The sequence below is a fragment of the Mirounga leonina genome, unplaced genomic scaffold (genome assembly GCF_011800145.1).
Source record: "Mirounga leonina isolate KUSES-001 unplaced genomic scaffold, KU_Mleo_1.0 Mir_168, whole genome shotgun sequence".
Lineage (NCBI taxonomy): Eukaryota > Metazoa > Chordata > Mammalia > Carnivora > Phocidae > Mirounga > Mirounga leonina.
Window position 1 is genome coordinate 62,135,454 of NW_023270426.1, and position 136,773 is coordinate 62,272,226.

The 136,773-nt window shown below is 36.4% G+C and overlaps 1 long non-coding RNA gene across 1 annotated transcript; it reads right to left on the reverse strand.

Moving 5' to 3' along the window:
* Positions 1–28,346: 28,346 nt before the first annotated feature.
* LOC118017001 lies at positions 28,347–105,763 on the reverse strand. The gene is made up of 3 exons (XR_004681011.1): positions 105,472–105,763; positions 87,526–87,657; positions 28,347–31,478 (listed from the first exon to the last, which is right to left on the reverse strand). It is a non-coding gene; the product is annotated as an uncharacterized LOC118017001 (long non-coding RNA).
* Positions 105,764–136,773: the final 31,010 nt, after the last annotated feature.

Genomic DNA, 136,773 nt, shown 5'->3' on the forward strand with positions numbered 1-136,773 from the left:
TAGATAAAGAAAATTTCCATCTTCCCATAAAGTTTCTCACATATCTTACTGATCAACCCCTCCAAACTCTAAGACAACCACTGTTTTAATTTCAAAATCTCACTATAGATTAGTTGTACCATTTCTTGACTTTCACACAGATGAAATCATACGGTATGAACTCATTTGAGTCTTGCTTCTTTCCTCAACATATTGAAATTCATTCATAGTGCTTACTAGCCTTAGCTCATCATGTTTATTGCAAAGTCATATTCCGTTGTATGAATATGCCACAGTCTGTTTACTCCTTCCCTTGTTGATGGACACTGGGTCATTTCCAACTTTTTTAAAGACTTATTTATTTGAGAGAGAGAGAGAGAGAGAGAGAGTGAGAGCACACACGTGGCGGGGAGGGGCAGAGGGAGAGAATCTCAAGCAGAGTCCCCGTTGAGCACAGAGCCCTACTCAGAGCTCCATCCGAGGACCCATGAGATCATAACCTAAGCCAAAACCAAGAGTCAGACACTCAACCAACTGAGCCACCCAGCGCCCCAAGGATCATTTCCAATATGAGGCTATGCTGAATAAAGCTGCTATGAACATTCTTGTAGAATTCTTTTGTGGACAAATGTTTTCATTTCTCTAGGCTAAAAACACTGGAATGTAATTGTGCAGTTATAGGAGTTATTTATGAACATTTCACTTCATAAAAAAGTACCAGACAGCTTCTGCAACTCATGCCATTTTCTACTCCCACCAGTAATGCATGGGAGATCTAATTTCTACATATTTTCGCCAATATTTGGTGTGTTGAGTTTTTTGGGTTTTTTTAAGAAAAGACATTCTGGTCATTCTGAAAGGCTACCTTATCGTGGTTTTAATTTGCATTTCCCTGATGAGAAATGATTCTGAGCTCATTTTCAGGTGCTTATTGGCCATTTGCCTGTCTTCTTTTTGAAGGGCCTGATCTAGCTAGTCTTTTGCCCATATTTATAGAATTGCTTGTCTTTTTTTATTGATATGAAAAAGTCCTTTACATCTTCTTGGTTAATTTGGCAGTATATTTTTAAAAATAATTTATTTCAGTCTGTCGCATGCCTTTTCTATTCTTAATGGTGTTTTCTGATTATCAAAAGTTTTTAATTTTGATGAAGTCTATTTTAATCATTTAAAATTTTTTTGTGTTTCATTCTTTTTGCATTCTCTCTAAGAAGTCTTTGCTTGTCCCAAGTTCACAGTGATATTCTAAGTTTTCTTCTAGAAATTTTATACTTCTATCCTTAAGTTTATACACCATCTCAAATTAATTTGTATGTAGTATGATGAAGAGGTCAAGATTCATTTTTTCTCCATACTTTTATCCACTTGTTCCAGCACCATTTGTTGTAAGTATTTTCCATTTCCACACTGAACAGCAGTGGCATCTTGGTCAAAAATCAATTGACCATATATATGTGTACCTATTTCTAGACCTTTCTGTTGAAATACTTTTCTATCCTTATGCCATAATATATTGTCTTGATTACTGTAGTTTTATGGTAAGTGTTGAAATCAGGTAGTTTAATTCCTTTAACTTTGTTCTTTTTCAAAATTTTTCTGGCTCTTCTAGGCTCTTTTTACTTCCATACCAATTATAGAATTGGCTGCTTTCTCAAAAAAAGCTATTGTAACTTTGATTGGAATTGTGTTGACCCTATCTATAAATTTGGGCAGAAGTGACATTTCAACAATACTGAGTCTCCTTTCCATGAACAAGGCATAATTCTCCTTTATTTAGGTTTCCTTTAATTACTGTCAGCACTGTTTTGAAGTTTTCAGTATAGACATCTAGAACATCTTTTGCTAAATTTATGCCTATTCATGTTGTTTCCTTAAATTTTATTTTCAAATTTTTTGTTCCTATAATATAGAAATACAAATAATTGTATCTATTGGCCTTGTGTCCTATGACTTTACAACTGCACTTATTAGTTCTACTAGTTTTTCTATTAGTTTCTGAAGATTATCTATACAGATACAGATGCTATAATAGCATCTCCAGACAGAAAACAATTTGACTTTTTTCTTTTCAATATTTATGTCTTTCAATCCCTTTTATTTAATTCATTTTCATTTTATTTCTTTGCTTCTTTTTTAGTTTTATTGTAGTAGCTAAGACCTCCAACATAATATTAAATGGAACTTGTAAAAGTGGACATCCAGAAGAGTGAACATTCTTGCCTTGATCCTCATCTCAGGGTAGACCTATTCAGTTTCTCATCATTAAATGTTGATGTTAGCTGCAGGGTTTCCTTTTCTTTCTTTCTTCTTTCTTTCTTTCTTTTTTTCTTTCTTTTTTTCTTTCTTTTTCTCTTTCTTTCTTTCTTTCTTTCTTTCTTTCTTTCTTTCTTTCTTTCTTTCTTCTTTCTTTCTTCTTTCTTTCTTCTTTCTTTCCTTCCTTTCTTTCTCTCTTTTTTCATTTTTTCTTTCTTTTGAAGGTACTGTTCATCACATTGAGGAAGTTTTCTTCTGTGCTTTCTGCATTTTTTCTAGTATGCATCTGTTGAAAATGAAGTCTCGCAAATTCCATTCATCTAAAAATGTCATTATTTCAGTACAATTTTCAAAGGATATTTTCCCTACATATTGAATTCAAGGCTGACAGGTTACTTTGTTTTCTGAACTTTAACAGTATTTCATTGTCTTCTGATCTACATTCTTTCTGATGAGAAATCAGTCATCATTCCTATCATTGTTCCCCATCATGTAATGCTTTTTCTTCTTTCCTTCCCTCCTCCCTCTCTTCCTTCCTTTCTACCTTCCTTCCTTGTCTTCTTCCCTTCCTTCGTCCCTCCCCCTGATCACTCTCTCTTTATTTCTTCAATATTTTCTCTTTACCACTGGTTTACAGCAAGTTTATTATGCGTCTAAGTATAGTTTTGTTTTGTTTTGTTTTGTTTTTTTATCATGCTTGAATTGGATCTATAAATGGATGCTTTTCTCCTAGTTGAAAAATTTAGGACCATTATTTCTTCAAATGGCTTTTCTGCCCCATTCTCTTAAGTCATTCCCTTAATTCTCTTAGTTCAGTGTGTCTTATACTATTGGCTATTTTCCCACAGATCATTGAGGCTCCGTTCTCCCCCTGCCCATCTTTTCTTCTTTGTATTCTTAAGCTGAAACAATTTCTATCGATTTTCCTTGAAGCTTACTGACTCTTCTAGATTGTCCAATATACTGTTACACCCACTTAGTGAAGTTTTTTATTTCATATATTTTATTTTTCAGTGCTAAAATTTCATTTGGTTCTTTCTCATATTTTCATTTCATGTTGAGATTCCTTTTCTTTTTTTTTCCCCAAGATTTTATTTATTTGAGAGAGAGAGAGTGCACAAGCAAGGGGAGCGGCAGGCAAAGGGAAAAGCAGGCTCCCCTCTGAGCAAGGAGCCCAATGCGGGACTCGATCATGACCCGAGCCAAAGGCAGACGCCCAACTGACTGAGCCACCCAGGCCTCCCGAGATTCCTTTTCTGTCCATTCATTTGATCACCTTGTCCTTTAAATCCTTGAAAACATTTCTGATAGCTTTTATAAAATCTTTGTCATTAATTCCAACATCTTTACTATTTTAGGGTTTGTTTCTGTTGATTTTTATTGTGGATTATAGTTTATTGCTTTTTCACATATGTAATATTTTTATATGTTGGATATTTTGAATAATACATTGTAAGGAATTTGTCTCCCTTTAAAGTATGCGGAGTATAACTGTGGCAGTTAGATAATTTACTGGGAGATTCTCTTAGTCCAGTCAGACTTGATTTTAGGCTTTGTCAGTGTATTCTCTAATTGAGGATGTGGCCCTTAGTCTAAGCTCTGGTCCTAATCCCTAAAGCATGGCCTTTTGGAGGTTTTAACCGAATGTCAGACGACTTTGGCTGGGCTAGAACTTCAGTATCTTTCAGCACTGCACAAACTGTGGGAGCTCCATTCAGCCTTCTGACCCACTAGCCTCACTTTGCTAGGCCTTACAGATTCTTACCCCATACATGTATAGCCAAACTCTTGGCAAAGAACCTAAGGAGAATGTACCTACAGACTTCTGGGGCTCAACCCTTCCAACATCCTCCTCTCTGGGACCCTGGACTGCATATTCCAGCCACCTTAGCAGACATGAACTCTGATCTTTGCCTTCTTAGAGCAAGATTCATACTCTCCACTTGGGCTTCACCTCCCTGAACCACAGTCTGAAAGGGGCCACCAACCAGAAAGTTGGGTTCAACATGAAACTTACCTTTTATCTTTTCTTCCAAGGATCATAGCCTTGTGCTGCCTATTTCCAATGCCTGAAAAACTCTATCTTCATATAGTTTGTTCAGTTTCATAATTATTTACAGTAGGAGGTTAACTCTAATACCAGTTACTCTTCTAATATATCCAGAAAAAGAAGTCTGATTTACTAATAATTCATCAATTTATTATCTTGTGCCAAAGTTAATTCCTTCAGCCTCAGTTTCATCATCTCATAAAATTATGGGTTGCCTCTAAGAAGTCTACCTCCTCTAAGATCCTAAGATTCAGTAAAGTCTTGCTTCACAAGTTAGAGAATATCTTGGGTCACAGCCTCATTTCTTACACATGTGCAAATGGATTTAATTAGTGCCAGCATTTGGACTGCCACTTTGACCTTTGCCAGTCAACACTGGTGTGGTGTGATTTTTTTCCGAAGGCTGAAAAAAAATAAACCATTTCCTTAGAGGCATTATAGTCAGCAACACTCTTACAAATCTCCGACATCATTGTGCTAGGGTAGAAATAAAAATTGTCCCAATTTTTCCCATTTAAAATGAAAAGTTGACACCAATTTAATAGAGAATTGTATAGGCTAATGACTAGAATATTGGGAATGTACCTGGAATTTCTTGAGTGAAAAGGCCCCAGAAATATAAAAGAAAATTTTCCATACTCGAGAACTATAATACTTCACATATGTGCCATGGGGTAGAATGAAGAGGAAAAAGTGGGAAATGGTTAATAATCTGGCATACTTTCAAATGTTCCAAGAAAACACACACACACACCTATTTTATATGCCTTTCATGAAATGATAGAATAAACTTACTATAAGCTACCCAACAAATATCCATTTCCCTAATTTCCCTTTTTTCTTTTCTTCCTTTCCTTACAGATACTGATAGTTACATATAAAAGTATATTTAAAGGGTTTTTAGGCAAAAATAATTTTGTACCTATAAAGCCCTTTATTTAAAAGCTTTAAACTTTCTTTTGTCTAAGAGCACTTGAAGGTTGTCTTGATAAACATTATATGTGGAAAACACAATTTTTTTCTTGCATTAAGCATTTTTAATAAAATATTTTTAAACTTCATGTAGTCATTTCAGATGATCTAAAAGAACCCCAGGGACAATAAAAGAAGAGCACATCTGTTATCCTCTCTGTTAATATAAGTGTCTGATTGTTTCATGTCCCACAAGGCATATCCCCACATAAAACATGACAGGGAGAATGAGTAGTAATGACTAGAGCGCAATGACTGGATTTGTGAACATCCCACACAATGACCATCAGTCCACTTATGAGATGATGTGCGAACAATACCAAAAATGAGCAATGGCAACCATTGTACCACACATGACTATTAAACAACAGAGAGGGATATGTGAACACTGAATACTTGTTGGATACAAGGCATTTACTAACTCTGCTCCTAGGACTCCCAAGGCCTCAGATCCCACTTTACAGCACATTTTTTCTCTTTCTCTGTCTACAGGATGAGAATACCAATTTCAGGGCAACTCTTGACCTTGGGAGAGAATTTTTAGGTGTGCAGTTTTTTGAGATGGTGATATTTTGAGATTGACTTTACATATACAGGTAAAGGAACATTTGCTCCATTCTGTATACAAACAGTGCTCACATTGCACAACAGTGGGGAACCATAAAAGTGCCCATGCAAACTGAAACCATGCAAATCATTTAAATAACCAATGGGGAAAATCATGATTGCTCTGTGACCTCTAAAAATTTTTGTCAAAACAAAAAATCATCTCTTACTATCAGCTATAAATATAGGGATAAATGAAAAACAATAGAAAAAATTAGTTTGTTTTATACATTCTAATATAAAACACTTCATTGAAAATTAAAGTTTTTATCTTTGTAAAAATCTTATCAAGAGTAGATTAAACAGTGCTTTCCCTCTTCTTATGGTATAACAGGATATGGAGCATATATCTTTTCTGTCTTATTGAATATCATACTCTTTCTTAAGATTGGGTCAGCTTTTAATATTTTGTTCCTTGTGATTTAAACATCATGTAATATCTTCAAGAGTACTTTAATGTGAGTTTTTCTGTTTTGGGGCTTGAGGCTTTTTGCCAATGTCACTTCCTCTAGGACACCTTCATCTTTTTCTTCATAACCAGTTTCCAATTTCACTTCCAGAGTCATTATTTTTTTGTTTCTTTGCTGCACTTTCATCTTTGTTGGCCAATTCCTGTTTCAATGATGTATACATGTAAAATGTCACATGGGTTCATCACTTAGGAGACAAGTTCACAACACCACTATGCACTTTGCTGTCTGTGCATAAACTGAATAATCGATGCACACTCACCAATCACCAACAGGCACTGAACAAGGTGATGTGATTGGTTACTGATCATGATGCGCATCTGCTTTTAACGTCATGATTTTGGGACTGAATGGGTAGTGTTTCACCAAGTGGCAAAATTTAATATTATTCAATACAGAATTCCCTTTAAAGTACCTGTCTAGAGGGCACCTGGGTGGCCCAGTTGGTTGAGCGTCTGCCGTCAGCTCAGGTCATGATCCCAGAGTCCTGGGATCAGCCCAAAACAGGCTCCCTGCTCAGCAGGGAACCTGCTTCTCCTTCTCCCACTCCCTCTGCTTGTGTGCTCTATCTCTCTCTCTCCCTCTCTATCAAATAAATAAATTAAAAATCTAAAGAAGATAAAATAAAATAAAAATAAAGTACCTGTCTGGAGCTTGTGTCTGAATTCAAGAGGCTTATATAATGCTAGAATGTGGTGGTATAGTAGAGTAAGTGAATTTCTGGTCTGAATTTCTGGAAAGCTTTTCTCAACAACACCATACAATAAGCTACCATCTTCCTGCCTGAAACTTGCTCTCATAGAGCCACAATGTCTTCACCTCCTCATCTTGACTACACAGATCTTCAGGTGCCCTGGTTCTTTGGGCACATCTAGCAGCTTTCTGTAATCTAGAAAAACATTCTGTGGATCTACAAGCTAGGCTAGGATGCTCAGGGTCTCTTCAGGAGTCTCAAATTCAGATATCCCATTCAAAAGATGTTCTGTTCTCTCACTATCAATGAAAAATCAAAACAAAACAGAGTCTTGTTCCCTTTCTGAACCCTGCCTGAAAGAGGACACAGGCTTCTTCGTGGCTTTCCAAACCAATCTGGGTATTCTTCCAATGCTCTCAACTCTGTACTGGGACTCAATCCAAGAATTCTCCTCTCAGGATTCACAAACATCCCTTTAGCTTCAGCCTGATTACCTTCTCTTTTATATATAGTCCCTCCCCTTCCAGCAAACATTACAAGAGTGGGTGGATTCTGACTACTATGTCTAGCACAAGGGGTTCTACTACAATGACCCCTTCTCAAGCAGCAGGTGCTTCAAGAATGCAGCTTGAGTGGGAGAAGGGCCATGGGATAAAAAGAAATAGGGAAAAAATGAGCTAATGTACTCCTTAAATTTTATTCTATAGCAAAATAAAAAGAAACACAGTGTGGTATGGTAGTTATGAACTTAAGCAAAGGTCTGACTGCTCCCTGAGTCTAAAGCCAGGCTTTTCCCCATATATATTACTTTATTTCTTTGAGCCTCAGTTTCATCATCTGTAACACTGAGATAATAATAGTACAGACCTCGAGATTTTTGTGAAAATTAAACTTTGTCATAAAAAAGCATTTAGCATAGTGCCTGGCAGATAGCAACTGTTCAGTAAATGGTAGCTCTTGTTACTCAGGGAGACGGCCACCAGTGGATGATGGTAACTCACATTTTTGAGGCTACATATCCCCCCAAATACCCTTTAAATTATGCCAATTATATGCCACCTATGTGATTGCCACAGGTTTGCAAAAGACAGTTGTCCCACAATTCTGCTTTAAGCTAAAGAACTAAACTTTGTTTAGAATTTTCTTTACACAAAATTAAAGGAAGGGGATTTGCTGCTTTTCAAGAAGGATTCTGCAATTACACATTGCATGCATCCTGTGGTCTAGGATGGAGTAATAAATCATATGAATTTCAGTGAAAAGCATTTTCTTTATCATCAACAGAGTCAAACATTTAGAAGGCTGCCAACAGAGCGAATCATGCTAAGTCCTATTAGCTAATCTATGCCATTAATTCCTTTGAACTAATAGATTGAGAGTAAAGAGTCAAGAATCACCAAAATTCAGATTTTTCCCTCCTTTACTTTGATGATTATTATGTCTGTGGCCCTGAGAAACACTCATAACTGTCACTGCCCTTCCATCGTTTCCATTTTGTGTCTGGAACTGCTTCCCAGAACTCTGTGTGTGTGTGTGTGTGTGTACATGGAAGGAGAAATAAATGGTTTCGAAATGATCGAATAGGATATAATTTATTGAAGCATGAAACAGGGTATCGACAGCTTTCCTTAGTTTTCCTTACAAGTGCCACACATCTGGATACAAAACAAAATCAAGAAAATAAATAAATGATCAGCATCTCCTCAGCAATTGCACCCACTGAGAAAAGTAACAACTGTTAAAGCTGAACACAGGGGTAACACAGTTAAAGAGGTACTAAGTAGGGACAAGCCCAGCAAATAAATCATAGACTCCAATCTATCCTGGGATGGGAAGAACCATCCTCTCAGCTCCTGCCTATTATTTCCAACTCTGTACATCTGTTTCTCTACCAGCTTGACCTCTCTGTCCCTTCTTATGGTAGCACCTCAGTTTTGCCTTGGGGAACTACCACTCCCACAAGGCATGAAGCCTTGGGTGAAGAAAGCATCTCCCTCCATCGTTAGCTAAAAACACTCAGACTCTCTCTTCTGTAGGAATTCAATCTTGAGCAGGAGAGTGTCCCAGAGAGCTCCTCGCCCCCTCTGCCATGTGAGCACACAGCAAGAAAATGGCTGCCTATCAACCAAGAAACCGGCCCTCACCAGACACCAAATCTGCCAATCTTGGACTTCCCAGCCTCTAGAACTGTGAGAAATAAATGTTTGTTATTTAAACCAGGCAGTCTATGGTATTTTTGCTATAGCAGGCTGAAATGAAAATGCAGAAAGTTCTTAACCTAATATTACATTTCCTTGCCAAAAACACTTGGGTTTTTCTCCACATTAAAACAAACAAAAGTGTAGGCCAGTATTTAACTAACTTTTAAAACTACAACAGCTCCCCAACCCTGCTGAGTGAGAAGTGAGATGCCATACCAACATACTTTTTTCCTGACAGGCATAATGCTACCCCTTTTAATGCAGAGACCTCAGACCCTCATTCAGAATTGTCCCCTAGTGCAAATGACCATTCTTACATCAATCTGGAATTCAGCAATCAAATTCCATATTAGTTACCTCTATATACTTGCCATTATTTTAGGCACTCTGTTGCATATAATAATAATAGAAGGTAACGTTTGCTTGTAACATTGTAGTGATCCCACCAAATTTCAGGACTGGTATCTATTATTTTCCTGGGAAGACCACATCTTTCTCTTTCTCTGAGCTCAGAACCCCCTTGGATCACCAGCTTTTTCAGTGTCTTCCCATTCTTTGTCAAAGAAACAACAAGACATAGAAATGGCAAAGGCAAAAAAATAGTAATAATAATAGTGAATAACGAATCACAAAAGAAAGGAACCATGATGCAGAAGAACTGACTCGAACCCACTTGCTGTCCAAGGATATCTTGAATTATAGTGACCAATGTGTTTATTCTGAGACTCACATTTACCTATGTGATCACTTATTTCCTCATCCCTTTTGACTGACTTCAGGTAGTCCCCACTTTTTGGATACAGAAAACCCTGTATCTGAGATGGGTAAAAGTCACAAAAAGATAGGAAGTCCACAGTCTTGTTACTCAAAGTGGGTCCTGGACCAACAGCATTAGCATCACCTGAGATCTATTAGAAATGCAGAAACTCAGGCTCCATCTCAGACCTACTAAATCAAAATCTGCATTCCAACAAGATCCGCTGGCTAATTCCTCCACACATTAAAGCTTGAAAAGCTCTGGTCGATAGTGTTTGATCATTTGAGTTTTCAAAGCTACCTGGAGTTCCTGGTTGTAATTTCTAGAATATGAGAGAATTTATAATGCATGTGCACGTCTTCCTTGTGGTAGAGCACGAAGCCCTTCTGATTTGTGACTGAAGTAAGAAGACATCTTATAAGATCTGTCTCTACTGATATGAATTGCCCCACAGTGAAATCTTTCAACTATATACGCATCCACTGAAAGAGAAGAATTTATGTGCATATCAAATTTAAAATAGTTACATTTATTTTAATAACACTTAACATGAACATGAATTATGCAACCACATTAAGGAAAGAATAAGAAAAATAAAACCAGTTCCTATAAAATAACTTTGTCCCCCAAATGTGCCCAAAGCAAAATCTTGGCCCAACATGACTTTTCTTTGTCTCTTTTCCAAAATATTCCATTAAACAGATTTAACTTTGTCTTTCAGGCAAACTGCCCTTGCCAAAGAATGATTCTGTGGTATACTTAAATCCATATGGCTCATTCCAATACAAAATGACCATGAAAAATGAAGGGAAAGAGCACAGATTTCTTCTAAAGAATTTATCTGAGATGCCAAAATAGACTACAGTGAGCCTATTGCAAGGGTTAAAACTTACGTTCCATGTCCTCCCAAAAATCTAATGAAATTTGGGCCTTCTGGGAAGGATGGAGAAAATTTTATAGAAAATGAAGACTCTAAGGAAAACAATCTCCACAGGTAGTTCGAGACGAATGAGAACCTAGCTATAGCATTCAGGATTTAGGTTAAAAATATGGAAAAGTTTCCTGACAATTAAGATTATTAAATGCATAAATTATCATTATATGGGAAGCTAAGAGGACACAATCTTAATAGAGCTTGCCTCCTTGAAATCATGGAGTTGATTTATTCTCATTGAGGTTCTTCTAATAATAATAATAATTTGTTGATGCTTTTATTACTATTACTATTATTATTACCATTATTATTATTACATCAGTGCCAATTGAGCAACAGCAACACAGCAGGCATGGTGCTTTGTATTTTGCATGCATTGTAGGTGCTATATTCTTTTTTGCTTTTATAAAATATTTTTTGAAGTATAATTGACATATAACATGTACCAGTTTCAGTCATACAACTGTAGGTGCTATTATTATACCCATTTTACAGCTGAAAAGAACTGAATGTTTCTGGTTAAATGCCTTACCCGAGGTCACAAAGGCAGTGTGTGGTAGGACCAGGGTTCCTACCCAGGCAGCTTCCCTCGCGAGTCAGCACCCTGACCCACTCTACGATACCACTCTGCCTCCTAATACCCATACGTCATGACAAGTCAGACTGGGACCCCAAAGTTCGGTTAACTTGGTTTGCTCTGACAAATGGACTTAAAGGGAAACTGTAATCAATATTGGGAAAGGCACTAAGGAATAGTAAGATAACATCCAGTTAACCAGGTGGTTAAAGTAGCAAATTTGTTCCTTGTCTGTTCAATGTGTCATCATAATATAAATACAGTGGATGTAATGTTTCTAGTATCTACCTAGATCACATAAGATTACATATGGAAGGCCCAGCCTTTGAGCAGTACATCAGAGGTACTCGACAAATGTCAGTTCTTTCCTTTGCCCCCTCCTTAATCACATGGCTCTTACATATTTTATTTTACTTCTCAAATGGAGAGTGGAAAGGCATGGTCCCTTTAGAAAAAACCATGTGATAGCCCACTGTGAAGGAAACAGATTGGCGTTAGGAGTGACAGGGCAAGAATGGAGCTATTTATAAGGTGTCCCCATATTGTAAAAGGCAGCTCAATTCCACAAGAGAAAAGGAAGGTGAGCATATATCAAGACTTAATATAAGATAGCATAAAAGACCAGAAAGGTATGCAAAAATTTGACATCTATTATAAAACCACCTTGTGCAGGAAGAAATCATGAATTGTTTGAAAACACCGAATGCCTGAACTTTACTGAACTATTACCGAACTGACCAAAAGCAATGGAAATACCAAACTGACCAAAAGCCATGAAAATGACCCAAGTGTTCACAGGAAGGTCCAAATAGGCTGAGTAAAGACGGTTCAGATAACATTTTACTTTTGTCAGAAGGTACATTATTTGTCCTTAGAGGTTTCAAAATGGATTCCTTGGTTATAGGAGAAATTACCAATTTATGTACAAATTTTCAAATTATATTTTATCTTATACAAGTCTTACTGTAATAAGTGAGATGCCCTGTTTTTCTCACTGACCCATATTAGAAGCAAGTCTAATGTCTATGCCTCTATGCTCTAGTAAATCAGAAGGCAAACAATCTAAAAAGAACGAGAAGTTCTCTCTAGCAAGGTATCTTTCACATTTTTGAAACTCACGTCCTCTTTTGATCTGTATCAAAATCTCATGCCTTCTTTTAAGGTTCTTTAAAATTCACAACAAAATGAATATTGTTATTCTCATTGAGTCAAAGCAGTAGAACAAAGTGATGCTTTGTTTTCAAACCACATGGGCCCTGCCTCCAGTATGATATTGGAGGTGGCCGTGAAGGGGGGCAACATGCTCCTGCTCACTTCTGCTTGAAGATTCATTGCTCTCATCCTCATCTTCAAATACTGCTGGCTTTCACATCAGACAAATATTCTCACTGACCAAATCTCAAAGTTCCAATCTGGCTCACTTTCACTGAATACCCGTGGTCTTAAAAGAAGCCTAATTAAAGTGCTAAACGAAATACGTAAACTCTGAAATAATTAAATCTTAGCGACTGCATTTGCAACCTTTGCAAGGTTTCTGTTAATCATTCTAACTCTTGCAAAGCTTTTCTAACATCACTCATATTTTATACATATTGCTGGAACATTTTATAGGTCATCATTTCCTGTCACTATCTGGATTTAGGCCTTTCCCGCCCCCTCCCCGGGATCACACTCAACACATTCATGCCTCTTGTGGGTTACTATCATTTGTTTACCTGGAATGAGAAGGCAGTATGGAATGGGGGAAGGGTCCAAAGGCCTCTGACAGATACACGTACATTCAAATCCTGAATCTGCTGCTGACTATCCAGGTGATCTTGAGCATGTTCCTTAACATCTCTAAGCCTCAATTTTCACATCTGCAAAATGAGTTTAATAATTTCCATCTCTCAGGACTATTGTGAGAATTAAAGTATATATTTAAAGCTCCCTTGCACCGTACCCAGCACAGGGCAGGTACTTACTATATTTTTTTTAGTATCTATCAAGCTTATGGAAAAAAAAATTTGTTATTAGCATTATGATTTTTAGTACTGAATGATATTGAATATTCCTTTAAGAAAAACAAATGAGTTTGGGTTTTTAAAATGAAAAGTACTATATGTCTAGATTTAATGAAACTTGATCTTTACTATCATAATAGTGATCATTTTGAATGAAATTGAAATATTGTTACCTAGGCAATACCCAAAAGCTAATTCCCCAAGACAGAGTGAAAAGAGATGAAAAAATTGCTTCAATAATTACCAATTTGTTTCTAAATGCTAGTTTTCTTGTCACATTATATAAATTAACCATAGTGTGCCTGCCACCAGCATATCAAATTTTTGCATTTTCTAATACACCAACTAAAATTAATTTAAAACAGTTATCTATGATTATCAAGACACCACCAGCTTCATAAACTCGGACCTTTTTCACTATATCTCCTCTGCTCACGTGGTGTGGTCTCTCATTGGTAGTGGGGGAACCTAATTCTCCTAGCATGGATCCTTCCCTTCTTATCCTCACCCATAGGCAGTATGCTCTGCTCAAGAGCAAGGCAGGAAATGCCCACTGAAGGAGCAGGGCCCTGCAATTCCTGCTTACCACACCATAAGGTAGTGGAAACACACAAAGCATTACGAAGTAGAATCTAACTGTATATTATATATAAAATATAATCTGAGATCAAGAAGTTAAAGATGCAATGAAAAAAATAATAATAAAGCAGAGAAAAGGCCTACAGAGTGATAGACAGTGGGGAGATGATCAAGGAAAGCCTTTCTGGGGAGGCAGAACTTGAATGGAGATGTGAAAGGCATGATGTAGTGAGAAAAATTTAAGTGACAATTTCTTATCAACCCAGATAAACTTTGTTTAAGTCTACGTTTACATACTGCCAAGTGTCCAGAAGAAAAATGACAAATTCAATCATCTTAATAGTTTACAAATAGGAAATTAACCATTGTATGGCCAAAAAAAATCACATACCTAAGAGATAATATCATATGGGTAAAGTATTCTAACATTTGATTAAATACAATGGGGAAATAAATATCAGCAGTTTCCCTTAGGAGTTAAATAAAGTTTGACATATGTGAAAGTTCCTGGCATAGTACCTACCCAATACAATTGCCTAATAGAAAATATTTGAATGCCAGCCCAAAATATCTTCAACCTGCTATTCTATGTCTAATGTATTAATTTGTTTGATTAATCTTATAGCTACCTAATTTCTTTAATATTCTGGTAAGAACCTATCCATATTCTTCTGCTCTGAAAAGAAAAGAACTCTCAGTTTTCACATTTTAGTATAAGCCAGTAACAGATAGGCAATTTCTTATGAATGTTCATGGAACCAGAAATGTGCTGGATGCTTTGAACTTGATCTCAGCTCAGTGATGCATCCAAAATAAAAATCTAAGTATAAAATAATAATGGTAGCTTTTACTGTAGGTCTGGAGTTAGTAGCATAGTAGAATTGCATTGCATAATATGCAGCAGACCTACTTCTTTAAAAATCTTCTTAACATTCCCTAAAGTTACTCATAAAGGCAGCCTTTCCTTCTCTCCACCAATTCCCCCAAACTACTCCCCAGTCTTATCCCTGTGCTAATTCTCTTCACCTCTTTACTTTTCTCTCCCCTCTTTCACACGCTTTAGAAGAGAACAAAAAGGAAAAATTGCAGAACTGTACTGAGCTTCCTTGTCTGAAATCCTTGGGGCTTAGATACATTCTAAACTCAGAACTTTTCAGATTTTAAGGTTGGTATAATGCATATACTGCAATTTATATTAAGGGAATGGAGAAGTACCCTAAAATCAAACACATTAATATTTTAGCACTGATATACATGAATATTCATATTAAGTGGGATAAATAAATATCATACATAAGACTATTCAAGCTCAGGGCAAGTTTAGGACCAAATGGATTTGCCAGAAAAGAAGAGAGCTTTTTGTTTTCAGAGCTTTGGTGATTCCAAAATTGCACAAGAAATTACTAATCTATACTTCAAAACTACTATTTTTTTTTCAAAAAAAAAAATATTTTTCTTTTATTCCTAGCACATTTAATTTTATTAATAGTCAACTAAGGGTATTAAGAATGATGGAATTGTGTTGGCAGAGGATGGGTGATTCACTGAGCACCCACTCTGTGCTGAGCACTATTCTGGGCTCTGTACCTGCTGAACAAAGCAGATGAAAGTCCTGCTTTCATGCAGCTTGCTTATGTTTTGGGAAAGGCAGGGGGTAGGGACAGATAATAAACAAACGAGCAAAAGAAAATATAATCTGAGATCCAGAAGTTAAAGTTGCAATGAAAAAAAATAATAAAGCAGAGAAAAGGCCTACAAAGTGATATAGAGTGGGGATATGATCAAGGAAAGCCTTTCTGGGGAGGCAGAACTTGAATGGAGATGTGAAAGGCATCATGTAGTGAGCCTTGTGACTTTCTGGAAGAAGACTACTCCAGGCTGAGGGGATGATAAATGCAAAATTAGGGGTCAGTCGGCGGGGGAGAGGGTAGGGTGCTTTTTGAGGAAGCCAGGGTGGTAGAATGACCTGAGGGATCAGGAGAGACAAGGGAAGTGAGGTCAGAAGGAAAAATAGTACTTAGGCATGGTTCTTAAAATTCAAGAATGAGGGGATGGGACAGGTGATTGGAACCATCATTGACAGCAGATGACAGGAGGAAGACAGCCAGACAAGGTTGGTGAGTGAGAGGTACGAGCCCAGCAGGGAAGATAATGAGGTGAGCAAGGGGCTGCCACACTGCCAAAAGGCTTTGCCAAGGCTCTAAGCAAGCATGGTGGGGCAATGCCAGAAGGCAGGGGAACAGGCAGCAGAGGGCAGAGCCCCTTTCTTGAGAAGAACAGTGGGAGAGAGGGAACAGACACACTCATGGAGTTGTCAATCAAGGGGAAGCCCTGGCTATAGGACAGGGAAGAATCCATTGCCCAAAGGGGAGATCTCAAGCAAAACAGTTCTGGCAGCCTGGGGTTAGCTGAGTTAGCTGAGTTAGCTGAATACTTACTGTCCTCCTAAACAGAGCTGGAATCAGCTCTGCTGGCTAGGGCAGGACCCAGGCAGGTGGGAAGTGGGATCATTACAAACCTCCCCTCCTGCTTCTGAATTCATGGGTAAAGTTTCTTAATATTTTCCTTTTCCATATACCTAAACAGTCCTAAAACAGTCTTAGATGCCTGGAAAGATCAGAAAAAGTGCTCTGCATTTACTTATGAACAATGGTACTGGTTACAAGGGAAGGAAACAGCTGTGGTTTAGCAGGAAGGATAGATCTTTGGAAAGAGTATGCTAGTCCATAATAGATGAAAATGGAGGAAAAAAGACTTGCCAGCCCAGAGGAAGAATGATGCCCCCATGACCATTGTTAGTCGTGATAGAAAGCAACCATGACAATGATCATCATTAACTTAGCACTTACTGAATTACCCCTATTTGCCAGGCACAGTGCTAGGCACTTTATATATGCCTTCCAAACCTCACGGCCATGGAAGTATTAGAAGAATGGATAGGTGGTGCTATTCTTGGTGTTTTTATTGGCTGCTGGCACCCTGGGTATAGATGTAATTAAGAAATAAGACCCAAAGATCACACCAATGTTGATTAAAATGTCCACTTTAATCCTGAAAAACAGAACTAGAAAACTTGACATGTATTTGCTGTCAAATGGGCTTCTTAATTTATCTTCCCAAAAGGAAGGCTTCCTCCTCAAGTGTAAGACCTATTTCTGTAAGCTTAGTCCAAAGCAGAAAAAGAAGAAATGGAAGAGACAGAGAGTGAGGTCATGCAAACACCCACTCAACAAAAGATTCTTTGTCCCAATGGGAAAAGTGAGAAAGGGAGAGGATGAAAGAGTTTCTCCCTTCTATCCTAAGAAGGGCAAATTACCTCCTTTGTATGGAAGAGTGAGGAATAATAATCATTTTGGTCTTATTATCCACACTTTACAGACTAGCCAACTACAGTTCTAAAGTGCAAGTAACTAGCCCAGGTCATAAAGCTAGGAGGTAAAAGAGAAGTCAGTATTTGAATTCAGGTTAGTCTGACTCAGAAGTGCTAACTCTTTATACTATGTCATCTAAGAAATTAACTTATAGAAAAAAAAAAAATCCTAAAATCTGTATGGAACCACAAAAGACCCCGAACAGCCAAAGTAATCCTGAGAAAGAACAAAGCTGGAGGCATCACATGTCCTGACTTCAAACTATATTACAAAGCTATAGTAATCAGAACAGTATGGTACTAGCATTAAAAACAGATACAGATCGATGGGATAGAATCAAGATCCCAGAAATAAATCCATACATATATGGTCAACTAATATTTGACTAGAGAGCCAAGAATATTAAATGGAGAAAAGAGTTTCTTCAATGATGGTGCTGGGAAAATTTGATATTCACATGTAAAAGGATGAAACTAGACCCCTATCTTATACCACTCACAAAGAACTTGAAATGGATTAAAGACTTAAATGCAAGACCCAAACCATAAAACTCCTAAAAAAAACAACATAGGAAAAAAGCTTCTTGACGTTGGTCTTGGCAATGATTTTTTGGATAGGACACCTACAACACAAGCAACAGAATCAAAAATAAGTAAGTTGGACTATATCAAACTAAATAGCTTCTGCAAAGCAAAAAAAAAAAAAAAAAAGAATCAACAAAATGAACTGGCAACCTACAGAATGGAAGAAGATATGTGCAAACCACACATCTGATAAGGGGCTTATATCTAAAATAATTAAGGAATTCATACAACTAAATAGAAACAAAACAAAACAAATAATCCAATTTAAAAATGAGCAGAGGATCTCATTAGACATCTTCCAAAGAAGATACGCAGATGTCAACAGGCACATGAAAAGATGCTCAACATCACTGTTAGGAAAATGCAGATCAAAACCACAATGAGATATTACCTTACACCTCTGAGAATGACTATCATCAAAAATATAAGAGATAATAAGTGTTAGTGAGGATTTTGAGAAAAGGGAACCCGTGTACACTGTTGGTGGGAATGTAAATTGGTGCAGCCACTGTGAAAAACAGTATGGACATTCCTCAAAAAATTAAAAACAGAACTACCATATGATCCAGCAATTCCACTTCTGGGTATGTAGTCAAAGGAAATGAAATCACTATCCCAAAGAAATATCTGTACCCTAACGTTCATAGCAGCTTTACTTACAGTAGCTAAGACATGGAAACAATCTAAGTGTGTATCAAGAGATGGATAAAGGAAATGCGTATATATATCATAACATTTATATATATATAAATATATATAATGAATATATATATATATATAATGAAATATCATTTGGCCATTTTAAAAAAGAGGAATATCTTGCCATTTAACAATGTGGATGGACCTTGAGGGCATTATTCCAAGTGAATTCAGTCAAAGACAAATACTCTTTGATCTCACTTATATATGGAATCCAAAAAAAAAAAAAAAAAAGACTGAACTCTTGGAAACCAAGAACAGACTGGTGGTTGCCAGGGGTAGGGGATGAGGGGTGAGGGATTAGAGTATAGATGGTCAAAAGGCACAAACTTCCAGTTATAATATAAATAAATTCTGGGGATATAATGTATAGCATGGTGACATAGTTAACAATACTATACATTTGAAAGTTACTAAAAGTTCTCATCACAAGAAAAAAATTCTATTACTACATGAAGTGAAGGATTTTTTTTAAAGATTTTATTTATTTATTTGACAGAGAGAGACACAGCGAGAGAGGGAACAGAAGCAGGGGGAGTGGGAGAGGGAGAAGTAGGCTTTCCGCCAAGCAGGGAGCCCGATGTGGGACTCAATCCCAGGACCCTGGGACCATAACCTGAGCCGAAGGCAGACGCTTAATGACTGAGCCACCCAGGCGCCCTGAAGTGAAGGATGTAAACTAAACTTGTTGTGGTAACCATTTCGCAATATACACATAAATTAAATCATTATGTTGTACACCTTAAACTTACACAATGTTATTATTTGAGTATATCTCAATAAAACTGAGAAAAACACCAAATTTTAAAAGGAGACTCACTTATATTTTTAATTCTTACAAAGGTAATAAGGGATCACTGTACAGAATACATACAAATTAAGAAAAAGAAAATTAAGAACACCCATAATCACCCATAGCCTTTGTAAATATTTTGGTATAGAGCTTTCCTGCCTTTATATGAGATGTCCTATCTGAAATCAGGCTTGAACCAGGTTATTACCGGAAAATTTCTGAGGGAGTTGAAGGTCAAGAACTGTCAGGGAGACAAGGTTCAGGACTCAGAGAAAAAACCTAGTAAGTAGTTCCTGCAGACTCCTGAGACACACCAATCTTCAACAGCTGTCTACCAGAAGTCAGCTGTCGCTTCAGCAAAGCCAGAATCCGATTCCCTCCTGTGTTTGCTCCACCTGTGTATCTGACTGAGGTCCCCCCCTTCCTTCTGGCACCTGAAGTCGGAAAGCTGCCTCATCTATCATAGTCCTTTTTGTTTCCAAGCTCTCATACCTGTGCTCTTGCTCTTTGGCCATTCTTCCTCAGCTCCCCAGGTGACTGGTTGCTGGCAATTGCCTAGTTTTGGACTACTTCCTCATTTGGACATCTGGAATTGGAGGCTCCCCTTGTCTTAATGTCTACCTGGCTTCCAGCTCACTGCTTGCTCTTATCCTCATTTTTTTTGGCACTCCCATGGATAGTTCTAATACCTGGCTTTCAGAACTAGGACATTCCCATTCCAGCCTGCTGATCTCTCAAAACCAGGTTTTACCCAGAGTCCAACCCATCCTTGCATCTACCATCAATCCAGACTTTTATCCAGATCTGGATTTCATAGTCCCAATGCCCATTCAACATCCACAATCAACAGCTATCAATGTCCCCAGATAGACACCAGTCTTTTCCATTTCTACCAATAGCCTGATTAGAAACAAAGGACTGAAGACATTTCCAAACCTATATACCTTGTACAATAATTTGTTCTTATTGAGAAGTGGCATCTGTTGCCTATCACCAAGAGGTGAAGTCAGACCATTGCTGCCCAGGGCATCTTAGTATTTGAGTTGCCAAGGAAAACACAATGCAGTCAGGTACCCGATGGAGCAACATTTTAGTCACACGAAGAAGAGACAGAGCAAGCTCAGCTTCATCGGTCCCTCATGGCCATGGTTATTGTGTCTATAAACATGTTGTCATTTCTCTTCAAATAACAGTATAAATATATCTCATTAAGTGTAACATTTTTATAAGATATGGATTTAAAGAATGCTTTTTTTCTGAATTCATTTTCAGCACCAACTCTGCATGACATAGATTCTCTTAAAGTTACCTGAAGCCATACCTTTCCCTCTTCCTGAAAATAAACCACCAACTTGGCTTAAGACCATAACTCGAGTGTTTTAGACTGTCATTTACAAGACAATAAACACCAAATGGAATAAATCTTAGCAAACAAATTAGAATGATCAGAAATAGAATGATTATATTAGAGTCAAATAAATCAATTAAATTAGAATTACTGATTTGGAAAATAAGCTATAAAAAAATGTTCAAACCAGTGCCTTCATTTAGAACTTGACTAAAATGTCTACAACTTTTCTAGAAAGAACTTAAAGAACCAGTCCCTAAGCCCACACCATGACTATGTTCAATGTGATTGTGAGGGCAATGAAGAACTCTTCTCTTGACAGGTAGCAGATAGGTAGCCAATGCACATATAAACTGCCCTCCTCCTTCTGAGACATGTTTCCATCCTGACAGCAAGGAAGATAAACATGGGTTTCAATCCAAGTGGAGGAGGGGATGAGTCTTGAATTCCCTCACTGTCCAAATGTTCAGATTCATGTGGCTTCGGGATGTGTACCAAAGTTTTTAAGAAACTTGGAAAAGATCATCAAACCACTGGAATGTACTTCATCTTAAATTCACCTTTTGAAATCACTTCTTGTAACTTCACTAAATAGGAACATCTTCAAACCTGCTAAATACAAGCACGTATAATTAGGTAAGCACCAGATTTGTTCAGAATGGAGCAGAATAAATGAATAGTATGATTTTACCGAGTTAGCACATTGCTTGTTAAAGCCTTCGTCCCTGAAACATCACCAGCAGTGTAACCATCTCCAGCATCAAAGTGTTAGTTAGCAAGAAGCTAAAAACACAAGTTTCTGAAACCACTGAAGAATCAAGGATTTTTGAAAACTAACAGATTAACTTGTCCTCAGGCACTATTGAACCAAGTTGAAGAAGGACCTCAAGGAATATGTTTATCACTACTGCAGTGTTCTTTTTAAGCCACACCCCCCTGACCCAAGAGACCGGCAAAGTGGGGCCCTAGAAAATCATATGGTCTTCCAGGCCAGGAAAGTGGTCCTTGTCCCATTATCTAACACCAAAAGCACCATATTCACCCACATAGTAGGGACTGATATACAAGAGGTTCTTTATGGGGCAAAGAGAGAGAGAGAGAGAAAGATTCATTTTTGTGGGGTTTTTTTCCACTTCAAATGTGTGGGATTTTATAGCACAGTGCTAGACCAGCTCAATACCTGATTGAAATAACCCAAGAGAAGGATACAGAGGGAAGGCTGAATTCAGAATGCTCTGTGAGAGTACATCTGTTTTATATGAGACACACAATCTGTCTCATTCCAACCTGCATTTCTGGGTCACTTGAGACATTTAAACTGCACTTATAATTAACAGCTATTTTTAAACAGTGAAAAAATAGAGCACTGGTAAGGTACAAAAGCATTAAAATTGCCCCAGTTTCGCTTTTGAATAGGACACACCACTGCAATATGCTTCAAGATCAAAGAGAGCTCAGAAAAAGAGAGAGCAAGAGAGAGAAAGAGAGAGACAGCCCGATCAGTGGGGATAAATTGTTCCCATTATGATGGCGTAAGAATAGGGTTCTTTCAATTGAAACAATTTAATAACCACATTCATTACATTGGTGTCCACTTGGTTTTATCTGAGCAGTTTTTGCATAACTGGGGAGCAAGTTCAATTGAGCTTATTCTCTAGAAATTAAGATGTGCAGGGTTTGACATTCAGAAATTAAGCACTAATAGCCGGCCAAGCAGTTGTCTTGAGATTCCCTCTGGATGTAGTGAGATCTGCCTACCACTAATTATGTCAAATGCAAATGCATTCTCTAAAAGCCTGCCCCAAATTTTCATTAGCTCATTTTAAAGCAGTTAAGGTTATATTAGGGTGATGATGGGATAGCAGAGTCTCTTCCTTGGAATATGTTTACAGAATCACTTTGTAAAGCATCACTTGCATAGTGTAAGTATAGCATTGCCATCTGTAAACTTGCTTTTCCCTCAGCTATCAACAGAGGAAATCTTTCAGAGCACTTTTCTAATATTCTGTGAGATCAAGACAATCAAACAGAATCATGACAAACACCTGGAAGCGCTGATTTTGATGAACAAGGGGATCATTGATTTCGGAGGGAAAAAAAATGACTAATTTTCCAGGGTTCACTTCAACGGTGGATAGCTCTCTACTAGGAAAAGGGTTGGACTTTTTGCCAACTAGCTTTCCTGAGAATGGTTACATTTGCCAGTTCTCAACCGCACTATGGGGCATAACATGTCATTTGAAGCGTAGTTTATCCTAACGAGCTGTTTAAAAAGATATTAGGACTGGAACTGCAGAAAGGCATACAGAGGAAAACCCAAGGTTTACAGATTATGTATGAGATATACATAATCCATTCCTGTCTGCTACCCTCACTGGGAGCTAAATCGTGTACGGGAACATTTAAAAGACATCTCCCAGTGAACACTAAACCCTTCTTTGTTTTCTTGCTGCTGCCAAACAAGGGAGAGAAGAGAAGTGTTGAAACATACAATTGGGTGGCAACTTCATAATAGCTGCACTTCTTCTTTCCTTCTTTTTTCCAGAAGACAAAGTGTAAAAACTAAGAAGTTGCCCTTACCTCTACAAAAGCTTTTAAATAACGGCTTTTCCAGGAGCAACTGCACTTCTCTCACTAGACCATTTCCCCAGATGGGATGTGCAATATAAAACCACCATACATTGGCTTATTGAGGAAAGGAGATAGACTTGTACAAATCACTGGAAAGATAAATAAGCTATAGAGATCAATAAATAAAAGCCAGGCGGAAAAAAAATCAAACTCCGGCATTCCAGACCAATTAAGATGTTATTTACTGCCCATGTGATTGTAACTTCGATACTCTCCTTCCTTGTTTTCACACCATAGGCATTTGTTTTGCTGAGAGAAAGATATATAACTGATGTGTAAATAGAAAATGATATAGATAGATTTTATGTCCCATAAAACTGTTAATCTGTGCTCCACATTAAATATAAAGTACATGTTTTATTTAGACACTGCACTGGTATAATTAAAATAAAGTATGCTAGCTTTATTTTTTCTGTAAGTCACTTCCAACCATAGAGATCAAATAACAGTACAACAGCAGCATGAAATGTGGTTATAATAGCCTGAGACCACATTTCCTGAAACTAAAACATGGGAGATAATAGTGTGAAGGTACAAATTAAATGCAAATAAAACAGATTCCCTATAGTGGCTAATCCCTGTATTGGGTTTCAATGGGGAAATTTCACTCTAATGTTTAACTTCTTTGTACAGTAATCATTGACATGTTATCAGTTACATTTTGAGATGTCACTGATGGAAACTATCAGTGAAGGATTTAAGAAGACTACCTGCCCACCTTTCAAAAAGAGAATGGAAGTGCCTGGAAAAAATTAAACAAAAATATACTGCCCAGACTGCTTGTGGGACGCTTATGGCAGTTGGCAAACACTCACTGACTTGTTTCCTAATTGATGTACATTTTTGTGGCAACCTACTTTAATTTGCCAGCAGAAGTTCTTTTTGATTTCAGAGGTGTGTCAGCATATCTTAGCAAGATCCCTTTTTTTTGAGGGTGACTGCTCTAAAAACATCTCACATTTTAACACAAGGGGACTTAACAGAGTCCCCTTGTGTCACAATTTCTGGTTTTCCTATGTTGTCATAGGCCCATATGGCATGGAGATCAAGAGTGGCTGGTGTGATATAGATGTTTTCAAAGTCGAAAACTATGATTTAAAATGAACTTAGCAGAATCACCCTTTCTCTCAGCTCAGTTTCACATGGACCCTGCCACTAGTGTTTAAAATGGTCATTGAGCAATTGGCTTCTTGGGATTTTCAACTGAACTGACATGAGTAGCTGTTTGACGAGATGCAGTCTTATTCTAGAGCTTTTGGTGAACAATCTCTTTCTAGTCTTTTATAAAATGGCATATGTCTTATAATTCTATAATTGACAGGTCTCAACTTTCAGGAAAGCTTTGGGTATGTTACATTCTACACTGTTATACTCTGTGACTCCTCACTTCCAAAAACTACCAGAGAATACCAAAAAGTCTCTGCAGTCCCTTCCTCACTTTGAAGACTTCTATTTCTGAAAGAATAAAGAGCCACATTGACACAAGTTAACCCAAACTTCATCCTTTCCTCCTTCTCCTCCAAAATTAGGGGCACACAGCCCTGGGGGCACACAAGATGATGCACTGAGGTGCAAAGAAACCATTAGAAGATTTGTTTTTATTTATTTATATACTAAAAAGAAATGAAGCTTTACTAATAGTATATATACTATTAATATAGATAATGGATGGTTTAGAAGGAAATGTACATATACTGGGGTACATAATTGAAATTTTCAAACTATTTTCATGCATGATTTTAAAAGTTTGGAGACTCCTAGGAATTGCAATTAACTCTCCAAATATTGGTACGGGAAAGAACTCTCAGAGACTCCATGTGGTAGGCAGATTAATGCCATCAACCCACACACCCCACTTAAAGATGTCCAAGTCCCATTCTCCAGAACCTGTAAATATTATACCTTGCATGGCAAAAGAGATTTTGAAGATGTGTTTTAGGATATGGACCTTGAGGTGGAGAGATTATCCTGGATTATCTAGGTGGGCCCAATCTAATCACATGATTCCTCAAAGGTACAGAACATTTTCCAGCTGCAGTCAGTGAAAGAGAAAGGTGGCAATGGAAAAGAGTCAGATTGTTGCCATGTGAGGAGGATTCGACTCACCACTGCTAGTTTTGAAGATGGAGGAAGAGGCCATGCGTCAAGGAAGGCAGGCAGTCTCTAGAAGTTGGAAAAGGCAAGGGAAAGGATACTCCCCTAGAGCCTCCAGAAGGAATGTAGCTTTGTCAACAAGTGACTTTAGCCCAGTGAGACCTCTGAACTACAGAACTGTATGCCAATAAACTTGTATTACTTCAAGCCACTAAAGTTGTGGTAATTTGTTATGGCAGCAACAGGAAACTTCTCTACTCCATCAGCCCTAACTAATTTTGAATGCTGGAGTATCAAGACAGATCTAAGTACTACATCAAACGGATTCAAGCTGCCATCATTTAAACATTTTGGGTCAACATCTCCTGAATTTGCCTCACTAGAGGAACAAATAACAGTGAAGTAAGTATGACATGAGAAGCTGATGAAATATTACTTGCAAAAATGGGAATAGAAGAGGAACAAGCTCTTTGGTCAAGAAGAGGTGAGAGTTTTCAGATATGATCTTTCCCATTATCTGAACATTATCTATAGTGCCATCAAATACCAAAAAAGAGTAAAAAAGCTGACCTTGGAATAAGTTGCATTTTCCCCCAAACCTAGGGCAGTTAGAGAATTTTAAAACTCATTCTTCAATATTTAAACTTCAAAAGGTAAAATTTCCAGGAATGACAGTATCGTGCTGGAAACATTAATGTGCCAGCATGAAATAATATCATTCTGTAGGAGGTAATAAAGGTATGAATTATGTCAAATTGTATTTGGCTCATAGATGTTACTGTGCTTCTTACGGGCAGATACAGCTAACAGGCACAAGAACACCTGCTTGTCTCCCTTAGAAAATTGAAGTCCATGTGCACAAACATCAGTCTATGAAATTAGGGGACCATTTGTTGCAAAATGAAAATGTGCCCTGTTACAGATACACCTCCTAGGAATGTGGAGTATCTCTTGTTACAGCAGAACATAATTTTTCTCCTGGTCTTGCTCACTATAGAAAGAACCATTAAACCATTTACATTACAAGTGGTGGTTTCTACTCCTGTTAGGTAATATAATATGCTGAATGAACTTGCTGCTATGCTATATAGTGCTCTATTATGGGCTCTCACCATTAATTGGTTTGGGGTCATTGGCTATCTCAGTTAATGTGAGGAATCTACTGTTCTTTAAGTAAAATGTTCAATAGCATCTCGTATTGAAATGGGCCAGATTCAAATGATATGCGTCATTATGCATGTGCCAATGTACAAGTGTATATGGGTTTTCCTGCATTTGTATTTAGGGTAAGAAAACAGAGTCCATTTTTTAAAGTTTAAAGAAAGTATTTACAGGGGCCATTTTGTACCAGAGTTGTTGAAAAGTCTGAGGAAACGTGGCATGAGGAAAATACAAAATCTGTAGGCCTCATGATGATGTAACTCTTTTGGAGCTAACGCACTAAGGGGGGAAAGCTGCCTTTCTCTTCTTCGCCCCCGGCTGCAGATGCATATGGATAACACTGCAAACAGAACCATCACTTCTGCTACAACCTGGGTAATAATGTGCTCAGTTAATCTACACAACATAGAGTCATCCTCTCAAAAAGTAATTCACTTCTTTAAAAACTGGAAGGAAAATAAATATGGTGCAGTAAAATTGTTGAGTAGAGGAATCTATCTGGACATTTCACAAAACATTTCATTATGCTGACAATTCCCAGAAGTACTCTCAAGAGTGCTTTAAGCTGAGGATTACTGCACTGGAGCTGATGGACTTTTTTTGTAGCCCCTTTAAAAGGCAGTGAACCGTTTTTCTATTTTATTTAAATAATGCCCCTTAAAATGGATTTTTAGAGGTATAATAACTCCTTAAGAGTCAGTTATGCTAAACAGTTTCTCTTGATAGAAATGTTGTAAAACTCGTTAACTGCACAATTTCAGATGCCGGCTTGGTGAACACTAACTGACATGTGAATGACCAGAGTTTGTAAAATAAATTGCAATAGTTGTTGTATCACACAGCTAGCATTGCACAAGCTGGAGGCCACAAGGGGCTCCAACCTGACAGAAAATTACTTCAAGATGAATGAAAAGTGCTTGTTTCTCTTTATTAGTTTTTAGAGAACAATGAAAATGTTGAACTGTTTACAGAGGGCTGATTAAATGTGGTCAGTGGGGCCATGTCCCTACTGCTAACTGTTGGCCTCCTTCTCCCGTTGGCCCCCAAACTACACACACACCACCCACTCCAAGCACCCAACCCCCACCCTTAGCTCCCTGCCACATGCATCTTCTTAGAGGCTATTATGGCTGCACATCTGTGTGTGAAATGTGCTCATTCTGACATTCCACTGCTGCTCAGAGCTGCAGAGGCCTTTGTTAGGTAAAACACTATTGTCAAGTCTAACAAGTAGGTCATGCAATTTGCTGGACACTGCAGCAGAGAATAGCCCAGGATGAATTGCTTTGGCCTCAAATAATGCTCAGTTCCATATTGGAATACATATGTATTCTTTTCATTGGGCAGTACTATCAAAAGTCATAACATATTTTTAAGGCTTTGATTTAAATATATATATATATATGTTGCTAGGGTTAGACAACCACAAAATAGCCTATTTGTTATATTTACTCAGGATAACTACTGTCTTATGGCTAAAGGCAAAAGGCATGAAGTGCTTTAATTGCTCATTTGTGGTTTAAATCCCATTTATGTTTTACCAGAAAGCACAGTGAGAGGAAAGGCACTAGCTACCATTTTAGCTGACTATTTGGTGTACTTAAAGTGGGTGGTCAAAAACCATGGCATTTAGGAGGATGTTGTGGAGAATGATTCTCACTTTATATTTCCTCAAAGTAAACAGCGCTTGATGGAAAGAAATATGAGAACTCATTAATAAGCATATGCCAAGCAGGAAGAGAAAAGTCCTTTTACCAGACCAAGCTAAATGAATCAGATCCAGAAGATGTTCTAGTAAACTAAAAAATTAAGGAAAAGCAAATCACTGTCACTCAGCTCAACAAACAGCCTTCCATGGCCCATCTCCTTCCTCACTCCTAACCTCACCCTTACACACGCACACACACACATGGGCACGCGCACGTTAGGGAAATAAGCAGTAATAGGAAGCAGTTCAAACGCTATTTGTGGCATTCTGACACAATACATTGCACACACCCCTAATGTGCAAGCAGGATTCTCTTTCCCTCTGTGCAGAATATGCATTCTGAGCCTATTATGTGTATAAACAATGGCATATGTAATTACCTTTCTAGGGTGGCAATTATTCCTCGGAATCAACAACGAGAGTTAAAGCATGTTCCCCCAAAAGACATTTGGGGATCAATTCTGGGTCAATTACGTCAGGCTTTGATTTATCACATGGTGTCAGGCCATGTTAAAAAAAGAAAGTTAAAAAAAAAAAGGCATTATGAGATAAAGGCTAAAGGTTTGACTCAAATTGGTTTGTTTCCAACTTTGCTTTCTCCCAATTGCTCTTCCCTCCCCCTTTCTCAAAACAACTGTGATTTGCTGGGTTTTATCTGTTAGACAGTTTGCTGTTTGGGAATACTAAATGAAATGAATCTGGACTACATCCAGATTTGATCTGCCCCCATACCACCAGGCACTGGAAATTTCTCCTGGGATGCAGCAGAGGGGAGAGGTTAATAGTTCAGGCTTTAGAATCTAAGAGATCTGGATTTAGATCCCCATGACTTAAGCAAGATACATACATATCTCTACAGTAGATAATACCTACTTCAAATGGTTGCTGTGAGGTTTAAATGAGATAATTAAGTGAGAGGATATGTGTAAAACACTTAGCTCAGCGGCTGGCATGTCGTGAATACCCAGTGACTAGAGTGATTGCTCTTCTAGTGGTAGACAAGCCAGAGGAGGAGAAGCAGAACAGCCCCTCCAAGGGCCCACCCCTATGGAGCTGGCCAAGGGCCAGGGGAAGCAGAGTGGATGTTAGTACAAATCACAGGGCTAAACTGATGCATCCAAGACACCCATTAAGAAGCCCAGTGGACTAGACTGAATATAATAAATCCAGATAATGTGGACTTACTCTCACTAGATTGACTGTAAACTGATGAAGGTGCTACTCTGTTAGCAAGACCCCTCTGTCTTTTATAGAGCCTTAAGAACCACAGAAAAAAGCTACTTTACATGTTTTGAACACCAAGTGTTTACTCAACACATACCTACTATGCACCTACTATGGTGCATAGTAGGTATGTGTTGAGTAAACTGTGCTAGGTCCAGGAACATAGAGATGGTCCCTCCAAAAGATTTCCCAGAACAGGAAATAAATGTCTACAATTTAGTACAATATAGTTTTGGAACTCAGATTAACGAATATCCAGTATCACCAACAGGAGTTTGGGGGCAGCACGATTCATCCTATTAAGGATGGATCATATAATTAAAGTCATTGGTCAAATTAGAACGATTCTTTACCAAGCAGCAAAATAAAGGTTTTTGGAAATTACGTAAAAACGGAAGGTATGAGAATTCTCATCAAATTCTTTAGGGAGCAATATAATGTCCCATTCAAAGAACACTTTAAATCCATTTTATATGGAGCAACATAAGAGGGAAACAGCACTTCACAACTCATTTCTCAAATGATGCACAGTGCTATTGGCAGTATTATTGGCAGCTTAATTAAGAAGTCTGTTGATGATATTTTAAAAAAAAAAAAGCTGGCACATTTTCCATTCAGATGGACACTACTCAAGACAAAGACGTGTCTATCGTTGCTTCATACATACTAAAATGTGTTACAAACACTACATAATATGTCTAGTATCTATAGTCATTTTAGTGTCTTAACACTGGAAAAATCATGACTTATACCCAGATCAGAAATAAGTTTTTTAAAAAAACCGTACAGTAATTTTGGAGCATAGAGGACAACACATGAATACTGAAATAGCCAAATTTTCCGACAGAGTCATTGCCTGGGTCCGTTTTGCTCCTATCTCTGCCCTATCTTGGCTTCATGAACAATATTCCCAAGTTTGATCCAAATCTTCCCCTTCCCCATGCTAATAACTCACACAGGATGTCAGGCTCACAAAAGGTAGAGGCCTATAGAGACAAAAGATGTAATTCACCTACCCACTCTGCAAGAAATGTACAAACACAATATGTTTTTTCAACAGACAATCTACACCTAGGAGGGAAAAAAGAATTTAATTCAATTAATTCCAACTCTAATGTGTTAATATCTCTAAAGTCTACCAAATATTTACAGAATCAATAAAATAAATCCTACCTATCGACATCCAAAAAAAATGGAATTAAGATGTCCTGAGTTGCCCACATTAGATTGTTTTGTTTTGTTTTATATTAAAGGGATTTAAAATACTTGCAGAATACACTTATGCATTCATTTGTTTTCTATCTTAGAAACACACTTAATTAAGAGCAGAAGAAAAAAAAGGGCCCTGAAACTAATTGTAAATCCATTGAAGGCAGGAAACACAACTTACTTGTCTCCCTCATTTTCCCTCCCCTATTTTGTGCAGTGATTCACCCATAGTAAGTACTCAATTAAGTTGAAAAGGCAATGCATGTTTCAATTCACATTAATGTGGAGGGGTTGCATAGGTTTAAGGAACAGCTGAGACAAAAGGGATAGGTTCAATCTTCCCTGATTTCTGGCTAGTGAGGCACACTGTCTTGAAAACTTTGCTGAAGCTTGTATAACACTGGCATCATTAACTGTCGGCCACTGTGGCATTCTTAATGTCTTGATTTGTTTGCCTTTTTGCTGATGATAAGATGATTCTCCAACGGTTGTCTTTCCAACAAGAAAATGTGAAAGGTGCTGTGAAGCAGGTATTCAGTGAAGCAGGTATTCAGTCTACCCCTGTCCTACAGACAGTACATCTGTGAACAAAATGGAAACAAATTATTAATCCAAGCCTTTCTAAGAACAACTTTTCAGAAGTACAACAGTTGGTCTCCCGCTGATCACTAAAATTATTTAGCTCAACCTTTCAATACAACCAGGATCTTTTATGGTAATAATGTTGGTTCAAGTTTTGTTTCCCTACCTTAAATAATGACTTTGAAATCCATGCCACCCCAGGTGCAGATCCAGGCCCAATAAAATCAGAAACACCACGTGTCTGTACATTTTGAAAACAAAGTTTCCCTATCCAGGTAAGGAATCTGTATTTTCTTTCCTCAGCTCCATAGACAGGAATAAAACCCCTCCCGAAGTTCCAAGCCCTAACCCTTCATAAAGAGTAAAGTCCATGCCTGTATCCCATCCTGGCGGCGCAAAGCTGCTGGCTGGGAATCACCAGCTGCAGACAGCCTCCTGTAGTGAAGCAATCTGGCCAGGCAGGAGCACTCTTCAGTCAGCAAAGGCTCTGAACTAACCAGGTGACTAAAAGAGGGACGCATAATCACTTCAAACATCACCTCCAGCACCTGAAGCCCGGTGAGAGCAACACAGACAGATACAGGTAGGCCCCACCTGAGGCTTTTCAGTCATACTCATGTACATGTACACTACTAATACTATCTTAGAACAGGAAAGAAAAGCATCTTGGCAAAAAACATTTCTACTCATTCACATGCTCAAGGGCTCTTTCTCTCTGAAATGTCTCACTGCAGACCCACGGCTGTTGAGATTTAAAGCCAACAAACTCACAAGTAAGCTTGGCCTTAACACACTTATTTACTAATTTACTTTATTTATTTGGGTTTTTAAAAAACAGGCCAAAAGTGTATGTGTTTAAAACGCCCTTCAGCTCTGAGTTCTCAGTGGCTTGGCCTACCTATTGCTGTGGGAATGGGGTTGGTTATTTAAGGAGAGGGAACTTTGTTCTCTGTGAGTGGGCAAGTTTCCTAGGCTCTCTCTTTTGCCACCCCACCCGCTCCTTGCCTGTCTCAGGGGATCAGGGATCCTCACCCTGCTGAGGCCCAGCTTGGAAAGAAAGAACGCAGGAGCTTCAACTAATCTTGAATCTTGAATCTTGTTTGCCCAGCCTCTTCTATCCCACCCATGTCTGTGAGCCCAGGTCTAGTGTGAGTGTTGGAAGATGCCTATAGCAGGGGACCCTGGAAGTGTACTGAACTGGAGTAGGACTTTTCCTTCCCATGGAGCACTGAGCAGTAGAGGTGGTGAGGGGTGAGGGAGCCATGCTGCTGAATTCTGGTTGGCATTCCCCCCTTGTGCAAGATGGGGAGGCTGCGGATGGGGCAGCCTCTGCTTGGTTTGGTTGTGAGAGAAACCTGGAGAAGCGGCACAGTTATCCCATTGAATTATTTGAGCAAAACACTGCTGTAAGTAACTTTTGTTGTTGTCTTTTGTCAAAGACAATTGCTTTGGTTTAAAAAAAAATACAACACCCTTCAGCTCATGAACAAAAATGTCATACTACACAAGCATTTAAAATCGACCTGGAATCATTTTAGGTTCTTCCTTCTCTATGCATTATATTAAACTTGTCACCGACGCCTCTTCTTAATTTGAAATGTCTTTTGCAGCCCCCTTTTCTTCTGAATTCCTACTAAATCCTCCCCACCCCTTTGACAAGGCCTGTCCTCCTCAGCCTGGACTATGACAGGCTCCTAGCTATGCCTACATCTCCTACGCTGTAGTCTCCAAGTGATGCTCCCTCCATAGGCCTCCACTTCAGCCATTCATGCCAAGATCTGTCTGAGGTAGGGCCCTTGAAGGATCGACTTAAGAGGCTCAGCACATCTGTGACCTTCAGTACATCTTCATCAGGCAGGCAAAAGAGAAGCAACCTCAGCCCACCACATAGCAGGAATGGTATTCCTTTCTTGGCCACAAATGCACTGAATCACACTGAGTTTAATCTGCACAGCTTTATCATCATTCCTCCATTTCCCTACTAACTCCACACATGTTGGCCCAACCTCCGGAACTGGCTTTTGCCCTGACTAGGTTTCCTTTCTCCTTCAAGACCTTGTGCCTTGCCCTGAACTTCAATCTGCTTGACTAGGGCCCTGATACTACCCTTCCCCAGATTCTATTCCAGAACTCCAGCTGCCGGCTGGAATCCAGCTATGATAAGATTGCCCAACTTCCATGACACCACCATTCCTGACGCAATCTCACCTGCTATCTATATTCTAGTTAACCAGATCTCCTGATGAATTGGATCTCCTCAGATCCAACACCTCCTCTTGGAGGACTAGACTGCTGGCTAACCCTAGTGCTGCCAGGCTCCCAGTCCCTAATAACACCTAGTCTTGACTTCTCTTGTTCCCTGGCAACCTATGTTGCTGAGATCCTATGTAGGAACCCCATATTCCCAGCCTAGACAAATTCTACTTAAGAGGCTAGTTTTTGTAATATCTACAATGTCTTTATAATATAACTTATTTATTCATTCATTCAATTAGTCAGCAATTTATTAATTTATCCTCCCTTCATTCCATAAAAATTTAAAGAGGTTAACATTAACTTAGTTAAAAAAAAAAAAAAATCTTACCTGACTACCTACAACTTAACCCCTGCCTGATTTTTGAAGTATCCCACTTTCCTATTCCACCTCATTCCCTAGTCTCCAAAAGGAAGTCTCTGCTTCTGGCACATAGGTTCACTGGTCTCTAAGCTCATTATGAATCTTTGTTCACCCCCTCTTTTCTGCCTTCTTAATTAGTTCCTTTAAACCTTTGGCACCTCACTTGTGACATGATCTAGAAAGCCTTCCCCAAGAAACAAATCCACAGTGACTTATCTCTTATCTGGATTCTTCTGGAATAATCAATAACACATAGTTCAAGTACTTCGGTTTTCACTAAATATTTCCTATACATTAGCTCCCCAGACAATTAGTTCTTTGAGAACTGGGATAAAGGCCATGTCCTGTATTTGTTATAGTGCCTTCTAGAGCAAAGTTCCACTTCTGCTTCTCCCCACCCTTACTCCACTCCCCAAACCCATGCTCATGAAGGAAAAGAGGAAAGGAGACTGAATCAAGTTCCTGGAATCAACTAAACCTCTTAATAGGGGCTGGAGCGGGCGCCTGGGTGGCTCAGTTGGTTAAGCGACTGCCTCCGGCTCAGGTCATGATCCTGGAGTCCCGGGATCGAGTCCTGCATCGGGCTCCCTTCTCGGCAGGGAGTCTGCTTCTCCCTCTGACCCTCCTCCCTCTCATGCTCTCTGTCTCTCATTCTCTCTGTCTCAAATAAATAAATAAAATCTTTAAAAAAAAAAATAGGGGCTGGAGCTTTGGGTGTATGGAGAAAAAAGGTTAAAGTTTTGACTTCTGTAGGCTGTGACCTCTTTGGAGTTCATCTCTTGGGATTCTCTCTCTTTAGATTGTTTCTCTCTACTTCCACGTGGCCAGTGAGGTAAAACAGGTCTAGAACTGCCTCCCACTTGGGAGATGCTACCCAATAACCTTTCCCCAAGATAAGGCTTAGGGCGAACTAATTAGACCAGCTCTAACTTCAACTTTTTCTTTTTTTTGTTTTTCTCCTGCCTCAACCAGCCACTAGTAAAGTAGGACCTAGAGAGTTGGACCCAGGAAAAAGGACCAAGGACATCTATCTGTGTGCAAGACACAATATTTCCAAGCAGCTCCATGTGGACAGCTGAGTTCATCAGAGACTGCATTAGGGTTGGGGGTTGGGGGTTGGGCAGCACCTAGGTAACAAGAGTATATGTATATGTACTTGAGGTCTATCCTGTGCTTATCTCCTCCTGTGGACCCAGAAGATACTGAAGTAAGGATCTGTGGGTCGTTCTCAAAAAATATTCCCAATCCTTGTTAATTAATTTTTCTATAGTAAATATCTAAACTTTATCAGTATAGACCAAGAAGGGGCATCTGGCTGGCTCAATCAGTAGGGCATGCATGATCTCAGGGTGGTGAGTTTGAGTCCCATGCTGGCCTGGAACCTACTTTAAAAGAATAAATTTTAAAAAATTAAAAATAAAAAAAAAGAATTGACCAAGAATTCTAAGAAACTCTGAAGTTCAGAGTCAGGATTGTTTATGATTTATGTATTGAGTGCATGCTTCACTAACTTTAGAGTAATTTTATTTCTATAAAGCCATCTCTCTATGAACTCATCTCTTACAACATAGATCTCTTGAGTTTGAGATCTTTTTAGTGAGGATGCAAGCAAGACAAATCCCAAGGGTTTTGCAAGGCTTTCTGCCAAAGATTAAAGCCAGCGGACCTCTTGTATTATGAAATTTTGAATTAGCACTTGTAGATGACCAGAGCCCACTGAAGAATCATGTAATAGTCATGATATCTCATATATTATATTTAAATAATTGAAATATATCATACACATACTATATACATGTGTTTGTGTGTGTGTATATATATGTGTATATGTGTATTTGTGTGTGTGTATATCTATATGTGTATATACACACATATATATAACCTTGATATACTACTTGAAAAGAAATCTATAATGGATGTAGTTATATCCCAAAGTCATGAGATCATTCATCAGTTGTCTAAGTCTGTGGTCAAAACTCCATTTTGAAACAATGTTGTTAATTAGCATGTGATGCAGAGACTGCCAACTGTCCCTAATATCTCATCCTCCTCTTTTTTCCTTTATTAATAGAACCCCTGAATTTTGAGAAGTACATGGCCACAAAAATATATTTTCAGACCTTCCTGGCAGATAGGTATAGCTAGGAGGATGTTTGAAGTGCAACATCTAGGAAATGCCTTTACAAAGAATGATTATAAGGGCCTCTGGGTGGCTCAGATGGTTAAGCAACTGCCTTCAGCTCAGATCATGATCCCAGGGTTTTGGGATTAAGCCCTGTGTCAGGCTCCCCACTCAGTGGGGAGTCGGCTTCTCCCTCTGCCCCTCCAAACTGCCCCTGCTTGTGCACACGCACGCGTTCTCTCTCTCTCAAATAAGTAAATAAAATCTTTTTAAAAAAGACAAGAATGATTATGTACTTTGGACATGTGAACGAAGCCAACACCCAGGAAGAGCTGAGTAATAAGATAGAAGTTTATTTTTCCCTTACTCAACAGTATAAGCAAAAGCAGCCCGGGGTTGATATGGTATCTGCATGATGTCAGGGAGCTCCCCCTAGCTTGTTTGAGCCACTATATTTTGGAATCTCTTAACCAAAACATAAGCTAGGCTGCTGTGGCAAATATAGCACTGTAATTCTAGCTCTGCCACTTACTACCTATCAAAACTTGGACAAATTATTTAAACTCTATGAATTTGTTTCTGTCTATACCTACCTCATAGGTTGTTAGCAACATGAGACTGTCTTTTTTTTTTTTTTTTGCTACCCACTATATCCCCAGCTTCTAGCACACATAGAAAGAATTCAATAAAAATTAATTATTATTTCTGTTCCTGTTGATATGCCAACTCTAGACACATAATGCCATACCTTAACAACTAACCATTAGGTACTTCCAATAAAGATCTGAATAATGCAACTAATCAACATGGTGTGCATTAGAGTGATCACATTTTCTGACCCAAATCTTGGAAAACCTAGTCTGACAAAAGGTTTTTTCTTACTTGTGAATTTATTTATATGAAAATTCTTATACGTTAAACCATTGGTTGTCAACTTAATAACTGACTTTACTTTTAAAAATTATCTGCTTAAGGGGCACCTGGGTGGCTCAATCGCTAGGCGTCTGCCTTCAGCTTGGGTCATGATCCCAGGGTCCTGGGATCGAGCCCCAAGTTGGGCTCCCTGCTCAGCAAGGGGTCTGCTTCTCCCTCTCCCACTCCCACTTCCTCTGCTTGTGTTCCTGCTCTTACTATCTCTCTCTCTCTGTCAAATAAATAAATAAATAAAATGTTTTTTTAAAATTATCTGCTTAAATTGGGCATCCCTGGAAAGTCAAAGGCACATAGCCCCAACATTAATGGTTCTGTTCCCTCTAGTTTTTATTACAAGGTTCCACTGTGCATGAATATGACGGGGGGTGGGGCAGAACAACCCTGATTTTTATAACACATTTAGGGTTGTGAATTTGTATTGCAGTATTTCAGAATCTCAAGAAAAATCATTCTTATGTTTTCCCAAAGGAAGATGGGCACTTCTTGCTTCTGCAAAAATAGCATGGATGGTACAGGTAAAATAAAGCTGTAAACAATACCTAATATTGCCCCCATTCCCACTTATAAAGAAAGAATAAACTCAGGGGAAAAAAATAGCATGGATGAGAGCGTTTTCAGTAAAACACATTTTTTTTCTATTGAAGAGCACTTAATAAACACACACACCTGGCTGCTTTCACTTCTCCACGAGTGCCACCCATTTGCCAGTCATCGGAGTAATTCAGTCTGATCTGTTAAGGTGATGGATTTTGACAAACTGTGTAAGCCTGTCATTAAGGGGAGGATAGATTACAGTCTCTACGCAGGACATTATAGTGCTTACATTTCTCATCCATACAGCCTATGAAACATACAGGGGAACGCAAGATGAAAATAAAATTGAACATGGGCATAACTGCTACTCTCTCCAGTGAATGATAAGAGCTGGTGACCAATCCACACTTTCTACCATATATATATATATATATATAGAGAGAGAGAGAGAGAGAGAGAGAGAGAGAGTTCTATTTCTTTCTGACTGATATAAAGACCTCTCACAAAGGACACAAAGATTATACACAAAACTGACTATTCAGTAATTTAAGTCTAACTTCAGGCCTGTGCTTCCACTTTTAAAATATTATTCTTTCCTCTTTCGCCTTACCTATATATTATCCTTTTGCATAATTTTTTACTCATGCACTTAAAATCCTCATCTAGAATGGGGATTATATCAATAGTGAAATTTGTTAGTTAGGTGAATTGAAGAAGACGAGTCTGAATTAATAAAAAGTGTAAAGTATGGGCTGTTGTCCAAAAGATCATGATAATAGCAACAGCTGATGTTTTGAGAGTTGACTACATGAAAATCAGGAGGCTGAACACTTTACATGTGTTATCTCATTGAGTCCTCATAAAAGCCCTAGAGCAGGTATTATCATCCCATTTTTACAAATGAGAAAATAAAACCTGAGAGATATTAAGTAATTTGCCTAAGTCCATGTAGCTAATGAGTTACAGAAATACTTTCAAATCTGAGTTTGCCAGACTTCAAAGCTCATGTTCTTTATCACCACATCAAACTGCTGGGTGTTTCCTTCAATCAATAATAATAATGATAAAGCAATATTTCAGATTAGCTTAACAAAACTAAAGTGTGGAAGAATACTGCTTTAGTGAAAAAATGAGAAGTGTTTGAAATTAGCTCACCAATTATTTTAGGAAGTTATTACCTGCCATTTATGGAGTATGTACTTCACACCAGACACTTTCTATACATTTAATCTAATCCTCACAGCAGCCCCAAGAATTAGGTAAACTATCTCCCTTTTACACATGATGGAAAAGATACTCAGAAAAGCCAAGTAATTTGCCCAAGGTCACATAGATAGAAAGTGGCACCGTCCTTGCACTATGCCTTTTCCCACACGACCTCATTACCTTTCTTGCAAGGCCTTTCTCTAGAGTGCTTGAAAAGCTCGCTTTATAAAACAATAGTGCCATCCCCCTTTAAGTGTACTTAATACTATTTATTAGCTCAGCAAAGCTTTAATTCAGAGACAATGCAAAAGTAAACTTTAACCCAGCCCTGCTCTCATTATCATAAACTCCAAATTTAGTGAGGTCCACATTAATGGGTTTTACTGTATATAGAAAAGAGTTTAATAGTCACTTAGCCCTCCTCTATCTCCATTAACAAAGGTAAAAGGCCACACAAAGGTAAAGGAAGGAAGAACAGGGACCTTAAAACTAAAACAGATAAGAAGTGTCTGTAATTTGTACTTCAGCAAAAAATCATAATACATATGCCAGTAAAACAATACAGTACATACATATGCCAACATGTAACAACAAATTCAACTCTACAATTTTAAGTGCCCTATTCATCAATTAAAGAAAATTAATCCTAATCAGATGTTCATATTAAGGAATATAGCCATAGCAAATCGGCAATAATAATTAAAAGTCCATTTCAAATCTCTTTGGTGAGCCGGGAAATGATCTAACATAGCCAGGCTGCCCTAGTCCTTTCTGCAGCATTGTATAAATGTGCACATTAAGTGAAAATTCCTGGATGTTTAATATGGTCATCTTTGCTACTCACACTACACTTGTTTCTAATGAAGATATGCTGCCATGTGCACCATGAATGGGGAAAATGTACAAGTTGTGACAGTTAAGCACATGTCTGCTCTGAGAGCCAAGTCCTTAATACACAGAATTTTCCCACCTAGGTCATCACAGTGTTAGAAAGATTCCATACAAATCCTACCTGCTTTGGACAGAGCTACTTGAAGCAGGCAGGATCCCATAGCTCTCTCTGGTTGCATCATGTTTTGTTTTGTTTTGTTTTTTCTTTTCTTTAGGTCAGCTTGTAAACGAACTGTTACATGGCTCTCTCAAGGCAAAAGAAATAGCCTTGGGATAGAAGCAAAACAATCCAGAGGAGAGACAGCCCCCCTAGTCTTTCAGGCCCGATGCACTGTGAGGTGGGTGGTGGAACCCAATTTAAGATCATTGGTAGTTTGGTTAGACTCAGGAGGCCACGTGCTTCCTGGTGATAGTCAAGGGTAAAGGGGGTCAGTGTGCTGAGCCATTTTGAAGGATAGGTTTGCGTCTTGGACACCCAGAGTGAACTAATCTCCCATTGCTACACTACATGAAGTATAAAAGTATAAACTTTCTACCACAGGAATGGAAATTAACATAAATATCTGAGACTGCCATAATTCTGATAATCCTCTATCTTGCGTTGCTTGGTTGGTTCGCAAAACAGGCTCACCAAAGTATTACCTCAGGATTCAGTCTTTTACCTTCACTTTCAATTCTCCTGGCCAGAGCATTGTAACCATGATTATTTCTTTTACAATCTATTTCAATTTCAAGTCACTGGAAGGCATTACTGGAGAGAATATGGAGTCTCATTCTCTGAACTTTTCAAAGTCAGAGCGAGAAAACAACATCCTTCCTGGATAACTCTGAGCTCTCTCAAAATCCTCCCCATTCTGAGTCTCTGATCACTACTAATCAATTAAATCTTATGAGACAGCCAGCAATTCCAGTTCTAAGAATCTTTCCTATGGAAATATTAGCACAAGTTCACAAAAATAAAAACAGTACCATGTTCACTGCAACACTATTTATAATCTCAGAAGTGTGAAAGGATCTAAATGGCCAGCAGTTGAGGAATGGTTTATTAAAGACCACTTAAACTACAGAGAACACTGTGCAGCCATTAAAAATAATAATACAGGTTTCCATTTACTGCTATAAAAATGTGTTAGTGGAAAAAGGAAGGTATAGAACAAAATGTATAGTGTGTTACTATTTTTGGAAAAAAATACAACTGTGTATGTATACAAATAAATGTGTACAGAGAAAGACTATATGAAACAAAAATATCTGTTTTAGAGAGCTATAGGTATAAATATATAGCTATGTATATTTCTGTTACATGACATTCAGGTAAAAATATTTCTATTATATACTTATACATACATTTGCATATGCATAGAAAAATCAGAAGAATTCATCAGCTTGGGCTGCTAATAACAAAATATCATAGACTGTGTGACTGAAACAACAGACATATATTTCTCACAGTTGTGGAAGCTGGGAAGTCCAAGATCAAGGTGCTGACAGATTTAGTTCTTAGTAAGCGCTGCTTCCTGGCTTATAGACAGCAACTTTTTTCCTGTCCTCAAAGGTACAGAAACAGAAAGAGAGAGGCCAAGCCTCTGGAAAATGAAATTGGGAAAGAAGACTAACTTTCTATTTGTACACTGTTTATTTATTTAGGTTTCCAAGCAATTCCCTTCAAATTGAGACTCTCTTCTTCTCCTGGGTTGTAATCAAATTAAGAAGTAATACAAAAATAAAACAAATGAGAGGCTAGAATATATCCATCATTACTGATTGAGACCAGGGTAGAGGGGGTAAAAGCCAAACAAGCCTACCTGTCCTCACTACAGAATTAGTCCATCTCCACAGTGCTGGGCTGGGGTGGGCTCCCAGCCTCAGGTAGAATGTAGGCTCCTGGTAGGGAGGCCCTTCTCCAAATAGAAGGAAGGTGGCAGTAGGCTAAGCTGGACCACTTATTCCAAATTTATCAATTAGGTAAGTCACTCTCTCCCTCTAGGGCAGAATGAAGAGTACAGTCTTTGAGAAAGTAGTACCTATGGTGGCTAAACCTAGACTACAACAGGTTAAAGAGTGAAAGAGTGAATGGTGAGAAAGCAAAGAGAAGAAAGAAGTCAACAAGAAAGAAAGAAAATAGAGTAGGGAATACAGGGAAGGATTTTTCTTTCTTTTTTTTTAAGGAAGAGGCCAACAAAATGTCAAATGTAGAAAGTGGAAGAGGCAAAATCATTTACAGCAAGAGTCTAAGCACAGTGACAGTATTATGGACACAAGCGAGGTGAATTCTTACTGAGACGTGAATAAAAGGGAAGGAACAGGAAAAGTCACAGTGATTTGAGGCAGAGATAAAGGAAGGGAAGTTGAGTTCACAGCATGGTACCAGTTTTGTGAAAGGGTAAAAAGAATCTAGGGCTAACGCCAGGCAACAAAACTTAAACTTGCAAGGTGCCACAGGGCCTGGTTGTGCTAAAGTACTGACAAAACTTAGCAGAACCAAGACCCACTTGTAAATGTTCTATCATACTGTGAAACTTCTGAGAAATTGTGATTTATTATTTATAAAACATTGCTATCTAAGCAATATATAAATATAGATAGATACTCTCTATATCATTCAACATTGTTCATCATAACATTAGTTGATTCACATGCTCCCTTGTCTCTGGGAACCCTAAGGAATAAAGTTTTTCCTAAATAACTGGTTTTAAGCTTGGCTGGCCCTGTGCAATTTTTCATCGCAATTCTGGCTACCATTACAACCATATTTTCCAAATCCCAATGCAGTATAAAGTAAAATCAAACAGAAAGAAGAAGAAATTGGTGGAAAATTCATAATCTAGAAGTCTGGCTCCATTCTTTTGACTGATAGAAACTAAAAGCTCTGTACTGGAGATGCTTCTATATTTCCACTGATCTGTTTTCATGCCATGGTATCAATGGCCATAGAAGTTCTGGCAAACTGATTCTTCCGGTAAACTGATTTCTGTGAGCTAATAAAAGAAGGAAAGCTGTGTATCTTTCAAACAGTCCCCAAAGTTATTTTTTTTTTAATCAGGGTTTAAAGCTATGTTCCGAGTTTCCATTCCTCTGTGTGATTTAGCTTTACAACAAGTGCCCCCTCTTAACAGTTTTTGAGGTCATTCGGGTTTTGCCAAATGTGTGCTGCAGCCCCCCGCGTGGGCTCCTCTACTGCTATTAAAGTCATACTGCATGGGGTTCAGTGTGGGAGCTGCCGCCAGAAAGGATCCCCAAGGCTGATTATAAGGCAAATCAGCGTCAAGTCCAGTATCTCCACAGAGGGCTTCCAGTTCTGCTTCTGCAGTGTCGCTTCCCTGTCCCCAGGATAAAGTGAGCCATCTTCACTGCTGACACTAGACGCAACTGAGATTGGTTCTTCTGACAGAGATTAGTGGGCAGCAGTGAATCTTTCACTTGGGGTAGAAATAGGATTTTATCTAAGAAAATAACCATACATAATTGGGCTTCTGTCACCTTAAATTTTAATGGTGAAAGTAATATGGAGGCTTCTGGGACTTTAAATTATGGCTTTCAGAAGCTTCACATTGAATCTTCCAATTATTCTCTATAAGTACTTTCTCAAAGCATGTGCCACCATGACACTGATATCACAACTCAAATCTAAATTCAAAACTGACTGCAAGGCTATGAGCTATGTGCTGGTGTGCCGGCGGCCTCATTTTCTCTTTGAACATCTGACAAGGTGAATCAACAGGCACTCTCCCAGAGCCCAGCCAGCTGTTTGCCAAATAGTCAAATACCCTGGCATGCAGAAGATGTCCCCATATCACAATTAGTGAAGACCCCCTATATTTCCCATTAGTTTCCGGCTCACCTACATCCTTTCACACAGGCCCAACTGACTCACTCAGCAAAGTGTCCACTCTTGCTCACTTGCTCACCTCTCGGGTTCTGCCACTCCAGCAACTGGATCCAGTGTGTGTTGCAGAATGGCAGCCAGTTCAAACAAAACCATGGGGGAGAGTTTTCAAGCCTGTGCTTCCTTGCAGCGGATCTGAAATAGGGGCTGAGCTGATATTTGTGGTGGTAGGCAGATAAAAAGCAAAGAGGTGCACGTATTTTTACTTAAAATGCATTCCATTTGGCTGAAGTAAAAATGGGACTGGGAAGACAATAAGGGAAAAGTGAAAAGGCTTTCCTCTTTTATACTAATGTCTTAACTTCCTTGTTATATACCTATTTTGATCATTTTAATATTTTTATCTTCATATGAAAAGAAGTGGAAATGAATATTTAATTATTTGTAGGTTTAGCTTTAGACTGCTTCAATTAGTTTTAAATGAGTCCCCTATCTCAGCAAAGGCAACGTCGAATTTACAACTGTAAATAACTAAATCCAGCTGCACTAATGAATCCACAATGAAAGACAACCCTTATTTCATATTTTAAAGGTCCTGAAGCAATCTTCCTCAGCTGGATGACTTAGAACAAAGGCCATGGACAGCACATGGGAGTTCAGAAGCAGAAAGGGACAAAGATGCCACAAGACAAGAGCCCTACCCAAATGGCTAGTCAAATTTCCTGAAGCTGGACACCAAACCCCAGGATTCCAGCTGGGTAAGGGGATCCTGGTTCCTTCCAGAAAAGTTGGGTCTTTATTCGTTCATTTCCTGTGATGTGTTTACACTTGGACAGAAGGGGCACAGCAGGGATGCTTTCAGGGCACATTTGCAGGGAAGCCAATCTCACAGGAATCCTGACTGCCAGATGTCAAACCAGTGTGTGCTGCTGAGCATGTTCTAAGCAGGATGCACAGGCACCAAATCATGGTCTGAGGAAACTGCTAGCCCAATCTAGGGCCTTTCCTGAGATGCAGGGAAAGCCTGGTAGAAACTTAAGTCATTTAAAAAGTAGTAATAATTTTAAAAGCTGATACGACAGTAAAAATTACCTAAGAACAAGACAGGCTGATGAAATCCAGTTCTTCCAGTCACAGATACTCATTCCATCAACCCAAATCATCATAAGGTAAATCATAGCAAAACACTCCAAAACTCTGAGAACCATGGGTGGCAAAGGTGAGGAGGCCCACGTGTGAAGTGACCATAACAAAGATGGTGACTCTCATCTCCTGAAAACAAGCTCGGACGCCTGGGTGGCTCAGTCGGTTAAGCACCTGCCTTCGGCTCAGGTCATGATCCCAGGGTCTTGGGATCTGGCCCCAAAGTCAGCTTCCTGCTCAGTGGGGAGTCTGCTTCTCCCTCTGCCCCTTCCCCTGCTTGTACTCTTTCTCTCTCTCTCAAATAAATAAAATCTCAAAAGAAAGAAAGAGAGGGAGAGAGAGACAAAGAAAGAAAGAAAGAAAGAAAGAAAGAAAGAAAGAAAGAAAGAAAGAAAGAAAGAAAGAAAGAAAGAAAAAGAAAGAAAAAGGAAGAAAGAAAGAAAAAGGAAGAAAGAAAGAAAAAAAGAAAAACAAGCTCAAACATTGCTTTGCGCTATGATCAGGACTATGATGCCCAAATGAGAACTCTTCTAAGACAATGACCATAGACAGAGAAACAAAATATTTTCAAATCCACATTGATTTTAAAGTCCAAAACAGTGCAATTACAAATCTTGTCTGACTTGAATATTCAAGGCTCATGGAATGTTTCAAACATAAAACAGTTCTTCATAAATGATTCACCCAAACATTTACTGTGCTCCTGTTATATGCCAATACTACAGTTTTGATTAAAGAATAATCCTCATACTACTGGATTTCTCTGAAGAATTTAGTATCATGGCTCACCCCTTCATCTTAAAGTTCCTTCACTTCTGTAAAAGTTCTCTCCCTCTTAAAGACGTAGATCTCGGGGTGCCTGGGTGGCTCAGTCCATTAAGCGGCTGCCTTCAGCTCAGTCATAATCCTGGGGTCTTGGGATTGAGCCCCACATCCGGCTCCCTGCTCAGCGGAGAGCCTGTTTCTCCCTCTTCCTCTGCCTGCCACTCTGCCTACTTGTGCTCTCTCTCTCCCTCTCTGTGTCAAATAAATAAATAAAATCTTAAGAATAAATAAATAAATAAATAAAGACGTAGATCTCTCAGGCCACTGTCGCTTTTTTCTAATTCCTCTTCCTCAGCACTGTCCTCATTTCACTCTAAATCAACAAGGGGTGAAGGGTAGTATATCAAAGTCACCTGGGAGACATTTTTCATTTTCTCAAGTTATATGATGCTTTCTACCCCCATTTGAGAATCTTCACCTCTAGGAACCTATTCACTGTTTCTAGCTGGGATAAATCACATGTCTTAAGAGTTTGGGGATAAAAAAAAGGCTGAAGATCTCTGTACTAAACACTTTCTAAACACATCCTCTTGATCTTACCTACTTCTGTGACTTCAACTACCTATCACCTATATGTTGATGATTTCAAAAATAACATTTTAAGTTCAGACCCACATATACAAATGCTTAATGGACTTCTGTTTCCAAATGATCTGCTAACTCAAACTCAGCGCAACATATTATCTTTTTTTCTCTTACCTTTCTTAATAGTATCCATTCAGCGGAACTTCACACTCCCTATTCGCACCCCACATACATCAAATCTGTCACCAGGTCCTTTCTCTTCCAGAACACATCTTAAATCTGTCTACCACGTGCCATGTCCCACCTGGCCCTCTGCAGCAGCCTCCTCACTCCTCCCAGCTGCAGCCTCTCTAGTTCAAATTATTCTCCACATACTCCTGGTTCATACTTATTAAAGTAGGTAATCCTGGAATGCAGCACTCATGATATACCAGATGATTTTTGATAGCACACAATGTTTTAGGTATTTATAAATTTTAAGTTTTAGAAAAGTAAAAGTAACACATCAAACTGGGGTTCTAATATTAAGTTTGCTTTTAAAATTAATTTTGGTATAAAAATCAGACAATTTAAATAAAAATCTAGTTCAGGGAGTATGCAGGTATTTTTAAAGAGATAAAAGTGGTACATTAATCAATGAAGTTTGGGAAGTCAGGTCCTACAAAATAGATCTGAACTTCTCAACATGATGTTGCAAATGCTGTATGTCCTCTTCGTCTTCAGCCACTGCCTCTTCCCACATTCCCTGCACTATTCAGACCCTCTGTATATCAGCTTTGCTGCATAGCAAAACACTCCAAACCTAGTGGCTAAAACAGCATTTTATTTAGTTCATAATTATACAAATAAGCTGGGTCATTCTGTCTGGGCTGACGACAGATCTCCCGTGGATTCTCCCATGTGTCTGTGGTCAAATGATGGATCAGCTAGATGGTCCAAGATGAACTCACTCACATCTCTAGTGGTTAGGAGATGTCAGCCAGAGCCTCCATTTCCTGCAGGTGGCCACTTTATCCTCCAGCAAGATAACCTGGACTCAATCACAATATGGTCTCAGGCTTCCAAGCACAGAATCCCTAGCGCACAAGCACTTTTCAAGTCTCTACTGGTTTCACATTTGCTAATGTCCATCAGCCAAAGTAAGTCATGTGGTCAACCAAATGCAATGATGGGGAAACAGACTTCAGATCTTAATGGAAGAAACTTCAATATCACATTGCCAGGAGTTGGATGCAGAAAAGGGAAGAATTCGTGACCATTGTTACCATCTACCACTCTTGTCATATCCTAAACATGCCAGGCATATTCACACATGTGCTCATGTATTCCCATCACCTGAAATGAACTATCAACCTCCTGCTGTCTTTCTGGCAAATTTTTATTTCTTGTCCTTCAAGGTTCTGCCCAAATACAGCATTTACTGACATCTTTCCTCAAATTAATTATTCCCTCCTATGCTCCCGTGATCCCTTGCATATGTCTCTATTATAGCATTCAGTGAATTGTGTTATCATGTTATAATGTCTCCCTAAATTGACAGTCTTTGTACCACTAGCACAGTGACTGGCAAAGAACAGGCATTCAATAAGTGTTCACTAAATTGAATTTAACTGAATAAATTCAAAACAAAAATTAAAATCTCCTTCAAATAAGCCTACATTTAAACAACTTAAGGTGCAACTATACAAAAATGGCCTTATGAGTTGGTAGGACTAATTAGATCCACCTCATCTAATTTGAAGGGCACCAGGGCAATGCTCCCAGTCAGAAGTATTCTTGTTGTGCAACTGGCACAAAGCCTGACCTTTCAGCATAGATTATTCTAGGTCTTAAAATGTTGTGCTATAGTGCAAACAACGTAGGCTTTGGAGTCTGAAACACTAGGACTCAAAACCTAGCTACTTGTGTGATCCTGACAATTTACTTATTACATTTCTCTGCACCACTCTTTTATATCCAGTGTTGCAATAAATTATGTAAAGCACCTAGCACAGTGCCTACCATATACCCAACACACATCAAACCCTAGGGTCTCCTATAAGAAAAGTAAATCACCTGGGAGGAGGTAAGCTCAAGCCTCTTTCATTAACATCTGAGGAGAGTGGGAGAGAGAGAAAAAGAGTGTGAAAGTAAGTAAGGGGTAGTCAATAATTTCACAGTGTTACTGAAAGCCAGAACTGTGGCTAGTATTAGACAGTTATATCACTTTTCAAGGACCCAATCAAGGACTAACAGTTTCCCACTCCCCAAGTTATATAATGACTATCTCTGGTGATACAGGAATATGCAATCAACATTTATACATCTACTTAGGCAAGATTACTGGGGGGAAAAGCTAAGGAAGAAAAGAGGTTTCTCAAAATGATGCTACCCTAGTCTTTTAATGGATAGTCTCTCACTCTTTTCGTTATTACATTTAAAAGGAGTAGTTACAGTAAACAAGTTTTTTTTCTCCCTAAGGATATAATTTTTTAAGTGAAAAAAATGAAAAGCACATGACAAACACACAATTCTAAGCTTCAAATTGTATCACTTCTGAAGGAAATGTTACCACTGAAACCAATATAAAGTGAGTTTTAGACACACTGAAGTCGTTTCAAAGTAAAGCCAAATTTAACACATTTTAATAAAATCTTTAAACTTCCAAAATCCACGTAGGAACTTGACTCCTATAAGATGTCTCCACAGTTACCCTTCCTGAGGATGTTCTCATATCTCAGGGGCAGCTCTGAAACACTTACATACTTACTATTCACTAAATCAATCTACATTTGTTGATACCTAGCCCTGTAAATGAATCTCCATCATTTCCCCTGCAATCTTTCATTACTAGCTACACTGCAAACTTCCTGATACCCATGATTCTACTTTCTGTATTTTCCTAATCCACTTCTCCCCACTCCCAGCACCCTGATTGTACTCAACAAATGTTAATTTATGACTGACAAGAAAATGTACAAGCATTTGCTGATAGTAAATTCGTTGGTCATTCAAGTTCAGATCAAGACCTCTAGAGACCTTAAAGACTGAAAAATTATGGTACCCCCCATCCACCTGGAAATCAAAATGGAAATAATACTAAACCATAAAGCACAAAATTTACATATAATGTGCAAAATTACATATATGTTCAAATTAAAATAGCTTCTGCTGGCAATATTTTAGGTAAGCTCATCAAAGGTTGAACAACTCTCTCATTCTCCCTCCCCTCCCCACTATGAGGGGAGCCTATGTGTGGGAGGGAGGATGATATGGGGGCGGGGGGGACAAACAGGAGCAAGCTTGTATCTCTAATTTCCTCGTGCTTGGTCTCCTGTAGAATACTCCAATTCTTGGTGCAATTCATAAAACTATATCAGAACATTAATTATGGTAAATATGCTACAGAATGTAGAAAGAGGAATCAAATGTTGGCCTAAATTCATATGCATATTCACTGTTCTCTTGTAAGTGCCCAAAGTCTATTGCAGGTGTGTAGCAGGACAACTTAACATAATATGAATAGAAACAACCTAACATATTGCCTTGCCTGCTGTTACGACTGTATTGTGGTTGTGTATAGAAAAGAAGGTACGATAAATGATTGTCAGCACAGCTCTCAGAAGCATAAGTTTTTGCATTTTATTTCATTAGACTTCAACATTTGATAAAAGCAACAAGCACCAAATTATATTTGGATAAACCTTCCATAAATAATGTTTTCACAGCAGTCACAGAGTCTAGAATGCAGATGCTAATTACAGAGCCAAATCAAAACTACCATAGTTGCAATTAAAACTAAAATATTTTCACTTATGATTCTCATATTCATAGTAACAGATATTGGTTAATATTTCCATTAAATTTGAATACTCTATGCTTAGATATAATTATTTCAACTAATCTGTTTCCACTTTTATATTTTAAAAATCTTAGTGTATTCTGTATGGGTTGAATATGTAATTTGATTATTTTAATGTACCCAGGTAGACCTTCTGCCTTTTGATGAAAAATGTTTGGATACCTAAGAACATGGTATAGAGAAATAAGGAAATTCTTGTAATTATAAAGGTCCTTTACATACAGGTACTTTAAAACACTAAGTTTTTAAGACCTATGCTGATAATGAAGTATAAGAATGTACATTTAGGAAAGCAACTGGATAATTCAGTTAATTGTTATGTGATCAGATCTCATTGGTTCTAAGATGTAGTCCAATTAAAAAAAAAAATGTCCCTTGGTGACTTTGACCTAGGAGTAGAAAGTGTATTACATCCATTAAATAGGAAGCCAAGGATTACTTGAACAAATAATATTACAGGTCTGTAGAATGACTGATGGTCTTTGCAAAGGTCCAGACTGGTTTCATCTTTCTTGAGATTTTATCACTGATTTGTTCCTAGTCATGTGCAGTTACTAAGGCCAGCAGAGGTAACAAGTGTTTGACATATGATAGTTGGGCCACTTTTGTCAGACTGCATTTATTTTAAGCTATACTCATACTTGGTACTCTTATGTGTATATGTTCTTGGGCTTCAGTTTTTTCTTGTTTCCAGCAATGGGTCAAACAAATATTATAACACTACCCTCTAAAGCTCTGCAAAAATAATGTATCTGCTTCCTTGCAAGGGATGCCTTTACATTGCAGATAAAATAAGTGACTATAGAGCAAGCAGCTAATGTAAAGACTTACTCTTTGTTCATTGCCTTATTTGCACAGCTTACAACATATCCCTTACCTTTTAGCATATATTATCCATCTCAATTCAATCCATCCTTTACAACTGCAGCAAGCCATGGAAGTTCTCGGTTAGTTGAAAGGAAATTTCAAGGGAGGAGGGGTGTGGAAAAACACATTTAATTTATGCTACTGAAAAGGGACTGTTCTAAATGGTTTCTGCGCACTTTTGCATCTTCTTACACACTACAAATCAGCTCAGATATCTTAATCAGTGGCTAGAAACATATCCTTATCAGTAACATATTCATGAAAGATGGTATGTGAGCTGCAAAATGTTTGGCAGAGAATGAGGAATAAAAAAGAAAGAAAGAATATGGTAAATAGTTGATGGGATAGCTTTGTGTTTCAACCCTATTCATTTTGGAAATTTTCTATCATCTGTTTGTTCTATTTAGAAGGATAATAGACAAACCAAAAGAATGTCAGCTTTCTATGGATTTGATTTCACCTATACATCAATACACTTACTGTACAATGATCCAGATGGAAGCATATCTACACACAGTGGTGAATATAAGAACATAGATACATTTTCGTGTCTCCTAAATTTCCTATTCATGATATTACCTTATGCAAAGTTCAGCACTTTTCTGTTTTGACAATCTAAGCACTGTCTAAACATTATTTCACAAAAGCAAGAGTAGTTCTTGACAATTAATTTCTGCAGTCAATGGTCTTCACAAACCGGGCAACTCCCCTTGGAACTTAGGAGCCACAACAGCAGACTGCGTGCGTGAAAGAGCAAGACAATTCATTAGCCGATTCTGCAGCAACTCAAAGTGGCGGGGGATGTCAGCCCCTGCTCTGGCGCTTCAATACTAATGAGAGTCATTGCATATTCATAACCCCAAATACAGTCAGCTTCTTGTAAAAACTTTTGTCACCCAGGCTTCATGGCAAGAGCAAAGCACTGCACAATTCGTGTCACGGCACTTCCGCCAAGTGAGTGCAAGAGCAAGATTGATTGTTTTGCAACGTAGCCTGACGGCGAACTAAAAGATGCTGCCCCAAGGGTCCTAAAATTCTGCTTAGTTTGATTGCAAAGCCCCAAATAATCAAAGAAACAAAAAGGAAGCAGTGGTGGTGAATGTATATGTCTATATATACAAATACCCACATATACACCATACACAAAAAATATATAAAAGAATACTTCAAACAAGAAATTTGGCTTATTGAGTGTTCAGAGTAATTATCTGTTAGGAATGTAAAACCACTCCCATCAAGTCCTACCATGTTGAAAGAAGAATGGTGTGCCCCAGTAAACTTGTTCTTGAGTTGCAGAAACACCATGGCATATCTTAATAGAAACAGATTTCTAAAACTATCTGAAGTTTCCCGTCATTATCGATACCAAAGCTTAGTGAACTGAACCTGTCAGCTCTGCCAAATGTAGAGCAACCTGGAATCCAATTCCTCAGGCAGCTTTTTAAGTTGTTGTCAGTGCCTCCCTTGTTTTATCATCATCATCATTATGATTAGTTCCCAGAAGTGAGCCATTCAGTGTGCTTGCCAGGAAATCCTAAGGGGCCAGCACAACACCATTTGACCCCAAAATACCTGTCTGTTTGGGGTAGCTACCAGCATCCCCTGGAGTCAGAGAAAGGAAATGTATATTTCAGCACCCGCTTTGAAAAAGCCTTGAGCATTTTTTTTCACTTGTAATGATGTCTTCAGCCAGAATGCCAGCACACTTCCACATTTTTTCTGACAGGAATGCAGTCTATAAACTACACATAAAAATTAAATAAAACAGGCCAGTGAAAGAAAAGTTTCTAAATTTGATCACACTTGAGTTGTTAAAAGTTATTTCCAGATGCATCCTGTGTATAAATATCTGCATAGCTAAAGACAAATCAGGAATATTGGGAAAATGGTGGGGGATAGATGATGAGGTGTTGTGGGGGAAGGGGCTCACCCAACTGGTTTACATCTCAGGCACAGACACACAAGCTTCGAAAATAGAAGGATTTGTGTTTATGATTGATTGAGGTAACTGATTATCCACAGATATTTTAAGTGTTGAGACATTAAATTGTCAGCTCTATCAGTTTGATTGCAGTAAAACATGAAAACATTGACTTTTGTCTAGTTAGAGAAATTTATTTTTCCCAGAATGACAATCCTTTAAGTAGAAGCCAGGCAGCTTGCCAGCTTTCCATGTCATACACTGAAGTTTGCAAATGCAACCCATATTTTCAAGTGTTTTTCAAGGTTCAATGAATGGTGCATTGGTCTTTTGCAAATAGTCTTGTAATAAACAGATTCCTGCAGTATGCTTCACTCTTTAAGCTTGAGAAAAGTATTTATTCATTTTGAAATAAAAAAAAAAAAAACTGTAGCTTTGCATTCATGTTACCAGTGCTCTTCAGTTATTCAAAGTATCTCTCAAAAATAAAATAAACCTCTTTGGACCACCATGCTGTGAACAAGTTTGATTAATATGTTTTATAAGCCTGAAATAAATGCTCATCATAACTGTCAGTTAGCTGACAGCTTTCAAAAGTCTTTGTTCCCAGAATGAGTAATTTGTCTGATCTTTAAGATACCATATTCCAGCTGAAAAGGAAGATATAACAATCAAGTAAATTCTACTAAAATTTGATTGCTCTTAAATCAGCCTTATATTCTGGGTCCTTGCATGTACTATATGTGTGCATACTATTTTACAAAATAAAAATACATCTTATTTGTTATTATTACTTGTCAGAATACCTGTGCTTTTTCATTGGGCAGAATTGTGTGTCCAGTGTTTAAAATCTAGTCCATTATAAGAATCGAAAATGTCAGATACAGTCAATCCTTTTGTTTTTTTAATTTTTCATTTAAATTCAACTTAGTTAATAGTGTATTATTAGTTTCAGGGTAGAATTTAGTGATTCATCAGTTGCATATAACACCCAGTGCTCATTACATCAAGTGCCCTCCTTAATGCCCATCACCCAATTACCCCAACCCCTACCCACCTCCCCTCCAGCAACCCTCAGTTTGTTTCCCATAGTTAAGAGTCTCTTGGGGTGCCTGGGTGGCCCAGGCAGTTAAGCGGCTGCCGTCAGCTCGGGTCATGATCCCAGGGTCCTGGGATCAAGCTCCACATCAGGCTCCCTGCTCAGCGGGGAGCCTGCTTCTCCCTCTCCCTTTCCTGCCACTCCCCCTGCTTGTGCACATTCTCTCTCTGTCAAATAAATAAATAAATAAAATCTTTAAAAAAAAAAAAAAGAATCTCTTATGGTTTGCTTCCCTCTCTGTTTTTTTTTTTTTTTTAAGATTTTTTATTTATTTGACAGAGAGACACAGCGAGAGAGGAAACACAAGCAGGGGGAGTGGGGGAGGGAGAAGCAGGCTTCCTGTGGAGCAGGGAGCCCGATGCGGGGCTTGATCCCAGGACCCTGGGATCATGACCTGAGCCGAAGGCAGATGCTTAACAGCTGAGCCACCCAGGCGCCCCGTCCCTCTCTGTTTTTATCTTATTTTTCCTTTCCTTCCCCTATGTTCATCTGTTGTTTCTTAAATTCCACAAATGAGTGGAATCATATGGTATTTGTCTTTCTCTGACTGATTTCACTTAGCATAATACCCTCTAGTTCTAACCATGTCATTGCAAATGGCAGGATTTCATTCTTTTTGATGACTGGGTAATATTCCATTGTATATATAGACCACATCTTTTTTATCCATTCATCTGTTGATGGATATCTGGCCTTTTTACACATTTTGGCTATTGTGGACATTGCTGCTATAGACATTGGGGTGCATATGCCCCTTTGAATCACTATTTTTGTATCCTTTGAGTAAATACCTAGTAGTGCAATTGCTGAATTGTACGATAGTTCTATTTTCAACTTTTTGAGGAACCTCCATACTGTTTTCCAGAGTGCCTGCATCAGTTTGCATTCTCACCAACAGTGCGAGACGGTTCCCATTTCTCTGCATCCCTACCAACATCTGTTGTTTCCTGAGTTGTTCATTTTAGCCATTTTGACTGGTGTGAGGTGGTATCTCATTGTGGTTTTGATCTGTATTTCCCTGATGCTAAGGGATATTGAGCATTTTTTTCATGTGTCCGTTAGCCATTTGTATGTCTTCTTTGGAGAAATGTCTGTTCATGTCTTCTGCCCATTCCTTGACAGTCAATCCTTTTAATAAAATATGTGACTGGGAAATCAATACTAGGCATGATGATTTAAATGGAAACACCAATCAAAAGACAGATGCAGCCATTAATTCTACTGAAATACCAACATTTCTATATTTGTTGCATATTTTCTAAGGATTACAATGATTATTAAAATACAGAATGTTCTAAAGGCCAGCAGACCATTGGCCCCTCCATGTTTGAATTCTGCAGACAGCAATAGATAATATCTGGAACAGAGGGTACCTGCGCAGCTATCCAAGTCTACACCAATTAGATTAACACTTCTTCCTGACTCTTAGCCAACCACCTCATGTTCTGGAGCACTAGATTTGACTGCTCTCCTTATCATATCTTAGAGAGTAATAACTATTCTAAGTGGTCATTAAATTATCTCTTCTCCTCCTTTATTCCAACCACCACTGATGTTTCACTCCTTTTCTGTGACAGAACTTCAGGAAGCACCCTGTTTATACACTGCCTACATAGTTCCTGTTGTCAACATGCTTTCCTCCTTGATTTAATCGTACCTACTTTCATACCGTGCCCACAAAGATTAAAACTACAGACCATTTTACATTTAGCATCTTTTTTTAATTTTTCCTAATCTCTAAGAAAGGATCATTTTTATAACAATTGTGCTTTTACTCCTCTATCACCTTTGTCCATAAGAAGTCGTTTTTCATTTTGTTATTTTCCGAATTGCCCAAAAGCCACAGGTTCTGTACTTACTATGATCGGGATAAGCATTATTACTCTTCTTAATTTTGATATATCCATTATTAAACTTTTAATGAAGTTTATTTTCATTCTTTATCTGCTCTCTATGCCATAGCTACCCCTTATAATTTCTAATATACTACGGAAGTTTTGAAACTTTGATCTTTCTGGCTTACATAAAAATTTCCTCACTTTTGTTATATCTCATAATTATTTTATTATTTATTGGTTGCCAGGAACATTTATTCTGATGAAGAGGATGTTCAGGCTATAAGCAAATATTGCCTTCCTGTGACTAAGCTTGGGATGGGTGACTGGTCTTACATCTATCTTTTCTTTTTGATTTCATGACACTCAATAAAGAGGCCTCTTCTTTTAAATGCCTGATGTTCACACTTAATTCAGGTAAATTAAGATGATTGGGCTGGAGAAAATTCAGATGAGCTTCATCCTGGCTTTTTGTCTGGTTTAACTCCTTTTCTTCATGACTTAGCTTAGATTTTATCTCTCCCAGGAAGCCTTCTCAAACTCCCAAAGTAGGGTTAGATGTCTCCCCTGTTTGCTCACTCATGTTTTAGCATTTAATACACAGTATTTAAATTATCTATATATTTATTTATCTCTCCAACTAGACGGCAATCTCCTTGAAGATGTTGTGTAAGACTCATTGTATCCTCAATGGTGGCCTCATGCCTGGCACATGGTAAGTACTAAATAATTTGTTTAGCATAAATTAATAAATAATCAGATCAGGCTTTTAAAAATCAGAAAGAGAACTGTAGTCTTTAAAAAAAAAAAGGAGGAGAGGAATTTAGATTGTAGAGCTTTTCTCATCTGCTACCACATACTCATACACACTGACATGCCGGATCACTGATGTTTTGTATAATTTCAACTGCCCTCCCACTCTTAGGTTTACATTTTCAGGGCTATCAGAAATTTTGATGAGAAAAGAGAATGTGCATTTTTTTCCCAAAGATCTGTTCATGTAAGGCAGAGTTTAGTATAATCTCTTACATAAATCAATTTTGCTTCCAGGCCATGGAGCACTAAGACGATGAAGGTAAGATGACAGCTCAACTGGACAATTTCTTCATTAACTTTTTAGGATCAAATATCCTCATCTTTGCCATTATCCTCTCCAAAGAACTGAGATATTTCTGGCCTCTGGTCTGAATTTTAAGAAAAGAAACTTAGAATGCTGCTAAGCTTTCTTTCAAGACCTTACCCAGACAGAACAGCCAATGTAGCCCTCCAACAAAGTGAAAAAGGAGAGACCTTTAAGGCAACTGGTACACCATGGCAGATTTCAAGAATGCCTATGATCCCAGCAGTATGAATACCTGAGAGAGAAACTGGTGTCGTGGAAATTGGTTATAACAATTTAAATTTTCAGCATTTTCTTAGCCAATATCTGAACCATCAGCTATAAAATGATTTCCAATAAGATCACGGCTGCTGAACTTTATATTTTAAACAACCTGGTTCTTTTAGAATATAGAAAGCAAAATTGTTAAACTCACAAAGCATTTTCTTTTATATAAAGAATAGCATCACATTTGGAGATAAATCTGGGTTCCAGTAATGACAATGCAACTTGCTATGTGACCTTGGAGTAATAATTTAAAACCTTCTGAGCCTCAGCTTCCTCTGTTGTGAGGATTAAATAAATAACAATGCAGTGTGCTTTAACATTGCCCACCATGCTGTTAGTGCTCAATAAACAGTAGTGATAGTTTTTGTAAGGTTCTTCATAACAGGGGTTAGCAAACTAGAGCCTGCAGGACAAATCTGCTCACCACCTGTTTTTATAAATAAAGTTTTATTGGAACACAGCCACAATCCTATGCTTATATATTGCCTATAAGTACTTCTGCACTATAATGACAAGAGTTAAGTACAAGAAGATTAATGACAGAGTTACAGCAGAAACCATATATCCCACAAAACCTAAAATATTTACTATCTGGCCCTTTACAGAAAAAGTTTGCTGGCCCCTACCTATAACAGAGATTTCACTACTACTTCTAAAATAAAACATCATCTCCTTCATACTAATAAACCAAATAAGCCTCCTTGGCTTTCTGTTCATAGAGTCCAAAATCACCCGACAAGATAGACCAAAATTGTTTTCATAGGGTGAAAAAAAATTTAAGAGCATTTTAAGGGTTTTCAGTATACTTAAAACTGTTATTAAATGCAGTATATTCAGTTTCACAAAGAAAATGACTAATCTCATTGCACTTCCTCTTCATCTATCCTCAATAGTGATGTGCCATGGCTAAAAATAATAATAGAGACAGCTAAGCAAAATAATATGCGCCTGGGTGATTCAGTTGGTTAACGTCCAACTCCTGATTTTGGCTCAGGTCATGATCTCAGAGTCATGAGATCAAGCCCCCTGTCTGGCTCCATGCTGGGATGGAGCCTGCTTAAGATTCTCTCTCTCCCTCTCCTTCTATCCCTTCCCCCAGCTCTCACAAAATTCAACTCTTTATAACAACCTGCTAGCTTAAGTATACTACTTGCATAGCTCAATTCTAGGCTTACTCAAATAGACAGGAAGGCAGATATATTAGTCTGGGTTCTCCAGAAAAATAGAACCACTAAATGAGAGAGAAAAAAGATTTAAAATAATGAATTGGCTCATGTGATTATAGAGGCTGAAAGGTGCCAAGATCTGCAGTCAGCAAGCTGTAGACTCAGGACAGTCAACAGTGTAGTTCCAGTCCAAGTCCAAAGGCCTAAGAACCAGAAGGGCCAATGGTATAAGTTCTAGTCTGAAAACCAGCAGGTTTGAGACCCAAAAAGACAGAGCCTATTTCTCAGATCCAGTCTCAAAAGGAAAAGATCTATGTGCCAGCTTAAGCATTCAGGCAGAAGGAGCTCCTTCTTACACACTTTTTTGTTCTATTCATATCTTCAACTGATTACATGAGGCCCACCTAAATTAGGGAGAGCAATCGTTTTTTCTTATTCAGGTATAATTACCATACAGTATTACACTAATTTCAGGTGTACACTATAGTGATTCAACAATTCTATACATTATTCAATGCTCATCAAGATAAGTGTGCTCTTAATCCTCTTTTTCTACCTCACCCATACCTCCACCCACCTCCCCTCTGACAAACACATGTGTTCTATGTATTTTGGAGTCTGTTTTGTCTTTTTTTTCTTTGTTTATTCCTTTTTGTTTCTTAAATTCCACATGAGTGAAATCATATGGTGTTTGTCTTTCTCTGACTTATTTAGTTATACCCTCTAGATCCATTCATGTTGCTACAAATGGCAAGATTTAACTTTATGGCTAATATTCCATCATATATACACATATCATGTCTTCTTTATACATTCATCTGTCGATGAATACGGAGTTGCTGCTCTATATTGGTTATTGAAAAAACACTGCTGCAATAAACATAGGGTGCATGTATCTTTTCAAATTAGTGTTTTAATATTCTTTGGGTAAATACCTGGTAGTGGGATTACTGGATCATATGGTAATCTTATTTTTAATTTTTTGAGGAACCTCCATACTGTTTTCCACAATATTTGTACCAGCTTGCATTCCCACCAACAGTGCATGAGGGTTCCTTTTTCTCCACAACTTCACCAACACTTGTTCTTTCTTGTTTCTGATTTTAGCCTTTTTTTTTTCTTGACAGAGAGAGAGAGCACAAGCAGGGGGAGCAACAGAAGGACAGAGAGAAGCAGGCCCCCCGCTAAGCAGGGAGCCTGATGCAAGGCTAGATCCTGGGACCCTGGGATCATGACCTGAGCCAAAGACAGACGCTTAACTGACTGAGCCACCTGGTTTTGACTTGCATTTCCCTGATGATTAGTGATGTTGAGCATCTTTTCACACATCTGTTGGCCATCTGTATGTCTTCTTTGGAGAAACATCTGTTCATATGTTCTGCCCTGTTTTTTTTTTTTTATGATCTATTTATTTGAGAGAGACAGGACGAATGGGGAGAGGAGCAAAGGGAGAGGAAGAGAGAATCTCAAGCTGACTCCCCACTGAGAGCGCAAAGCCCGACTCAAGCCTCAATCCCATGACCCTGAGATCATGACCTGAGCCAAAATCAAGAGTCAGCTGCTTAAATGACTGAGCCCCAAGGCACCTTCTGCCCATTTTTAATTGGATTATTTGGTTTTGGGGTGTTACGTTATATAAGTTCTTTAAATATTTTAGATACTAACCCTTTATTTGATATGACATTTATAAATATCTTCCCCCATTCAGTAGGTTCTCTTTTGCCAAAGCTTATTATTTCGATGTGGTCCCAACAGTTTATTTTTGTTTTTTCCTCTTGCATCAGGAGACGTAACTAGAAAAGTGTTGCCGCAGCCAATGTCAGAGAAATTACTGCCTGGCTCTCTTCTAGGATTTTACAGTTTCAGGTCTTATACTTAGGTCTTTAATTCATTTTGAGTTTATTTTTTGTGTATGGTGTAAGAAAGTGGTCCAGTTTCATTCTTTTGTGTGTAGCTGTCCAGTTTTCTCAATACCATTTGTTGAAGAGACTTTTTCCCATTGCATATTCTTGCCTCCTTTGTCATAGATTGATTATATAACCATGGGTTTGTCTCTGGACTATTCTGTTCCATTGATCTAGGTAGGTGTCTATTTTTGTGCCGGTACCACACTGGGTTTTTTTTAAGATTTTATTTATTTGAGAGAGTGCGTGCATGTGTACAAGCAGGGGGCAGGGGCAGAAGGAGAGGGAGAAGCAGACTCCCCACTGAGTGGGGAGCCTGACAAGATACTTGATCCCAGGACCCCGAGATCATGACCTGAGCCAAAGGCAGATGCTTAACTGACTGAACCACCCCGGTGCCCCACCATACTGTTTTGATTACTGCAGCTGTCTAGTATATCTTGAAATCTGGAATTGTGGTCCCTCCAACTTTGTTCCTCTTTCTCAAGATTGCTTTGGCTATTCAGGGTCTTTTGTGGTTCCATACAAATTTTAGAATTATTTGGTCTAGTTCTGTGAAAAATGTTGGTATTTTGATAGAGATTGCATTAACTCTGTAGATTGCTTTGGGTAGCATGGACATTTTCACAATATTGGTTCTTCCAATCCCTGAGAATGGAATATCTTTCCATTTGTTTGTGTCATCTTCAATTTCTTTCATCAATATTTTATAGTTTTCAGAGTTGAGATGTTTCACCTCCTCAGTTAAATTTATTCCTAGGTATTTTATCATTTTTGGTGCAATTGTAACTGAGATTGTTTTCTTAATTTCTCTTTCTGCTAATTCATTATTAGTGTATAGAAATGGAAAAGATTTATATGTACTAATTTGTATTCTACTACTTTACTGAGTTCATTTATCATTTCTAGGAGTTTTTTGGTGGAGTCTTTAGGGTTTTCTATAATAGTATCATGTCATCTGCAAATAGTGACAGTTTTACTTCTTCCTTACCAATCTACATGCCTTTTATTACTTTTTTCTTTTCTGATTGCTGTGGCTAGGACTTCCAGTTGACTGTGTTGAATAAAAGTGGTGCAAGTAGACATCCTTGTCCTGTTCCTGACCTTAGAGGAAAGCTCTTTATTCACCACTGAGTATAATGTTAGTTGTGAGTTTTTCATATATGGCCTTTATTATGTTGACATATGTTCCCTCCAAACCTACTTTGTTGGGAGCTTTTATCATGAAGGATGTTGTACTTTGTCAAGTGCTTTTTCTGCTCCTATTGATATGATCATAAGGTTTCTATCCTTTCTTTTATTGATGTAATGTATCACATTGATTGATTTGTGAATACTGAATTATGCCTTTATTTCTGGAATAAATCCCACTTGATTGCAGTGAATGATTTTTTAATGCATTGTTGCATTTTGTTTGCTCATATTTTGATTTTTGCATCCATGTTCATCAGAGATACTAGCCTGAGTTTTGTTTTGTTTTGTTTTGCAGTGTCTATCTGGTTTTGGTATCACGGTAACGCTGGCCTCACAGAAGAAATTTGGAAGCTTTCCTTCCTCTTTCACTGTTGGTAATAGTTTGAGAAGGACAGGCATTAACTCTCCTTTAAATGTTTGAATGAGGGGGCGCCTGGGTGGCTCAGTCGTTAAGCGTCTGCCTTTGGTTCAGGTCATGATCCCAGGGTTCTGGGATCAAGCCCCACATCGGGCTCCCTGCTCAGCGGGAAGCCTGCTTCTCCCTCTCCCACTCCCCCTGCTTGTGTTCCCTCTCTCACTGTCTAGTCCTGTCAAATAAATAAAATCTTTAAAAAAAAAAAATGTTTGAATGAATTCACCCACATAGCCATCTGATCCTGGACTTTTATTTGCTGAGAGTTTTTTGATTACTGATTCAATTCCACTGCTAATAATCGGTGTGTTCAAATTTTCTATTTTTTCCTGATTCAGTTTTGGAAGGTAGTATTACTAGGAATTCATCCTTTTCTTCTAGGTTGTCCAATTTGTTGGCATATAATTATTCTTAACATTCTCTTATAATCCTTTTTATTTTTTGTGGCGTCAGTTGTTATTTGTCCTCCTTCACTTCTGATATTATTTACTTGAGTCCTCTCTTTTTTGATGAGTCTGGCTAACAGTTCATCAATTTTGTTATTCTTTAAAAACAAAAAAACAAAAAACAACAATCTTCTTTACCCAGCCTAACAATTCAAATGTTAATGTTAATCTCATCCAAAATAACCTTCACAGACACACCCAGAATAATGTTTGACAAAATATCTGGGTATCTTGTGACCCACTCAAGTTGACACATAAAATTAACCATCGCAGCAGGCAGGCAGCTGAGAACAAACACTTCTATCAAGTAGAAAATATAGGAATGATTCTCATATACACAAATATATTCTGTAAAAACTTTTTTATTGCTGCTACATAAATGGATACAAAAATTAGGATTTAAAAAGCTACTTATATAAAATATCTAAGGGAGCAATTCTACACACTAGAAAACTAGGATTCAATATAAGAATTAGTACTTCCTGAAACTACAATATGTAAACAAGCATATTCATGACAAGACAGTAAAATTTACCCAGGGCTTCTTGAAAATAATGGGTTATTGTAAAACTAGATAACCCTCATTTCTTGTAAGCATCATAAAATAAACCACACCAAAAGCTCTCATTAAATCTGAACAGAGTCTATATTTAACAAAATATTCTCTTTCTTTCACCTAACACTCCAAATATGTGGTATAATTGTTAAGACCTAGTTACAGCCACAACATAGATCACCTTACCTTTCTCCTTTGTTACTTAACTCAGTAGGAAATGTGTTTTAACCTTATAAAATACTAACACCAAACCATTCATTAACTATCTTTTCCTAATGGTCACATCCTAATGTGTTTATTAAACCTAACATTTCTTCACTTTTACTTGAGAGATAATAAAAAGGTACTATGATTATTGAAATTAATCAATTACAGACAATTTATTATAAATCTCACCACTTTATAACAATTTTATTGTAAATCTTACACAAGAGCAAGTGTTTCTACAGAATTACAGTATTTTCTGCTCTACTGTTTTGAATCCAGCAGAGTAAACACAACCTAAGGAATTCTATTTCGAGAGGCCTGCTGGCATTACTGGTTATTGTTTTGCATAAACAAAGAGATACCTATTGGAGCTGTGTACTAAGACCAAACATCAAATTGCTGGAGTGGGAGGCACCTAAAGGAAACAACTTTTTAAAGACCCTTCTCTGTTCATCAACAAAAATAAATAAAAGACAAAATATCATGTCTGTATTTCTGGGAGATTAGTGGTCCAACCTGGAATTTCAGCAGATAGTTCTGATAAACCATTAAAAGTGTCTTGAGTAGACTAGTAACCTCAAAAAACTTGCTTTGCAACATATCAAGATCTGTGAAGTTGGAGCACCTGGGTGGCTCAGTCAGTTGAGTGTCTGACTCTTGGTTTCAGTTCAGGTCATGATCTCAGGGTCATGAGATCCAGGCCTGTATCAGGCTCCATGCTCAGCAGGGAGTCTGCTTGAGTTTCTCTTTCCCTCTTCCTGTGTCCCTCCCCCGCCTCTCTCTAAAATAAATAAATAAAATCTTTTTTTTAAATTTTATTATGTTATGTTTGTCACCATACAATACATCATTGGTTTTTGATGTGGTGATCCATGATCCATTGTTTTCGTATAACACCCAGTGCTCCATGCAGTACGTGCCCTCCTTAATACCCATCACCAGGCTAACCAATCCCTCCTCCCCCCTCCCCTCTAAAACCCTGTTTGTTTCTCAGAGTCCATAGTCTCTCATGGTTCATCTCTCCCTCCAATTCCCCCTCCCCATTTTTCCCTTCCTTCTCCTAATGTCCTCCATGCTATTCCTTATGTTCCACAAATAAGTGAAACCATATGATAATTGACTTTCTCTGCTTGACTTATTTACTTAGCATAATCTCCTCCAGCTCCATCCATGTTGATGTAAAAGTTGGGTATTCATCTTTTCTGATGGCTGAGTAATATTCCATTGTATATATGGACCACATCTTCTTTATCCATTCATCTGTTAAAGGGCATCTCGGCTCTTTCCACAGTTTGGCTATTGCGGACATTGCTGCTATGAACATTGGGGTGCATATGGCCCTTCTTTTCACTATATCTGTGTCTTTGGGGTAAATACCCAGGAGTGCAATTGCTGGGTCATAGGGTAGCTCTATTTTTAAATTTTTGAGGCACCTCCACACTGTTTTCCAAAGTGGCTGTACCAACTTGCATTCCCACCAACAGTGTAAGAGGGTTCCCCTTTCTCCACAACCTCTCCAACATTTGTTGTTTCTTTCCCTGTCCATTTTTGCCATTCTAACTGGTGTAAGGTGGTATCTCAATGTGGTTTTTATTTGGATTTCCCTGATGGCTAATGATGATGAACATTTTTTCATGTGTCTGTTAGCCAAATAAATAAAATATTTTAAACACATTCTAAACATAAATGCTCATTTTATATAACTCTTGTCTGGAATTTTAAGTTAGGAATGGAGGAACATACACATCCTAAACTTTTTAATTTCTGAATTTAGCAAAACCCAAAACACATTTGGTTAAAGTTTATTTTAATCCATTTCTCAAAATTTATATGCTCCAGGTATACTTCAAAAGCAATTTATTTCATGTGTTTCTCATTTACACTTTGCTCATCAAAAGTTTATTTTTTGTAAGAGCTGGTTCTTCTCTAAGATGCCTTATGAGGTTTAGCTTTATAACACTTCAAACCACCCTTATTTTGAAGAGAGAAAGTTGCTCGGAAACCCTGTACTTCAAAATTACTAATTTGGCTCAAACAAAGTCTTCAGCTGGCAAAATATTTCCAAACTCTCGACAAACTTTTAACATTTTTTATAAATCCACAGCTCCAGATATAGCTACAATGTAACTGAATGGGATATATCACCACCATCTATGCAGCATTTCCAAAATTGTGTTCTCAAGAGGTGTAAAGAGGTGTTCATGGATAGAAAATGGTTAGGAATGTTAGTCAAATAACTGTTGGAAATGTTGAGTTAAACAAAATCAAACAGGTTTCTTTACTAAGATTTTCCAGAACCTTTATGTACATAATGAATATTTAAGAGAGAAATATAGGAAGCAATGTTTCCCAAATTTATTTAACAATGGAACTCTTTTAACAAACCTCTTAACATACTGTAGGACATTAATGTTCTGTAAAACAATTTGTAAAGCTGATCTTTGAGATTTCTAACACTAGGGAAGTGACTGCAATTATGATATTCTACCTGTATCTGTCACTAGTGAATGTAATAATCTAGCAAATATTTTCAGGAAGATGATAGTCCAGTTATTTAAAAAATACTCCTAGTTGGACAACAACACATGAAAAGATGCTCATCATCACTTATCAGGGAAATGCAAGTCAAAACCACAATGAGATACCACCACCCACCTGTCAGAATGGCTAAAATCAACAACATAAGAAACAACAGGTGTTGGCAAGGATATGGAGAAAGAGGAACACCCATGCACTGTTGGTAGGAATGCAATCTGGGGCAGCCACTGTGGAAAACAGTATGAAAGTTTCTCAAGAAGCTGCAAACATAACTACCTTATGATCCAGCAACTGCACTACTGGGTATTTACCCAAAGAATACAAGAACACGAACTCAAATGGATAAATGCACCCCTGTGTTTATAGCAGCATTATTTACAATATGAAAGAAGCCCAACTGTCCATCAATTGATGAATGGACAAAGAAGATATGGTATATACATATACAATGGAGTATTATTCAGCCATAAAGAATGCAATCTTGACATTTGCAATGACATGAATGGAGCTAGAAAATATAATGCTAAGCAAAATAGGTCAGTCAGAGAAAGATAAATGCCATATGATTTCACTCATATGTGGAATTTAAGAAACAAAACAAACAAGCAAAGGGAAAAAAATGAGAGCGAGGAATCAAGAAACAGACTCTTAATTATAGAAAACTGATGGTTACCAGAGGGGAGGTGGGTGGAAGGATAGGTAGTTGATGTACTTGTCCTGATAAGCACAGGATGATGTCTGGAAGTATTGAATCATGATATTATATACACCTGAAACTAATATAAAACTATATATTAACTACCTGGAATTAAAATAAAATAGTAACTTAAAATAATTAAAATAAAAACTTAAAATTAAAAAAATACAAATACAAACAAGAAAAAAAATACTCCTAGTTAAGACAGAATCACCAATTACTCCATTTTAACAAAATAGGAACAAATTGGAAATCTGAGTTGATTAACATAATGATGACAACCTGGCAACCTTATTAAAAAGACTACCTTAAATTTAATTCACAGAAGTTTTTTAGATATTTGAAGAAAACTGACAGCATAGAATTCTTGGTGAATTAAAAGTGTAATATATAGTTATTTATGATTATGACTACAACAAATTTTACTTCTAAATTGGCTTCTCCCTACAATGAGATGTCACCTCCAATGAGGAATACAAACATTTCAGAATCATACTTCCCTTTTCCCTTCCAAGCACACGGGATTATGCTCAGCCAATACAAAGTAATTTAAATATTAACTTAATCAATACATAATTTTGACATGATTAAGCACACTTGAGGGCTTATGGCTGAAGTTTCTGAAGGGGAAGACTTTATTGACATGTATTTACACAATTGAAAGGTTATTTTACTGTGTCTCAAAAATCACATAATGCATTCCAAAGATCCCTGGAAATTAATTTAAAATTACCTAGTGTTTTATATAATGCATACCACTTCTTGTCTTCAATTATAAAGATAACTAAAAACTGTTTCTATTAAAAAATATACTGCTTTAAAGCAATTAATTATACTACAGTGTGGAATACATTAAAACTTTATTAATATTCATAGATATTTTTATCAAAAGTACAAAAAAAGATAATAACATAGTTACTTTTGAAGAACATTAACAAAACAGTTTGACAAAGACTTTGACTTCCACCCATGAAGGAAAACTGCTATGGAAATTGCCCTATAATTGTAAATATTAGAAAACTGAATAAAATATATAAAACAAGTTTTCAGACAGTGGGTAACACATAGCATAGAACTACAATTACTGAGAGAAGGAAAACAAACTAGTTGAGCCTTCCAGTTGCCCTTACTACCTGGAAGCATTTTCCAGGCTTAAGAGCAAAGACAGGGAATACAAACAGGGCCTTAAGCAATTAGCTTAAGAGATAGACAGAAAGGCATCTGGGTAATCTGACATAGCTAGAATCTGTGGGGCAGGAGGTAGCTAAACAGAAAGAGAGCTCTGAAGATGTGTAGAGGATCTCCCCAAATCTTTGCCTGAATACTGATCTGCATAGGCATAAAGTCGAACACCCCAAGGCAAAGGAAAGAAACACCAAAAAACAACACATCAAACAATTCCCACAGTCATACTTAGCTAAGAATAGTTCATAAAGGCCAGAGTGGAGATACAACTTAACACATGAAGTATCAGTAGAGTCTGCATTGAGACTAACTTAGCAAATTCAAGTTAGTGAGACTAACAGCTAGCCTAAAGGCTTCTCTAGAAACTGTAACAAAGTTCAAAAGCAAACTACTAAAGTATAAAACTGATCCTAAGTAATTTAATTGCATGCCAGAACAAAATCCAACATTCTTTAAAGAATATAACAAAATCCAGCACCCAGCATCATAAAATACATTATGTCTGGTATCTGATCAATAAGATTAAAGAAGTAGGAAAATATGGCCCATAACCAGATAAAAAGTAATCCATAGAAACATAAAGAAGAAAAAAAAATCAACAGAATGACAGAGATGGTGGCATTAGCAGAAAGGTAGATTAAAACAACTATCGTATGTTCCTTAAGTTCAAGAAGGTAGTGAAAAACATGAACATATCAAAGAAAGATAGAAGGTATTTTTAAAAAGACTCAAATTCTAGAAATGAAAGATAGAATCTGAAATGAAAATTATACTGGGTGGGATAAATCACCAAATAAAGATCACCGAAAAACAAAAACAAAACAACAAAAAAAACCCCGTGAACTTGAAGACAGCAAACCATCCCAAATGAAGCACAAACAGAAAAAGACCTCACAAAATGCATGGAGATTCAGTTACCTGTAGGAAAATATCATGTAGACTAATATACATGTAACTGTAGTCCCAGGGGGAATTAAGATAAGAGAAAAATATTTTTTTAATAATCACCATAAATTTTCTAAATTTGGTGAAAAATATAAATCCATAGATAAAGAAAACTCATGAAATCCTGAGTAGAATAAACCTAAAGAAAACCAGAAGTGACATCACAAACCACAACATAATCAGGCTGTCAGAAACAAGAAATAAAGAGAGAGTCTGTAAAGCAGCCAGAGAGAGAGAGAGAGAGAGAAAAGACATTTTGTGCAGGAGAATAAAGGTAAGAATGATGGAGAACTTCTCATCAAAAACTAAGCAAGCCACAAGACAATGGAGTGACAACTTTAAAGTACTGAAAATAAAAACAAACCCAAAAATGAATTCTGTACCCAGAAGAAATATCTTCAAAAAATGAGGGCAAAATAAAGACCCTTTGTAGACAGGTAAATACTGCCTGAAATCAATGCTAGCAAACTGGCACTAGAAGAAATGCTAAAGGGGCGCCTGGGTGGCTCAGTTGGTTAAGCGACTGCCTTCAGCTCAGGTCATGATCCTGGAGTCCCTGGATCGAGTCCCGCATCGGGCTCCCTGCTCGGCAGGGAGTCTGCTTCTCCCTCTGATCCTCCCCCATCTCATGCTCTCTCTCTCTGTCTCATTCTCTCTCAAATAAATAAATAAAATCTTAAAAAAAAAAAAAAGAAATGCTAAAGTAAGCCCTTCATCCTGAAGAAATGATACCAGAGGGAAATGTAATTTTACAAAAAGGGATTGGAAGTATCAGAAATGTAAATGTGTAAGTAAAAATAATAGACGGTTTTTCACATTTTTTAATCTCCTTCAAAGATAACTGATATTTAAGTCAAAACAATTACAATGTATAATAGGATTTATAAAATATGAATAAGTTAAATATATGACAATAGCACTGTTGTAAAGTTCCTACCCAAATGTGAAGTGGTATAATATTACTTATGGGTGGACTCTGATGCGTGAAAGAGATATATTTTAAACCCACAGTAATCACTAGAATTTTAAAGCAAAGAGGTAGATAGCTAATAAATAAACAAAACAGAGGATGAGATAAATAGAAAAAAATATTGAGATGATATACTTACAACCACATCAATAATTAAATTAGAGGTTGCCAGACTGGGTTTAAATTAAGGAAGGAAAAAAAATAGAAAATCTACTTGAAATACAAAGACACACATAGTTCAAAAGTAAAAAGTGCAATAGATATACCATATAAGCACTAGCCAAAAGAAAGCTGGAGAGTCTGTATTGATATCAAATAGGGTAGACCTCAGATCAAGGCATATGACCAAGGATAAAAGTAAACATTTCATAATGATAAAGGATTCCTGCATCAAGAACACAAAACAATATTAAAGATGTACATACCTAATAACTGGGCATGTAAATACATGAAGCAAAATTAATAGACTTGAAAAAATTAGACAACTTTGCAATTATAGCTAGAGATTTTAATGCCCCTCTCACAGTAAGTGGATAGAATACACAGAAAATCACTAAGGCTATCAATACTATCAACCAACTTGACTTAATTGACATGTATAGAACCAACAACACTACAACTAACAATAGCAAAATATACACTCTTTTGAAGTAATTATGAAATACTCACCAAAACATCTCATAAACTGGGCCATAAAAAAGGTTTCAATAAATTTAAAATAATTAATATGCAAAGTAAGTTCTCCGCACTCAACAGAATTAAAATTACAAATCGATAACAATAAAATATTTGGAACACCTTCCACTTTAAGAAAAAGAAAAATAAAGAGCAAATTAAATTGAAAATTAGCAGAAGGAAGAAAATAATAAAGAGTAGAAAGCAGTAAAATAGAAGAAGTTCTAACAATAAAGAAAACCTGATAAAATAAAAAGCTGGGTCTTCAAAAGATTGATAAAAATGATAAACTAGTTAGACTAGTCAAGGAAAAAAGAGAAGATACAAATTACCAATAACAGAAATAGAAAAGGGTTAATCACCATGGCTATTATAGACATTAAAATAGTAAGAAAAAATCATAAATTATTTTATGCCACTAAGTTTGACAAATCAGATGAAACGGACAGATTCCCTGAAAGATACAAATTACCAAAACTTAGTACTCCTACATCTTTTAAAACCTTGCCAAAAAGAATATCCCAGGTCCATGTGGCCTCAATGATGAGTTCTATCAAACATTTAACATAGAAATGTTATCAACTCTCCACAAACTCTTCCAGAAAATGGAAGCAAAGGCAACACTTCCCAACTCATTCTAAAAATCCAAGCAATGATATTGCAAGAAAACCAAAAACCAATATCCATCATGAATAAGAAATGCAAAACTCCTGGGCGCCTGGGTGGCTCAGTTGGTTAAGCGACTGCCTTCGGCTCAGGTCATGATCCTGGAGTCCTGGGATCGAGTCCCGCATCGGGCTCCCTGCTCAGCAGGGAGTCTGCTTCTCCCTCTGACCCTCCTCCCTGTCATGCTCTCTGTCTCTCATTCTATCTCTCTCAAATAAATAAAATCTTAAAAAAAAAAAAAAAAAGAAATGCAAAACTCCTTAACAGAATTTTAGCAGAGTGAATCCCACAATATATAAAAAGGATAATACCTAATGATCAAATGGAATTTGTCTGAAAAAGCAAGGTTGGTTTAACATTCAAAATCAGTCAATGTAATTCATCAATCATATTAACTAAAAAAAAAACACATAGGAAAAAAAGAGAATCTCAAAAAATATAGAAAAAGCATGTTTCAGAAATGTAAAATTTAACTTTTGAAAAATCAATGTAATTCACCATATGACAATATACATGTGATCATCTCAAAAGATGAAAAAAGAGGGGCGCCTGGGTGGCTCAGTTGGTTAAGCGACTGCCTTCGGCTCAGGTCATGATCCTGGAGTCCCTGGATCGAGTCCCGCATCGGGCTCCCTGCTCGGCAGGGAGCCTGCTTCTGCCTCTGACCCTCCCCCCTCTCATGTGCTCTCTCTCTCTCATTCTCTCTGTCTCAAATAAATAAATAAAATTTAAAAAAAAAAAAAAGATGAAAAAAGAAACATTTGACAAAATACAATACCCATTTATAATAAATTCTCAGCAAACTAGAAATAAAAAGGAACTTCCTCAACTGGTAACAGACATCTAGAAAAAAATCTACTACTAAAGTCATACATATGAGAAAAAGACTGGGATTCAAAGTCAATATGCAAAAATCAACTTTATTTCTACATACCACAAACAATTGGTGACTGAAATTCAAAAAGCAATACCGCTTAACAGCAGCAACAAAACAGGTGCCTGGGTGGCTCAGCTGGTTAAAGTTAAGCGTCTGCCTTCGGCTCAGTTCATAATCCCAGGGTCCTGGGATCAAGTCCTGTGTCAGGCTCCTTGCTCAGTGGGGAGTCTGCTTCTCTCTCTCTCTCTCTCTCTCTCTCTCTCTCTCTGCCTCCCCCCACTTGTGCTCACGCTCTCTCTTTCTTGCGCTCTCTCTCTCAAATAAATAAAATCTTAAAAAAAAACTGGAAATAATTGGGAATAAATGTAACAAAATGTGTGCAAGATCTGTACAGTGAAAACCATAAAACACTGTTGATAAAAATTAAAGATCTACACATATGAAGAGATATACCATGTTTATGAAGAAGATCCAATTCTCCCCAAACTAATCTATAGATTTGATACAATTCTACTGAAAATCCAAGTAAGCCTTTTTATAATAACTGGCATGCTTATTCTAAAATGTATATGAAAAGAGGCGCCTGGCTGACTCAGTCAGTAGAGCATGCGACTCTTGATCTCCGGGTTGTGGGCTGAAGGTAGAGATTATTTTGTTTTTTCTTTGTTGTTGTTGCTGTTTGAGATTACTTTTTAAAAATTTTTTTAATTAAAATTTATATGAAAATACAGAACACCTACTACAGCTAAAAGAATCTTGAAAAAAGAAAAAAAGAAAAAAGAAAAATCAGAGGACTTAGACTATCTTACTTCAAGACTTACATTTAAGCTGTCATAACCAAGATGGTCTAATACTGACTAAAAGAAAGATCAATGGTACAGAATATAAGTTAGAATATATCTATGATCAGCCAATTTTCAACAAATGCATCAAATTAATGCAATGAGGAAAGAGTGGTCTCTTTAACAAAGACAGCTGAAACAACTACATATTCACATGTAAAAAAGATGTAACTCTACCCTTACACCTCACACTTTATATAAAAATTAATCCAAAATGGATTGCAGACATAAATGTTAAGAGCAAAAACTATAAAATTTCTTAAAGAAAACATATGAGAAAATCTTTGTGACCCTCGGTTAAATTCTTGTGATAAGACACAAAAGATATGAACTATAAAAAAAGAAAATCAGCAAATTGGCTTTTATCAGAAGTAAAAATTTAAAAAAAAGTAAAAACTTTTGCTTTTCAAAATACCGTTAAGAAAATGGGACAAAATATTTGCAAAAGATTAATCTGATAAAGGATTTTAATCCATAATACTTAAGAGCTCTTATAATTTGGGGCGCCTGGGTGGCTCAGTCGTTAAGTGTCTGCCTTTGGCTCAGGTCATGATCTCAGGATTCTGAGATCGAGCCCCGCATAGAGCCCCGCATCGGGCTCCCTGCTCAGCAGCGAAGCCTGCTTCTCCCTCTCCCAATCCCCCTGCTTGTGTTCCCTCTCTCGCTGTGTCTCTCTCTTTCAAATAAATAAATAAAATCTTTAAAAAAAAAAATTCAAAAATAAGGTAAGAACTCAATTTTCTAAAATAGACCAAAGATTTTAAAGACCCTTCTCAATATATACAAATGGAAAAAAGCACATGAAAAGATGCTCAACATCCTTAATAATTAGGAAAATGCAAATTAAAGCCACAATGAGATGTAACTAGATACAACATATCCACTAGAGTGACTAGAATTAAAACACTGATAACACTAAATGATAACAAGACTGTTAGGTGAACTTTCATACATCTTTAGTGGGAATGTAAAATGATACAATCACTTTGGAAAACAGTTTGGATTACATCTTTAAAATTGGTGAACTTTATATAATTTATACCTCAATAAAGTTGAATTTTAAAAATCAACTCGACAAAATATTTTTAAATAAGTAAAATAAAATTCTGATAATATCTTGTAGTTTAATAGTTTTTAAATACTAGCTAATTTTTTCCCCTATTTTTAGATTCTTCCTCCATTCAAGTAGTAGCTAGGCTCACCTTGCCTCAAGAAAAGCAGTGACAGCAGAAAGTAGAGATAAGGAGCCTTTTTGAATTTCAAAATCCTGGGCCTTGAGAATAAGTAGGAAGGATTCAAAACATACGCTTACCAAGTCAGGCAGGTGAGTAATACAAAACGAAAAAGGGAATGTGGGGATTAGAATGAGCAAACCCTGTTAAGGAGCCACTATACAGCTCCAACTGATTTTTACCATATAGAAATGTGGGTCCAGTGTTGCCAGATCATTCTTTCCACCCCACCCCCCAAAAATCTGGAAATTCAGATTTTTATGTGAATTTGCCCAATTTTTGAAATACTTCCTAAGTAAAATGCACTTCTGTGGGTCAAATTCAGCCCATGTATTTGTAATATCTGGCACAGAAAACAGATTTAGAGCACTCTAAAAACAAAGAAAAATAAGACTTCCTCACCCTCTAGACTTGATGCAAATTCCCTAAATGGGGAAAAGAAAAGTCAAAGGAACGATGGATTTAGACAATTGCTCTTACAAGAGAACAGAGGCAATCTGTGGCCTACTTCCTAGGTACAGACTCAGGAAGGTAGGAAGATCCCACAGAACTGAAAGGGATAATGTAACAGGCAAACAAGATACTATCCTCAGAATTTCCCAGGCCCCACTCAGGCCCAGCAAAGATTAGACAAGGAGCAGTCTCACAGAATTCTCCGTATCTTAGTGGAGTTTGGGGATCACAGAAAGATTACAATGTTATCAGTAGCATGGAAATTCTAAGAAGAGTTGCTTTACCAGCTAATACCTTGTGGATGAGAATGAGGAATGAGCAGCAACCTATGATGACCCATAACTTCAGAAATAAAATGAAAGGATGAGCATTTCTACAAATGCCACCACTGTGAAAAGATGAAGATGTCTAGTAGGACCCACCACTCCCATCCAAGAATTAGGAGAGGTAAGAGAAATGGAAAAAGTAAGAGACCCCTAATTAAGAATAAAATTTTAGGGCGCCTGGGTGGCTCAGATGGTTAAGCGTCTGCCTTCGGCTCAGGTCATGATCCTAGGGTCCTGGGATCGAGTCCCGCATAGGGCTCCCTGCTCCTTGGGAGCCTGCTTCTTTCTCTTTCTCTCTCTCTCTCTCTCTCTGCCTCTCATGAATAAATAAATAAAATCTTTAAAAAAATAAAAAAAAAGAATAAAATTTTAGTCACCTGAACAGAAGCTCAAAATAGAAACTGAGTTTCCAAAAAAATAACAAAAAGTATATCCCTTGAACATCTGACATTGTAGACAGATGTACTTCTACCCTCTGTTGTAAGCAGGAAGGTTATCAAGGGAAGGGGGAAGCATTTTCTTTTCTTTCTTTGGAAGAATTACACCAAATAAATATTGGATTTGGTAATATGCCCTAAAGACAGGCTATCAGAGCATAAGACTTCAAATCACTATTACTCAAGAGACTACAGAACTAAGCTCTTCAGATGACCTCTGGAACAATTTCACTAGATAGACTGAATTATCAAACACATTTATTAACTTTCCCAAACTCGTTTTGCAAATAATACACTATCTTAGGGCAAGTGTAAATGATTGGTAATACTAAACAAAATGAGTAAAATGTACTCATTCTCCAACTATTTAACTAAATACAATAATAGTACCTCCAGAATCCATTTTTTACACTGGGAAAAGTGTTTATCTGAGGGAGGCATTAACAAGGCGGAAGCAGAGAGGCTGTCAATGTGTGAGTGTGTGTTTAAAAAATTGTATTTCTAATTTTTCTAAAATGACCACATACATAGTCCTTTAATTTCCAGAAAATAATTAGAAAGTATGTGTTTTAAAATATAAGACAAGGCTTTTAATTACCTCTTCAATATCTTGTTTAGAAATTTAACAGCAGATTGTCTGATTAAACATGATTAATACCCAGATCTACACTGTTGCAATTAATCCTAGCAATTCAGGCAAAGAGCCTATTTTAGTGTGAATATTCAGATAGCCAAGTAGTTATGGCAGCTGTGGCACAACAGAACCTCTGAGCTTCAATATTCTTCTCTATAAAATGGGGACAAATACCTGCACAGCCTAACATTTGCAACAGCATCCAGCACGGTGTCCAGTATTTAGTAAGCCCACAAAAATATTTGCTCAATTAGCTACCACTGACTTCACTTCTACTGGCCTCTAGAAGAACAAATCAATGAAATCTTTCTAGGAAAATAGTCATCTATCCCATCATGGTACTGTAGTACTCTTCCAAAGGTAAAACAGACCTTCAGTAATGTCACTCAGTGTAAGCTGTCCCTGAACAATCACCTCCATTTTTACTGTAGTGTTTATATTAATAAATGCAACTGGGTAAGTGCCTAAGAATTCTCCTGATACCCTGCAGCTCTGCTCTCATTTGAAAAAATATTCCTGGCATGAAGTGAGTTGACCTTGCCTCCCTGATCTCAACCCTCTAAGTGTGATGAAGTCATCACTCCTAGAATAAAATTCACAAATTTTTCTGTGGTCTATAAGCCTTTTCATTATTTGCCTCTGCCTAACTCTTAACCTCATTTCCTACCACTCTCCTCATCCATGCACTGCACTTCTTGCTGACCCTTGAAGACACCAAACCTAAGTCTATGCACTTGTCTCATCCTACTACCAGGTGCATACTGCCGTAAAACTCATATAGCTTGTTCCCTCACATCATTCAGATTTCTGTTTAAATATCACCTCCAGAAAGAAAATTTCCTTAATAACCCTTTCCAAAGTAGAATAGTCCATTATTCTCTATCCCCTTAACTTGCTTTTTTTCCCTCCCCACAGCAAATCAAAAATATACTTATCTGTTTTAATGTAAGCTTGATAAGAATTGAGACTTCATCTCATTAACTGTTACACATCAAGAGCCTAGAACATGCCTGGCATAAAGTGACACTGAATTATCATGGACAGTGAATCTGTTTAGTTAACTAAGTGGGAATATTTGAATATTCAAGAAAGGTTTCAAATAAATAACAATGGAATGAGGAATACAAAAACCAGTAATGGTTATGGTGGCCATGTGAACCTAGAATACCTGTGGAAAGAAAAGGTAAAAGTCTGGAGGAACTGGATTAGCACCGGAATTAGAGAGTTTTTTAGTAGCTTGAGGATGATCGGCAGGATGGATGCAAAAGGAAGCCAAGCTGCAGTTGGTTGAGGCCTGAGCTGAAAGGAGAAAAATATATATTTTTTTTAATCTCGCCTATTCTCCCTCATCTTCCTTCTCTAATGTTTATTCTCTTTACCTCCTCCTCTTTTGCTTTCTTTGTCATGAACTGTTTTTTCACTTGTAGATTATACTCAAAGAGTTTTTTCCTGTGAATCAGTAGTCTCAGCAGAAGAAAATCTCTCTAATGAGAAACTATTAAGAATATATTTGATATTCCTTTAAATGCCAAGGAGAACACCAACATCATTATCAGCAGTATCACACTCATCATGAAGGCAATAGACTGAAACAGAGAATCATAAAGCCATTCCCTTTAACAAAGTCTTACATCAAGAATTGAATGCTTTATGTCTTCATCTGTTTAATTTTCTTCTCTTCCTTCTCCAGAATATATCTTTAAAATACAATCAACATGCATTGCTTATTAACTTTATTGAGGTATAATTGATATATAAAAAATTGCACATATTTAATGTATGCATTGTGATGGGTTTGGACATATGCATGCACCCCTAATACCATCGCCACTATCAAGGTACTATAAACATATCTATTATCTGCAAAACTTTCCTAGTATTTCTCTTGTGTCTTTGATTTTGTTCTGTCCTAAGAACACTTAACATGAGATCCATCCTCTTAACATATTTTAAAGTTCAACTATCATATTGTTAACTATAGGCACCATGCTTTATAAAAAACAATCAACATCTTTGACTTTTATCCTCACACTCCATTAAAAAACTCATGACCTATCCACTAAAGTATATTTGCTAAAATCCTAAGCCTGACATTACCTTTTTTTAAGTTGATCCTGGTGCCTATTAATGGAAACAGAAAGAAGAAGAAAGAAGAAAGAAAGAAGGAAGAAGGAAGAAGGAAGAAGGAAGAAGGAAGAAGAAGAAGAAGAAGAAGAAGAAGAAGAAGAAGAAGAAGAAGAAAAAGAAGAAAGAGAGAGAGAGAGAAAGAAAGAAAGAAAGAAAGAAAGAAAGAAAGAAAGAAAGAAAGAAAGAAAGAGAAGAAAAGAAGAAAAGAAAAGAAAATTGACAAAACAGTACCAGCAGGCCTATAAATGATTGTATATCCCCACCCCTCACCAAATGACACTGGCATTCAACTGGACTTTTTGAAGAATAAACTCTAACACCTTAGCAGCAGCCAACATAATAACATCTATTAATTTTAAAGACCTCTCAAAATTTCTTATCCCAGAAGGTCAACTTACTCATTTGGAAACCTCCCATAAGTGGTTACAGGTAGAACATGATCTCTGTAATTCAAACTGAGTCTTAAGAAAGTAAACTGTACATTGGGGAGGGTATGTGTTATGGTGAGCACTGTGAATTGTGTAAGACTGTTGAATCACAGACCTGTACCTCTGAAACAAATAATATATTATATGTTTGAAAATAAAAAAGACAGTAGGAAGGGAAAAATGAAGGGGGGGAAATCGGAGGGGGAGACGAACCATGAGAGACTATGGACTCTGAGAAACAAACTGAGGGTTCTCCGGTGGGAGAGGGGGGTGGGAGGATGGGTTAGCCTGGTGATGGGTATTAAAGAGGGCATGTATTGAATGGAGCACTGGGTATCATACGCAAACAACGAATCATGGAACACTACATCAAAAACTAATGATGTAATGTATGGTGATTAACATAACATAATAAAATAAAATTTAAAAAAAAGAAAGTAAACTGTAAATCAAAATTTTAGGAGAAATTCATAATGAAGTTCATGCTTTGCCCATTAATCCTAGAGAGCAAAGAAAAATCCAAGCAAGGAGAAATGGGCTTATTTCTCTTAATATCAGGAATATTCACAAATGACAAAGCATTAAGATTTATAAACTACATGATGACCTACTTACAGCTAATCAATATATTCAATAACAAACAAGATGTCAAGTCATAAATGATTTATTTCATTATTTTGGTAACTATGCTTAAATTAACTTCAATTATAACCGTAATTTCAAGACTTAAGAGAAAAAAAAGTTAATTCTACAAATTAAAAATCAAATGCCTAGAGTATTACTCTCCTCTACATCTTTCCCTATTTCATCTTTCCAACTCCCCACACCCACACACCCTGTCTCTGTCACTGTACATTCAAGTCTAGAATACTATTAAATCTGATAGAGTTTGTATAAAATATGTGTAGCTAGCAGTGTGGCTTTATTAATTGCTTTTGTGAGTTTCAAGACTGAAGGATGTTATTACCAATGCAAAAGGGTGACCATTTCTGTATATGTCTCTCCCCAGCCCTTACCAAAGCTGTGCCTTCACTGACATGTATTCAGTAGAGAAAATGACAAGTGCAGAATATGACAACCGTTTGTATTTGTCTGTATTAATACCACAACATATTTACCAACCATGAAGGGAAAGGTCCAAATTTACTTTATTTAGCAGCCTAATCTAGCTTAAAACAAAATACATGTCCTTAAAGCATTTCTATTCTGAAATAACTCATTACTATAAAAGGTAAGTATTTACAGGACAGAAATCTAGAACAATAGTAAGAGCAGCAAATATTCATTTTCATTTTCACTAAGTTGGTGTTACTGAAATGCAAAAATGCTATCGGTGTAGTAAAATAAACATGAAAAGGTGCTCAACGTACAAAGAAAACATGAAAATTCCCACTGACAACAATGAAAACAAAAATTGTATTTTCTCTTTTCCTTTCACATGCCCTTTTTGTTAGCTTGAGAGCTTATGATGTTATCTGTACACTGTCATAAAAATAATATTGGTTGCAGTGTGCCTAGATAGAGGTTTAAAAAATAACTAAGAAAATTATATTTCTTTGTGTCCCATAAAAGATACATCATACAGGACCCAGTTCTCGTTTCCCTATGTTACAAGCTGTGGTAAATGCAGCTAAACAAGAGAAAAATACCTAAATAACTCTCAGAAGTAGCATACACAGCAGACATTATATCTTTGTTGAAATCTCAAATCTTACATTATCTAAAGATTTAAAACTGAATTTAGTAAAATTCTAAACTCATATTGTGCTTATGCTTTTTGTAAGTGGCTATATATTCCTAGTAACATATTTGTATCTGATGTTACCCATATAAGTAAAAGCATAGAGTCATTTTAGGGATTAATAGAAAAACAGACATCTGCGTGGAACATTTCCCTCATTAGATATTATCATGTTAGCATATTTTTCCTATTTCTGATTTTACTACAAAATAAAATGAGCTGATTTTTACCCTTAAGATTCTCTCTGTATATTGCCAATAATGCAAATACTTTAATTGCACAATAGAAGAATCTCATTTTCCTCTAAAAATTGCTATAGAAATTAGCCCCAAAGAGACTTTATAACATATAAAAATCAAAAAATGACTAAGTCAAATTGGCATGCCAGCTACCACTTACACCAAATGTTACTTTAAACATTACTTTTAAATTAAAAGCTATCTTCAGGAAATCCCCGGCGAGATCACATGGGTCATTAAAATGTTATCTGGCCTCTTCCTAAATTAGTGCCAAACTGAATCAATTAGGCAAAAATCAATTAGCGAAAAACTATACATTAATCAACTGACTTAACAACTAGCCAAACTGTATATTCAAAAAGCAATTCACTCTTTTGTCAGAGGTTATATTTGGGGATAGTGGGAGTATAAATTGACACTTTTCTAGAAAGCAACTTAGGTTAATATATATCAAATGTTAACGTTAATTTTCTTTGACCAATAATTCTACTTCTAAGAATTATCCTAAAGAAATAATAAGAAATGCATATAAAGTTTATATATATAAAGATGTACATTCTAAATTTACTTATTGGTAGGCGCCCGGCTAGCTCAGTCAGTAGAGCATGAGACTCTTAAATTTACTTACTGGAGCAGGAAAAAAATGCAAACTTCAAAAAGAACTTAGTTAAAAAAATGAATACTGTGCAGCCATTTAAATCACAATTGTGAATAAAATGTAATGACCTAATAAAATTCTCAGCACATACATAGAAAGTACACCAAAATATTTACAGTGATTTCTTCTAGCTGGTACAATTATAGGCTATTTTTATATATCCTTTTTACATTTTTAGAAGCTAATATTGCTATTCAGGAATATTTGGGAGTGCAGTCAGTAAAGCATGCAACTCTTGATCTTGGGATCATGAGTTCAAGCCCCACATCAGGCATACAACTTACTGAAGAAAAAAAAAAGAATATTTGAATATTCTACATTGAACTATTATAAACAAATGGTTTTTGTTAAAAGCCACTTCACTGAGTGACAGTCATAAAATATTTCACGTAAATGGTGAAGAAAGGACTCCTGGTCCTACGTAGATGATTGTCATAGCTGGTTTCACTGGAAGCACTAAGGACAGAGATACCCTTCCCCTGTTAATATCTATTAACTATCAAAATAGTAGAGCATTCATGCTAACAATTTGTATTTCCATCTAGGGGTAAATTTATTTAACAACAAATTTCTCAGTACAGGTAATTAATACAACAAAACACTGCATTTCTCAATAGAGGCAGTTAGTACAACAAAACTGAGAAAGGGATAGGAACCAGATTTATTGAGTATGTAAAAGACAAGAAGCTAAACCCTTTACATATTCCATTTAATCCATATGACATTATAAAGTAGGTATTATTATCCCCGTTTTCAAAGGAGGGAACTGAACCTAAGAGGTTAGGCAATTTATCTAAGTTTACAAAGCTACTTACTGATACTGGAATTTGAACCCAGCTTTTCCATATGCCAGAACCCCTAATGATATCAGCAAAAGAAATGAAATAACTGTAATGATGGGATTGTTCATCTTGCATAAGATAATAGTCTTGAAAATATTTCAACTATAAGGCACTAAATAATTTTGGAAAAGGCAACTGCTAATTTACTGAAAATTACTAGTTTTTAACAGATTCTACACAGTCAAGAGAAAGGCAAATAAACATTTTAACTAGTGTTCAACAAGATAATACCTAATATTAACTGTTTCTGAAAATAAGAGATGTTTAATAAATATTTGAGGTACTGAACCAAACTAACCTGAGAATGGCTGACTATATATATTATATATATATTTCCCTGTCACTTTCCAAAAGATACATGAACACACTCTCACTCAAGATATAAAAAATAAAGCTTACTAAATTATAATATTACATATAATTAATATGTTAGACAACTGTTAATCATTAGGTAGAAAAGATGTGTGTATGTCAGAGGTTGCAGGGGTGGGGATAGTTACATATACATGGAGAAAGAAATCCCACATACAGGATGGTAGTCCCTAGTAAAATCAACACCATATTGATTAAGGATCTAGAAGTGGATGAAATAATTAAGAAAATTTCCATTTAACTCTTAAAATCCAACAATTAAAAACTTTAATCTGAAAGCTACTTTCCTTTACATAAAGCATTCCAGTGATTTCTGTAATTTTCCTATTTAGATAAAGCTATTTGAAATAATAGCTCCTGGGGCACCTGGGTGGCTCAGTCTTTAAGTGTCTGCCTTTGGCTCAGGTCATGATCCCAGGGTCCTGGGATCGAGCCCCGCATCGGGCTCCCTGCTCCATGGGAAGTCTGCTTCTCCCTCTCCCACTCCCCCTGCTTGTGTTCCCTCTTTCACTGTCAAATAAATAAATAAAATCTTAAAAAAAATAAAATAATAGCTCCTAATAATTTAAATAATCTGTTAAAATGCTGCTAACCAAGTCAGAGTTAAATGGCTATGGTTTTGATTCACAAACATATGCTCTGAATAATTTTTGCCTATTCTTACCAATATATAAAATCTACACCATCTATACCATTAAGATCACTAAACCAAGTTAAGGCTCATGTATCCTGTAAATTTCCAAAGGTCAAACTTTTTGTTGCTGATGAATGCACCGAAGGTCAACTTTACATATGCATTTGAAATAGACAAAGCAATTTAAACTGCTACAATCAAGGAGCAAAGTGGGACTAAAGCACACCAACTATGTATACTTTATATACATATATGTTCAACAGCGCTACAGTAGACTCTTAAAGATTGAATGTGTGTGCACACACACACCCCAAAAATTACCCCTCTGAAGATACAAAGGAATTAAGGGTATCTAGTAGAAGAACAGATTCTGAATGTGTTGATATTTCTCAAAACTGTGTTCAAATTTAAACCCTGGCACAGCATGGATAAGTGACTCATGGATAATCAAGAAATTAATTAGCACCACACCCAAGATTATATGCTTTATGTCTTCTTCATAATCATAAATTATACAATTTAAGTGAATAAACAGAAAAATATGGACCAAAATTGTAGTATTAATTAATATCACCTAAGATTATTAACCAAGATAGAATTATAATTAAGATGGAAATGATTAATAAAATCTGTTGAATTAAACTTTTAAAATTAGCCTCATCTAACTGTTTTCATAATTATATTTTTCAGGCAATTTTTATGTAAAATTGTCAATCTTGTCATATTTAAAACTTGTATAAGATTGTGCTCACTTCGGCAGCACGTATACTAAAACTTGTATAAGATTTGTAAATATATGTCAATTTTTAACCAGTTCAGAAAGAAAAAAAGGTTGAAAAAAAAAAAAGAATCACATAGTAATTTCTGAAAATGTTTAAATAATTTGTCGCAGTTAGTCAGGTGTTAAGGTAACTCATCTTATATTCAGACCAAGCAGAGTGCCTGTGACACTACAAGTAGTCAGTTACAACTGAGGTTTCATCCTTCAGCAAGCTGTATTAAATTATTTTTTATTAAGATTTACCACCCTGAACATTGAGTGCATGTATGCCTAGGCCCATTTTTCTGGTAAGAGGACTAATATCTTTTTTTTTTTTTTTAAGATTTATTTATTTGACAGAGACACAGCGAGAGAGGGAACACAAGCAGGGGGAGCGGGAGAGGGAGAAGCAGGCTTCCCGCCAGAGCAGGGACCCTGATGCGGGGCTCGATCCTAGGACCCTGAGATCATGACCTGAGCCGAAGGCAGACGCTTAACGACTGAGCCACCCAGGTGCCCCGAGGACTAATATCTTTAATCACAGACTCAAGTGACTATATGGCACCAAAAAAAGTTAAAAGCTACAGATTGAAACAAAATAGGGAATTGTTAAATGTAAGCTGTGTCTCTCAAACACACAGTAGAGAGCTGAGGTACCTCTAAGAACAGTTCAGAAGAAAGAGGTCAACTCTGGAAGAAAAGGGGGGTTTTTTGGTTGCATTTTATTTGTCTTGTTTACTGCTTTTGTTGTTTTGCCTGTTAACCAAAAGTAGATTACTACAATTCTTCATCTAATTCAACTGCCACAAATGCAGCTACTGGTAGGTATACTACAGCACACCTTAGAAAGGAACACTATGGTTATCATTAAGTTAAATGTACCTACCATAAGTGAACAAATATGGGGGTACATACTAGATAATTCTCTTTGGAATCCAGACATTAGCTTATTAAATACTCTGTTTTATTAATTCCTGTAATCCTTGCTTACTCTCTAACTCAGTAAAATAGTGGCTAAATCTTATGTGATAAAGTAAGCTAGATTTCACATTAATTTTCCTTTATACACCACTTAAAATCTTCTTTTGGGGAGCCTAGGTGGCTCAGTCGGTTAATCAACTCTTGGTTTCAGCTCAAGTCATAATCTCATGGGTTGTGAGATCAAGCCCTGTGTTGGGCTCTGCACTCAACAAGGAGTCTGCTTGAAGTCTCTCCCTCTGCCCCTCCCCCTCTCTCTCTCTCTCTCTCTCTCTCTCTCTCTCTCTCTCAAATAAATAAATCTTGGGGCACTTGGGTGGCTCAGTTGTTAAGCATCTGCCTTCGGCTCATGTCATGATCCCAGGGTCCTGGAATCGAGCCCCACATCGGGCTCCCTGCTCAGCGGGAAGTCTGCTTCTCCCTCTCCCACTCCCCCTGCTTGTGTTCCCTCTCTGACTGTGTCTCTCTCTGTTAAATAAATAAATAAAATCTTTAAAAAATAAAAAAATAATAAAATAAAATAAAATAAATAAATCTTTTTTAAAAAATCTTCTAATATTGAGTATACCTATTTTATAGGTAAACACCACACAGCCCTGCCCCACCAAGCTCACTGTACATGCTCATCCTCATGTGAAATGTAACTTAGACGCTCCAATTCCATAATGTTACATTAAGAAAAAGCCAAGTTTCAGATTTTACACTGCCTGATTACTAAGACCACATTAGCTCACTACTAGTGGGTTACTCACCGTATCAACTATTCATATTAAATCTTTGGATGCAATGAAATTTAACAATGCTATTTTTATGTTGTGCAAAAAAAAAAAAATCATTCAGTCTGTTTTCCCTTTTTGATTACAGTTCATTTAAGGAAAAAATGTTGCTGTATGGCTTGACAATGTTTTATGTGTCTTCGGCTGATAGAACACACAAAACGTTTGAATAGGCCCATTTATTTGAGCAGACGTATTAAATAATACTTTAAATGTGAACATGCATGTCATAAATTTTGTAGTCTCTTTAAAGTAGGATAAATCTGGTATTTAAAATAGTCTTTGTTCAAAGCCATTTTTTTTCTAACAGTCATAAAGGGACTCTGATTTGTGCTGCATGAACAATGCCAGCATCATCATTTTAATGTTATCCATATGGGCTTCTAATAATAGATAAGAGTCTACATTTGTATTATATGTCTTAGAGACATTTAAAATCTAGATAAGGAAAGGCTGATTTCATTGGCCCCATAGTTAAAGGAAAGCAGACCCTAATTAAAAGAATTCTGTTCTGAATTAACTAGTTTGACATGTGCTAATTGACAGTTCCTGTGAAATGGTTCTAATTAAAGTCAATATGTCTTTTTCAATTAAAAGGAAATTAAGAATATACTAATATACATTAACAACTTAATCTGCCTTCAATATCCCATACATCAGCTGCTTTTTCCCCCCTAACGTTATTGAAGAACCATCTGACATGAATCATCTACTGTTTGCTTATGGTATCTCATTATTACTTCACACGAGCACAGCAGTAGTATATGTCCCCTTGAGGAAGAGAGTAACCTGCACATGCTTTAATTTTCAGAGCTCCCAACTTTTAATTCATTAAAAATAAACCCAACTTTTTAGAATTTAGAAAATGGACATTCTTATTAAGAATTTTTGCTAACTAAAAACAAAGACAAGTGTTCTCAATTAGTTGGTCTTTTTACTATAGGCCTTAAAGGTAATTGCATTCTGCTGGAAAGAAGGCTGGACTATGTTTTCATCATTTGGCTTGATTCAAAGCAAAGCTTGATTTGAGCAACATATAGAAAACATCCTTCAAATTTGTTCTGTTTCCCAAGTGAAATTTTGGGGAAATCTCAGGTGGGAATAGTTTTCATTGTATATACAAAAAGAAAATAGAAAGCAAGATTGTTTAAATGCCAGCACTAACAGAAGGCCCATCATATTCACTGAAAATATAACATTAGCAAAGCTGTTTATAGCAACATAATTAAATATTCAAATATGCATTACAAAGTTACGGTGTTAACAATTTTAATGCTAGCAAAAGTAATATTAAACTCAAGCACCAATACTAATGTACACAGCATTAAAATCACATGGAAAACTATGCAAAAGATTAAAACTATTTTCTTTTGTAGATGATTATAATTTATACATTTTAATTATAATTAAAAATATTCTAAAGTTTTAATACTATCAAGATACTATATGCAGTCCTTTCATATGATACAGCTGATGTTCTGATGGGAGTTCCATCACAACCCCCTTTTAAACCCCCAGTTTAAAATTGAACCATAAAATGTGGCTACTTAGAGAAATAGGAAATTATTTTACTTAATTTCACTAACACTAATTTATGTATTTTTAATACAAAACAAAAAAAGGTAAACAAGTCATTTTCACTTTTCCACTTTTATTCACTTATATTTTAAAAACATTAAATTTGCTATCACTTGTAGCATTCTGAGTATGTGTGGGAGTGATGGAGACACAGTCAGCCCGCCAGTCAATGCAAGATCTCTCATTGAAAGCATTTTTCCCAAATGTACTCTATTATTCTTTTCCAAGTAGTACCAAAAACTTTAATGGGGACTCTAAAATCAGGTGAAGTCTCATAAATTTCCAGAATGAGTAAATGCATATTAACCCATGTTCAAAAAAGCACCTCTATGTGATTATAAATATATTCAGACTCAATAGTCAAAACACAGTGGTCTTTATCACCATTTGGAGCCCCTAGTTTGATTTTCAATCCCAGGATCTTGCTCCTCGAGCTGGCATTGACAAAATGCTGCAGTAACAGCATGTACTCAGCTTTCTGAAATGGGAGGGAAGCCAATGCAGCAAGTTTTCTGCCCAACTAAAGAGCATTGTCTATAGCAGGCCTACACAACATAAGGCCTACAGGCTACACACAGCCATGAAGCAATTGTTCATGACCCACCTACAGATTTGAGAAGGGGATCAAGTAGAAAGACAGAAAATATGGCAGCCATGTCCGGAACAAGAGATACAGCTGTTCCACAGATCCCACCTCTTAGTTTACATGTTATTATACCCTGTATATAAACCCATGATAAAAATCAATGTGACTGGTCAACGCTAACAACAAAGGCATTCACCGTACCCATGCTAGACTAATATAAAAACTTCCTAACAGGCAGAAACTATATAGAACTAAAACTAGGAAAAACCTGTAGCATTCATCTGACAGCTTATTTTCTTTTAGTCAATAAATATTTATTGATGATCCTCATAGTTCATACTTTCTATAAGAACTTCTTTTCATCTCTTTCTCTTGTTCTTGTCATTTACTTACCCATGGGTGACCATAAAACTTAATGTGTGAACTGGAACACTTTTAAAAATGAACACAGCGGGGAGTAGTATCATGGATGATGACAGAGTAGGAAGCTCTAGAATCAGTCCCTCCACCAAAACAACTATCGAGCTGGTAAAAACAAAAACAAAAACAAAAAACAAAAACCTGTTAGAAACAACTATTTCAGAACTCTGGAGTCTAGTTGAACATTGTAGCATCCAGGGGAGTACTTGATGAAGAAAGAGACTAAGTTCTAGTGAATTTCAGCATTACACATAGCAGCTACAATCCACAAGCCCTGCCAAAAGTAACCATGGGGACAACAACCTAAATTCCTGATGCAGCTTTCCAACATTAGGGCAGACACTAGAGACCTTCTCCTCTAAAAACTAAAGTTCTGTGTTTTGATCTACATGGCAGTTCACTGTGGGGCCAAGACAGAGGCCTGGCCACTGGTTCAACCCAGCAGGTTGCTTTGCTTGCACCACTGAAGGAAGTCACAGAGACATAATACCCTTTTAAATTTTTTTACCCTCACTGGATCCAGGTATATAAGGAAATCTCTGTCAGGTCACTGGCTGACCACAGAGGTAACAGAATATAGACTTCAGTGACCACACATGACAAGAAATACAGTCTGCAAACACAACACAAACAATAAACAAATGAATGACTGCAGCCTTCATCAAGTAACAATAGCAAACCTTGGTGTAGAGGGAAGAATTTGATTTCGAGAATTACATTACAATATTCAAAATGTCCAGATATCAAGAAAATTATAAAGCACATAAGTGGAAAAATATTACTCATTCATAGGGAAAAAAACTGACAGAAACCATCCTAAAAAAGCCCAGACACTGAACTTAGTAGGCAAATACTTTAATTTACTACCTTAAATATGCTCAATGAGCTGAAGAAAGCCATGGACAAAGAACCAAAGTAAATTAGGAAAAGTATGCACAAACAAATAAGGAATATCAACAAAGAGAAATCATTAAAAAATCAAAGTAGAAATTATGGGGCTAAAAAGTACAAAAGATAAAACAAAAATTTCAATGAGAGGCATTCAACAGCAAATATAAACAAGCAAAAGAGAGAATCTTCACATCTGAAAACAGAGCAATTATAATTGCCCAGTCTGGGGAGAAAAATAAAAACAAAGCAAAATGAACAGGGCCTAAGATGGGACACCATCAACATACCAATATATACATTATGGGAGTCCCAGGAGAAGAGAAAGAAAAAGAAGCAGAAAAAAATTTTTTGAAGAAATATTATCCAAAAGCATCCCAAATTTGATGAAAGATATGAATATACACATCCAAGAAGGTCAACAAACTCTAAGGAGGACAAAGAAATCTACACCACATTATTATCAAATTGTGGAAGGACAAAGAATCGTGAAAGCAACAAGAGAAAAGCAATTCATCATATACAAGGCATCCTCAAGAAAGATTAATGCCCTATTTCTTATCAGAAACAATGAAGGCCAAATGATAGGAGGACAATATATTTAAAGAACTGAAAGGAAAAAAATGCAACCAAGAATTCTGTATTCAGCAAAACAATGCTTCAAAAATGAAAAAAAATTACATTCCCAGATAAACAAAAGCTAAAGGAATTCAATACTAGTAGATGTTCTCTATAAGTAATGCTAATGGAAGTACTTCAAGCTGAAATGAAAGGATATTAGACAGTAACTCAAAGCCATACAAAGAAATAAAGATCACTGATAAAGTTAACCACATAGGTAAATATAAAACCTAGTATTATTGCATTTTTGGTAAATAACTCTTTTTATTTCCTTATCATTTAAAAGACATGCACAAAATAATAATTATAAATCTATGTTAATGGGCACACAATGCATAAAGATGCAATTGTGACAATAACAACATAAAGGAGAGGATAAAGCTAGAAATACATGCAACTGAAGTTAAGCTGGTATCAATTCAAACGAAATTTTTATAAATTTAGGATGCTAATTATAATCCCCATGGTAGCCACTAAGAAAATAACTAAAAATATACATAAAAAGAAATGAATACACCTGAAGCCAATGTAACATTGTGTGTCAACTATACTCAAATAAAAAAAAAGTTAATGAAGAGGGAATCAAAATGGTATACTAGAAAAAAAAAATCAAACACAAAAGGCAGCAGTGAGGAATTGAGGAACAAAAAAAAGGACATGACACATAGAAAACAAACAGCACAATGGCAGAAATGTCTTTTATATCGAATAATCACTATAAAAGTAAATGGGCTAAACTCATCAATTAAAAGACAGCTATTCAGCATTATCAACAATAGCCAAACTATGTAAAGAGCCCAAATGTCCATCAATTGATGAATGGATAAAGAAGATGTGGTATATATACACAATGGAATATTACTCAGCCATCAAAGAGAGTGAGATCTTGCCATTCACAACAACATGTATAGAACTAGAGTGTATTATGCTAAGCGAAATAAGTCAGAGAAAAAGAAATACCATATGATTTCACTCATATGTGGAATTTAAGAAACAAAATAGATGAACATATGGGAGGGGGGATAAAGAAAAAAGAGAGGAGACAAACCATAAGAGACCCTTAAAGATAGAAAACAAACAGGGGTGATGGAGGGAGGTGGGGGGATGGGCTAGATGGGTGATGGGTATTAAGGAGGGCACTTGATATGATGAGCACTGGGTGTTTCATATAAGTGATGAATAACTGAATTCTACTCCTGAAACCAACACTGCACTATATGTTAACTAGAATTTAAATGAAAATTTGAAAAAATAAAATAAAAGACAACTATTGGTAGAATGAATTTAAAAAAAATGATACAACTATAAACTGCGTATAAGAGACTCATTTTACACCCAAAAACACAAGTTGAAACTGAAAGGAAGGAAAAAGGTATTACATGCAAATAGTAACAAAAAGGGAGCCCAGTTCACAATATTAATATGAGCAAATGGATTTTACATCAAAAACTGTTACAAGAGACAAAGATATTTTAGAGTGATAAAGAATAACTCATCACAAAGATATAACAATTATAAACATCTATGGTGAAGATGTGGAGGAAAAAAAACCCTCGTGCACTGTTCATGGAAATGCAAACTGGTGCAGCAACTATGGAAAACAGTTTGGAGATTCCTCAATAAATTAAAATTAAAGAATTGAAGGGAGAAAGACAGTATATAATAATAGTTGGAAACTTCAACAGCCTACTTCAATAATGGATAGAACACATAGACAGAAAATTAATAAGGAAAGAGAGGACCTGAATAATACTATAAACCCAACTAGACTTTACAGACATGTGCAAAACACTCTATCCAACAATGGCAGAATATCTATTCTTCTCAACTGCACTGGAACATTCTCTAGAATAAACCATATGTTATGCCATAAGACAATTCAAATTTAAAAAAATATTAAAATCATTCAAAGTATCTTCTCTGACCACAATGGAATGAAGCTAGAAATCAATACCAGAAGGAAAACTGGAAAACTCAAACACCTGGAAACTAAGCAACATACTCTTAAGCAACCAGTAGATCAAGTAAGGAATCACTAGGAGACACAAAAAATACTTTGAGATAAATGAAAATAAAAATACAACATACCAAAACATATAGGGAGCAGCAAAAGAAGTGTTCTGTGGGAAATTTATGGCTGTAAACACCTCCATTTAAAAAAGATCTCATGTCCACAACCCAACTTCACACCTTAAGGAACTAGAAAAAGAACAACAAATGAAACCCTAACTGAGAGGAGGAAAGAAATAATAAAAATCATAGCCAAGAGAAACAAAATAGAGAAGAGAAAAGCAACAGAGAGAATCATTAAACCAAAGGTCAGCTTTTTGGGAAAAAAAAAAAAAATCAACAAAAATGAGAAACCTTTAGCTATACTAAGAAAAAAAATGCAAATAACTGAAATAAGAGATGAAAGCAGGGACATACATTTACTTTTTCAATATTGTTTTGGCTACTGGAAGTCTCTTGCAGTTTCATACATATTTGAGGAACTGTAGATCAATTTTGTAGAAATTTAAAGGACTATAAGAAAATACTATGAACAATTTTACACCAACAAATTAGACAATCTAGATGAAATGGATGAATTCCTAGGAAAACACAAATTACCAAGACTAACTCAAGAAGTAAAAAATCTTAACAGACCAATAACAAGAGATTAAATCAGTTAATAAAAATAGCCTACCAAAAGAGAAGTCAGGACCATCTGGTTCAGTAGAATTCAACTGAATTCTATCAATCCCTAAAAGAAGAATTAACAACATTCCTTCTTAGACTCTTCCAAAAAAACAAAGAAACTCTAATACTTTTCATAAGGTCTGCATTAACCTGACACCAAAGCCAGACAAAGATACCATAAGAAAACTATAGACCAATATCTCTTATGAATATTTACAAAATTCCTCAACAAAATACTAGCAAACAAGCTCTGAGAGTACATTTTAAAAATTATACACCATCGGAGTACCTGGTTGGCTCAGTCAGTTAAGCGTCCAACTCTTGATCTCAGTACAGGTCTTGATATTGGGGTCATGAGTTCAAGCCCCATGTTGGGCTCCATGCTGCGCATGAAGCCTACTTAAAAAAAAAAAAACAAAAAACAAACCTTACCATCACCAAGCAGGATATAAATCAGGAATGCAATGGCAGTTCAACATATGAAAATCAATGTAATGCATACCAAAAAACAAACTACATAATCATTCAATACATGCCCAAAAAAGCATCTGAGAAAATTCTAAATGCTCTCATGATAAAAATGCCCAAAAACTAGGATAAAAGGGAATTTCTTCAACACAGTAAGGGGAATTTATGAAAAACCCATAGTTAATATCATACTTTCTAATGAAAGAATGAAAGCTTTCCCCCTAAGATCAAGATACAGGACAAAAATGCATGCTTTGACCTATTCAACATTGTATTGGACATTCTAGCCACAGCAATTAGTCAAGAAAAAGAAATAAGATGCATCCAAATTGATAAAGCCTTTTAGAGGTAGAACGAAGTAAAACTATTTCTACTTGCAAATGGCATGATTCTATATATACAAAATCCCACAGAATCTACACACACACACACACACACACACATACACAAACCTACTAGAGCTAATAAATGAATTCAGTAAAGTTGCAGGGTACAAGACCAACACAATTAGTTGTGTTTCTACATGGCAGCAATGAACAATCTGGAAATTAAGAAAACAATTTCATTTACAATAGCATTCAAAAGAATAAAATACTGAGGAATAAAGCATTGCTGAAAGAAATTAAAGAAGCCCTAAATAAATGGAAATACATCCCATGTTCATGAACTGGAAGACTCAATATGGTTAAGATAACAATACTCCACAAAGAGAACTAAATTCCTCAAATTTATATGGAACTACAAGGGATTCTGAGTAGCCAAAACAATATTCAAAAAGTAAAATGCAGCTGAAAAACTCACATTTCCCAATTTCAAAATGTACCACAAAGCTACCCTAACCAAAAGAGTGTGGTATTGACCTAAGGATAGAAATAGAGACCAACAGAATAGAACTGAGAATCTAGAAATAAACTCAATCATCCATAACCAATTGATTTTTGACAAGACCATTCAACAGGGAAATAACAGTTTTCAACAAATGATGCAGGGATAAATGGATAACCACAAACAAATAATGAAGTTGGACCCATACTTCACTTCTTATACAAAAATTAACTCAAATAAATGGCCTAAATATAAGAGCTAAAACTATAAAATTACCAGAAGAAAAAAACAGAGGTAATATTCATAACCTGAGATTTGGCAATAGATTCATAGATTTGACACCAAAAGCATGAGCAGTAAAAGTGAAAGACAAGTTGGCTTTCATAAAAATTATAATCTTCTTTTGTTCATTAAAGAAAATTATCAAGAATGCCAAGGAACAATCTAAAGAATGGAAAAAAATTCTGCAAATCATTTATCTCATAAAGGATTAATAATGAGAATATATAAAGAACCCTTATAATTCAACACATAAACAAACCCAAATAAAAAATGGGCAAGAGACCTGCATAGTTTCTCCAAAGAAGATATAAAAACAGCCAATAAGCACATGAAAAGATTTTCAGTATCTCTAGTCATTGAATACATGATGAAAAAACACTTCATATCCACTTAAGATAGCTTCAATCAAAGACTAAATTAATAAAAATAACAACTGTTGGCAAGGATGTAGAGAAATAGGACTCCTTGTACATTATTGGTGGGAATGCAAAATGGTTCAGCTGCTATGGAAAACAAGTTGGCTATTCCTCAAAAAATTAAACACAGAATAATCATATGATTTAGAAATTCTGCTCCTAAGTATATACCTAAAAAAAATGAAAACATATGTCCACACAGAAACTTGTACATGAAGGTTTATAGTAGCATTATTCACTATAGCCAAAGGATTAAAATAGCCCACATGCCAATCAGTGGATAAATGGATAAACAAATTGGGGTATGTATGCATTGTGTGTATATATACTCAGCCATTATAAGGAACAAAGAACTGACACATTCTACAACTTGGATGAACCTCAAAAACATTACACTAAGTGAAAGAAAGCAGACACAAAAGGTCATATATTGTATGGTCTACTTAAATAACTTCTTATAAGTTTTGGTGTAGTTTTCTTTGATCCTTTCAAATACCATGCATTTTTCAAGTAGTGATACTGTAATCTACAGTCTCCACAGGGTTTCATATAGGAGGCTTTTCTCAGTACTTTAGTCTCTTCTATTTCAATCTCTTTTCTAATGCTTCATTTTTGTCTTATTAAGAAAAAGAAAAGTACAATTATACATCCAAACCTAGCATTAAACTACAATTATTTTAAAGTGAGAAAATAAAGCCAAGTGCATAAGGAAAATGCAAACAGGGTGAGAACCTCTCCAAAATTCTAAGATGGGATCCTTAAAAGTACACAGTTTCTGTAATGAAATGTAAATGTTTATAGACTTTTCATCAAGAGACAGGAGAACTTAGGCTTGGTCAAGACCATGTTAAGATAAGAGACGTTAAGAATCCTAATACATACTTTTCATTCTATTTGGGAGAAAAAAATGTATTCCCAAAGTTTTTAATCTTTAATATATAAATATTTGTACCATATAAAATTTTGTAATAAGGTATAATTGCATGTATAAATATGGCTATTGCTGGACATCTAATTTTTAAGAGAAAATAAATTTATTTCAAAATGTTATTTACTCAACTAGTTATGAATTACTTTGGAAATGCTCTCCTCAAACAAATTTTCTGAATTTATTTTACAACTTTAAAACCAAGTAAATAATTACAATAAGATATCACCTCACACCTGTCAGAATGGCTAAAAAAAAAAAAAAAAAAAAAACACAAATAACAACAGTTATTGGCGAGGATGTGGAGAAAAAGGAACCCTCTTGCACTGTTGGTGGGAATGCAAACTAGTGTAGCCACTCTGGAAAACAATATGGAGGTTCCTCAAAAAATTAAAAACAGAACTACCCTATGATCCAGCAATACTACTAGGTATTTACCCAAAGGATACAAACATACTAATTCAAAGGGATACATGCACCCTGATGTTTAGAGCAGCATTATCTACAATAGCCAAATTATCAAAACAGCCCAATCAATGAATGGATAAAGAAGATATGGTGTATACACACACACACACACACACACACACACACTAGAATATTACTCAGCCACAATAAAGAATGAAATCTTGCCATTTGCAACATGGATGGAGCCAGAGAGTATTATGGTAAGTGAAATAAGTCAGTTACAGAAAGACAAATACCGTATGATTTCACAATGATTTCACGGAATTTAAGAAACAAAACAAACAAGCAAAAGAGGGAAAAAAAGAGTGAGAAAAAGGCAAACCAAGAAACAAACTCAACTGTAGAGCATTGATGGTTACCAAAAGGGAGGTGGGTGAGGGAATGGGTTAAATTGGTGATGGGGATTAAGGAGTGCACTTGTTGTGATGAGCACCAGGTGATATATAGAAGTATTGAATCACTATATTGTACACCTGAAACTACGATACACTGTATGCTAACTAACTGAAATTTAAATAAAAACGTTAAAAAAAAAAGTGAAGAATGTTTTGGGATACTATAAACCAAATACAGCATACATTTCTCAAAATTGTTACAGAAGATTAATAATATTATTGCTAACAACATGACTATGATCTGAACATAAAGAAATTCAGTATCCTCATGCTGGAAAAAATTATTTCTCCTAGACTAAATATCTCTTTTCTAAATATCATTATTAGGTATCTTGAAAGTTAATAAAATCAAAGTGAAACACACAAAAAGAAACTCTGAATTCCTTTATTCATTTATAGACAGTAATATGAAATAAACACAAAACCCACATTTCATTTTGTGTTTATGTAAATAATTAGCAAAGCATTCTGTTTATGTCTTACTGTGATCAAGCAGGCTTGTCTGTGAAAAAAAAGAAACTGCTGTGTTGTCAATGCTAGCTAAACCCACCCTATAAATTCTAGAGTCCAGGAAAATATACTTTTGCAAGAAGTCTATTCAATCAGAAATCAGAACTGGGAATATGGAATGTCTTGGCCCTTATAGGAAAAAGTCCCATTTTTGTCAAAATTGTTGTTATTCAAGCACTTCTGCTACTATTCCCTTCTTTCTCTGCTATGTCTCCCTACCTTGACTATATAGAAGTAGTAAGGCATCCTCTTAATATATGCATTATGTTTAAAAGATAAACATATTGGGGCACCTGGGTGGCTCACTGGGTTAAACGTGTGCCTTCAGCTCAGGTCATGATCCCAGAATCCTGGGACAGAGCCCTGCGTCAGGGTCTCTGCTCAGTGGGGAGTCTGCTTCTCCCTCTGCCTCTGACCCTTCCCCTCCCCCTAAATAAAATCTTTAAAAAATAATAAAATAAAACAAAAGATAAACATGTTTGCTACATTCATTTGTTCATGAATTGAAAACAGAAATATAAGGTTTTTATTTTTTATTTTTTTAAAGATTTTTATTTATTTAAGAGAGAGAGAGAGAGCAGACATAAGCAGGGGGAGTGGCAGAGGGAGAGGGAGAAGCAGGCTCCGCACTGAGCAGGGAGCCTGATGTGGGGCTCGATCCTAGGACCCTGGGAACATGACCTGAGCTGAAGGCAGATGCTTAACCCACTGAGCCACCTAGGCACCCTTATAAGGTTTTTTTAATGTCCTTCTGGTTTTGCCATATAAAATAATTGCTCCCACGCACTCTTAATTTACATACCATGACTTTTGTGATACTTTTCTTTTTGTATTGAGTATTCATCTTAGGCATCTCAAAGCACAGCAACTTTTCTCCTGATTCTGATCCCTTTATAAGGATTCAAGATCCCTAGATGCATGATAAAGAGACAGTCAATTCCCTGCCAGAAAAAGGATATGCAATATGCATGTACATAGGTCACTTTCTAAGTGTTTGCTTTAGTTAGCTTCCTCTTTACTGTAAATACACATAGCTTCATTAAATGGTGCCAATTTTCAGTAAGGCAGCTTACATACAGAAAAAATTACGAGAAGAAACCCAATGACTGAAATATTCTGTCCAAATTAGTGTACTTCTAAAATGTAGCCCTTTCCTAAATTTTTGTAATACATTCAGTACTTTTTTTAAAGATAAAATTCTTCCACATGCCTCAGTGATTCATAGTAGTCATTACCACAGACTGTGATAGATACCAAGTAACTCAAAACCCAGTTTTCTGGTTGAGTTTCTATTAATGCGATGTGTAGGACATATATGAAAAATGCTGAAGCAACATGGATAGCAATGGAGATATTATGCTATCTGTTTAGGTTGCTGTGTGAAACCTTCCCATTCTCATCACCAGAGCTGTAGTTAAAACTCTGGCTGCCTGAAACGAAATATAAGGTTGTGTCCTCTTCACAGAGCTGTCAGTTTTTCAACTAGCCAGTTTATAGGTTCTGAGAAAAGACATGCTCCTGTTTTAAACATGTGAATGAAAGAAACTGCTTTGGCAAATTTAATTAGATGGAAAATGGAGCTTTTTTTTTTCTTAATTCCACACCACTGTGGGAGAGTGACAACTACAGGACCTTGGATAAAAACTTGTTTCGTATTTGTGAATTGATGTGTGTTTTATTGTCACCACATACAAATTCATATACAAATGTATATACTATACTCAAGTACATTTAATATAATACATAGTTATAAATCTAAGTTGATAAAACTTTGACACAGATGATATCATAAATGTGTGAAGAAAATGAAAGCAAATGCCATAGACTGAGATTTAAAAAAAAGTTAAAATTCTTATTAGCTCTCTCACATTCCTCATGTTTTCACTAAACATGTTAGTAAATGTATACACTGTATGATTTCATATAATTTGATTCAAGGGTCAGTTAGAAAACATTGCACTTTTAAATTTGCTGATCAATGCACAGGTTTATATACTGTGTGCCATTTTTCCACTGGATTTTCTAAGTGTTCTCTTAAAAAAGAACTGAAAAAGTATTATGATTCAAAGTTTCTTTACAAGTAAGTCTTATAACAAAAAAGAAAACCGTAATGATAATATCCTTTAGGATACCCTGAAAGTTAACTTTCCTTGGAACCACTTAAAGTAGTCTAAAGAAAGATTTAATAGTCTTTCTTGCATTATTTTTCACTCTGGTTAAAACATTATAAATAATATGAGTTAAAAGCTAACAAAAACAAGTAGGAATGAAATTACTATTATTTTTATCACTTAAGGAACTCAAAAATAGTTGAAACAATTTTTCCAATACTTTTGCAAAATTCTTACCTCTAGTCAAAGTTCTAAGTAAATATGTCATCCCCAAAGGAGAATTTGAAAGCTACAAACCTCTTTAAGCGATCTGAAGATTTAACTATGACTTGTACATTTCTAAGCTGTTTACTGGTATTAATATTGCTTCTATATTTTAATTTGCAAAAATGAACAGCAAAAGACCTAGGTGAAATGTATGAACTAGAAAAGTTCCTCTGTGGCATGCCAATATCTGATACAGTTTTAATGAAACACCTGCACCGCAAATAAAGGAATATAAAAGAAAGCAACAGGGAGGACACAAGTTAGAGGGCAGCACAAGTGAAACAAAGACATAAAATCAAACAGGAATGAATGTCATTGGATAAAGGCTCTTCAACAACTTAAAAAATACCCTGAACCAAGAATCTGCACTTGAGCACAAATTATACTTAGGTATTTTTTTCTATTTTATTAGAAAGAATTTATATTCACCATAATGTTGTGTAAAAAGCCTCATGACTGTATTTATTGCCCTTTTGAAAAAAGCACTAAGATTAGTTGACCTGGATTCTCAACACAGATTTTTCTTTGATTTAGAGGAAGATGAAAAAAGAGGAAAACAGTAAGAGAGAGAAGAGAAAAAGAGAATGTACTAAAAAACACCTATAATAACTATTACAGAAGATTAATAATCTTTTCAAGCGAGAGAAAGGGGGGGGAACAGTTTGGTAGGAAATGCCATAATTTCAGTCACAAAGTATGTCTTAAAAACTTGTTTCTTATTTGTGAATGTGTGCGTATATTCCTTCAGCCAGTTAGTTACAAAAAAGGGATGACAGACAGGAGTGATAGGAAATAAATGCTGTCAATCTACTTCTGGGAACATGACAAAGTGAATTTCTCCTGCTCCAAACACAAAGACATGGTGAAAAAAATACAACCAAAAAAATGAATACATAGCTTAGAAATATCCAGGCTCCCAAAACAGAGAGAACTCAAAGCCAGAGTTACAAGAGTCAAAGCTGAGAGCATGACAACTTAGAGAAGTACAGAGTTGAAATGGTGTAAGAGCCAGTAGCTGAGGTGTTAAGGTCCATATGTAGGGACAGAATACATAGTTTGGGGCCCACATAAGTAAGGGAGAATGAAATAACTGGGATACCCGAGTAAAAAGTTTAGATAATCAAAAGACTGCTTACGCTATAAAAAAAGAGTGTTAAAAACAAAAACAAAATCTCTGCTCGCAAGCCCAGAAGAGAAGCAAGGAAGCTGTCTCTCTGCCAAAAGCTCTATGTAGGAAAAAAGTTTCCCATGAAAGAGCAAAACCTGAAGAGAGGTTTAAGGTCTGAATTTACATTACATGCATGGTATGGTAATCCCATGCCAGATAAAAAAAAAACAGATCCTAATAAGGATTTTTTACATACTATTATGGTATGATCTCCAGGAAATATTAAATGAAAAAAGCTGGGTGCTGAACAGTGTGAATAGTATGCATGTATTTATCTAAGAGGGGAAATAGAAATACCTAGACACACACATTTGGTTCCATTTTTTTTTAAAAGATAGATATCAATCAAAAGATCCCTAAATTATTCGTCTGTGGAAAAGAAAAAAAGAAGGTGAAGGAAGGATAGAAGCCAGACTTTTCCAAATTTATCTTATTTTCTAGATTTTTAATATGAAATTGTAAATATCTGACATAATTATAAAACAAAATTGAATCAAGAATTTTAAAAGTGCGACTATAGACCTGAGAAACAAACAGGGTTTTAGAGGGGAGGGGGGAGGGGGGATTGGTTAGCCCGGTGATGGGTATTAAGGAGGGCACGTACTGCATGGAGCACTGGGTGTTATACGAAGACAATGGATCGTGGATCACTACATCAAAAACTAATGATGTATTGTATGGTGACTTACATAACATAATAAAATTAAAAAAAAAAAAAGAATTTTAAAAGTGCTCCCAAAAGTTTGAAAATAAAATCAAACTAATCCATGTATCAAGTCGATGGGTTTAACAAACACACAGAAAACAATTATTTCAAGTGACTTAAAAACAGAGTAATTTGATTACAAATCATCAGTGAGATATACAACAAGGACCAAAAGAACTGCAAAGAAGTTGTAAACTATTTCAGTAACCATATTATTAGTAATGACATTGGTGTTGGTATACTGATATTAATATACAAAGAGCAATTAATTATATTAAGGTCATGAGGAACCAACATTTTCAGCATAAAAGAAAAAAACCACAAATACAAAACCAAGAAAAGTTAAAAACCCTTGTAATCCCAAATTTGAAATGGAAATATCAGGATATACTCATGAAGTATTTTCCTTTAAAAAAGTTTGTATTTCCTAGCTGTTCATATTTCCACTAAAAAGGCCTAGAAACATGACAAGTCCAGACCACTGAGCACCCACCCCATCATCTAAACTGTGGTCTCTAAATATAATTTTTGCACTAAAAGAAAATAGGGTAGAAACTGATCCCAGTTCTAGGGTAGAAAACAGACAATATGAACCAAAAATACTTTACTGTACCAGAAAACAAGAAAGTTATCAAAAGCTGATGGTGTTGTGTCAAAAGGGCTCAGAAGCTAACTTAGAGATGGCAAAAGATGGGACAATTTTAGGAAAAAGATAGTATCAGCGGGTTAAAATATTAAATGTGTTAAAAATCCGTACGTTCATAGCAATAAATAAAAATGAATGTTCATAATTGCCTTTGCAGGATGCCAGAGAACCAACTTAGTATTCTGAAAACTACTAAATAAAAGGAAAAAAATGATGCATTTTTCCTGTCTTTTCTTTATTAATTGTACCTCAGAAAAACTAAATAGTTGATGAGGGCAATTATATATGAAAAAGAAAGTTAGGTTTTACAACTCTGAATGGCACGATGAATCTGGGCAATGATCATCAACAGGTGCTAAAATCATTAGACAGGGGGTAATTTAACAATGTACAGACCAGGCTGACAATACCTGAAACTACTGATCAATCTTAACATTCACACACAAAAAGAGCAACCACATGTTATATGCCTCCTGGTGTGATACAAAAGAAAGTATACAATACCACCTATGAAATATTCTTGCCAAAAAAAAAAAAAAAATCAAGCCTGTGTAAGCCTCTAGATCTAAGTACTGGTTTATAGGGAATTGACACAGAGTAACACATTTAATAACACCTCAGATGCAATTAGCAAAATCCTGAAGGTAGGTGTACAAAAAGGAGTTAATAGAGCAAGATTCAAACTGCTATCCTTTGAAAAGTCTGTTTGCAAGACTGGCCTTTGGCTGGTGTCTGGGAATTTGTATTTCAGCAGGGTTCCCACCAATCCCAGAACAGATAAGACTGCTCAATGTGCCTAACCTGTTTGTACAGTGGACAATGTGGTTTATGCTTGACATCTGCTCTCCTTCTACAAGTCTAGAATTTTGGTACATGCCAGGCAGAAGATGCCTACATAACCAGCCTCCAGTAAAAACCCCGGGCACTGAGTGTCTAATGAGCTTTCCTTTTAAATATTTCACATAGTTGTCACAACTCATTCCTGAGGGAATTAAGTACAACCTGTGCAATTGAACTAGGAAAAGACTCATGCCTGGTTTCCTTCCTCCAGACTTTGCCCCATTTGCCTTTCCCCTTTACTGATACTGCTCTGTATCCTTTTGCTATAATAAATCACAGCATAGAGTACAACTACATGCTGAATCCTATGAGCCTAGTAGTGAATCAATGAGCCTGGGGGTGGTCTTCAAAATCCCCAACACAAGGGGAAAATTTACAGATTAATAAACCTGATTTGTTCAATAAAGTGCACAAGAAAAAAAAAGGTGTAAAAATCTATTAAGAAATTTAATAATAAATGTTTAATTACAGTATTTTGTTTCAGTTCTTGTGACTAAAGATGGAAAACACTAACTGAAAATTTTAATTTATGATTCAAAAAACATAAAACTTAAAAAGAAATTTAAATTAACTTCCAAATAATTATACAAGTCTATGGTATTTATACCCTTTAAGTCATTCAAATTTAAAACTGCACTAAGACTTTTGGGATACTCTGTATAAATAACCAAAATCTGACTCAAGAAGAATATTGAAAACCTGGATATATTCATAAACATCAAAAAATTAAATCGGTAAATATCTATCCACAAGAAAGCATCAGGCCAAGTCTGTTGTTTATAGACAAGTATAACCAAATCTTAAAAAAACAGATAACCCTTATATTAAATAAGATATTCCAGGGGCGCCCGGGTAGCTCAGTCGTTAAGCGTCTGCCTTCAGCTCAGGTCATGATCCCAGGGTCCTGGGATCGAGCCCCGCATCGGGCTCCCTGCTCTGCGGGAGGCCTGCTTCTCCCTCTCCCACTCCCCCTGCTTGTGTTCCCTCTCTTGCTGTGTCTCTCTCTGTCATATAAATAAATAAAACCTTAAAAAAAATAAAAATAAAAATAAAAATAAATAAGATATTCCAGAGAATAGAAAAAATAGAGAAAGTTCTTTTTATAAAGAGCTCATTTTATAAAGTGAGTATAATCTTATGCTCAAAATCACAAAAACTGTATAATAAAACACAATAGGACATTCAAATATACTAACATCAATAAAAGAAATTCTACACAAAATATTAGCAAATTTAATCAATTTAATAATGCTGTGTGTCTATATATATCATCTACAGATCTACGTATGTACACACAAATACTTACATGTATCTACACAAACTACATCATGATCAAGTAAGGCTTATCCCAAGAACTCAATGATCAATTAATGTAATTTGCCACATCAACATATAAAAGAAAACTCATATGATCTTTTAGAAAGATACAGGAAAAAAATTCAATGTCTATTCATCACCTTTTATTAAGAATCTCTTAGCAAGTTAAGAGTACAAGGAAATTTCCCTCACCTGATATTTAATGGGATAATTTTAAAAGCATTTACTTTAAAGTTAGAAACAAGGTAAGAATGTTTGTTACTACATACTGCTTATATTCAACCTTTCTTAAGTATAGGAAATGCTAACCAACTTTAAAAGTATTAAAAGAATAAGGACTGAAAAAAAAATAGTCATTATTTTCAGATAACATTATTATGTAAAAGATCTCAGGGATTCTACAAATTGCCAAAACTAATAAAGATAGTTCAACAGGGTTATTGGATACAAGATCAAAATATAAATATTTAATACCATTCCTATGTACAAACAATAACCAAGTAGAAATGTAATAGAAGATCTCATTAGCAACAGAAACAAAATCATAATGTACCTAAGAGTATGTCTAACAAAATCAGAGTAAGACCCCTATAAAGGAAATTATAAAACTTTATTGTCAGGCATAAATGGAAACACAAATGAATGAGAATATACTATGCTGGTAGACAGGAAGACTAAGTTTCATGAAAATGTCTATTTGCACTAAATTAACTTTATTAATTCAATTCCAAAAGAAATCCCATGAGGGTTGTTAACAGTACTTGACAATAGGACCCTATAATTCACATGTGAGAGAAGATACTGAAAATAGAACAATTTTCAAGAAGATGGACAAGGTGGCAAGACTTACCTGAAACAGCCTTCATCATATTATAAAGCTCTTACAATTCAGATGATATAAGATAAACAAGGATAAACAAATCAACCACACAGAATAGAGAACCCAGAAACAGATGAAATATATATGGCTATCTGATGAATGAAAAAGCTGACAATACAAATCACTGGGAAAAGGAAAAACTATTTTAAAAAATGATCCTGAGAAAATTAGTTACACATATGGGGAAAAATCAGATCACTGGCTCACAAAATAAATCCCAGGTGATTTTAAAAACTTAAATCTAGAAAGCAAAATTATAACACTTTTAGGGAAAAAAATACGAAATTAGTCATATGGCATCAACTAAGGAAAAGCTTGTTTAGACAAGACACAAAAAAAGTACAAGCATTAAGGTGAAAGGCTAAAACTTTTTACACAGTGAGTTTTAAAACTTCTATATATCAAGACCACATAACAAAGTAAAAAGATAAGATACAAAATGGGACAAATTTATAATGCATACAACCAAAAATGAATTATTATAAAGAACTTCTAAATCAAAAGGAAAACAACAACAAAAAGGAAATAAAAATAGGCAATTCACAGAAAAGAAATTCCAAATGGCCAATAAACATATGAAAGGTTGCTCATCCTCACTAAATGTTAGGTAAATGCAAATTAAAACAAAATAACATTTGATACTATAGTCTATATAGTCTGTAGTCTAAGTATCAGCAAGTATGTAAAGATAAGGAAATCTTACATACTGCTGGTTGAGGCATAAACTGATATAGGTACTTTAGGGAATGATTTAGCCACACAGTGTAAAGTTGATAATGATTGCAACCAAGAAATGCATACCCTAAAAAAACTTTCACACGTATTTGTAAAGAAACATGCATAAAAGTGATCATTGCAGCATTATTTTAACAATTAAAAACTGGAAATGGTCTAAATGTCCATAAATCCGTGTGTCACTATAGACAAATCTCAAAAACATAATAGTGAAAAAAATAAGCTCCCTCGGGACGCCTGGGTGGCTCAGTCAGCTGAGCATCTGCCTCTGGCTGAGGTCATGATCATGATCCCTGGGTCCTGGGATCTAGTCCCGCACAGGGCTCCTTGCTCGGCGGGAAGCCTGCTTCTCCCTCAGCCTGCCGCTCCCCCTGCTTGTGCTCTGACAAATAAATAAATAAAAATCTTTTTAAAAAATAAATAAATAAGCTCCAGAATATGAATAGTATAATATCATTCGTATGAAGTTTAAAACATGCAAACAATGGTTTATATGAAAACTTTTCACAATGATAAAGATGTTCTGTATCTGCACCATCCAATACAGTAGCCTGAGCTACATATGGATATTAAACAGTTGTAATGTGGCTAGTGTTCCTAAGGAACTGAATGTATTTTATTTTAATTAATTTAAATTTAAGACTCAAATGTGGTTGGTGGCTACCATATTGGCAGAGCGGGTCTATATGATTTATGGATACATACATACATAGAAATATAAAAACTTAGAGGAAGAATACACACCAACTTCAGGATAATGGTTACTTACTTCTGGAGAAGTAAGGTGGGTGGGAATGGAATGTGAAGGGATTCAACAGTCTCTGGGATCTTTCATTTCTTTAAAACAAAAAAAACATATAAATCAAATATGTCAAAACACTTTGTTAAAATTGACTAATACTTTTTCTAATATTTCCTATTTCAAATGTTTCATTTTCATTTCTTTGAAGTATTTATTAAATTTTTAAATAACTTTTTGAAAGTAAACAGTGTTTAAATCTTTATCATTCCTATAGACCTAAACCCAGGTGATCAACTCTCATACAAATAGTCTCAATGAATATATATATATATACACATATATATGTATATAAAACATTGAGAAAAGCAGACAATACAGCAAAAACTGTGACACAATATACTTGCATAGTTTCTAACTTGATTTTTACAAGCAATTTTCAAAGGTCCAAATGAAATTTCAAAAATGTGTTATTTTATTTAGATTCTAAATATACCAAAAGGAAATGACCATGTGTTTATCGTACAGATTAATTAGAAGTATTAAAAGTATATTAAATAAAATAGTGAAAATAGCACTGGACCAGGGTCCAGGCAATTCATATTAATTTTCTAATACCAGTTTGTATTAACTTTCTGTGTTCTATTCACCAAGTTTGCTCATTTGTACAGGATGACCCATAGAATCTCTGCATTCACTGTCAATTTTTTTAAGATGGGAACTTTTCGAGTTTCATTTATTCTTTTACATACATACTTAATAAGTTGTTTAGAATAATCACTCCTTTGTATCAAAGTGTCAAAAACCTGCACACCTGAAATCCAAATTCCCTTAATTGCTGTCTCATTGTCCATCAGATAGACAGAAAAATAGAGGATTAAATATATGATCAGCTAGTCAGTGGTGCATGGCTCTCAAAAAACCTCATTTTTGAAAGCTGAAAGCTCTTCTAATAGGTTGTTAATTTTCTTGTGGATAATACAAGATCCTGAACAGAATATGTGATTCACTATATAAACTGCATCTTTGCTCACATAAATGTTTTTAATTCACAAAAATGTAAAACTTATGCATAGTTCTAGTGAATATTTATGTCTCATTTTACAAAAATACTGAGCATCCTTAGAAAGAAAGGCAAATACAACTACTCACATGTGTAACATTAACCTGAGATCTCAATTTGTCCAGTGATCTACCCATGTTATCATGCATCCAAGGAATGTGGAAGAATTGGGTCTCCTTTGCTATTCACGCACACAACTTTTAGTTACATCACAAAGTGTGTTACAGAAACACCCGGAGCAAAGAAGAGAAGTTTAACTGTTTACGATCTGTTCTGACTAAGCAGCATGACTATTATTAAATGGTGAGGCTTTGAGGTTAAGTTATTTTGGCTGGTGGTACAAAAGGCAAGAAATGGTGGTAATTATCTCTTACTTTTTAATTTATTTTGTGGCAAAATTATTAAGACATTTCTTAGTTCTATTACCTTTCATAAAATACGTACAGAACTTAACAAATACTCCTGAAATTAACTTCCCAACCTTGCTGGGGGGTGGGCAGTATTCTTACTGAACATTAAGTGAATGGTTTGGCCACACTGTGTAAAGTTGATAATGATTACAACCAAGAAATGTACACCCTAAAAATAGCATAGGGGAAAATTCAAGCTTGGAGTACAAGGACTGGACATTAGGGAACAGAATGCCCCCTACTCAAAGAGGGGGGAAAAAAGCATTTTATGGTTCTTTAATCCTAACTATAATAGTTAACCCTCATGGAGACCACCATAAACCCGGAGTTAATAGATAAGATTATGGTGTATTTGAATATAAAATTACAATGTAGTTTGAAACACTCAACTTCCTTTCATATTCTATTATATATTCAAAGCAAGGATAACACTGCTGGTTGTTAAATACAGGGCTACTTAAAGGAACACTTTTTTTAAGTCCAAGGATTGAAAGAGAAGAGAGAAAACGTATTTTCAGCTTGATATTTCTAGTAACATCTAATACTAAATATTCTATACCAAATACTGAACATGAAAAAATTTGTTACTTTTTGATAACTCTAAATTAAAAATTGCCAAACAAGATGGGAGAAAAATGAACAGAAGGGCACTATCTTCATATTTAAAATATAGAACTCAAAGACATACATTTTTCTTCTCCCAGCTTGCAACCTACCAAGTAATTTTTACCTCTGGTACCCATTAAAAAATGAAATTTATTTGGGAGTTCTAGGAGTAATGAAGTGAGAGGTATTGTCATAAAGTCTGGCCAATTTGCCTGCAAATTTAGGAAACACTGATAGCATATAAACTTGAAATTATTTGTAAATTACCTGCCACTCACTCATCAGTAAGAACTTAAATGTTATTAAAATACCTCTTTTATTCCATTTAAGCTCAAGAAATATTTTAGTTGGAGCTTCTTGCGACTGACATATTGAATTAAACATGGAAGCAGATCTACTAACATTATGCAACAGTATAACAATCAAAAATGCTAAATAATTAATTTTAAGGAATCTTAAGCTTGGATTTAAGCTGTGATTAAAAAAATAAATATTTTATAAAACTAAAAATCTTTTTTAATTTTTTAAATTTCTTATAAGTTCTGAATTCAAACAACAGTATGATTAGCTCATGTAACAAAGCAAAACTGACAAATTTAAAGTAAAACTAATGGGTTCTCTTTATAAAGTTAAATTTCAAAAAGTAAAAACATTAATGAAAAAATAATATAAATTCTTTTTTTTTTTTTATTATGTTATGTTAGTCACCATACAATACCATCATTAGTTTTTGATGTGGTGATCCACGATCCATTGTTTTCGTATAACACCCACTGCTCCATGTAATATGTGCCCTCCTTAATACCCATCACCGGGCTAACCCATTCCCCCACCCCCCTCCCCTCTAAAACCCTGTTTGTTTCTCAGAGTCCATAGTCTCTCATGGTTCATCCCTCCTTCCGATTCCGCCCCCCCTCATTTTTCCATTCCTTCTCCTCATGTACTCAATAATATAAATTCTTAATGCTTGCATTAATATCTTAGAAAAAGAATTTTTGGCTATCTTTCCAAAGTTGTATTTTCTTACATTTCAAGACAAAGAAACACCGTGTACAAGAAAGTGACATGTGTAAAGAGAGAATAATTTAGCATATGGATTTATTCCACCAACTGCAAGCATATGAAACCATGGGGTTTTACTCTTATGGTCCAATTTTTATATTTAACATAACTTTTAAAAACTATTTTATACGTCTGCCTTCAGCTCAGGTCATGATCCCAGGTCCTGGGATCGAGCCCCACATCGGGCTCCCTGCTCCGCAGGAAGCCTGCTTCTCCCTCTCACACTCCCCTTGCTTGTGTTCCCTCTCTCACTGCCTCTCTCTCTGTCAAATAAATAAATAAAATCTTTAAAAAAAAAAACTATTTTATATAATTCCTTATTACATCAAAATTGTTTATACCTTGCCAGTGGAAAATTACTTCCATCTATAATTTTATCAAAGTCTGTGCTATGTAAGATAAATGTAATAATGTAATTGATTACATAGGGTAATTTCCCACTTCTTTTTATCACTCAAATATAAATTTATTACTTTCTCTATTTCTCTCAACTGTTGTCTCTTCTCACAAAACTACATACCTCTCCTTAGTACTTACAAGTATTTTAATTTAATTCTGAAATTATTTGGTTAATGTTCATGTTCTCCACTAGAATTTACTCCTGATTTATTCTCAGCATCTACCATACTGTCTGACTTAGGGCAAGCGATCAATAAATATGTCTTAATAAATGAACAGTAGTAAGAACAAAATACTGATTGTTTCTTTCACTTTTAGAAAATCTCTCCTGTTTTCTATTGGTCCTCAAAAAATTGGTGACTGACTGTATACATCACACCAGAAGACAGTCCTCAAATTGCAGCTGTACATCTAAGAAATACACCATTTTTATCTCTTTTGTATACCAATTTGTCTCTTTAATGTATAAATTTAAGGTAATAAACTGAAAACAGAATGCATCCTTAATAATACCTACATCCAGGGAAGATTTTGAGGATTTGTTGAAATGGTTCATAATGTGAATAGAAACCAATAGTTATGCAAACAACAAACTGACAGCCAACTTTTCATAATGCATTCAAATATTGGAGCCAGGACAATTAACTTGTACCTGGCACAGAAAAACAACACAAAAATGAATGAATGAGTAAAGTTTTCTCCCTAAAAGGAATTATCACTTCACATGCCTGTTGCAGTACTTTGGTTCATGAAGACACTATATATACATATATATATGCATTACATGTAAATATACTGCACACAACTACATAGACACTCAAATTATCTTCATACATGGTATACAGATAAACAAAAAGATTAAAAAGTAGGATTACAAGACTCTAGAGCTGAAATCAATTTCAAATATAAGAATATATATGACCTAAAATCTATGTCCTATATTAAACTTCCCTCTAATCCTGTACAGACAACAGACAAAGTAGTATGCCTTTCTGGAGTATCCCACCCTACCTAATAAGTATTATGATTATTATCTCTCATATGAATGTTAGTAAACAGAAATAACAATTTAATTTTTCCTTTTTCCTTTTTTTTTTTTAAAGATTTTCTATTTATTTATTTGACAGAGAGACTGAGACAGCATAAGCAGGGGAGCAGTAGAAGGAGAGGGAGAAGCAGACTCCCCCCGAGCAGGGAGCCCGATGTGGGGCTTGATCCCGGGACCCTGGGATCATGACCTGAGCTGAAGGCAGACACTGAACCATCTGAGCCACCCACACGCCTCTCCTTTTTCCTTTATAACCCTTCTCATTCTATATCTAACAGCACTTTACAATTTAAAGGCATTTTCACATAAATTCTCACTTAAGCTAGATAGTAACCCTCTAAGTTATATGGGTAAGTAGTATTCGCCCTATTTTACACATGAGGACACTGAGGGCAAAAGAAGTTAAATGAATTGTCACAGACACAAAACTAGTAAGTAGAAAAACCAGGACCATAGCCCAGATGTTCTGACTCCATCTTTCCACTGCACCACAAACAGTAATATAAAGTTAGAGACACTTGACACGCATAGCCACAATACTAAGTATTAAACCAGCAGTATCCCTCTGTGAAGTTTAGAAACTAGAACAGAATAATCTGAGCACGTCACATCATCAAAGAGATCTCACCATTTTATTCAGAATTATTTCACTATACAATGCACTAGTTAACAAAAAACTCACTAGAATAGCACCTATCTACCAAACTAGAAAAAGAAACCATCATATCATTTGTTTATAAAACAACAGGAATGTTTTCCTGAATCTCTCACTGATAGAATGCAATCTTTTCAATTAATTTACATTATCATTTTATATTTTTTTCCATGAAGTGTATTTAGACTGTCTTATTTTTCTTCTCCCTAAAACTCTATAGACTTTTTTTAAAAAACGTCTAAAGGTCTAAGATGGAATAAGTAATTGCTTGATACATTCTTGCTAACTCTTTAAAGTGTTGTACAGCTGCTAATGTATGTTTGCGCTGGCATTGCAGAGTGGAGCCTGGGGAATACAAAATCTGATTTCAGAGAAACCAGAGCTTACTTCAAAGAAAACAGCAACTCTCCAGCTGATAAGATTTTTCCTGAAAGAAAACAACCACCAAGTAAGAAACACACTAGTGCTATCTCCTGTTAGTCTTCTACAATCTTTCTCAAGCCTCTTTTTCCCATTTATTTGATTACACACTTCCATTTCACATTTTCTCTTGTGATGGTTTAATTTTTGTTAGCTTATTTGTTTAATGTAGGTTTCAGAGTATAATCTCCATTGTTTCAAAGTACACTGAATTAGATATTTAAGACAAAAAAAAAAAAAGAGCTAAGTAACTCCAGAATATCCTCAAAAATCACATCAGAAAGGGAAACAAATTTAAGAAATATGAAGTAGGTATTTTTCTTATAGATTTAGAATGTTACTGGGCAAAAATAATTAGATAATTTGTTTCATATACTCATGCCATAAAACTTACATGTCATAACTAATCAAGTTTATATTCTTCTTTTTAGAAGAGATGAATGAAATAAACAAACTGGTAACCAAGACTATTCCATATTCTGGGAAACACCAGATTAAACCAGGAAGAATTAAACCATGTGAGTAACCTATTACATAACTGTTTCTGTAGTTTACATACCCAAATAAATTTGAATTAGGGGAAAAAAAAGAAAAGAAACATTCATTCAAAGGACTTCTACAATGTATTACAGGCATAAAGTGATCTCTAAAATTTGGGCTCATGGTAACAAGAGTTCTGCAAAATTGCATTTATGAAAATATTAGTAATGTGATGCCAAACTAGTAATAAATAGACCTAGTGTCTCCAGACCTGAGGTTGTGTGGAAACAGAAGAAAGAGCACTGACCTGTTCCTTTCCAATATATTACTAAACTAATGGCTTTACAATTAGTAATATAGAATACTATAATCCTGGCTTTGTATTTGTATGAAAACTTACAGTTCAAAACATTTTCACCAGGATGATTTCATTCAACCCTCCCAATAACCCTCAAAACCCCATTTTACAGATGAGAAGAAAAGAGACTAAAAAGACAAGGATTTTCCAAAGATCATGTAATGATGAGGGGCGCACAACCCAGGACGCTGCAGTTTATACCAGCACAGACAGAAATGGAGATAGTGTGGCCTAGAGAGCTCACTAAAGAACAGACTGCACTCTCTCTGTTCTGCAGCAGAGGGTTGGAAATGGTCTCTTCTGCTCTGAATCTCGGAAGAGACGCAGAAAGCTGCCAAGGAAAGCCACCAGAGAACAAAAGCCCCCAAAAAACTGGTTTTCACTGAACCCATCCCCCCCCGACAGGGGGCAGGGCAACTCCGCCCAAACAGGGTTGCCTGAGTAACAGCGGCAGGCCCCTCCCCCAGAAGACAGGCTGGGAGAACAAGAGGCAGACAACCCTAAGGTCCCTATAAAACAGGTGCATCTTGCTTGGGTTGTGGTCAATAATTTAGACTCTGTACACTCCCTCAACCATCCCTCAACAAAATGACTAGGAGGAGGTACCCCCAAAACAGGGAAGACTCAGAGACTGTGACTTCTGCCACAGATTTACAAATGGATACAGATATAACCAAGATGTCGTAAATGGACTTCAGGGTAACAGTTATGAAGATGATAGCTAGAATGGAGAGATCAATTAATGGCAACATAGATGCTCTAAGGGCAGAAATGAAAGCTGAACTGGCAGAACTTAAAAATGCTATCAATGAGATCCAATCTAATCTAGATACCCTAACAGCTAGGGTAAACGAGGCAGAAGAATGAATTAGTGATCTAGAAGACCAATTGATAGAAAAGAAGGAAAAAGAGGAGGCCTGGGAGAGACTGCTCAGAATGGATGAAAACAGAATTAGAGAACTAAGTGACGCCATGAAAGGTCCAATGTCAGAATTATTGGGATCCCTGGGGGTGGGGGAAGAGAGGGGTCTAGAAGATATATTTTAGGAAATCGTAGCTGAGAACTTCCCTAATCTGGGGAATGAAACAAACATTCGTGTCCTAGAGGCAGAGAGGACCCCTCCCAAGATAAAGGAAAACAGACCAATGCCCCAGCATGTAATAGTAAAACTCGCAAATCTTAGAACCAAGGAAACCATTTTAAGGGCAGTTAGGGGAATAGGTTCCTTACGTACAGAGGGAGAAACATCAGAATAACATCAGACCTATCTACAGAGACCTGGCAAGCCAGGAAGGACTAGCAAGACATATTCAGCGTACAAAATGAGAAGAACATGCAGCCAAGAATACTTTATCTGGCAAGGCTGTCATTTAGAATGGATGGAGAGATGCAGAGTTTCCAAGACAGGCAGAAACTAAAAGAATATGTGACCACTAAGCCAGCCCTGCAAGAAATATTAGGGGGGGGGGGGTCTATAAAAAGAGAAAGACCCCAAGAGTGATATAGAACAGAAATGTACAGAGACAATCTATAGAAACAAGGACTTCACAGGCAACATGATGACAATAAATTCATATCTTTCAATAATCACTCTCAACGTGAATGGCCTAAATGCTCCCATAAAACAGCACAGGGTTGCAGATTGGATAAAAAGATAGGACCTATCCGTATGCTGTCCACAAGACACTCATTTTGAACCTAAAGATACATCCAGACTGAAAGTGAAGGGATGGAGATCCATCTTCCATGTCAACGGACATCAAAGGAAAGCTGGGGTAGCAATTCTTATATCAGACAATTTAGATTTTAAGCTAAAGACTGTAGTTAGAGACACAGAAGGACACTATATCATTCTTAAAGGGTATATCCAACAAGAAGATATAACAGTTGTAAATATCTATGCCCCCAACATGGGAGCAGCCATCTACATTAGCCAACTGTTAAGCAAAATAAAGAGACATATTGATAACAATACGTTAATTGTAGGAGACCTCAATACTCCACTCTCAGCAATGGACAGATCATCTAAGCAGAAAATCAACAAAGAAACAAGAGCTTTGAATGACAAACTGGACCAGATGGATCTCATAGATATATACAGAACATTCCACCCTAAAACAACAGAATACTCATTCTTCTCGAGCGCACATGGAACTTTCTCCAGAATAGACCACATACTGGGTCACAAATCAGGTCTCAACCAATACCAAAAGATTGAGATTATTCCCTGCATATTCTCAGACCATAATGCTTTAAAACTGGAACTCAATCACAAGAAAAAATGTGGAAGAAATTCAAACACTTGCAAGCTAAAGACCACTCTGCTCAAGAATGTTTGGGACAACCAAGAATCAAAGAAGAACTTAAACAATTCATGGAAACCAATGAGAATGAAAACACATCAGTCCAAAACCTATGGGATACTGCAAAGGTGGTCCTAAGGGGGAAATATGTAGCCATCCAAACCTCACTCAAAAAAAACAGAAAAATCCCAAATTCACCAACTAACTTTACACCTTAAAGAACTAGAGAAAAAGCAACAAACAATGCCTGAGCCACGCATTAGAAGAGAAATAATTAAGATTAGAGCAGAGATCAATGAATTAGAAACCAGAAACACAGTAGATCAGATCAACAAAACTAGAAGCTGGTTCTTTGAAAGAATTAATAAGATTGATAAACCACTGGCCAGACTTATCAAGAAGAAAAGAGAAAGGACCCAAATTAATAAAATTATAAATGAAAGGGGAGAGATCACGACTAACACCAAGGAAATAGAAACAATTAGAAATTATTATCAACAACTATATGACAATAAATTAAGTAACCTGGAAGAAATGGATGCCTTCCTAGAAACCTATGAACTGCCAAGACTGAAACAGGAAGAAACTGACAACCTGAATAGGCCAATAACCAGTAACGAGATTGAAGCAGTGATCAAAAACCTCCCAAAAAAGGAGAGTCCAGGGCTTTATGGATTGATTCCCTAGGGAATTCTACCAAACATTCAAAGAAGAAATAATACCTATTCTCATGAAGCTGTTTCAGAAAATAGAAACAGAAGGAAAGCTTCCAGACTCATTCCATGAGGCCAGCATTACCTTAATCCCCAAATCAGGCAAAGGCCCCATCAAAAAGAAGAATTTATGACAGATATCCCTGAAGAATATGGATTCCAAAATTCTCAACAAAATCCTACCTAATAGGATCCAACAATACATTAAAAGGATGATCCACCACAACCAAGTGGGATTTATCCCCGGGATGCAAGGGTGGTTCAACATTTGCAAATCAATCAATGTGACAGAACACATTAATAAGAGGAGAGAGAAGAACCATATGGTCCTCTCATGTGATGCAGAAAAAGCATTTGACAAAATACAGCATCTTTTCTGATTAAAACTCTTCAGAGTATAGGGATAGAGGGAACATTCCTCAATTTCATAAAATCCATCTATGAAAAACCCACAGCGAATATCATCCTCAATGGGGAAAAGACAAGAGCCTTTCTCTTAAGATCAGGAACATGACAAGGATGCCCGCCCACTCTTGCCACTATTGTTCAACATAGTACTAGAAGTCCTAGCAACAGCAATCAGACAACATGAAGAAATAAAAGGTATTCAAATTGGCAAAGAAGAAGTCAAACTCTCTTTCTTCGCAGATGACATGATACTTTATGTGGAAAATCCAAAAGACTCCACCCCCAAATTACTAGAATTCATACAGCAATTCAGTAATGTGGCAGGATATAAAGTCAATGCACAGAAATCAGTTTTTTTCTTATACAATAACAATGCAACTGTAGAAAGATAAATTAGAGAATCATTTCCATTTACAATAGCACCAAAAACCATATGATAACTCGGAATAAATCTAATCAAGGAAGTAAAGGATCTATACTCTAGGAACTACAGAACACTCATGAAAGAAATTGAAGAAGACACAAAAAGATGGAAAAACATTCTATGCTCATGGATCGGAATAAACATTGTTAAAATGTCTATGCCGACCAGAGCAATCTATACCTTAAACACCATCCCGATCAAAATTCCAATGACATTTTTCAACGTGCTGGAACAAACAACCCTAAAATTTGTATGGAATCAGAAAAGACCCCGAATTGCCAAGGAAATGTTGAAAAAGAAGTACAAAGCTGGGGGCACCACGTTGCCTGATTTCAAGCTATATTACAAAGCAGTGATCACCAAGACAGCATGGTACTGGCACAAAAACAGACGTATAGACCAATGGAACAGAATAGAGAGCCCAGATATGGACCCTCAACTCTATGGTCAAATAATCAACAAAGCAGGAAAAAATATGCAGTGGCAAAAAGACAGTCTCTTCAATAAATGGTGCTGGGAAAATTGGACAGCTAAATACAGAAGAATGAAACTTGACCATTCTCTAACACCATACACAAAGATAAACTCAAAATGGATGAAAGACCTCAATGTGAGACAGGAATCCATCAAAATCCTAGAGGAGAACATAGGCAGTAACCTCTTCCATATTGGCCATAGCAACTTCTTTCAAGATACATCTCCAAAGGCAAGTGAAACAAAAGCAAAAATGAACTTTTGGGACTTCATCAAGATAAAAAGCTTCTGCACAGCAAAGGAAACAGTCAACAAAACAAAGAGGCAACCCACGGAATGGGAGAAGATATTTGCAAATGACACTACAGACAAAGGGCTGATATCTAAGATCTATAAAGAATTTCTCAAACTCAACACCCAAAAAACAAATAATCAAATCAAAAAATGGGCAAAAGAAATGAACAGACACTTCTCCAAAGAAGACATACAAATGGCTAACAGACACATGAAAAAATGTTCATCATCATTAGCCAACAGGGAAATTCAAATCAAAACCACCTTGAGATACCACCTTACACCAGTTAGAATGGCAAAAATGGACAGGGAAAGAAACAACAAATGTTGGAGAGGTTGTGGAGAAAGGGGAACCCTCTTACACTGTTGGTGGGAATGCAAGTTGGTACAGCCACTTTGGAAAACAGTGTGGAGGTGCCTCAAAAATTTAAAAATAGAGCTACCCTATGACCCAGCAATTGCACTACTGGGTATTTACCCCAAAGACACAGATATAGTGAAAAGAAGGGCCATATGCACCCCAGTGTTCATAGCAGCAATGTCTACGATAGCCAAACTGTGGAAAGAGCTGAGATGCCCTTCAACAAATGAATGGATAAAGAAGATGTGGTCCATATATACAATGAAATATTACTCAGCCATCAGAAAGGATGAATACCCAACTTTTACATCAACATGGATGAGACTGGAGGACATTATGCTAAGTGAAATAACTCAAGCAGAGAAAGTCAATTATCATATGGTTTCACTAATTATTTGTGGAACATAAGGAATAGCATGGAGGACATTAGGAGAAGGAAGGGAAAAATGAAGGGCAGGGGGAATTGGAAGGAGAGATGAACTATGAGAGACTATGGACTCTGAGAAACAAACACGGTTTTAGAGGGGAAGGGGGTGGGGGGATGGGTTAGCCCAGTAATGGGTATTAAGGAGGGCAAGTATTGCATGGATCACTGGGTGTTATACAAAAACAATGAATCATGGAACACTACATCAAAAACTAATGATGTACTGTATGGTGACCAACATAACATTATAAAATTAAATTGAATTTAAAAAAATAAATAAAATGGGAACCATTATATCTATAACACAGTTTTTCATATACACTTCAAATATTTAGTATCAATTACATGACAGGCAAAATTAAATGGTATGTATGTTGTAAGTACTTGGGACACTATATAAAAAGGAAAACAAAACATCCACACAAAAATATAGGGTACTACTAGCAATAAAGAAACTAGTCTGGACCTAAAGGGGATCAATGTCAAAGCTGACAATTTATCCCTCAATATTATGCTTCTGTGGGCCTCCCACCACAAGATACATCTGAGAAATCACTATACAGGCTGGTGCAGGAATCTATTAAAGTAGATTTAAAGTAGATTAAAACAGTTTAGCAGACTATTAAAAACTGTAAATTAAACAAACAAACAAAAAAACACTAGTTAAATGACCTTTTTCTCAGGGATAAAGATCTAAAGTCAACACATAAAAATCTGCATACAGTCAAAATCCTTTTGCACAATGCACACTGAAGACCAACCTACTTCCTGTCCCAGCCAGTTATCTTTTTTCTTTAGTTGAATACCAGATGAATTAGTTGGTTTGCATTTCGTATTATATTAAAATACATATATATGTATATACACATGTATACATATATGTTTATGTGTATGTATATATAAAGATATATATATATCCCTAAATCCTAGAAACACCCTCAGCCTAGCGTCCCTAAACCCTAGAAACACCCTCGGCCTAGCACCTATGAAGGAGCTGAAACCAACAGGAACTTCTAGAAGATTTACATCTCACATTCACTCCCAGCACAGATTCATTGAATGGAATAATTTAATTTATTTCTTTGGCCAAATCTCAAGGTAAATGTATAATGTGAGTCTGCTATGTAAGTCATTACAATGGAAAATTTGAAGATACATATCCACACTAACATTCACACATGTGGAAATAAAGATATACTCAAAAAACTGCCCACGCTTTATGATGCTGAGAGGACACTTAATTTCTATTTTGACACTGTATATTTTAGTAATAACTTACTTGTTAGTCTATTTATCATACCCATTAAAGAATATGAAAGTAGGGGCCCCTGGGTGGCTCAGTCGGTTAAGCATCTGCCTTTGGCTCAGGTCATGATCCCCAGGTCCTGGGATCAGGCCCCACATTGGGCTCCCTGCTCAGTGGGGAGTCTACTTCTGCCTCTTGCCCTACCCCCACTCATGCTTGTGTGCTCTCTCTCTCTGAAATGAATAAAATCTTTTTAAAAAATAATATGAAAGTATACATAAGTGTGTATTAAAATTTTCAAAGGAAGACCCTCTGAAACAATGCTTTCTGTGTAGATATGCAACTTAGAACCCCATTTCTGTTGCTATTGCCCAATAATTCTTAATGATTGACATAAAGGAAAATATCCAACTTGACTACAAGAAATGTGTGGTCTTTTACAAAAAAAAGGATTCTACAACTGCTACTAAATACTTTGTTCAACAGAATACTTAAAATACAATATAGTATTTGAAAAATTAGACTAAAATAACATTTAGGAAGTCAGGGCACCTGGGTGGCTTAGTTGGTTAAGCATCTGCCTTCAACTCAGGTCATGATCCTGGGGTCCTGGGATCGAGCCCCTCATCAGGCTCCCTGATCAGCGGGGAGTATGCCTCTCCCTCTCCCTTTGCCCCTCCCCCCCCCCACTTGTACTCTCTCATTCTCTCTCTCTCTCAAATAAATAAAATCTTTAAATTAACATTTAAGAAGTCTAAACTAACAATTTCTAGAATATTACTCATGAGAGATGACTATGTATAAGTTGACATTTCTCCTAGAAGAGGTTTTAAAAACCCTCTCTATTTATAGAAAGACAAATTGAGCATTACTGTATCTAAAGTCTCAATGTTAAGAATCATAGGGTTTTTAAGAGACAAATTCACATTCACTATTATTTATAGTCATATATAGATCCTATTAAACTCGTGAATCACATAGAAAAGATGTGGTCTCCCTATTTAAAAACTGAACTGTATATATAAATATTATTATAACAGTTTATACATGCTCAAAAACTACAGGTTGTTTAGAAAGAAATAAAATTTCCTCGGGGCACCTGGGTGGCTCAGCTGGTTAAGCGACTGCCTTCGGCTCAGGTCATGATCCTGGAGTCCCGGGATCAAGTCCCACATCGGGCTCCCCGCTCAGCAGGGAGTCTGCTTCTCCCTCTGACCCTCCCCCCTCTCATGCTCTCTGTCTCCCATTCTCTCTCTCAGATAAATAAATAAAACCTTTAAAAAAAAAAAAGAAAGAAAGAAAGAAAGAAAATTTCCTAAAGCAATCCTATATTGAAGGGAGGAGGCTCACCAAAGTTACTGGTAACTACAGTGATGCTGATAGGGGCCAAATGCCAACACATATATGCTAAAAGAAAGATGAAGACATCAAGAAGTCTAAAAAAGATTAACACTTAGAACTGACTCAGTAACACTTAGATTATAGAAAAAGTGAAGAATTTGGCAATTATCTTAACTGACACCGAGACTGCACCAAAAAAACTTAAAATCCTCTTTTTTTCCCCTTAATAATTAATTCACTTCTAAGTACCTACAACTGTCTACTTCTCTTTTCCTGGTGAGTCAAGGCCAAAGTGATCATAGGTGAATTATTTAATCAAATGATGACTCATTTTCAATAAGAAATTAATTCATGTTATAGAGATTTTGAGGATACAGGAATCCTAGCTCTGAATTTAGAAACACTTTGTTAAAACTCTAACTTCACTTTTATTTATGTAGATATGTTAATATAAAATATAAAAAGTAGGAGCACCTGGGTGGCTCAGTTGGTTAAGTGTCTGCCTTCAGCTCAGGTCATGATCCCAGGGTCCTGGGTTCGAGTCTCACATCAGGCTCCCTACTCAGTGGGGAGTCTGCTTCTCCCTCTCCCTCTGCCCCCTCTGCTTGTGCTCTCTCTCTCAAATAAATAAAATCTTGAATATATATATATATATATATATATATATATATAAAATAAATTGTGATTTTGTAGAAAGAAGGGAAAAATTATTTTCCTTCCTTATTTTGTACAAATATTCACAACTTTCATACTTAGCCAAATCAGTAGGTAAGCTTTATAGTAGGCTCTGAAGTTTACAAAGTGCTTTCACATAAACTGGCTCATTATGTCCTTACATTAGCCTTATATCCACTTCACAAATTAAAAACTGAGACTCAAATCATTGATTTGGCCAAAAATAAATCACAGAACTCATAACCGCCAGAATGAAATCCAGATTCCAATATCTTTACCTTTTTTTAAGTGTTACCAACTATGCTCACTATGTTTTCCATTAGATCTTAGGCATTATACATCTTATAGCTGAAAGTTTGGGCCCTTTTACAAACTTCTATTTCCCCACCTCCAAGCCTCTGGCACTCTCAGTTTCTAGGAGTTTGAAGTTTGGGTTGTTTTTTTTTTAATTCCATGTGTAAGTTTAATTCCATGCACTGTCTTTCTTTGTCCAGCTTATTTCAGATAGCATAATGCCTTGAAGTTCCATGTCACAAATCGAAGGATTTCCTTATTTCTTATGATTGAATAATATTCCATTGTATGTATGTCCACTGATGGACACCAAAAAATAATAATTAAAAAATTAAAAAGCTGTGCTAAAGAAGAAATGGCCTGGACAGAGTCAAAAGCAAGGGGGGATGCCAGCTGTGTATCATGTAGATAATATCCTTACTCTAAATTCTGTATCAAAACTTGCTTCTGGTCCAAAATGGCAACATAAGTGGACCCTGAACTCATCAACTCCCAAGGACTCAGCTAATCTCCAGCTATACATAAGGCAACTCACTCTGAAAGATAGCCAAAAACTAGCTGAAAAGTACAGAGTTAGCAAGCAAGAAAATACCCACATGGAAATGGGTCTTGGCACACCCCAACTATTTGGAACAACAAAGAACAAATAAGGTGGATTAGACAATCAGAAAGATTTGAGAAACCAAGAGCTTGAGCCGAATGGTAAGGTTCCTTTCTTACACAAGACCAGTCTGTCAAAACTGGGAGAGGGGGTTGTTTTATTAAATGCTGCAATCCAATAAAGAAAATCAAGGAAACTGAAGAAAAAGGACTATGTTCCATTCAAGCAAACAAAAAAATAAGATAAAACTCAGAAAAAAAGAGGTTAATGAAACAGAGATAAGTTATCCACCCAAGAAAGATTTCAAAATAATGGTCATAAAGATCCTCACCAAGGTCCTGAAAATAATGCATGAACAAAATGAGAATTTCAACAAAGAGATAGAAAATATAAGAAAGTATTCAATCAATGTGATACACCACATTAACAAAAGAAAGGATAAGAACAATATGATCCTCTCAATAGATGCAGAAAAGACATCTGTCAAAATACAGCATCCTTTCTTGATAAAAACCCTCAAGAAAGTAGGGATAGAAGGAACATACCTCAACATCATAAAGGCCATATACAAAAGACCCACAGCTAATATCATAGGGAAAAACTGAGAGCTTTCCCCTAAGGTCAGTAACAAGATAGGGATGTCCCTCTCACCACTCTTGTTCAACATAGTACTAGAAGTCCTAGCCTCAGCAGTCAGCAAACAGAAAGAAAAAAAAGGTATCAATCAGCAAGGAAGAAGTCAAACTTTAACTCCTTGCAGATGACATGATACTTTACATAGAAAACTTGAAAGATGGGGCACCTGGGTGGCTCAGTTTAGCGTCCAACTCTGGATTTCGGTTCAGGTCATTATCTCAGGGTCATGAGATTGAACCCTGCATCGGGCTCCATGCTGGGCGTGAAGCCTGCTTGGGATTCTCTCTCTCCTTCTCCCTCTACCCCTCCCCCATTCTCTTGAAAGAAAGAAAGAAAGAAAGAACAAAAGAAAGAAAGAAAGAAAAAACAAAACAAAACCTGAAAGACTGCACCAAAAATCTGCTAGAACTGATACATGAATTCAGCAAAGTCAGAGGATATAAAATCAATGTATAAAAATCTGCTGCAGGGCGCCTGGGTGGCTCAGTTGGTTAAGCGACTGCCTTCGGCTCAGGTCATGATCCTGGAGTCCCTGGATCGAGTCCCACATCGGGCTCCCTGCTCGGCAGGGAGTCTGCTTCTCCCTCTGGCCCTCCCCCCTCTCATGTGCTCTCTCTCATTCTCTCTGTCTCAAATAAATAAATAAAATCTTTAAAAAAAAAATCTGCTGCATTCCTATACACCAATAATGAAGCAGCAGAAAGAGAAATCAAGGAATCAATCCCATTTGCAATTACACCAAAACTAAAAGGCAGCCTATGAAATGGGAAAAGATAATGGCAAATGACATATCTGATAAAGAGTTAGTGGGGTGCCTGGGTGGCTCAGTTGGTTAAGTGACTGCCTTTGGCTCAGGTTATGATCCTGGAGTCCCGGGATCGAGTCCCGCATCGGGCTCCCTGCTCGGCGGGGAGTCTGCTTCTTCCTCTACCCTCCCCCCTCTCATGCTCTCTCTCTCTCTCATTCTCTCTCTAATAAATAAATAAATAAAACCTTAAAAAAAAAAAGAGTTAGTATCCAAAATCTATAAAGAATTTATCAAACTCAAGACCCAAAAAACAAACAATCCAGTTAAGAAATGGGCAGAAGACATGAATAGACATTTTTCCAAAGATGACATCCAGATGGCCAATAGAACATGAAAAAATGCTCAATATCACTCATTATCAGGGAAATACAAATCAAAACCACCTCACACGGGTCAGAATGGTTAAAATGAAGAATACAAGAAACAACAGGTGTTGGTGAGGATGCTGAGAAAGGGGAAACATCTTGCACTGTTGGTAGTAATGCAAACTGGTGCAGACACTCTGGAAAACAGTATGGAGGTTCTTCAAAAAGTTAAAAAGAGAACTACCCTATGACCCAACAATTCCACTACTAGGTATTTACCCAAAGGATACAAAAAATACAGATTTGAAGGGGTATATGCACCCCAATATTTATAGCAGCATTATCAACAAGAGCCAAACTATGGAAAGAACCCAAGTGTCCCTCGACTGATGAATGGATAAAGAAGATGTTGTATATATATATATATATACAATGCAGTATTACTAGCCATCAAAAAGAATTAAATCTTGCCATTTGCAACAATGTGACTGGAACTAGAGGATATTATGCTAAGTGAAATAAGTCAGTCAGAGAAAGACGAATACCGTATATTCCACTAATACGTGGAATTTAAGAAACAAAACAGATGAACACAGGGGAAGAGAAGGAAAAATAAGATAAAAACAGAGAGAGAGGCAAACCATAAGAGACTCTTAACTATGGAGAACAAACTGAGGGTTGCTGGAGGGGAGGTAGTGGGAGGATGGGCAAAATAGGTGACGGGCATAAAGGAGGACACTTGTGATGAGCACTGGATGTTATATGTAAGTGATGAATCACTAAATTCTACTCCTGAAACCAAGACTACACTATATATTAAATAACATAAATTAAAATAAAAACTTGAGAAAAAAAAGAAGATATAAGAAAGTATTAAACAGATTATCACAAAGCTGAAAAATACAATAACTAAACTGAAAAATTCAATACAGGAGTTCAACATCAAACTAGATAAAGTAGAAGAAAGAATCCGTGAACTCAAGGATGGGGTATTCACATTCATCCAATTAGAGGAGCAAAAGGGAAAAAATGAAAAAGAGTAAGAAAGCTTAAGGGACTTGACACCATGAAGTAGACCAAATACACAAACTAACTTTACACCTCAAGGAACGAGGAAAAGAACAAACTAAGTCCAAAGTTAGTAGGAGAAAGAAATAACAAAGATCAGACGGGAAATAAATGAAAGAGGGACTAAAAAGAAAATAGAAAAGATCAGTGAAACCAAGAGCTAATTTCTTGAAAAGATATACAAAATAGACAGATCTTTAGCTAGATTTACCAAGAAAAAAGAGGGCTCAAACAAATAAAATTAGAAAGAGAAGACATTACAACTCATTCCACACAAATACAAAAGATCCTAAGAGACTACTATATATAATTATATGCTAACAAATTGAAAAACCTAGAAGAGATGAATAAACTCCTAGAAACATACAGCTGACCAAGAACGAATCACAAAGGAACAGAAAATCTGAAGAGACCAATTACTAGTAAGGGGATTGATTCAGTCATCAAAAACAACAACAAATAAAGTCCAGAACCAGATACCTTCACTGGCAAATTCTAAGTAGGGCACTGGATGTCATACGCAACTGATGAATCACTAAATTCTACCTCTGAAATTAATAATACACCATATGTTAATTAACTTGAATTTAAATAAATTTTTTTTAAAAAAAGATAAATGGCTTTGTTTCACTGTTCTACAAGGAAAAAATAAATCAGACTTTATGACACACACTGTAAAGTCCCATTTTTCCCATGCCTATTGCTCCGTAGTACAATAAAATAATGAAAGCCTGGGTATCACTGTTTATGATCCAAACTGCATGCATTAATCCAGCATCTTTAGTTTCCACTAGGAGTTACTCTAAATTTCCTAATAAAATGTTTTTGCTTTTCCATTTATCTAGGTGATTTCTTTATAACTGCTACTATCACACAAAAGTTCATTCATAGTTAAAATGGTCTATGGCTTATACTTTGTGTTTGGGAATGATTATTTTGTCATTGTTTCACTGTCCCTTGCCCCACTTTTTTTCTACCTTAAGAAAATCCAGTGGTGAGGCACACCTGGCAGGCTCAGTCAGAAGAGCATGTGACTCTTGATGTCTGGTTCATGAGTTCAAACCCCACAGTGGGTGTAGAGATTACTTAAAACAAATAAATAAAATTTTAAAAATATGTATCCAGTGCCTACATCTTTATTAACAAACCCAAGAATGAAAATATATCAAAATCGACCAAAACAGAACTTGTAGCCCTGAAGTAGTATACAAACATGAGAAAACAAACTAGTAATGCAGATAAGTATGATAGCCAAAAAACTGAAGAAGGCTCTTCAAGCTAAGCTTTAATGCCAGAGAAAGTAAATCTAACATTCACTTTGGTTTTTGTATTCCTGGAATGCATTCCTACTCTGAGGAAGAATAAAAACAGTGATAAATCTAAAGCAAAGCAAAAAGTTTTGAAGAAGATGAATTATATCTTTTTTCTTCATAATACAGAGCAAATACCACTCAACAGCATAACATATAACAGAAAAAGATCTCATTAATTAAAATATCTCACTAGTATTTAAAGACTGCTCTGGTGGTTTAGGTGGAACAGATATACAGTGCCTTTTTAAAAAGCCTACAATTGCCCCAAGTTTTTCTGCCAGTGTTTTTCATCGTCTTTGTTAGTCTGATATACTTACTCTTTTTCTAAAATGTAATTTGCAATTGATTTTGCAAGTATTTATCATAATATATTCAATTTGTGGACCTCTGTCCCTAAAAAGAAAATTCTAAATTTATTTTATATAAAATATGAAATGATTTGGTTGTTTCACTTATATACTTAGCTTCAATAAAATTCCTTGTATTTTCATAAACTTCAGACAGCAGGACACACACAGAAGAGTGTGAAAAAGAGAACAGGATTTTGTAATAGAATCCTGCCTGACCAACTCTCAGTAGTCTTTTGGCAAAAGGCCTCGTGCGAACTATTTCCAAGACCTCAGACAAAGGCAGCCAAAGGTTCCACACAAGAATAGGCCCAAAGTGGTTATAACCTTTCACATTTGACCTTTTATCCAGGTGCCTCACACTTTGTGAACTTAAAATCTTATGAGAGAATGCTTAGTCGTCCTGTTTACAAACAGCCTATTTATTCTACAGGAACAGTTTGGCAGGACATATCCAGGTCAACTGACCTTGAGTTGTCACAGAAACCATGGGTCTCACACTCCTTAATTAAGCCAAACAGCAACATTGTGACAGGATGAAAACAGTGCTGAACTGTGTAGCAATCATCAATTATTTAACTCACTTTTATGTTGTACACTTCAAAGTAGTAACATACAAAATGTGAAAACAATCATACATAAACTACAAGAGGTATAAATCATGCCTACATGGAAGAGAGAAAAAGCATACATTTTCAACCTGAATGTTAAGTTATTCTCAACTATTACACTGCAAAATTTGTAAGTACACAACAAAAATCACACAATCTTTTAGTTATTTATGTGTTTTCAAAACTCCAGTCTGTCTTAGTCAGGCTTTACCTTTATATTAGGCATTTGCCTAAAGAAATTACTTGGTTAGGGGCACCTGGGTGGCTCAATCGGTTAAGCATCTGACTCTTGATTTGGGCTCAGGTCATGATCTCAGGGTCATGAGATCAAGCTCTGCAATGGGCTCCATGCTCAGCGCAGTCTGGTTGAGATTCTCTCCCTCTCCCTTTACCCCTCCCCCAGCCACAGCTCGTGCTCTCTTTAAATAAATAAAATCTTAAAAAAAAAAAATTACTTGATTAATTTTCTCCACAGGCAGTCCAAGATGGTAGCAAAGAAAGATCCTGAACTCACCTCCTCCCACAGACAGACCAAATTTACAGCTACATTTGGAACAATTCCCTCTGAAAAGGACTTGAAAAGTAGTTTAACAGCTCCTTCACAACAAATGGTAAAAGAGCCACATAGAGTTGGCTAAAAAGGTAAAGACACAGTCTCACCAAACCCCTCCTCCACCAAGCTGGTGACCCACAGTCAGGAGAGATCTCACAAATCCTGAGCTTCTCCCTGAGGAGTAAGGGGTTCATCACTCTCCATATAAGGCACCCCAACCTTGAGACCTACAAGAGAGGGATAAGCCTCCAAAATGTCTGCCTTTGAAAACCAATAGGGCTCACATCCAGGAGACCCAAAGAGCCAGCCAAATCTCAGGGAATTGAGATTCTGCTCTAAAAGGGCTTATGGACAGACCTACTCCCCATGGGGACCAGTAAAAAGCAGCAATTTGAAAAGTGTCTAGACTCTATGTGAAGGAGATTCATTTGCTAATCTTAAAGTGTCTGTCAGAGGAGGAGAGGCCCATTGGGACTATCTCCAGGGACAAAGGTGCTGCAAGTTAGACGGAGAGCACAAAAATGGTAATTCTAACTTGCTAATGCCAGTGAGTACATCCCAGTCCAGTGCTTCCTGCTGCCCTGCAAAAGCCAGTGGGTGCATGCTGGCCCTACGTTCTCCCAATGCCTTGCTAAAGCCAGCAGACATATGCAGTACACACAGGGGACACTCCATGATCACCTGGCTCTGGTGGCCAGGATGGGTTACATTTCTGGGCTCCATGGGACTGAAATAGAGACAGTTTTGGCATGCTACCACCCCCAGGACACTGCACAGACAGAATGAAACACACCCCAGTCCTCATGTGAAAAAGGCCTATTTACCTTTCCTGGGGCTTCAGCCTGAGGGGCAGACTTCAGGTTTGCCACATATTTAGAGGCTACCAAGCAGCTTAGGGAACATACGCAGGGGGATGCCATCCTCACACTCTCCTTCAGCCTTGATATAGCTCCAAAGTACCTCCTGAAAAGGAGCTTACATATTCGTCTGAAGTCCCAATTTTTGCACCGGTCACCCAGAGGTCACCTCCAGATCACCTTATCTGGAAGCCAGCAAGGTTTAACTTCCACAGAACAGTATATATTTGCATACTTTAAAAGCTGCTGCCTGAGGGTCTGGTTTCCAGTCAGCCTGAAAACAGGTGCTGACTGAGATCCCTCCCTTTGGAACACTGACAGGTCTTGGCACACCTTGACCTATCAAGTAAAAATCAAGCTGCTTAGATAATCACAAAGGTCTAAAAGACAACCAGAGCTACAGCAAGGTTAAAAGATAAGGTTTATCTCCAACACGAGGCCACTCCTTCCAGACTAGAAGAGATAGCTGTTTTGCCTAATACACAGAAACAAATCCAGAGTGTTTCCCAGAGGAAACAGAGGATTATCTATCAAATGAAAGAACATGATAAAACCTCAGGGAAAAACCTTAATGAAACAGAGATAAGTAATATATATGATAAAGAATTCAAAGTAATAATCACAAAGATGCTCAACTAAAGGGAAATAGATGAACAGGGTGAGAACATCCACAAAGAAATACAAAATATAAGAAAGTACCAAAAAGAAGTCATAGAGCTGCAGAATATAATAAATGAACCAAAAAATGTAACAGCAGACTAGATCAGAGCAGAAATGATCACTGAGCTTGAAGACAGGCAGTGGAACTCACCCATACAAAGCAACAGAAAGATAATTTTTAAAAGTAAAGGTAGTTTAAAGGACCAATAGGACAATATCACATGTAATAACATTAACTTTATAGGAGTCCCAGAAGGGAAGGAGAGAGAGAAAAAGGCAGAAAATTTATTTGAAGAAATAATGGCTGAAAATTTCCCTATGCCAGGGGAAGGAAACCAATATTCAGATCCAGGAAGCCCAGAAAGTTCCAAATGACAGGAACCAAAAAATATCCACACCGAAATGTCATAAAACTGTCAATAATTAAAGAGAGAGAATCTTAAAAGCAGCACAAGAAAACAACTTGTCACATACAAGGGAATCCTCATAAGACTATCAGCAGGTTTTTGAGAGAAATTTTGCAGGCCAGAGGGAGTGACATGATATATTCAAAGTACTAAAAGGAAAAAAAAACTTGCAACCAAGAATACTTTACCCAGCAAGCCTTTCATTCAGAATAGAAAAAGAGATAAAGAGTATTCTAGATGAAAAAAAGCTAAAAACTTCATCACCACTAGACCAGCCTTACAAGAAATACTTCTTTAAGCCAGAAAGAAAGGGCATTAATCCAGTATTAAGACTATGAAAGTATAAACCTCACTGGTAAGTAAATATATAGTAAAGGTAGTAGATTACTTACTTATAAAGCTAGTATCAAGGTTAAAAAATGAAAATAATAAAAATAAGTGTAACTACAATTATCAGTTAAAGGTGGGTGGGGGACAAGTAACTGGGTGATGGGCATAAGGAGGGCACTTGATGTAATGAGCACTGGGTGTTATATGTAACTGATGAATCACTAAATTCTACCCCTGAAACCAATAATACCCTATTTGTTAACTAAACTGGATTTAAAATTTTTTTAAAAATAAAGATATAAAATGTGACATTGAAAACATAAAATGGGGGGGGTGGTAAATATAGACTTTTAAAATGCATTCAAACCTAAGCTGCCATCGGGGTGCCTGGGTGGCTCAGTTGGTTAAATCCAACTCCATCTCAACTCAGGTCTTGATCTCATGGTCATGAGATCAAGCCCTGCACTGGGCTCCTTGCTAGGCGTGCAGCCAACTTTAAAAACAAAAACAAAACAAAGCAAAACAAAATAAAACAAAAACCTAAGCTGCTATCAATTTAAAGTGTGTTGTGCTGTTATATATATATAAGCTGTTATATGTGAGCCTCATGGTAACCAAAAATCAAAAGTATATATACAAAAGATAGTCAGAAAGGAATCTAAACAAAACACTAAAGTAAGTCATCAAACCACAAGGAAAGACTGCAAAAGAATAAGAAAGGAAAATTAAAAATAACCAAAAAACAATTAACAAACTGGCAATAAGTACATACCTATAAATAATTATTTTAAATGTAAATGAACTAAATTCTCATATCAAAAGACAGAGTGGTTGAATGAATAAAAAACAAGACCAATCTATACACTGCCTACAAAAGACTCACTTCAGATGTAAGGACACACACAGACTGTAAGTGAAGGAATGAAAAAAGAAGTTCCACACAAACAGAAATGAAAAAAAAAGCTGGAGTAGCTATATCAGATAAAATAGACTTTAAAACAAAGACTATATAAAAGGAAATATAAGGGCATTACATAATGATAAAGGGGTTAATCCCACAAGAGGATATAATATTTGTAAATATGCACCTAAAAAAGGAGCACCTAAATATACAAAGCAAAAATTAACAGACCTAAAGGGACATAATAACAGCAATACAATAATAGTAGGGGACTTTAATACCCCACTTACATGAATAGATTGCTCATTAAAACAGAAAATTAGTAAGGAATATCAACACATTAGATCAGATGGACTTAATATATATATAATATTCCATGCAAAAACAGCAGAATACACATTCTTCTCAAATGCACATAAATAATCTCCAGGATAGATCATATGATCTCATATAAACAATCTAACTTTACACCTATAGGAACTAGAAAAATCTCATACAAACAATCTAACTTTATACCTAAAAGAACTAGAAAAAGAATGAATGAAGCCCAAAGTTGGAAGAAAACAAACAACAAGCATCCAAAATGAAATAAATGAAATAGAGACTGAAAAGACAATAGAAAAGACCAGTGAAATTAAGAGCTGCTTCTTCAAAATGATAAACAAAATGACAAACCTTTAGCAGATTCACCAAGAAAAAAAAAAGAGAAATGGCTCAATAAAATCAGACATGAAAGAGAAATTACAATGATACCACAGAAATACAAAAGATCATAAGAAAACTACTATGAACAGTTATATGCAAACAAACTGTACAACTGAAAAGAAATGTATAGGGGTGCCTGGGTGGCTCAGTCATTAAGCATCTGCCTTCGGCTCAGGTTATGATCCCAGAGTCCTGGGATCGAGCTCCACAGGGAATCTGCTTCTCCCTCTGCCTGCCGCTTCCTCTTGCTTGTGTTTCCTGTCTTGCTGTCCCTTTCTCTGTCAAATAAATAAATAAAATCTTTAAAAAAAATAAAAATTTTAAAATTTTAAAAAAGAAATGTATAAATTTCAAGAAACATACACTCTTCCAAGATTTATGATTTAGAAATAAAAATGTAAATAGACCAATCACTACTAAGCATACTGAATAAATAATCAAAACTTCCCAAAAAATAAAAGTCCAGGACCAGACAGCTTCACTGGTAAATTCTAGGAAACACGTAAAGAAGATTTAATACCTATCCTTTTAAAACTCTTCCAAAAAATTAGGGGCGCCTGGGTGGCTCAGTCGGTTAAGCGACTGCCTTCGGCTCAGGTCATGATCCTGGAGTCCCTGGATCGAGTCCCGCATCGGGCTCTGCTCGGCAGGGAGCCTGCTTCTCCCTCTGACCCTCCTCCCTCTCATATGCTCTCTCTCTCTCTCATTCTCACTCTCTCAAATAAATAAATAAAATCTTTAAAAAAAATAAATAAATAAATAAATAAATAAATAAATAAATAAATAAAACTCTTCCAAAAAATTAAAGAGGAGGGAACATTTCCAAACTCATTTCACAAGGCCAGCATTACCCTGATAACAAAACCAGACAAGGACACCACAAAAAAATATTGCAGGCTAATATCCCTGATCAATACAGATGCAAAAATCTTAAACAAAATATTAACAAACCAAGTTGAAAAATACATTAAAAGAATGATACACCATGATCAACTGGAATTTTTTCCAAGGATGCAAGGATATATCAACATCTGCAAATCAATCAGCATGATACACCACATTAACAAATTGAAGGATAAAAATCACATGATAATCTCAAGAGATGCAGAAAAAAAATTTTGACAAAATTCAACATCCATTTATGATTTAAAAAAAAAAACTCTCAACAAAGTGAGTATAGAGTAAATGTACCTCAACATAATAAAGGCCATATATTTAAAGTCCACAGCTAACATTATATACTTTTTCTCTAACATCAAGAACAAGACAAGGATACCCACTCTCTCCACTTTTATTCAAGATAATATTAGAAATCCTAGCCACAGCAATAAGGCAAGAAAAACAAATAAGAAGCATCCAAATTAAAAAGGAAGAAGTAAAACTGTCACTATTCACAGAAAACATGACTTTAAATATATAAAAACTGTTGGAACTAATCAGCAAATTCAGTAAAGCTACAGGGGACAAAATCAACATACAAATATCTGCTGCATACACTAATAACAAACTCTCAGAAAGAGAAATTAAGAAAACAATTACTTTACAATTACATTAAAAAGAATAATACCTGGGAATAAATTTAACCAAGGAAGTGAAAGCCCTATACACTGAAAACTCCAAAACACTGATGAAAGAAATTAAAGAAGACACAAATAAGTGGAAAGATATTCATGCTCATGGACTGAAAGAGTTAATACTGTTAAAATGTCCATATTACCCCAAAACAATCTACAGATTCAATGCAATTCCTATCAAAATCCCAATGGTAAATAATCAATCAACAAACAATCCTAAAATTTGTAGTGAACCAACCAGAAAAGACCCTGAATCCCAATAGCAATCAATCAATGAACAATGCTAAAATTTATATGAAACCCCAAAACACCCCAAAAAACCAAAGCAATCTTAAGAAAGAACAAAGCTGCAGGCATCACAAGCCCTGATTCCAAACTATATTACAAAGTTATAGAAATCAGAACAGTATGGTAATGGCATAAAAACAGACACATAGGGATGCCTAGGTGGCTCAGTCGGTTAAGTGTCTGCCTTCGGCTCGGGTCATGATCCCAGGGCCCTGGGATGGAGTCCAACATCAGGTTCCTTGCTCAGCAGGGAGCCTGTTTCTCCCTCTGCCTGCCACTCCCCTTGATTGTGCTTGCTCTCTCTCTGACAAATAAATAAAATAAAATCTTAAAAAAAAACAGACACATAGATGAACAGAACAAAGAACCCAGAAATAAACCCACATATACATGGTCAATGGTCAATTAATCTTCAACAAAGGAACCAAGAATATACAAAGGGTAAAAGATAGACTCTTCAGTAAATGGTGCTGGGAAAATTGGACAGCCACATGCAAAAATATAAAAATAGACTACTATCTTACATCACTCACAAAAATTAACTTGAAATGGATTAAAGACTTAAATGTAAGGCCTGAAACCATAAAACTCCCAGCCTACCAATACTGAAAATCTTTGGCCATAGGCTGGCCTTTATGGGGATTTGCTGACCAGGTGTTCATTACCTTGAATGACGAGAACAACTCAAGCTGTGATTTTGGTTGAAATGGTCCTAGGTTCTTTGGTAAAAGTAAATGCAAATCCTTTCTATAGAAAGGTAGCTTTACGGGAGCCTGGGTGGCTCAGTTGGTTAAGCGACTGCCTTCGGCTCAGGTCATGATCCTGGAGTCCCTGGATCGAGTCCCGCATCGGGCTCCCTGCTCGGCAGGGAGTCTGCTTCTCCCTCTGACCCTCCCCCCTCTCATGTGCTCTCTCTCTCATTCTCTCTCTCAAATAAATAAATAAATAAACCTTTAAAAAAAAAAAAAGAAAAGAAAGGTAGCTTTACTCTAAGCCACCAGGACTCTCCAAATAATTTTGCAAGGGCAATGAGAAAGATAACCAAGAAAACAAGGGAAACAAAGCACCAGGGGACAAAAGCCTACATAAATGAAAAACAACAGCAAGAGACCATTAAGACTTTAAATATTAGAATTACTAGATACAAATTATAAAACTATGCTTACTACATTTCAAAGTAAATGAATGGCATGCTTAAAAATATTTGCAGGTATAGGAAACTACAAGAAGGGAAAAAGCAGATTAGGAAAAGAACCAAATGGAATTTCTAAAAAGGAAAATGAGTGTTTAAAATTCAATATTCGCAAATCATATATCTGATGAGATTATCATCAAAAAAATAAGTAAATAATACACAGCATAAAAACAAATAACCTGGTTTAAAAATGGGCAACGGATTTAAATAGACATTTTTCCAAATGGCTAACAGGTATATAAAAATACTCATCATCACTAACTGGAAAAAGCAAATCCAAACCATAAAGAAATATCATCTCATACCTGTCAAGATGGCTATTATCAAAAAGATGACAAATAAGTTTTGGCAAGGGTATGGAGAAAAGAGAATATATATTGAAAAATAAATTGATACAGGTATTATGGAAAAAGTATGGAGGTTCCTCAAGAATCAAAAACAGAACTACCACCTGTGGGGTGCCTGACTAGCTTAGATGGTAGAGCATATAACTCCTATTAGGGGTAAAGTTCACTTAAAAAAAAAAAAAAAGAACTAGCATTGATCCAACAATCCTACATCTGGGTATATACCCAAAGGAAATAAAATCATTATCTCAAAGAGATATCTGGACCCCCATCTTCACTGCAGCATTATTCACAAAAGCCAAGATATAGAAACAACCTAAGTGTCCATCACAGATAAATGGATTAAAAAGTGTGGTATGTATATACCAGGGAATATTATTTAGCCATCAAAAAGGAAGAAAACTCTGTCATTTGCAACAATATGGATAAACCTGAAGGACACTGTGCTAAGTAAAACAAGTCAGACAGAGAAAGACAAATAAGTCAGACAGAGAAAGACAAATACAATATAATCTCATTGTTACATGGAATCTAAAAAAGTCCAACTCATAGACTAGAGAGTAGAACTGTGGTTGCCAGGGGTGGGGGGTAGGGGAAATGGAGAGCTGTTGATCATGGGATATGAACTTTCAGTTATAAGATTAATAAATTCTGGAAATCTAATGTACACTATTAGAGTTAATGATACTGTATTGTATGTCCACAATAGCCAACCTGTGGAAGGAGCCAAGATGTCCTTCAACAGATGAATGAATAAAGAAGATGTGGTTCATATATACAATGGAATATTACTCAGCCATCAGAAAGGATGAATACCTACCGTTTACATTGACATGGATGGAACTGGAGGGTATTATGCTAACTGAAATAAGTCAATTTGAGAAAGATAATTATCATATGGTTTCACTCATATGTGGAATATAAGAAATAGTGCAGAGGATCATAGGGGAAGGTAGGGAAACTGAATGGGAAGAAATCAGAGAGGGAAACAAACCATGAGAGACTCTTGATTCCAGGAAACAAACTGAGGGTTGCAGAAGGGGAGGTGGGTGGGGGGATGAGGTAACTGGGTGATGGGCATTAAGGGAGCATGTGATGTGTTGAGTACTGGGTGTTATATGCAACTAATGAATCATTGAACACTACATCAAAAACTAATGATGTACTATATGTTGGCTAGTTGAATTGAAATAAATAAATATAAAAAATAATATACAATACATATAACACAATATATAATATATATAATAAATATAACAGAATATATCACATATATTATAATACATATAATACCTATAATATATATTATATATACTATATATAATATATATAATATATATAATACAATATATGTAATATATAATATACAATACATATACAATATACAAATAATACAATAATAACAATATTGTATACACGAGATCTGCTATGCTAAGAAAGTAGAGTATTTTTTAAAGATTTTATTTATTTGTCAGAAAGAGCACAAGCAGGGGAAGCTGCAGGCAGAGGGAAGAGCAGGCTCCCCACAGAGCAAGCAGCCTGATGTGGGGCTTGATCCCAGGACCTTAGGATCATGACCTGAGCCAAAGGCAGATGCTTAACTGACTGAGCCACTCAGGATCCTGCTAAGAGAGTAGATCTTAAGTGTTCTCAACTACAAAAGAAAACTACCTAGGGTGATGGATATCTTAATTAACTTGGCTGTGGTAATCATTTCACAATGTAGGAGTATATTAAATCTTCATGTTGTATTCTTTAAAAAGTAAATTTTAAGCACTACATCAAAAACTAATCATGTACTATACAGTGGCTACTGGACATAAAAAAAAAAAAAAAAAAAAAAAACCTCTGCCTTTGGCTCAGGTCATGATCCCAGGGTGCTGGGATGGAGCCCCACATCGGGCTCCCTGCTCAGCAGGGAGTCTGCTTCTCCCTCTCCTTCTGCCCCTCCCCCTGCTCATGCTCTCTAAATAAATAAATAAATAAATAAATAAAATCTTTTAAAAAATAAAATAATAAAATAAAAAAGTAAATTTTTTAAAACTATGATTTTCCCAGGTTTCAGTATCAAAAAACAAAACAAAAGAAAAACTATGATTTGCCATTAAGAAATTATTGCAATGGAGGGGTTCCTGGGTGGCTCAGTCAGTTGAGCCCCCAACTCTTGATTTATGCTCAGGTCATGATGTCAGGGTCATGAGATCAATCCCTGCATCAGGCTCCCTGCTCAGCGGTGAGTCTGCTTGAGATTCTCTCTTTCCCTATCCCCCCGCCCCTCCCCCCTACTCTCACTCTCTCTTTCTCTCTCAAATAAATCTTAAAAAAATTATTGTGATGTATAATACACTTCAGAAAAATTGTTTA